Below are 144,179 nucleotides of genomic sequence, written 5' to 3' on the forward strand. Positions count from 1 at the left end.
TTCAATATTCTCAACCATTTTTCAATAATAATATTAAAAAACAAAAATTAACCTGAATTAGAACTGTGTCTATCTGGATGAGCCCATCTAGTAGCTTTTAGGCTACCTACTATTTAGTTCCTGATATGAGCAACTGTCTACTGGAATGGAAAACTGTGATTTCCTTGCTGCTATTCAGTAAATGCCAGATGAAAACAATTCTTAGATACCTTAAATAGACTCTATTCCTACTGCTTGGAGTGGACTCTATAATCATCCCATCCCAGGACATGATGGCCATCATTCTGTAAATTGAAAGTTTTCATTCTCCATTCCTCAAAAGGAAACTGAAGAGTAAAAGAAAACATGGACTTTTTTCTTTTTTAACTAAGGAAAACTTTTATTTAAACTGTGCAATCAATCAGTATTTAGACAGCAGTTTCATAAACATTTTGGCATTTAAACTTTTATTCATTTTTGGCATGACCTGTAGGATAGTATATAAACTACCCTGGGGAGGGGGAAAATACTAGGCAATATTTACTATGATGCTATAAAAAGAAAACAAACCCATATTATTAAGCAAAATATGTTTTAAGAAGACATTAAAAAGGTACATTCAAAATCAAGACAAACATTTGCTTTCTTCATGCAATGAAGTTCACAGAGCTGATCCCCTGAGTCAAGTATAAAATTGAAATAGCTCAGCTCTAGAGTCCATTAGCAAGTCTGCAAATGCTGCCTTCATAAGAAAATGGTATAGAGTGAAAGGATCCAGAACACCCATAATATGAAATAATATAACTGGCTCCCACACTTTCATTTAATTCACATCTTTGAATAGAAAAAAAAATCGTACATACACAGACATAAAATTTTGTCCAACAACAGCAACAAACAGACAAACTTTCTTAATAGATATTGTCTACCCTATTGATAGGCTAAGGCAATGTGTGTGTGTTCAGGCTTTGCGAATTCCTATAACAGGCTCAAGTTGCTAATCATCAGTAATCACTTCCATTTGTAAACAAAATAGATATATAAAATGTGGTAACAGAAAGAAGAATGTTTTAGGTAAAAATCTTAAATATTTTTGTTGTTGTTTTTAAAGCTAGTTCCATAGAAAAACAAACTTCTGTAACATATCTTTTTAAAGATAAGTTTTATAAGTTAGGACTGTGTCTACACACCACAAACTACTTGCAAGATATAAACTTGAGTAAATCTGCAGAGGTGTTCAGAATCTCATGGATCACAGTAAAAGTGATATTGGATGGTGCAAGAAAAAGTTAGGGAAAATATTTCCTTTCTCTAAAAACAGATGATAATCATATAATTCTTTCCAAGAAGGCTTAAAGGTGGACTTGAGTAAATTAGACGCCAGAAGGTGTTGTCCTATATAAAATTCATTCCAAATAGTTAAAAGAAATGTTAAAATGCTCCATAATCTTGAAAAAGTAGATCTATTAGAGAAGAATCCTAAAAATGCACTTTTCTCCTCACCAATCTACCCCTCTGGAGATCTTTGACTTTTCTCCTTAAATCTTTAAAAGTCAAGATATCAAAAAATGAAAGATTTAAATTGGGGTAAGATGATTTCACGTTTAATACGCTCAAGAGCACTGTAAATTCCCCCATGTCCGCTTATAAGATTTACCTACATTACAAATGAGTGTTTAAATCCCAGTCTATATTTTTTACCAATCTTTCTTCTGTTAGTTTTCTGGTGCACATACAAGAAACTTAAACATTTTTCATTTTAGCACAGGCAAAATATAATTGGAAAGGCTGACCTGTAAAGAAAAAAATCTGATGTCTCACAGCCTCATAGAAATGACATTCAGGTTATAATTATTAAACTTGAATTTTCTTTTAAGTTTTCAAAGTACTGCTGCTTCATTCTGCACAACAAATTATCCTCATTTCACGAGTAGAGAAGGAACAGAAATAGGTGAAGAATTTTCTTACCAAACAATTCTCAAAATGGTCAAGGACTAGAATTTAGGTGTACCAATGACTAACCTTATACATACTTGTTCTACTATATGACTCCCTCAAACTTTTCTCCCTCCTAAATTAGTGTGAATAATTAATTAGGTTGTATTCATATAAAAACTATTGACTCTTCAGTCCTAGCAAGGGAGGATGACTGGTTACACACCTCGCTTTTTCCAGTTAACAAATTCCTGTTTGGATACAGGGACTACAGAAAAATTATAACAGATAAAATCCAACTCTAAACACCCAGTCTAATAAGGAAACGCTTGAATAGATAAGGACTCCAGAAACCATGCCTACCTTATTTCTAAGGCATCAGTTGTAACACAAGCCCCAGTTTTCAGACACCATTTTGGCTAAGAGAAATTGAAAGTTTTGGAGGAGGAAAGAGGGAGATTAGGCGAAGACAAGGATGAGTTACAGCTCAGCCTTCTAAATTCCTCCTGTGAATAAATGAACATAACTAAGACAGACTTCTCTCTGCTGGTTGCCTATTACTATGTGGACAGGTTATATTGACACAGTGGAAGGCACTAGGAGCCTGGGTAATTAAATAGCATTTAGCTGAGAAAAGTATCATAGTAGAAATTCTATAAACTTTGAAGTTGGATCAACTTGGGTTTGTTTCTTGGCTAAGCCACTTACTAGCTATAATCTTTGGCAAGTCAGACATTTTAAACCTCAGTTTCCTGATCTCTAAAATGGGGATAATACTTGCTTTGCAGAATGTAGCCGTCTGCAGGGATGAAGCACGTGCTTGGCACGTGAATATGCTCAGGAAATGGCATTATCCCTTCCTGGAGACTAGGGTCAGAAGCAGCTGAAAACCAACCAGCACTCTTATCCATACTCAGAATATCATCTGGTCTCTATCCGTGATGGAGATAGCTTTATCTCTTTAGTTGAAGAAGTGCTGAAAATTAGGGTAGAATTAGAAACTATCCTTCAAAACTGAAAGAAAGCTTGACTTGAAATGATCCAGGAATTAGAATAAACTACAGCTCTAGAATCTAAAGCTTTCTAGGAAAAGAGACAATTGAAATCAAAGAAGAAGAATGACAAAAAAGATAAAATTTCCGAGGAGTTGTACATGCTGATAAGGTAAGTGGAGGCTCTTGCTGAGGCTGATGGAAAATCAAGGGGTCACCGAACAGAAAACCAATCAGTGGCTGGAGAAGCTGAAGAAATAAATGAGATTTAAAAGGCAGAAAGGTTACATGTTGCACATATGCTTTTTTATTTTTTTGTGAGGAAGATCAGCCCTGAGCTAACATCCGTGCTAATCCTCCTCTTTTTGCTGAGGAAGACTGGCTCTGAGCTAACATCCATTGCCAATCCTCCTCCTTTTTTTTCCCCCAAAGCCCCAGTAGATAGTTGTATGCCATAGTTGCACATCCTTCTAGTTGCTGTATGTGGGACGCGGCCTCAGCATGGCCAGAGAAGCGGTGCGTTGGTGCGCGCCCGGGATCCAAACCCGGGCCGCCAGTAGCGGAGCGTGCGCACTTAACCGCTACGCCACGGGGCCAGCCCGCAAATATGCTTTTTAAAAAACACGAAGAATGAACTTGAGCGAGGCCCTGTTCATCTACTCTGAGTCCCTATGTTTTGAGGTCTTTCTTCCATTAACACAATCACTTTAGAGAAAAAGAGAAAGTTCAACTATAATAAGCAGAGTTTTCAAAAATTTCTGATGAAATTCCATAAAGTTAGGGCCAAATATTTAGGAAACTTTCTGTTAAACACATAGAACTAAGATGTTACTTTATGAAGCACATATTCAAAAAGCTTAAAGCTGAATTGTTTTTGCAAGTGACTTAGAGAGAAAGTTTAATGTATACATGTGATAGGCTACACGCCAAGGTTTCTGTAGCTTTGAAATTTAAAGATCCCCGGGGGACACATGGCTTCAGACTTCCAATCTCTGTAATGTATAGACATTTTGTGGGGATCAGAATTCTATAGAAATAATGTATCTGTGGTAGACAAAATAATGGCCAGCTACAGAAGTCTATGCTGAATCCCAGGACTCTGAATATGTTACCATACATGGCAAAAGGGACTTTGCAGATGTGATTAAATTAAGAGTTCTGAGATGGGGACAGTATCCTGGATTATCCAGGTGGGCTCAATCTAATCACATGAGTCCTTAAAACTGGAGAACCTTTCCCAGATGGGGTCAGAAAAAGAGATATGATAATGCAAGCAGGGTCAGAGAGATGCTACGTTGCTGGCTTTGAAGATGGAGGGAGGGGTCCACAGCCTCTAAAAGCCAGAAAAGACAAGGAAATGAATCTTGATTTTATCCCAGTGAGACCTGTAAGACTTCTGACCTACAGAACTGGGAGACAATAATATTTGTGTTGTTTTAAGGCCACTAAGTTTGTGGTCATTTGTTATAGCAGCAATAAGAAAATAATACAGTATCTGTTCTGTAAAAATGCAAGACTGTCATGTTAATCTTAAACACTTTCCAAGGCTTAAAAAGGGAGACTGCCTGAGAAGATTAAAGCCTACTAACACACGCATTGCATTAGCCTGTGATCTTATGTCCTGAGCATAAATCAACTTCACACAGAAATCTATGTATATGTCCTTCTAAACATCAATAAAACTCACAATTAGACAACTGGTTGTGTATGTTGATCTCCAGAACCCTCTATTCTGTGCTCACAGCCCACAAAAATTATTTTGACTATAAACCAAAGCAATTTTACCAGAGACCTAGTGGCAAACTGGCAGGAATAAAGTCTGCAAAATACATGTTTAGTCTTGGAAAGATCATGACTCTTTCAATATAGTTGGAACTTTCTTTTAACATTCAGTATTCAGAATTTACATTCAATGAAAAATAAACATACATGTGAATCACTGCTGAATTGGAACCACATCTGGATATTCTTGCATTAAGAAAAAAAGATACTTTCGATTCCATCGTTTTGTGACACTGAATTGTTTCCAAAGCTATCTTCACATGGACTTGAGCAATGATCCTGAATTGTCAACAAGAGCAAGTTTGTGGCAGGAAGTCCTTAGCAATGCCAAACCAATGCAAAGACAAACTAATGCGAATCACCGTCATTGTTCCCCGTGCTGGCACTCCTCTTGCTTGAAGCAAAGGCAAATAAAAGGCATTTCACTGAGAATCTAATTTCCCTGGTGTGCCAAAGCTGACTTTTTAAAGCCACTTAGTGAATAAAGCTGTGTCCTTACTTTTAGGCTAATAAAAATATAAAACTCCAGATTTCATAAAGAAGATTTTTGTTTCACCCAAGGTTCCACTAAAGTTTGAAATACCAGGCTCCCTTGATGCAATTGAAATATTTCAATTTATGGACAACTTTAAAGAGCACATCTATCCAAGTACAAGTCACTTAAACAGTGATAGGATTTGTCTGCCTGTTAAATCCCATTGCTCCCCAGAAATGAGAACATCTCCGTTATTAAGGGACTGCCCCCAGCCTTCTGAGTTAACTAGGTAATGCTTTAAGCAGGAGGAAGACTGCTCAGGCTGATTCAGGGGCTGCCATAATGCTCTGCAATGGACAAGCCTGCTGATATTTTTGTTGACATCTCATGCTCAAGGTACTTAGGAAAGTATCACATTATTTGGCAAAAACATCCTGTGGCTGAATCAGCAGATTTAACAGCAAGTCCTTACGTATGCTATCTGTAGACACACTGGGTTCTGGAGAGACACGTTTGGTTGACATAAAAACAAGAAACAACAGTTTAACGTACAACTAAATTTGCCTATATGCGGAGGTAACCTTAAATATCTTTGGCTTTTTTTTTTTAATTTGCTGATAAAAAGTACTTGAATAAAAACACTGATAAATACCAATATAATTGTATTGCTTTTAATTATGTAAACTTAGCCCTTTGATATCTTTGCTACTAAAGCTAGAGTCCCTATCAGCCTCTAAATAAATTTATTTCAAATCTGCTCATCTTTACTTACTTAAAGGCTAATCTATATATTTTAATGATCTTTGGTATGAAAATACTGATGAGCAGTATCTTGTAATATTTGGCATAAAAATGACACGTGTGTATCAGTACTTACAGCAAATAAGTCTTTGGAAAAGAAAACAGTTAGCATTTGCCTATTAGCCCCTTTGGAGTGAAATACCATGAAGTAACACCACTATAGGAGATGAGTGAGAACCTTCACATTTTAGTTACAATTTCATACTTAAGACTTCAAAGAAGCTTGCTTTGGCCAAGTAAAAAAGAAGTCTTTGCTGTACACTAAATATCTTACTCAATGAGACCAAAATATTTATCTTTGGTGAAAAGATTTTTTTTCTCTCCAACAGGTAGTTTCAACCATTTAAAAATACTTTAATACTGTACAGTTGAAGATGTACTTGCTGAAGAAAAAAAAAATACACTTGAAATTCTTTGGAACTATCTGCTGGTAGAGCTTATTTTAAATGCTCCGGTAACAATAAGGTAGTTAAAATTACTAGTCTATTTAACTATAACAATCAATATAAACTCTATTATTTTGGGTTAGTAACTACTTGTATAAACTTCATACATATAGATGTTTCTAGTTAATTCAATTTGGGGGGGAAATTATAGTCAAATTTTCACTTTCTACTGAAAATTCTTCAGTAACAGATTATTATGAAAAAAATCTGTATAAGAACAAAATGAAAAGATGAAAAAGCAAAAAATGTACTGGTAAATAATTAGCAAATAGTTATAGCCTAAAGATCTACAATAACCATGGGCCTATTCATCAAAAACCAACCAAACAAAAGAATTTCCTCAAGGACTTCAGATCATCATTTTAGGCTTTTGAAACGATTCAAATTCATATAGTCCTAGACACATCTTCCATAATCAGGATGGATGATGTTTCCGCTTTAGATTTTGTTTACCTTTTAATGAAAGTTTAAAAAATAAAATGAACTCATTGAACTCCTTAATTTTAGATACTGATAAAAGTTGGCCCCCACATACTTCTACTTACAAACCAAAAAACGCCATACCCTGTCAATTTGCCCATGCTTCCATGAGGCAGCTCAAAATTAACAAAATATTCCCTGAGTACAGGAAAAAAAATAACACTAGAATAACTTTAAAAGGAGGTAGTATAAAACAGGAGCTATAAAGGCAGGAGCAGCATTTTTCCTTGCCTCAGATTGTTCACCTAAAGCTCTGCTTTTTTTGTTTTGCCATGACGCCCATACCTAGATAACTAAATGGGGGACTTTCAGTTTAGTTCAGAAGTGGTTGCTAGCACTTAATGCTGGTTTGCTTCTGAACACATCCAGTTTGGCACAAAACTACAGATTAAAAAATAATCAAAAAACGTTGTATCATCAGACAATGGGATAGGAGATGAAAGAGGGGGGACTGCAATCCAGTAATATTCTTTGGATTTTAGAACACCCTTTAACATGACCCCCCTCTATAAACCAAAGGTTTCAAGGGGAAACCCATTAAGATTCCTTTTAAAATGAGATTCAAAAGTCATTTCCAGATAATTTGAAAAAATACTTTAAAAAGGATATGGGGCCCCCTCTCTAGACCATGTGTTTAATTCTTTATCCTCTCCCACCGCTGGGCACCTAGTAGGAAACTGTCTCGTGACTGAGAGAAGGACTATTCTATGTGGCTGAGGAAACAGCGTGCTGATTTCAAACCAGCAAGAGGATTAACTCACTCCTGGAGTTAGCATTTCTCATTCACAGCACTGACAGTGAAGGAAGATTAAATAAGGAGTACCAAACTCTCTTAAGAATTCAAGAAAAGACAAGTAGGGTGGTAGAGCTCTGAATACTTATCCCTAAACAAAACCTGCATGAAAACAAACCAAATGCTTTGATAAGATACTGTACATCAAAATAGTTACTGATATAATCCAAGACACTCTTAAGGCAACTTTTCTACTCCTGTCCTGAACAACTTCATGAGTATTAAGACATAAGGCAAAGAATTTCATAATATATAATGGAAGGCACTGTTACCATGATAACCTCAAGTTCATTTCACTGCCTATTGTTGCATTTATCTTCATTCTTACTATTATGTGAAATATCTTCACCCCTTTAAGCAGGCTGGGATTTAAAAAAAGAAACCAAATACTCTAACCCATTCTTTTGAAAAATCTGCTTTCTGCATGGTTTTGCAGCTAATACTGGAAATGTTGAGGATGCTTTGCAAACTAGGCAGTCCAGCCTTTGGCCACTATCAGGCAAACAGGAAGGGAGAAAAGGCACGGCTCTCGGCAGGCTGAGGTTTAGGATACAGTAGACAAAGCGCTCAGACCCAATGCCCACGACACAAAGGCTCTTGAAGCAATAGTATTCCCTATATGCTATTGAGTAGTTCTGTTCTCAAAAGAGATATACATTTTGTTTTGGTCATTCATTAAAATCAACAGTCCCACTTTTTCTCTTCTCAGTGGTTTAACGTCCTCACAGCCAGAGGTGTTAAATTATCTAAACCACGCAGATATCATAGTTTTGTAAAAAAATCAGAGCTTCAGATAAACATTCTTACTCATCTACCTATATGACTCCTTTGATAACACACATTACACATACAGCAATGAAAACAAAATGCTACTAGGAAGTATCATTGGTTATGTAGCTGAGATAAACTATCACAACAAACGAGGTAACAAAGTTGTCTTCTGAGTTTGCCAACTGGCAAACTGAGGTAGATAGCCAGCAAAGGGGCTTTCAAAAGTCTCCCTTTGCTCCAGTGATATCTTTTATAATCCAGTCAAATATCTTGACTGTCTTTTCACATTGCTGACAATGAAACATTCAAAATACGTGAGTTTAAAAATTAAAAAAAAAAAAACACATTCAAAAAAAGCTGAAATACCCAATAAGACATCAAGATTTTCACAAAAGGCTTTGGCTCCCTGTTCATTGTCCTTCGAACAGACTTAAAGGTGAGAATACCTGAACATGGCTGTCTAGATTGGAAAATCATTTTTATCAAAGCAGAGCACGGCAGATGGGGGCTGCAGAACTGAAGAGGAAGTTTGCTCAGCATCCGACGGCACTGCAGGGTCTTCACACCGCTTCATGGAGGGATCCCCACCTGAATCACTGCCAGTAAAGGAAGTGGAGGTCAGGGGTGTGGTACTTATAACTGAGGACAGGTGTATCTCATCATTGGACTCGTGGGAGAACCTTCCAGAATCCCCAGTCTCGTGGCTGCCTTCACTATTCGCTGAATGCTCAGTATCAGCTGCAACACCGAAGGGTCTTGGGAAGCTGGCTGTTTGACCTGGGGAGCTGGGGGAGTCTTCATCACTGATTAGTACAGTAGTGCCTGGCTGGTAAAAGCAGACTGCTTGAGTAAATCTTCTTTGAGGCTAGGCAAAAATACATAAAACACCATCAGTGACGACAGAGTGCTCTTGAAAAATAATAAATCTGGTTTTACATGTTCTATACATTCTGAGATAGCAAACTGTTCAAGTACATGGGTGAAAGGTCACCATCATGAAGGGTTTGTCTAGGTCAGGGCTCCCCACCGAGGAGTGTGAGCACATCAGAAGCACTGGGGCAAGGAAAGTGTCAACAGGCTTCTTCTAGGATTCTGATGTGGGCTCCTACCCCACCCCTTTCCCCATTGCCCCCACTCCCACTGAAACCCACAGCTCTGATCACTGTTCTGTCATTTCAGTAATCACTCACCATGGCTTTCCATAGCCATGCCCCAAATTAATAAAATCACAGCCAGAAAGAACACAGAAATTAAAATAAAGCATTCATTTATGTTTTCCTCTCTTTTAAATGATCATTTCATACACCGTGGGTTGCTAAGAGATTTTTCTCATCTAGGTGGGTTACCTGCTCGACTTTTATCTTCTTAGAATCTTGGAAAAAAAGCCATTTTTTCTTAGAGTTGTTTTTAATTATAGGACCATAGCTATTAATTATCAGGTCTGTTCCTCCCTAGAGAAATAAAAGGGGAAAATGTAAATATCTTGGTTTTACAGATCTCAGTTTATCACAAGTAGTACACAAAATTTTAATTGTTAAAAGAAAAAAAATGATAATTGACATCACTATTTCTTCTTTTACACAAGCAATAAGTTGAATGGCTTACATTTGTGTTAGGAAAAAAAAGCTAAATTAAGTTGCAAACAAAAAAGACAACAGGAGCAGCAAAAATCAATTGATTATTATTTACCCGTAATATATATACTATATGTCACTATGCTAGATGCAGATAGATTGCATCTGTTAAATATAATTGTATAAAATATAAAAACTGCCTGAAATGTTGTTATATTTTTGTTCTTCTACATTTTAGGGAAGTGTTGGGGAAAAAGAATTTATAGCAGGATTTGGCAACCTTCTTCTGTAAAGGATCAAATAGTAAATATTTTAGGCTTGGCAGGCCACATATAACCATAACCTCTATTACATTTTATCCTTCTTTTTTTTTCAAACTACCTTTATAAACATAAAATTCTTAGCTCAGGGGGTGACCATACAAAAACAGGCCGTGGGCTGGCCTGGGCTGGGCTGTAGTTTACTGACACCTGAGTTACAGCACATTGGTTACAAGATCTATTATAATAATGCACACTATCTAATGTTGCAGTGTGAGTAAAAATAATTTTCAGCTGGTGTTCATAATGCTTATCACTGTATTATTATTACATATAGTGGAAAGGACATGAAGTAACATCCTCTAATGACATTACTATTTCCAACTTCCTCGGGCCACAAACGGAAGGATCTTGAGACATCTGTTGAGATGTTCCATAGTTTACAAAATGTTATTCTTACTCAGAATGTTCTGATGCTCAATTCAGTTAAAAAATCAAAGTTTAAAATGGATTAATAAAAAAATTGTCCGCCCAGTACATACAAGGAAGTTCACATTATAGTAAATACAGACTAAGGATCCTGGTGTCCTTATTTAAGACATCTTAGCTCCATATAATCCCATCTAATTGAATTTATGCTACTTTCTCATTTTTTCCTATATCTCTTTCATCCTTTATCTATCCCTATCTTCTCCTCAAATATTTTATGTAAGGAAGGATCTGGGTGAAACTCTTTTACATTTCATTAAGTGGAGTATGGATATAATACATTCAACATATAATTTTGGGTAAGTAAATTCTACACATAAAGAGAAGAATGGAGGAAAGGATACACAGCAAGTCAGTCTCTCAGAGCAGAGTACCTTTGCATCAATGAAGTTGTTTGGCATTATCATTGGCATTAAGGATTCTTCATTTTCTACAGCTCCTTCCAGGTTCTTTCCTACTTCATTCCCACTGGCTAGGGAGGCACTGGTCCCAGATAAATGTTGAGTGCCATTCTGTGCCATCTTCGAAGCAGATGATTTCCTAGAATATTGCAAGAAGAGGAAACTTCTAATTTCACAGAAGATGTAGGCAAATGTACCAGGTTTGGCTTATAATCACAACTTTGAAAACAACAGAGTTCTTTAATGCCATTTCTCAAATATCTTTAGAAACTGAGTGTTAGATTTTAACTCCAACTCACTGCTGCGAACTTTTATCATTCGAGGAAGCTTTATTTCTTTTTGCTCCAATATCTGCTTATATAAAATTACTTTTTACAAACACTTAATAAAAACCTTAATATTTACAAAGTGCTATTATTTATTATTGTTGATTATGATTTGCGCAGAAGTTATAATTTTTAATTTACACATTTTCCTTCAGGTCTGCAGATTGTCACACTAACATAACAATTCACTTGCCAATTAATGATGGCAAATTTACAGCAGCACTTCTGCAAGATTTAGGCATCACTACTAAAACAATGTGCATAAAGATTTTATAAAAAATTCTGAAACTGAGAAACTTGGACAGTAAAACTAAGCCAGTTCAATTTATAAGAAGATGTAAGAACTAAATCTTTCACTAACATAAAATGTTTTCTGAGTATGTTTCTATGCATAAGTACTAAAAGCGTAGAGAGTAAACTCGGAAAAACCTATGCTAGTAGAGGGAGTCTAGTGATGGGAATTATCTAAAAATGATGTGTATTTGACTTTAAGAAAGAACTTTAAGAAAATAAAAAAAAGCAAAAGCCAAAACATAAAGGTTGGAAAGAGACAAGTTCACTGAATGCTGAGAGTTCAGCCGAAGTCAAGCTACAAATCAGATTTTTTGACAGAGTTTATAAAGAACCAATCTCTACTTATTACATGTTTTAATCCACGTCTGGAGCATCCAAAACGTATGTCCTGTGGTGGGGAGAGTGGAGCTTGCAGGCATTTCAGGCTATTTAAATATGAAAATATTCCAGACAGTAAAAAAAATCTTCTTAATCAGCAGATACATCAGGTTAAGTGTGTCATTTAAATTAAAAAAAAACCCAAGGACATACTTTGTTTTTCTCAAAATACTAAGGAAATGAGGAAACTAGGTTCTCATTTAAGAATATTTTATTGGCACAGTAATTTTTCACATGGCAAGAAAATAATCTCCTTCCAAAATGAGCACGTCTCTATAGCTGTAAGAACTCAAGTAATAAAAATTTTAAAGTGAAAAATCCCAGCTACTCTAAAAGGCACTTGACTTCAATTTGCTTCTCATGGTTACTGCAATTTAAATGTTTCTTAACCACCTCCACATCTCCAGCAATGGAAACACACCTGGCTTTGCTTCGGTATATCAAGATGAGAACACAGATGAGGATGCAGGTCAAGGCGATGCCAACGCCTACAGCAATGCCAGTCATTGATTTTTGGTCCAGATGGTAATAGCCTGAATAAACTAAAGGGGAAACACATTTACTCAGAATCAATCAGAAAAATGAATGATTCCATTTAACATAATTCTCAGATATTTGCTTTTCTATAATTTTTCTTTATCTCATTGGAAAACTTTTGACATTATCTGTGTCTAAGCAGAAAAGACACATATTACTCTTTTCTCAGTGATCTCAAAGATGGGTTTATCTTCCAGTACCAAAGATTCTAAATGTGAGTTTTAGATATTATATTATTATATCAAACGTGAACATCAGTTCACAATTTATAATGCTAAAAGGCACAAGGCAGAGATGTTCCTTGATGGACCAAAGGATAGCTTTCATGCCATGTTACCTTAAAAGCAGATATGTATACAGAAGATTAGTTTTCCACGTACGTTTATGTACTTACATAGCATTACTTCTTAAATTTTAATGTGTATATGAGTCACGAGGGGATAGGTTAAAAAGCAGATTGTGATTCACTAGGTCTGGGGTGGGGTCTGTGATTCTGCAGGTCTAACAAGCTCTCGGGTGACACTCATGCTGCTGGTCCCCAGACACTTTGAGTAGCAAGGTATTTAAGAAGTGAATATGAGCCTTGCTCTCCATTTCCCCTGATGATATGGTAGCTAACGTGGCTACCTCCTTCTTGTGCTTAAATCTGACTCTCCTGCCCTTCTCTTTTTCTCTCTCCTTCCCAGTCTCTCTCTCTCTTTCATACACACACACAGCACTGAATAACAATCCTCCAAGGAACTATGAACCCTTAATTAATCCTGTCCTGAGTTCAGCTAGCATTCCCCCCATTTAAAGCTATTCCCCGCCCCCAGCACACACACACACACACACACACACACACACACACACACACACACACGCCCACTCCCCCAGAGAGGAGGAAAAGGAGGTGTCTAGTCAACTCTGTACCACAGCAGGCCCCGGTTTCCTTCAGAACAGAAGGATGTTGCCCTGAGTGGAGTGAGGGTGGCTATTTAAAGATATTTTTTCCAATTGCTTTCTGGAGAGAAACAACTTTCTCTCTGGAAAGGCTGTTTTTTTGCAGTAAAAACTCTTAATGAAAACCATGCTCTTTTTTTTTTTTTGTGAGGAAGATCAGCCCTGAGCTAACATCCATGCTAATCCTCCTCTTTTAGCTGAGGAAGACCGGCCCTGAGCTAACATCTATTGCCAATCCTTCCCCTTTTTTTTCCCCTTTTTCTCCCCAAAGCCCCAGTAGATAGTTGTATGTCATAGTTGCACATCCTTCTAGTTGCTGTATATGGGAGGCGGCCTCAGCATGGCCGGAGAAGCAGTGCGTTGGTGCGCGCCCGGGATCCGAACCTGGGCCACCAGTAGCGGAGCGCACGCACTTAACTGCTAACCCAGGGGGCCGGCCCCCAACCATGCTCTTCTTAGCTTGGACACCACAACCACCACTGCTGTTTTATTCCCATGGAACCTCCCAGGAAGCCTACTCCCACCAGTTCGTGGTTGGTGGGGCCCGTCTGTCTTGATGGCTGCACAGCTAGGAAGAGAAGTAACGGGGACACAGTGGTCTGAAAAATGCAGTTAATTCTGAGGTAAGTTTGTCTCTAGGAGTGCAGAGAAGAGCTATGCAGCTCCCTAGCATCAGAACCTCACCAGCAACAACTCCAGGAGCAGGTTTCGGGATATGGCCACGGCAGGAGCAGAAATAAAGTGCAGAGGAGCTGAAGAACATATATGTATTTTCTTAAGACAAATCAGTGACTATAGCAGTATACAGACCTTTGGCATCAGCGGAATCTAGACGCTTGGGCCTCTGATTTGATTCAGAAGTTTCCTTTGGAAGTACAGCCAGCTCTACAGAATTTGAAAAGGGCCCTTCTCCCACCTCATTGGATGCAGATATCTTGACAATGTATACGTTTCCTGCCACCAGGTTTTCGAGCAAAGCCATGGTCATTGCCCCTATAAATATATCAATTACAAATTAAGTAAACTTTACCTTTCATTCATTTTTTCAATCACACAATCATGGTCCTTTATTTTTAAAATATATATATAATGTTTCACTCTTTACATAGGTATAGATACCAACAGCACTAAAAATATTTTATCATGGAATATTTCAAACACAGGTAAAGAGAGAATGGTATAAGGAATTCAGATTCAACAATTATAATTAGATTTTTAAAATCCAATGCAAGAGCCTTTTTTTTTCTTTTAGAAATGTTTAAACCACTCAGGATAATTGCTGTGATAGACGATCTTGATCTTACTTCTTAAATTAGAAATAACACAATTATTTTTGAAAGTATGAATATATTTTTTACCCTCGTAATCATTATCTAAGATATCTTGAACATAAATAGGAAAGAAAATGCCAGTTAGGTAGGAACCTCAGAGTCTTGAAGAGGTCTGAAGACCTCAGATGAACTACCAAAATTATCACCAGTCATCTGCCTAGCATCTACTTCTCTCCAAAAGTAAGCATCATTTAAATTTACATATGATATTTGGTACTGAAAGGTATTTTCTCTGTTGGCATGACTGCTAAGAAGGATTCCCATTTGGACACTGCTATTTCTTGAGGGGTCTTTCTGCTCTTGTTCTGCCACTGCACTGAAGTATTTTCTTACAAAAGGGACTCCCACCCTAGGAATTAATCCTAATGTTAAGAAAGCAGGTGTAATAGAAATTCAACCAGAAAGTTCTTCCAGCACTGCATCTGTGGGTGGATATTCACAGGGGAATCGAGCTTTCCTACAGTGATTTCATCTCATTTTTTCCTAACTCAGGGCATCTTTACAAAGCTTCAAAGAGCTTACAATAGCTTGTAGCAGTCACCTCCAGGCCAGAGCTGGCTACTCTAGTGAACTTGCTAGAGTGTATTTCATAATGCAAGTGAAATGTAGGGTGATCTTAGAGCTAAGGTCATGATTCAGAGGCCACCTCTGCAGGTCACATGGTGTGAGGCAGCCGAACTGAACGGCTGTGTGAGGAGCCGAATACAGCTTGTTTTCATGTTCTCTGGTTTCAATTTGGCCTGGAGGGAGTGTGAGCTACTTGAGTACACAACTGTTAAATAAACAAACTGAGCCTTATTTAGAATGGAGAAGAGTCTTTCCACTGTTACCATGTTCTCAGGCAGGTGAATTAAAAAACAAAGATGTATTGTGACACATTAAAATTAGCTGAAAGGAAGAACATTTCAATTTCTTCACAAATAGACAAACAGAGTTTTCCTTTATCACAGAATACTTTACATTTAATTTTAAAAAGTGCTTGGCAAAAACCAATTACTACCTGAAATTAAACCTCTTTTCATTTAATTGAAATTTTATAAGCGGATGAGCTATGTGTGTGTATGCACACTCCCCTTCCTTCCACAAAGAGTCTTCCTTCAGACAAAGAAAGGAAACTTAACATTCTGGTTCCCCTATGAGCACACTCAAAGCAGTTCTCAAATATTGAAGTGATCTGACAGTCCCTATGCTCTCAGTAGACTGTCTCAACATCAGTGTGATTAGTTCAGTCTACTGCCTTTTATGTGTCTATATCTTTAGCTAGACTAGGAGTTTCACAAACCAGACAGCATGATAGGCTCAGTGTTGGATCAATATTGATCAAATGCTGGCATGCTACCCACCAAGTAACTTGTGACTTGGGGCACATTACTGACAATATAATATATATTATAAGGATTATAAAATAATATAACTATTATAAGGATTAAATAAACTACCACTGGCAAGTGTCTAACACAAGTGTATATACTCAATGAAAGTTGTCTTCTTCCTCATCTCTGACCTCTTCCCTTTCTGGAGAACAGAAATTTTTTTTTTCATATTTGAACAGCTTACAGTGGCTAGCATAATGCTTTGTACAAGACAATGCTCAGTAAATGCCAATTGAACTTATATTAAAATATGAGCTGTCACCAAAGGAGTGTTTTGTTTTTTTGGTGAGGAAGATTGGCCCTGAGCTAACATCTGTTGTCAATCCTCCTCTCTTTGCTGAGGAAGATGGTCACTGAGCTAACATCTGTGCCAATATTCTGTGTTTTGTATGTGGGATGCCGCCACACACATGGCTTGGCAAGCTGTGTTGTAGGTCCATGCCTGGGATCCGAACCTGCGAACCCGGGCCATCAAAGTGGAGTATGCAAACTTAAACCACTACACCACTGAGCCGGCCTCAAAGGAGTATTTATTTAAAATGTAAAAGTAAAGGGTACGATTTCGAGGTTGGGGAAGCGCTCCAGAACCCAGTCTCAGACCTCGCTTCTAAGTGATTTTTTCCTAAGGGATTTTTTTTCCAGTTCCACAGTCTTAAATATCATCTACACACTGATGACTTCTAAGTTATACCACTAGTCCATACCTCTCCCCTGAACCTAACCCTCCACTGCTTATTCAGCCTCTCTACTTGGACATGTAAGAGGCAACTCAAATATAATATGTTCAAAACCAAACCTTTGATTTCCCCCACCAATTTTTTGTGTGTGTGAGGAGATCAGCCCTGTGCTAACATCCGCCAGTCCTCCTCTTTTTTTTTGCTGAGGAAGACTGGGCCCGGGCTAACATTCATGCCCATCTTCCTCCACACTATATGGGACGCCGCCACAGCATGGCCTACCAAGCTGTGCGTCGGTGTGCGCCCGGGATCCGAACCAGCGAACCCCAGGCCGCCACAGCGGAGAGCGCGCGCCTAACCGCTTGCGCCACCAGGCCGGCCCCTCCCCCACCAATATTGCTTCTCTTTTTTCTTACGCTCCACATCAATCTGTGGCAAATCTAGTGGGCTGTTCTTTCAAATTATGTTCTAATAGCTTCTTATTACCTTCCCCGTTATCACCCCTGTCCAAACCCCCATTAACTCTCATGTGGACACCTGTGTATTAATGCTCTCCCAACTTCTACTCTTACCTCCTTAGAAACAATTTTTCAAGTGGCTGTTACAGGTGGCTGCCAGAGTAATACCTTTAAAATGTAAATCTGATCAAAAGTCTCCAATGTCTTCTATCTCTCTTACAATAAAATCTGTGGTCCACAAAGTCTGCCCTACAAGATCTGCCCTTGGTTACCTCCCTCCATTTCCCACCACCTGCTCTTCCCCTCACTCTAGCCTCCCTGGCCTTCTTGTTGTTCCTCTAACATGCCAAGCACACTTCTGTCTCAGGGCCTTTACACTTCCCCCAGATATCCACATGGCTCTGCTCAGATGTCATTTTTTTCCAAAAGAACTTACCTTACTACCTCCACCACTTTGTCTCTTCCCCATATCGCAGCTTTCTTTATAGCACTTATGACACTACCTAAATAGTTATAGATTTGTTTGTGTGTTATCTGAGATGTAAGCTCCAATGGGGAAGGGACATTGTTTTGTTCACCGTGGTACTGCCAATGCCTAGAAAAGAGCCTGTCACATAGTAATAATGCAGTAGGAATTCATTTAATAGATCAATATGTTCCTACTATTGGAGGTCCATTTTATTTGGCAAATGTTGAGTTAAATGGATTCCTTTATTGAAGGACTTTAATTTTCTTTTTTTTTTTTTTTTTGTGAGATCAGCCCTGTGCTAACATCTGCCAATCCTCCTCTTTTTGCTGAGGAAGACTGGTCTGGGACTAACGCCCATGCCCATCTGCCTCCACTTTATATGGGACGCCGCCACTGCATGGCTTGCCAAGCGGTGCGTCACTGCGCACCTGGGATCCGAACCGGCGAACCCCGGGCCGCCGCAGAGGAGCGCACGCACTTAACCACTTGCGCCACCGGTCTGGCCCCAGGACTTTAATTTTCAATGTGAATCTCTAACAGGAGGAAATGATATACGGTGTTTCCCAAATTTATTTAGTCATGGAACTTTTTTTTGTTTTTGAAGGAAGAGCATCTATACAATCTTGGGAGACTCGTGCTTTGAGGAAGAGAGTTCAGGAACTGCTGTAGTAGAGCATGATTTCCCACAGTGCCTTTCAGATTTTAAAATAATTGAGTAGTCTGTGCTGATTTACTGCATATCAGGAAGGTAAAGGCTGTGATTTCTGATCCACTTTATATTATAAACAAGCATAATTTCATATCACATTTCTGCTCAACCATTTTACCATGTATAATTTTAGCCACAAATATCATATGGTCCCCAGAAACATTTTTAAAATGTTTTGATTAATGAAAAAGTCTTATTCCACTTAGCAATAAATATGTGAATTAATTATACATGTAAATAGGCATAAACATAACATGTGCAGAAGATTAACAGACATACAGGAAAGAGATATTGATATTCTCCCTCCTTTTTTCCTCCATCTTTTTCTACATCTTTACCTTTTCCAAAAGTTGCCATAATTAGATACTAAAGACTATTTTACATTTTATTTTTTTCTTTTAATGCCATGTTGTATTCTTTGCTTTTCGTTTCAAAGTGGGTGACTCAAACCCTTTATATTTTCCTCTCTCAAAAAGGTAAACTCAATTGCTTTTTACTTATAATTGTTTATTTTGTTTTTTATGAATTACTAGCATTAGCTATGAAAAAGGTTCTCTACATTTAACAAAAGACAAAAGCTTTACACTGAGAATGTTTCTTAAAATCACAAAAGCAGGATAATAGCAAAAATAGATTTTTTTCTCTATGCACGATTATATAGTTAGAAAGGCTTTTATAAATATAAAAACCTGCCATTACAATCCATTTCACTACTGGGCCATCAGCGAGGCAAAATGTTGTTTTCTGAGCCTTGTCTGAAACTGACAAATGAATGCATTAAAAGGAACCAAAACAAAATACTGTTTATTTTTAGGGAGGTACAAATGAAGAGCTAAAAGAAGTATGTGCTCATGTGATCAAAATTCTTTATTAATACTTATAAATAACATGTCATGAAATCAAGTTAGTCACTTGATCAAATGTGTCAATAAATCATTTTGGAATTAATTAACTAAAACTGAATTATACACTTAAAGAATATTGTGGCACATTCATACAGAGATGGATGGCAACTAGACTTTTGGTGGTGAACATGATATAGTCCATACAGAAATCAAAATAAAATGATGAACACGTGCAATGTATATAAATCAATTTTACCTCAATTAAAAAATGTACATATTGCTGTAGATTGTAAGACTAATAGCCCCAAACAAATTATGCCTCCATCTATCCACACCTGTGGGCAGTCCTCTCCACACTAACTCTGGGCTTGCCTACACGATTTGCTTTGCCCAGGGGGACATTAGCGAATGTGATGCAAGCAGAGGCTTGCAAAAGTTTTGTACATGGGGCTTCCTCCCTCTCTTCCTGAAGTTGGAACTCTCTCTTGCTGTTTTTAAGCTACCCACACTCTGTTGAAACTGTGAGATGATGACAGCCTCATGAGTGACCTCAGGAGAGATCAACAGAAGAACTGCCCAGCTGATCCCAGTCCAAACTGCTGGCTCACAGAATTGTGAGAAAATAAAATGGCCAAGTTTTAGAGTGGTTTGTTAGGTAGCAACAAATAATCAATACAAATATAAAATTGTATTGCTGACAAGTACTTGTTACTTTCAAGTCTCTTCAGTGACTAGAAAATTATTACTCAGTGGGGCTTCTGCTTAGTGACAAATATGAATATACAACTATCACAACTCCAGCTAAAGTGACCATTTGTTTATTTTACAATTGCATAAAGAGTTTTATATTACATCCATGAAAGTGTCTTTTTTTTTTTTTTTAATTTATTTATTTTTCCCCCCAAAGCCCCAGTAGATAGTTGTATGTCATAGTTGCACATTCTTCTAGTTGCTGTATGTGGGACTCAGCCTCAGCATGGCCGGAGAAGTGGTGCGTCAGTGCGTGCCCGGGATCCAAACCCGGGCCGCCAGCAGCAGAGCATGCACACTTAACTGCTAAGCCACGGTGCCGGCCCCATGAAAGTGTCTTTAAAGTTTACTCTCTTAATTTGGTAAATATCCCCGAAAAAGGTAAAACGTATGTAGAAGCGCCTAGTACTGTAAAGTGTTTAGAATATGTAGATGTCCAACAAATTTCCTTCTTGAAATCCTTAAGTTTTTAACTGCTTGGCAAACAGTTCTTTCCCCAGCATGCATGTCTGAATTAAGAAAGTGCCAAAATAATGAAGTTTTACTATTTATGTGATGGCCCAACTAAAAAGTGGCATATTGGACTTATCCAAATGGAAGACTCAAAAATTTAAAAAGGATATAATGATAAAAGCATGCAGTAAGAATGTTGAGTTTTAGAATACAATTTTTCTCAGCTAAAAAAAAAAAATCTGGTGTTAAAAAATTAAATTCAGTGTTCTTAACACCTTGATCAGCTTTTCCCTGTCTGTAAGTGGATCCTGTATCACATGGGTCAATTTATTCGCATGTGGACCATTTTAGTAGCCATACAAAGGTCTTCTCTCTTAAACCAGGTCTTCTTCCAGCATTTGCTACTCGAGTGTAAGACACACCACCACGGGAAATCTAGTAATTATCTATAACAATTCTCCCTCCCTTATCGCCCCCCACCTTAAGATATTAAGCCTGTTGATTTTACCTCCTTAATATCTTTCAACCATCCTCTCCTTTCCATCTCAATCCCCATCCCCTAATCCAGGTTTACTATCTTCTTCCTGGACCACTACAATTACTAACTAGTCTCTCCGTATCACTCTTACCCCTACTCCTCAACCAAACCTCTTCTATTCACAACAATCAGAGTGCTCTCTCTGAAAGGTGAATCATATGCTCATGCTTAAAACATGTTGATGGCTTCCTAATGTTCTTTGAATAAAACCAAAATCCTTAAAAATTTGTTATTATAAATTCAAAACAAACTCTAGATCGCTCTTTCCCTTTGTTTCCTTATCGTTAATAATCTTACTTTTCATCCTCTCTGGTAATTTATGATCATATTTACCTTCTCGGTGTAGGACCTGCCACTCTCCCGCAATCCAGGCCTTCCGGGACGCATACAAGATGGTATAGCGGGTCACAACTGTCTCTGGGCCATCAGGGGGTTTCCAAGAAACCAGGGCAGTGTCATCCTCTATCAATGTCACTTTTACTCCAACTGGTGGGCCTGCTGGTGCTGTGCACACAGGTAGAAAATATGGTATCACTAGGATAAAACGGTCACAAACACTCAAATACCTGGTTAACAGACTGACAGGCATAGAAAAGAGTTTGAAAAACTAGAAACCACTATAAAAACATCTCAAAATCATAGCTTTTACAGATCATTAGTGATAACGATAAAATACTATTTTTTCTTCTTTCCTTGAAAGCTAATTTCATTTTTATAATGTTTAAAACATTAAAAAAATATAAAGGAGATGGTAGATTCCCAGATGGGGAAATACTAAGTCAAACATTGTAAGCACTTTTAGGGCTCTTGTTATTGTTTTTCCAAACTGGTAACTAGAAAGGTTTACAGTTCCACCAGCAGCACATGCCCATTAGATACCGAGTCGAGTCACAGCCCAAGAGATACTGAATCTAAGTTACATTTCTTACTACAATGTATAGAACATATACTTAACCTGATCTAGGAAGCCACTGATGAAAGTACTTCTGAGACCAAAATTTAGTCATTCTCCAAAAAACTGTGAATCAGTGAGTTTATAGGGCAGACTTTAGATTAATAATTTATATCTGCGAAAAGTAGTGAAATCTTGGGATTTCAGTTGACCCCATGTTTAGTATGAGCTAAAAGTGTGAAGAGCTGGTTTTTGGCATCACATCACATATGGAATGTTGGCAACACCATAGCAAGGAAGCCCTAGGATCATAAATGTCCTTTGCTTTCTCTCAGCATAATTACATAGAGCTGCAATGGTCCTTATAGATCATCTAGTCCTTCACTCTCATTCTAGAGAGAAGGAAATGCAGGTCTAGAGACGTGACGTATCTCGGTGAGAGCCAAAGATCAGCTACAGAAATGGTGCCCAGTCAGGAATCATATCCACTGCACACAGCATCAAGCCATCACTCATATAGATGAAACAGGTTCTACTGTGGGCTCCTAACATCACAAAATACATTATTCATTTACTTCCATTTTAAGTTACTTGCGTGCAGCCTTAAAAAGCACGCCTGATTAAAAAAACTTAGTTTCCCCTAATGAGACACTAAATTTAAGCCCACTTGCTTGTACAATACATACACACAGAGAGGAAAAAAATTTAAATATAATAAAGGAAAAGAAACTTCAAAATTTCAAAAGAAATTTCAAAAGAAACAAAACAAATACATACATGTCAACGGGTAGGTGGCAACCAGGGCAGTATCCTCTTCAAAACGACATATAGATTTTTTAAACATTCAGGTAAAACCCATAAGGGAGCTGCTTTCTTTACCTTCTGGAAGTGTAGCATGGTAGACAACGGGGCTCCAGGGACTGGAAAGCTGATCCACATGCAATCGAACAGCAAATTCATATTTGGTGTTTGGTTCCAGACCTTGAACCAACATGTGAGTTTCTGATCTATAACAATGAGTAATGAAGTTATTAATGCCAATAGCACACCGTTTCTAAAGATTGTCAGTATTTCCTATCAATACAGGTAGGGCATATTGTTACTACTTATTAGCTCTTCATTTTCTTTAAAAAATTTTTTTAGGAGGAGGGCGAAAGGGGTGACAGGGCACATGTGTACGGTGATGGATGGTAATTAGTCTTTGGGTGGTGAACGTGATGTAGTCAACACAGAAATCGAACTATAATGACGTGCACTTGAAATTTATATAATGTTATAAACCAAGGTTACCACAATTAAAAAAAATTTTTTTTTAGACTAAAAGAGCAACCTAATTTGACTACTGAAGTATGACATTTGCTATTATCTTACAGAAATAAGCCTAAAAATTGCCTCTTTGAGAGGAAACTAGGAAATTAAACAGTATAGAAATGTCCCAATACAAAGGATTTCCTTTGAAATACTGGAAGTCAAATCATTCTTTTAAAGCATAGTGATGGGCATCTTTCTAACTACAACCTAGAAAACAGAATCACTAGCTAATTATTTTGTGATGCCAGCATGAAAATGGTCTTTTGTTTCTTTCTTTAAATATGCTAAGTTTGGCCACTTGAAAGCAATAATAGCTTCTTGCCTCATCTTGTTGCATGAGGCTGGGGAAATAAAAAAATCATTTAGGGAAACGAAACGTCAGAAGATGCAGTTTTCAGAACTGAGTACCGTGAAGATGTAAAATCCCCAGCTATTTTACAAGTAAGATAAATCCTGAGATCAACGGTTACAGCTGAAGCTCAAGCTGCCCCAAGACGGTAAGAAGTAAGTGTGAGCGGAGAGGAAAGCCAAGAAAACAACCATTAACAGAAGCTACATACGTTTGAAGGTACAGAACCAGAGAAGCATTCTGCAGGCCAACAGGGTTACAGCGGATGGTGTAGTTAATTATTTGCGCAGCGGTGAACGCAGGCCTCCTCCAGTGCAGGAAGATGGATGATGAGGTGTTAGCCTTCGCATACAGATGGTGGGGTGGTGGTGGAGGAGGAACCATGCGATCACGAACAGCTATTGAAAAAGACAATGTTAATTCACCTCACGGCATAACATTTGATGTAGAAAGTGGTGAAATGGTAAAATCAAAATACCCCACCCTAAAGTTGACTTTAGGTCTTTCTTCTACCAGAAGTTCACAGTGGTCTAGAGATATATCCTTCAAACCTGAGCCAACTCTTCCATGAGTGAGCTAAGGAATCAAACATTATCAATACTTAACAGATTAGAAAACAGAAGCACAGAGAAGTCAAGCTACCAGCCAAAAATATCCAGAAATCCTCTTTGGCAGCAATAAAACCCAACAGCTTTTAGTAGCAATAAAACTGAACGGCAATTGGAAGAAAATAATTAGCCTCAAGGTTAAAGCAGATAAAAGAAAACTCAGTATGTAGGTATTCGATGGCTATTTTACCCAGTTAAATATCTAATGGTCTTTTGCATGCAAAACTAAAATAGATTCTTATAATTAAATACATCTCACTGAAATATTTATTGAGCACATACTTGTTCAAGATAGTACGTTAGGCACTATGGAGGATATAAAGTAATAAAACCAACAAGGCCTTCAAGTAGCAATGAGACAAATTTAAAGGAGAAGGAGGAGGAGAAAAAGGAGTGTGAGCCATAGTGAAAGGACCTACTTACACACGCATCCCGGCGTGCTGACTGTCTGGTCTGCCTGATAGCCATCTTCTACGTTGCTGTAAGCCAGCAGCCTCACATGATATTTTCTTCTGGGGTCTATAAAGAAAGCAACAGGTAATAATTAGGTCTAGCACTCTAGGTATGAGCAAAGGTTCTAGAGCCTTTCTAGATTTTGATTTAAAAACCTTCTCAAAGCATAACATTTCCAAGTAAAAGGAAATTTTCGTTCTCTCCCTATCCTACAGAATGACTCAGCAATTCACCTGAGTATAACATTGCTATTGTGACTATCTACCAATTATTTCAAATTTTACCTTACTTACCTTCACTTCAAACAATAACATTATCACCATCACTCTTCCTCCTCCTCCTCAACTGACCAGAGATAGAGTCTTGATTTTAAAAGTCTTGGGTTGTGTGATGGATCACTTATAAGAGGTTACATGTGTAGAAGTTTTTGCTTAGTTATTTGAGGGTAGTCTACTTAAAAGCATGGAAATCTGAGTGAGACTGTTTCCCCCCTCAAAGTTAAGGAGAATTACAATTTTCATCCTTTGAAAATTTTAATAACCATGTGTTAAGTTTATTTTTAAGTGTGCCTTCTCCACAAACCTACATTTTCAAGTTGAGAGCTAAATTCACCAAGAAAGATGAGTTGGAGCTCCCTCTACTGGTTCTTGCTAACCATCACAATATGAAAACTAAAGTCCATCCCATATTAAAACAAAAAATTTTTTCAGGCCTTTGAGGAAATAAATGATTATAAAACTTAAATGATATACTTTAGAAGATATTCAAGAAGTTGAACGATATAAATACATTTAAATGTAACTGTTTATGACAACATTTAACCATAGAGTACGTAGGGCAAAAAATAAATACTATTCAGAATAATGTATTTCATTTTTTCCCCAGATTTATTGAGGTACAGTTGACAGATAAAAGTAGTATATATTTAAGGTGTAAAACGATGTTTGACATGCGTATACATTGTGAAATGATCACCACAAACAAGCTAATTAAAATATCCATATCTCACACAGTTACCATTTTTTTGCTGTGTGTGTGTAGTGAAAACACTTAAGATCTACACTATTATTATTAGAAAATTAGTAGCAAAAAATAGCATTAGCAAATTTCATGTATATAGTACGTTATTGATATAACTATAGCCCCTGTGCTGTATATTAGATCTCCAGAACTTATTCTTGCATAACTGAAACTCTGTACCCTTAGATCAACATCTCTGCATTTCTTCCACCCTCCAACCCCTGGCAACCACCACTCTACCCTCTGTTTCTATGAGTTCAACTATTTCAGATTCCACATACAAGTGAGATCATGCAGTAAGCGTCTTTCTGTGTTTGCATTATCTTACTTAGCGTGATGTTCTCTAGGTTCATTCATGTTGTGCAAATGGCAAGATTTCCTTCTTTAGTAAGGCTGAATAATATTCCATTGTGTGTGTGTGTGTGTGTGTATACACATATATATATATACACACACACATATATATGCGCCACAGTTTCTTACCCATTCACTCATTGACACACATTTAGGTTGTTTCCATACCTTGGCTATTGTGAATAATGCTGCACTGAACATAAGGGTATAGATATCTCTTCAAGATACTGATTTTGTTTCCTTTTGATATATACCCAGAAGTGGGAAAACAATCATTCTTGAGAGATATATCCAATATGGAAAAGGACTTAGAATCAAAGAATAAAGATAATTCTAGAGTAAATTCAAAATTTAAAAATCCAAAAATAAAATGTGAAGTTTATTAAACTCTCCAAAGTAATTTAAAAGTTTGTATAAATATTTTAGAAACTGGTAAATATATTCTAATATTTAATATTAAAATGCATTAAAAGGATGTCCTAAAGTATAAACTTTTTACTTCTATTTGTTTTGACAAAATTAAAAACACAAGAAGAAAAATTTATACAACTTAGAAAATTTCTGTACTTTCTAGATAGGAAGGTAGAAAAACTAATAACATTTGTCTATCCTATAGAAAATGTTTTTAGGTATGTTTTCTTGAGTATCACAAAACTCTATAAGATATACATTATTCCCATTTTATAAACTGGTTCAAAAGTGTATGTCCAATGCCATACGATGTCCAATGTCACACAAAGCTGAATCAAGAACTTGGGGATATTTCTTTTTTTTTTTTTTTTTTAAAGATTTTATTTATTTATTCTCCCCCCAAAGCCCCAGTAGATAGTTGTATGTCATAGCTGCACATCCTTCTAGTTGCTGTATGTGGGATGCGGCCTCAGCGTGGCTGGAGAAGCGGTGCGTCGGTGCGCGCCCGGGATCCGAACCCGGGCCGCCAGCAGCGGAGCGCGCGCACCCAACCGCTAAGCCACGGGGCCGGCCCATTGGGGATATTTCTATGATAAAGCACAGGGCCTTCAAATTTACACAAATACACGTGCCTCTGTCATAGCAAGTAAGTTTGTCTCCTCATAATGAATTTTAAAATAGAAATCTTTTCAAACATTTTATAAAATAATTATCAGAAAACATAGAAACACATTTGGATTTTATCACTCAAATGATTTCCAACATTCAACACTGAAATTCTAAGATTCAAAAGGTTTCGGTTCAGATTAACAGCTACTTCACTTGAATCTGTTTTCTTCTTTCTTTCCTTCTAACATATTGCTGAACTCATTAGTCAAGTGAATCTTGAGTTCAATATTACAAATACTCCCTCTGAATGGGTACAAATGGAATTCAGTTGGCGCTCTACAGTCTAGTTCTTCATAAATTCATAGTGCAACCTTCAAAAATGTTGCTTTGTTCTGTCTCTACTCAATTAGAAGAGTAACTTCAGGAAAGCCTCCTGAGTGTGAGGTATTATGTCAGGAATGTAGCAGATACAGAAAAGGAAGGATGAGACAGAATTTGCCCAAAGCAGCTCACATTCTCAGGAAGCCAGTCATGGATACAGCTATCTCTCACAGAAAGCTGATTTTAATGAGTGTTATGAATATAGGTGGAGAGATTAATCTTTTTTCTACTATGCAAAACAGTCAATCAAAACTTCATGCATACTTCTCTGGAATGGTTATTTTTTTTCAGTCCTAAAATTGATTCTTCAAGTTTTCCCTTCTTCTTCTTTAAAAAATGAACTGCTTACTCTAAATTTTAAACTCAGAAATAACCTTTTTTTGGTTGATCAGACAGAAGCAGCTTGTGTGTTCTGAGAAGATGAGAGAACAGAGTTGCCTCCTTAACACACACCCAGCCCCGGGCCATTACCCACTCAGCACAGACTCCAACAAGCCCAACGTGAGAAGCTGCAGCTCCTCTGATGTCCATCTGGAAATCATCCAAGTAGCCAGAGCATCCATCTCCAGTGCCAGCCTCCTTCACCTGCCAGTTTACCTGAGGTCAGGAAAAGGCAAACCATCGAGAGGGCAAAACAAGTACATCAGGTGCATGAGATTCCCTTCTATCCACACACAAAAGGGAAAACAAGAACCAGGATCATTTTGGAAATGATTTTACTAGAAAAAATAAATTTATAGGACATATTATGTGGAAAAAATAATTTAAAGGAGAGGGAAAGCCCATTCACATTTTTCACATGTGATTTACTCTTGATGCTCTATGAAGAATCTCATTTTAAAAAATAAAAAGTGCCAGGTTAGGGCCAAGCTAAGCAGTGGGTCATGTGGATTGCCATGTGCTCCTCTATGGCTTTAAAAACTATAACTCCAATCTCAAAATCTGGTCACTATATTATTTTGGTTTGTTAGGATCCAGAGACCCTGGAACGACCTGGCTCATTCTCGTTTATCAGTTTGTTTGAAACTGGATTTCATGTACTGTTTGTAAATTTAAGAGAACCAGGGACCAGAGCCCTCAAATAACGTTAAGATGAGCATTATCAGGCAATAAGTTATCAGCTAAGAAAGAAAACAGAGAACAGCTACATAATTAACAGAATTAAAGATACAGAGTAAAAAAACAGAGTTTAGGACAAATATAATAAATACAGGTAAATGCATAAAGGATGCACCTCAGCATTAAGTAGCACAAGTCCTAAAACTCCACAGTTCTGCAAAGACCCTCTGATGCCTAAGGGACAAAGCAGAGACCCAGGATCAACACTGTGAAGTGCCACAGGGAACCCGTTCCCAAGGCTTCTTACTGCCCTTCTTGAGTCAAGCATTGCCACGTATTTGGTGCTCGGTTACACGAGACTCAGCAGACTTAGACTATGTGGTTTAGGGGGGAAAACAGCAAAGTCAGGAAGAGCAGCCACAAAAAATCGTGCAGGCCTTCTTGAAACCCAGTGAGGAAGGAGGAGAAAGAGAGGGGAGAGAGTCGGTTCCAGTCCCTTCAAAATTCAACACAAGGGGAATAAAAATCACTCCTAATAGGACTAATTCTTAATGGTCCCAGGGGTGATGGCTCAAATTGGTAGTATTTGGATTAACCATTAAACTCGCTTAAAGATACAGCAATATATAAAGACGAAGGGTCAGGAAAGAAAGCTCAAATTAATTTAACACAAATCTGACCCTAAAAGCTTTGATTCAGCACAGTTCAGCTCTGGACTGTCAGCTTAATATGAAGTGATTGTGGTCCTAGCCAAATGAGCTTGTCTTTCCTTTATTAGAGGGTCAACCTTTGGCCAAAAAATGAAAAGCTCCTTCCCAAAACACTGCTATGGCTACACCCTTTATCTTTTCTCCACTGGCTGTAGGACTTGCCTCACCTTCTTTCCTTTCTGATCCATTCTCACCACCAGCTCTTCTACTTGAGTTTGTTTTACATGAGGAGGAGTCAGAACCAGAGTCCGGCTGGCCAAGAAAGAGTTCACAGGCATCAAACAAACTTATATCAAGTGCCTACTAAAAGTCAGACACGGTATGAAAGACTCAAGGATTAGAAGGACATAACTCTTGCTTTTAATTTCAATCTACCAAGGGGGTTGATTGGTAAATGAACAGTCTGTATATATTATTCACTAATTGTATATAGTCTTGAGCAAGTTTCTTAGCTTTCTAAGCCTCATTTACTTTTACTTGAAAAATAGAGATATAATCTCTTCTAGGGATTTTAAGAGTATTAGATGAAATCATGCCTATTAAGTACTTTGTACAGTTCCTATAATTAGTAAACATATAACATAATTGTCGTTGCTATTATGTCAATAAAGCTCCCTGGGAGAACAGAAAAGGTACTACCAAAAATATGGTGCCCTTAAATTTGGGAATCATCTTTTTGAAGTCAAATGAATATCAAAGATGGTTGTTTTTTTTGTGTGTGTGTGAGGAAGATCAGCCCTGAGTTAACATCTGATGCCAATCCTTTTTTTTTTTTTTTTGGCTGCAGAAGATTGGCCCTGAGCTAACATCCCTGCCCATCTTCCTCTACTTTATATGGGACACCGCCACAGCACGGCTTGACAAGCAGTGCATTGGTGTGTGCCCAGGATCTGGGCCTGCGAACGCTGGGCCGCCGAAGCGGCGCTCGCTCACTTAACCACTTGCGCCACCGGGCCGGCCCCAAAGATGTTTGTTCATACAAGCAAGGTCTAGAATCCAGAATCCCTCAGCAAATTAGTAATTAGCAAATACTCTATGTCCTCATTAATATGCCCTAGTACGTAGGGCAGGAAAAGGTTCTCAAGTGTGTGTCTGACTTCTAAGTATGATTGAATGAACTGTGTTTTGTGTTTATGGCCACTGAGAATGCTTGCTGTTTTGGCAACCATGTCACATGGTTTATAATCCTCTCAGTGTCAAATCCACCTTCACCCATGTCTTCCATATTAATCTAATAACCTTTCATCTGCTAACAAAGAAACAACCTGATGATGATAAATGCTTTGGAAAATAACTTAAGAGATTTCTTCCCTAACGGAAGAACAGTAGATCATTTCATGAAAATGAAATATGGAAGTTTGAGGACTAGCATTAGAAACAGCAAGCACATGGACACAACAAATTAATTCATCTTGTTAATTATATCCAGTTTTAACAATTAGGTGTTTATTATCCTCAGTGACCACAACTCAGCACAAGAAAAACAAAGATTAATAAAATGAGACTGTCTGTAATGCCAAAATCTTTTAAAGATGCTCTAATAAAGAATCAGTCTAATTCCATTCTAAAAGTATACGATTCAACAATAACAGTATATTAACTGTACATTTATGCAACATCTTAAGTAACCTACTAAAAACTTTGGTATAATACTGTCCTAACTACAAAACAACAAAAAACCCATGCCTTCTTCCAGAGTTTTACTTGATTAACTTGTGTTTCTCTTCTCCATCACTAGATGGCATCTGTGTGCCTGCAAGGACAGTGATGACCCCACTCACCCAGCTAAGAAGGTGACACCAGCTGAAAATGATGAACGAGCAATTCAAAACAGGTATGCACGAAATACAGCAATTGCTCAAGTTTTACCAAATGCAAGACTTCATGAAATGCAAAGCAGTAAAAGGGAGAAGGGCTGCCTTGGATCAGTGTTGGTCATGCATATAAATATTTCAAATGAACTTTTAAAAACTCTGTGAGCTAGGTATTGTTTTTGTCACCTGTCCTCTACAGAGGATGATGCTGAGACAAACAGAAGTAAGACAACTTTCCTAACGACTCAGTGCTACTAAGAAGCTAACAGACAGTCTAGCACCTTGGTTAAGGGCTGAGATGTCAGACCCAGACTGCCCGGATTCCAATTCTAGCTTGGTCATTACTGTGTAAGTTGGGGAAGTTATTTTCTCTCTCTGTACCTTGGTCAAAATCACCTATAAAATGAATATGATGATGGTAATAGCATCTACCTCTTGAGGCTATTGGAAGGAGGAAATAAATTAACTCACATAAAGTCCCTAAAAGAGTGCCTGTGTATAATAATAACAACATCAATAATAACAACAAACTGATAAAAATATCAAGAGTAATAATATAAAATAATTACTATTAGCATCCTGTGACTCCTAATCCCTGCTCCCTCTCCTGGAGAAGGTCAGGCTGGTGTAGTGATTAAAGGTTAGATTCTGGAACCAGACTACTTGGGTTGAAGTGAACTTTATGATCTAGAAAATGGGGATTAAATGAGGTGCTCTTTAGTGCTAAACAAATAAATGTAGAGGAGAGGGCTGGTTTGAGAATTAGGGGATTTGGATTTTAACCTTGGATTTAGCAGTTGTGTGGCTGCGAAGGCAGTCTCCTGGACCTCATTTTCCTCATCTTTAGGATTAGGAAGTTGAAATATATCAGTTGTTCTCAAATCTGTTTAGGTAACAGTGCATTAGGGGGGCTAACACAAAGGTACAAATAAGTAATACCTACAAGATAGGAATAACTGCTGCAAAGAGATTTGTTAAAACTCTAAGGGAATTCAAAAGAGGGAATGGTTACTACTAGTTTAGGGGGTGGGGAGGGATTCACAGAAGTGCATTTGAGCAGAAGTGCATAGGAGGCATAGGGAAGAAGAGATGGAGACCAAGGGAAGAGTATAAGCAACGGCTCAGGGACAGCACCCCTGGACCAGGGGTGGGTAACAGGGAAGAGTTCAGTAAAGGGTGCATGAGGGTCACAGAGAAAAGTCAGGCTGGGGGCAGATCTCAGAGAGCTTTGAGAGCCAGGCTAGGCATTGAGGATTTTATTATGTAGACATGGAAGGCAGCTCACTAAACGGAATTGTTGAGAGACAGGATGAATGAGAACAAGGAGTAAGAAAGCTCCCAAGTTTCCAGTCTGGGTCGACCGGCAGAAATGGAAGAGGACATGGCTGGCAGAGCCAAGGACATGCTGAATCAGAGACGCCAGAGGAACATTCAGAGGGCTGACCAGTGGGTGACTCAAAGTGTGGGCTGGAGCCAGCAGTTAGGATGCAGAACCACATTCAGCAGTCATCAACACAGAGGATGGGGTGCCAAGGGAGAGAAAAGACAGCAGGGACTAGAAACATGGGGGTGAAAAAGGAAGTGAGGAGAACCAGGAAGGTAAAATGTCACAGGTGCCAAGAGAAGAAGATTGGCTGACAATGTCCAATACTGCAGAGATGTCACCAAGGGCAAGAATGGCATCTGGCATCTAGGTCTTTCAACAGAGTAGACTCATCAGGAAGCGGTGGGGGGTGGGAGCAGCAGTGGAGTTAAGTAGCAAGGAAATGGCAGGACATTGGAGGCAGAGCTCTAAAGAGGAATGAAAATGCATTGTCTTCTGATATGTACCAAAAGGTCAACAGTGGTATCTATGTCCATGTGTTAGAAGTTTTGGTTATTTTGCTTCCTGTATTTCTACGTGTTCTATAATAGATACGAATTGCTTTGGTAATCAAGTAGTTGAAGAAAATGTATTATCTTTTATATGCAAGCTACTATGTACTTTTATATGCATTATCTTAAATAATCCTTACAACAACCCTATAAAATAAGAATGGCATCCTCTCCTACTGAGTGGCTTTGTGACTTAAATCCCTTTTTTCCCCATTTCTGGGTTTTAGGTTCTCTCTGAAAGAGGCCAGGTTATAGGCCCTGAAAAAGTGGGTGATATTAATGTACATTCAAAGGAATCAATACACAGTAGAACAAAAGCAGAACAATCAAAGATGTAAATGTTAAGGAATAAATTAATTTTACTTTAAGGAGAAAACATTTAAGAATTCCAATCCTATTGAATTTTGATTGTTGTTCTGTCCTTACACCTCTTCAAGATATAAAAGGTAAAAACTAATAGGCTCATTTAGTAGGAAGTTCCCACACCATACCTCCCCCAAACACTATGAAGACCAAGTATTCTCTGATTGGAGATGAACTTGGACAATAAAACTGATGGACATCAATTCAAACTTTAGGAATTCTTTGCTGTAACACTAACATATCTAGAAGTTTGGTTTCCTGGAAAATGCATAATAGAAAACAATTGTTTACCAAGTGTTTAGCTGTGGACCAACAATAAGAGATAACAGTGGGATCATGAAAACCAGGCCTTTGTCTCTTTCAGCTGCTGTTTGCTGGTGAGGCTTCAGAAGTCTTGAACAGAGCCAGGCCAGAGTAGACAGGTCAGGGGCAGATAAAATTAAGAGAAAACCTGAGGTCAGGACCATGAGAAAACTTAACCCCACAAGAGTGAGTCCACCTCTGACATCATGTCTAAAATTCAAATCTGGTAAAGACTTAATAAGTTTTATTCCCCATACTTCCATGGAAACTTCTCAGGTGGTGGGAAAAATAATCCTCCTAGGACCAAAGGAAGATAAAAATCGCATCTACTTTAGGACACTCCCCCTGCCACTTGTTCAATTTACAGACACGGAACATGCTCGAGTGGCTGAATAAAATGTCTTAAGAAGCTATAAAGTATTACTTTAGAAATCACTATGCACTACTTTGAATTATTTACTTAAAATACTGGTATAGAAAAGTTTTGTTTATATTAGCAACCAAGTGTGACAATTAAGATAGCTTCAAAGCATTAAAAATAGTCAAATAAATTAGTATATATATGTGAAGGTAAGTGGCAATCTGAAAATTTGCTGATATAAGATCAGTGTATGTGAAGTCTGAAAACGTTAAGTAGGAAATGCTCAGAATAAGTGAGAAGGGTGAAATTCTGAAGGATGAAACCTAGTGTCTGGCCAAATGTCCATTTTTAATTTAATCTTTTGTGCTACAAGGTTTTGTGTGAGCCTTTTCAGGCCCATTGTTCTCCTGCAGTCTGACTGGAGAGCTGGTTGGCCTGGCCAGCCAGGGTGACTGCACTGCCCCCAAGCCTCTTCCTCCAACACAATACCCCCCATATAATTATTCAGAGAAGAGGCCGGCAGTAGGACCGCTGTGACACCTGGGTCATGGCCTCTGACATAGAATCTGGGGCCAGCCCAAGTCAGGTCCAGCAGCAGAGGAGCAGGAAAAATGCTAAGGGGGATGGGTGGGAAAGGAAAGCAGAGGGAAATACTCTGCTTTGAAATGCTATGTTTAAGCACAGTAATGAAAACACAAATCACACTTAAACAATGTGGTTCGCCTTCAAGTTATCCCAACGTTATGAGATCTGTAGTGTTTCTTCCCTCTAAACCTCACTGCGATGAGGGGAGTAAGTCTCTTCTAAGAGGGCATTCTTTGTCTTGTATCATCAGACTTATGTTAGAACGAAAAAAGTTAATTCATGATGGTTAAAATTATGTCTTACGTAGATCTGCTGGTACGCTGACTTAAAAATAGAGGTTTTTAGCTAAAAGAATGTGAATTTTACTTTAAGCCTATATTAAAAATTCATTCTCCTTCTGTTTATAAACTGAATTTCTATAAGAGATTGTTCATCATACACATTTTTCACTTTGCCTTATACATTTAAAGGAAGTTTTTTTTTTTTAATGATCACTATGCCAAAATGTTATAAATCTGTTTTGTGGTAACATAGAATATTTGAATGTAAAGTAGACAGAATGGCAGACAGAGTGGGCAATCCCCCACACTCCCAACCTTCCCTGTGTGTTCTGCAGAACAGCTCTCTATGGAAGCTGATGGTAGAATATTTGTCTAAACCTGAAATGACTCAGTCCCTTTTGTTCTGCCCCCCTGAGGGGCCTTAAGACAAATAACACCTCTCATTCCCAGTAAAAACATCCCCTCTCCTACTGAGTTTAGGATAATTTAGAAGAAAGTTCTTTGTATATGCCATTGGAGAATCAGTTTCCTACCAAAATAAGTATATCCTATTGATAATCTCTATTTAACCACTCCCCTCAACAACTTCTTTTTTTGATCATGTGATTTCATTTTTATACATCTATCAGGTTTGTAAGACTCTTTTTAAAAATTATTTTTCATTTTTGACAAATGCATTACTTGAGGCTATCTGGATAAGAAATATCTGGGGCTGAATATTTCCACTTGAACACTGTCACGAATGAAGGTGATTTACATTCAAACACTGAAAAACGAATCTGAAGGTGATATTGGAGGCTCCCACAAACACAGTTTTTGATCTTTTATGTTCTTTTCTTATGGCACTCCTTTCCCTTTGTGAATCCCCGTGGAAGAAAGGCACCTCAGTGGTCCAATTTTGTAAGATAAGTGAGCATTGCCCCTGAGTCTTCCCCTCACACCATCAGTTAATGGAATTATGCCAAGGGTTGATACTTCCTTTGGAGTGGGGAGAAGGAAAAGAAAGGAAGACTCCAAAAGAGCAGCTACTTAACTGTCCCAAAATTGATGATAGCTTTATGTGAACAGTACTAGTAAGGTTGGTCCACATACATGTTCCTGAATAACTTAAAACTGAATAAAATAGAGTGATTGCTGATTGTAAGAATCTATAATTTAACACAAAAAAGTGTATTAGAATGGGGGAGAGGTGCAGTCTCCTAGAACAATTAAGAGGCTATAAAATTTACAAATGAAGTTTACTTAAGAAAATGAAATAAATTTCTTTGATTATGTTGATATTTCTATCAAGAGCAATCTTTTTCCTAAAAGCATCCAAAGTGCTTGACTTCGGCTACTGTACTTGGCTTAGCATTTGTTTAAGTAGCTGCTCTGTCTGCCAACACACATACACTGTCTGACATACATCATTGCCTTACAAACAATATTTTTATAGACTGACAGAGAGAGCCTATTCATGACAACCAAACTTACCCTGAAGCCATGAAATAAATTTCCTTCCAGAACTAACATTTCTCCGTTTCCCTGTCATGGGCTCGCCATGCCATTTTGACCCTTTTGTGAGGCAACATGAAAATACCATCTATCATCTCCTGAACCACGGCGACTTGGTCGGAGGTGCAGTTTCATTGCAAAAACATCTGTGGTTTGATAACCATTCCTCCAAATCTCAGCCCTCGGCAGTTGAAAGCATGCTTGCAAGACGGGAAAGATGCAGGTAGACAGCTTGAAACCAATCTTAAATTTCTTCTCAAGTGGGAAATGCAAGCTGGTGAAATATCAGCTTCATCAATCACAGTGATAAAACATGATTGCGTTATTTATTTATGCCTCCTTTAGAACTCACAAGCAGCACTATGTTACAACAATTTATTTAAACTTTGCTGAATGTATCACTCTGAAATCGATTTTAATGTTAGCAGATAAGAGAATTCTGGGAGTTCTTTGATACAAGCTGGTGCAGGCAGGTCATTACCATGTTAATTGGCTATAAACAGTCTACTCAAATTCTATATAAACCTTAAATCTTTCAGGTATTGAAAGACACTGAAGATCTTCGGGGTACTGGGAAGTATTCAATATATCTGAAAATGGTTTTCAATACATATAATAGAGAATCTCAACCATTTGAGCATACAAAGTTAAACCAAAAGGATTTTCTGAAAAAATATTCAACAGAAGATCTAAGGTTTCGTACACTCAACATCTGTTATTTTGGAAGTGCTACTGTTTTAACCATACACTTAATCATCATAAAACCATTCCTAATTTGGAGGTACTGATTAAAGATTAAAAACACAGTATAGGGCATTTTAAACTTCTTAAATTATTTTTTACACATTTTGATATATTTGCTTTATTTCTTTTTCTTTTATTTATGTGTGTATGTGCAAGTGTACATACAGACACTTTTTCTTTGGTTGAATCATCACAACACTTCACTTCACACCTAAATACTTGGACACGAATGTTCTCTCCTATAACCACAATACCATTATTACATCATCCATTAAATTTAACAATAACACAATTTTGTCTTATAGTGCATTTTTAAATTTCCCAAGTTGTCCCAATGATGTCCTTTATAGCCATTCCCCCACACCACCTCTGTATCCAACTGAGGGTCACACATTGCACATGACGTCTCCTTCATCTAGAATGGTTCCCTGTCCCTTTCCTATCTTTCATGACAATGACATCTTTGAAGAATCTAGTCTAGATGTTTCACAATCTGGATTTATCTGATTGTTTCCTCATTATTAGATTCAGATTTGAAGAATCTAGTCTAGATGTTTCACAATCTGGATTTATCTGATTGTTTCCTCATTATTAGATTCAGACTAAGCATTTCTGGAAGGATACTACATAGGTTAGATTATGACTTGAGGGTTTATTAAGGGAAATAAAACTTAAAATCCATGTTTTTTGTAAGGGCGAATTTGTTAGATTGCTTGTTGAAGAGGAATATTATAGTTTCAAAAGCTTTTCTAATCCCAGAATAGCCTAATTTTCTTAGCAGCCAATCTCACGTCTATTTATTTATATTTAGCCACATGAATTTTTTTTTTTTTTTGGTGAGGAAGATCAGCCCTGAGCTAACATCCACGCTAATCCTCCTCTTTTTGCTGAGGAAGACTGGCCCTGAGCTAACATCTATTGCCAAACCTCCTCCTTTTTTTTCCCCAAAGCCCCAGTAGATAGTTGTATGTCATAGTTGTACATCCTTCTAGTTACTGTATGTCAGACGCGGCCTCAGCATGGCCGGAGAAGCGGTGCATCGGTGTGTGCCCGGGATCCGAACCCGGACCTCCGGGGCCGCCAGTAGTGGAGCACGCGCACCCAACCGCTAAGCCATGGGGCCGGCCCATGAATGTTTGTATTGAACTCTTGTCTGACACTGAGGACAATAAAAAGAAAAGAAAAGCACCAACACGTTTTTAGGCGTCTTGCAAGATTTCTAGAAATATTTGGGATTTTTTTAATATAAATAATGCAAATGCAAATTTCTTTTTTTTTTAATTCTCAATGAGTCACACTGGAATGCCAATTTGTAATATGTACACAGCATGGGAATAGATTATACCAAGAATCAGGGGCATAAAGTATGGGATTGAGTCAACATAGGACAGAGAATTAATATGATTAAAACCACTGCTGTAATTTCCCAGAATGGAAATATGCATAGAAAAATGGGCCTCTTAAAAGAGTGTCTCATTACTTCTTGAAGTTTTCAGAGGTTTTAAATGTAGTTGCTATAGTTTTGTAGGGTCAAACTTAAGGCCCATCTGCCATGATTTTTCTTCTGAGACAAAAGGTCATTTTATGAAAAGAGTAGGAGTGTATTCAAGAAAGGGAAACATGAAAAATCATCATAATTGGCCATCCAGATGGAGAAAGGTGAAAGCTCAAAAAAATTACTTTAATTGTTTCCTCCACTAATATTGCTAGGTCATCCCAAATCCTATAAAATGATCCTAGAAACCACAAGAATCTTCTTTCCTTATTATCTTATGTCATTGTCAAGCACAAGTTAATATGGTTTTCAATACATAGATTCATAGAGAATCTCCAACAATTTGAGCACACACAGTTTTTCTGGAAGTACTGTATTTTGGGAATTTAATTAGTATATTACAATCTTCCTCTAATAATTAAAATATCCTGTGCTCCATAGCTAACAGTGTTTGTGGTTTGCTTTGGCTACAAGGAAGCTCGTAGCTAAATTTATAGGCATTTCTAGCAACCGTACAGGATCTTATGGCATGCAATAAAGAAGCCATAATCCTGGCTTCATCCAACCATTATTTATCTTTGTTTCAAGTTCTTCATTTAGGTATATTCAATTTAAAAAACTTTACTGTTTTTTTCTCATTATGATCGAATATATGTTTGTTACAGAAAATTTATAAAACTCAGACAAGCAAAAAGAAGAAATAAAAATAAAATATTCTTAACACCGGCACCCAGAGAAAAGCACTGTGAACATTAGCTTGTATGTTTTTTCATTCCCTTTCTTATCCATATGCACACATACTCAATATTTTTTGTATTTTATAACACGCTTTTTTCACTTAATATACTGGGAACAACTATTTGTGTTATTACACATTCTTCTAAAACATTTCTTTCAACGTCCACATTTGTTCAAATTGTATGGATGTACCATAGTTAATTTTATTAAACCTCTGTAGCTGAATATTTAGGTTTTCCTCAGTTTTTCACAATTATAAATTACCCTATACACTACAGTGAACAACATCCTTGTGGTTAAATGTTTTTGCATGTTCATTATTATTTTCTTATGATAGGTGTCTATTAACGGAATTGCTGGGTGAAAGAGTATGCATATTATAACTCCCCCACCCTGCCTTTTTGGTGTTGCCTAATTATTCCTAGAAAAGTTGTGTATCAATTTACACTCCTACTATTAGTATGTGTTCTTTAATCCCAAACCCTTACCAACACTGGGCCTTAAATCACCTACTTGTTTTCTATTTTGTTGAACTTTGTGTTTCTGTATTGAGTCACTCCAATTCTTTTTTAGAAGGAAGCAGGAGATACATAAATTTGAAATAACGACTCTAGTTAGATACATTTACACAGTCTACCGGGGAAGATGTATAAACTGTGATAATCGGGCAAAATGTGCTGCCTACTGTCTGCACAGGTTTCATAAGTTACTGTTAACATCCTGGCACGCTGAGACAGCCGATGCCATTTTAACCTGCAGCTGAAGCAACTGCTCTAGCTGCTATGACAAACCAAGGTAACTATTAATGGAGTCAGCTATCTAGGCTAATTTGAGAGGCCTCCACTTATGTAGGACAGCCTACATTTTCTGGGTTGTTAGGCCAAGTCTTTCAAGATGTCAAACATCTCGACATGGAACAGAAAATATGTATAATTTCAAGAAACTCTGTCAGGATTATGTTATCAACTAGCTTATCCAAATCAACTGATAAATCAGGTTGTTTAGAGAGGAAGATATACCAGTATTTAGCCTGTTCTGATGACTACAGTTTATGCTATGCCTTCTTTAATTCTTTCATTATCTCACCAGGGTCCTTCACCTAATTAACTTCTATTATCATTCAGATCTCAATTCAGTATCAGTTTCTCAGGGAAACCCAACCTGACCCCACCTTCACACTATACAGTGTCGCCTATAACATGGCCTTATAACTCCCTATGCTTCTCCATCACAGCACTTACTAAGTTTGTAATGATAATTTATGTGGTGATTCAATTAATATCTATTTCCTCTTCTAGACTGTAAAGCTTCATAACTGGGGTAGTTACTTAGAAATATCTGATTCTCTATTTTAGAATAGTGGTCTCTATTGTCTAATAACTGAAAATAGATATTTTCAATTTTTTTGCTTTGCTTTCTAACTATTTACAATCAAGAGAAATTCCAGATGATCTTAGCATTCCAAGGACAGACATGTAAATCTGAGAATTAATATTTTTGTGTTCATGCTTCAGTATGCATTCTTTCCTGTTATTTTGTTTTGTTTTTGAATCCTTGTATAATGTTTTATCCTTTGAACCTACTAAAGTATTGTATGCTTGTTGCCCCAAGGAACAGATAAATGATGAGAGTGCAGGCAGAAGGGGAAAAGGGGCCAGATTTTGGCTTTTTCATTTCTGAAAGTGAAGATCTAGTAAAAACAAAATGAGTGACAAATGCATGATCAGTAGAAAAAGGTTTTCCCAATCCATATCATACCCTAACTAAAGTAAAAATTTTACATGTTATAGAGAAAAATAATTTATAAGAGGAAATGAAAATATTTTAGACATAGTTGGGGCCCTGAGAAGGGTCTCCAGGTCCTATATTAGCAGGTACTGTGATAGACACCTCCAGAGTTTTGGGAATTCAAGAACAGAGTTGACTATACTCTTAATCTTGGAAAAATCTCAGGAAGGTGGTAAGACTGCTCAGATGAGATAGGAGCCACAAAATAGCTACATTTTTTTTTGTTTAATAAATTGATCTGTCACAGTCAAAAAAAAAAAAAAAAGAATAGTGGTCTCTAAATATTTTTATTTCACCTTCTATTAATAAATTCTTTTTCCGGCATGCATACTCATAACACATATACCTTTATTTATTTATAACACATACATGTGTGACAGTCCTCTTATGTATGTTATGAAGCCAACATACAAAAATATTTTTAAAGGCCAAGATAAAAAATATTTTCCTCCAGTAATGGCCTGTCTTGCAGCTCCCCTCCACCCCATGGAGCGTCTAATTCGTACAAAGCTTAAAATTTCATTTGCATTAACTAAGTTTTTTTAAGAACAAGCTTAAAACAAAAACAAAACAAAACTCCCAAGTATAATTACTGCTATACAGCAAATGTTTCTTTTCCATCCACCTTCAAGTGTCTTTCATGTGCTAATGTGGCATTTAAAAAACCTCCTCTCCTTTACCTTACTTAGATCTTTAAGGACCTCACACATCTAAAGATTCTTTACATTCACCAGAAATCTCCAGAGTGGTCTGAGTTTACGTGCAGTATGATGAATGGACAGTACTGATTTAATTTCCTACAACAAGAGTTTTCCTTTCTGTAAGGAAAAGTGTTGTTCACAAGTCATGTCAAGTATTTTACCATGCTTACAGATTCTTAAAAATAGGAAAATGAAATGCTTACTGAAGTTTTTCCTTCATTCATAAAAATACCATTTGAAAGTTCTGACCTATAAAACAATCAAAAGCTGATCAATAACTATGAGCATCTTCCTAATACCAAGGAAACACTGCTTTTATTTGTTACCATTTTATTGAGGTTTTATTAGCACATCTAGAAAGGAAGCAGAAAATAAAACAGTAAAATCAATTTAATAAATAAACTTCAAAATACAAATACAGAGTGCTATCGAGAATACTGGGATATTTTAGGAGATAGAAACATAAAGTTAAAGATTTAGTATGAAGCTATTAGTTAAATAATTATTAAAGAAACATGAACATCATTAGATAGTAAATTATTAAAGTTTCTTCAAATGCCTTAATTTGAAGTGTCATTTGGAACTAAGTTAAAAATTCTTTTTCTGGAGACAAACAGTGGGACTAATTGTGTTCTCACGTACTTTTTATATTTTATATCAGAAGAAAAATTTGACTTAACATATAAAGACAGAAGCAATTGGTGATTCCCATTCTTACCCATATTTCAATAGTGCCTGGGTTTTTGGGGTTTTTTTGAAGTTTTCCATAGTTTTGCGTTCCCTAAAGCAAAGACATTTCAAATGGAAATTTAATTTGAGGGAGCCGGCAGGGAGGGATATTTGCTGAGAGGAAGGAGACAGAGAAGGACACTTTGCCCAGGGCACCCCTGGCTCTAACTACTCTAACGTCAGACCCCAACCATAGGTGACATCAGACTCAAAACTGGAATCACATCACAATTGGTATTTCACTTTAAAGACTGGGGAAAAAACACAGCCACTTGAAATAATGGAACTTCCTTATCCTTCTGCTTATTTTCTCCATCTCCACAGGGGCCTTACTTTATTTAGGGTTCTTTTCAGTCAGGCATGTGAAGCAAGGCTCCACAGTACTGTAAATCTTTACCCAGTGCCAAAGGTCAAAGGGTTATCTGTGCTATGTAGTTTTAGGGTAGATGATTTTCTTTACTCTTTTCTTTCTTTCTTCTTTTTTTTTTTAAGCAAGAAAACAAAACGTATGCATATGAATCACAGCAAGCTAATTTAGGTACTAAAAATGTTCCTCTTCTACAGATGAATTGCTTTCTCAAGAAACCACTAAATATCAACTTTTCAGGCATTCTACAAAGAGAAACCAGATGCAACCAAGCCCCCTCCCCACCACCATTGTCTGCTACAAAACTTGCCACACAGCTGCTAAAGCAGTAAAACAACTTCAAACCTACAAAAGTGATGACCATGTAGGGAAATGCATCAATTTTGTTCTTGGAAAAAAACCAACTTTGCTTTATTTTTTTAAAAAAAAAGAAAGCTGTGTATCATTTTTTGTTCACAAATTACTCCTTATTTAATAGCAAGACAGATGTTTTTCACAGAGCTTTCCATGTTTTAGAGCATTTTGAAAGGTGATGACTATTCAAGACTAAGAATATACAAGTCCAGGAAAAACCATCAAAATTCTTTTCCCAATTATTTTTTTGGGTTTGATATGGAAAGTTAAACTTTATTATTTTTTTAAAGATGGTGAAAAAATGTTTCAGAAAATATAGGCATTTATTGCTGCCTTCCTTCTCTTTCTCCAATATGATATTTTCAAAGCGAGAAATAAAATTGTTAGGTCTAACATCCCATATGGTGCCATTAATAAAATTCTGATACAGTACAATATATATAGCACAAGAGTATAAGGCATTTATGTTTTCAGGGGATAATGTCACTTGAGTGCTTTTTGCAATCCTCTGAATTTATGAGGCAGAAATGCAAATTATGATAGTACTGCTGCTGCATTCAACTGGATTACAAAAAAATTACAAAAAGGCTTTTAAATATCGAAAAGTGCAAAATATCTTCTGTGATTTGCTACAAGATTCAGTTTGGAATTTGCCATCTTTATTTCTTCCATAATATAGCAGCTATGATTTGCCTGATCCCCTTTGCTTCTTTCTTATTTAAAATTCCTGTATCTTTTGTGGCGAGTAAAAGAAACTGATAAAAGAAACGAACAGCTAATAGTTATTGAGCACTTATTATGTACAATGCACTGTGCTGAGGGTTCCACATGCACTAGCACATTTAATCCTCAATATCCTAGACATTTACAGCAAACTGAGGTTCATGGAGGTGAAGTAACTTGACTAAGAGCACACTCCTAGTGGGTGAGAACAAGGATTTAAACCCTGGCCACCTAGGATCTCAAAACCCTGTCTTCTTTTTTAATTTTTAAATTTATATACACTAAAACTGACCTTTTGTCGTGTACAGTTCTATTTAACACATGTACAGATTTGTATAACCACTACCATAATCAGGATACAAAACAATTTCATCACATCAAGAAACTGCCCATGCTGCCCTTTTGTAGTTAAATCTTGTCCCTATCCACAATCCACGGCAATCACCGATCTGTTCTCCACCCCTGTAGTTTTGACTTTTCGAAAATGTCATATAAATGGAATCATGCAGAATGTAACCCTTTGAGACTGGCTTCTTTCACTCAGCATAATGCCATTGATATTCATCAACAAATGGTTGCAAGTAGCAATATAGTTCATTGCTTTTTATTGCTGAGGAGTATTTCAGTTCTATGGATACATCAAAGTTTATTTATCCATTCACCCGGGTATTCAAGGACATTTGTTGTTTCCAGTTTTGGGGGATTGCGAATAGAGCTATACATTTGTATATAGGTTTTTATGTGAACATAAGTTTTCCTGTTTCTAGAGTAAATACCTAGGATGGGATTGCTGGGTCATATGGTGCAGGCACGTTTAACTTGATGAGAAGCACTAAACTGTTTTCCAGAAGTGGCTGTACCATTTTGAATTCCTACAATAATACATAAGAATTCCAGGTGTTCCGCATCCATGTCAGCACTTGTTATTGGCAGTTTTGGCATTTAAAAAATTTTTAGTCATTCTAATAGGTATGTAGTGGTATCTGATTGTAGTTTAAAATTTTAAATTTGCATCTCCCGAATGATGTTGAGCATCTTTTCATAGACCACTTGGGCATAATCCCTATATCTGAAGGCCTTCCATCTGGCCCACATGTAGTCAGTCAAGTCCTACTTATTCTAAGCCCAAAACTACTGTCTTAGCTTACATTCTCATCATCGTAGATTATTTCAACAACCATCTTATTGATTTCCTGTCTTCAGTAGCCCCCTTCCTGGCCCTTACTCACTGCATTCTCTAAACCTACCCTCTACGATATCATTAACAGTTCTATTTCTAAAACAAGCCATGTCACTTTCTCACTTGAAAACTTTTGATGGCTCCACATTGCTTATATTATGGGACAAAGACCAAATCGTCTATCAGGGTACACAGGGTCCTTAAAACATGTGCCCTATCTAACTCTACAGTTTTAGTCTCTACAACTCCTACCAATGCAACCCATGTTTTAGCCACAGCAAACCAATGAAGCTACCTCTTTAATCTTTTTGCTTGTATACATTTTAAGCTCCTACAAGAGAATGATTTTCATCCATTTCTCTAGTGGGCAAACTATTCTTGATCATGCAGTAAAATCAGTCATTTATCCTCTGTGCTTCTCGAATACTCCGACCATACCTCAATTTCCTCTACCAGCATATTTTTCTATGAAAGCTGACAGATCCTCCATGCTGAGCTTAAATACTCTGGAGGCAGGCATGCCATCTTATGTTCATATTCCTGGTGCCCAAGACAGGGCCTGGTCCAGAACATGTGCATTCAATCAATATACACTAATTTTTAAATTTTAAAAATTATGGAAAATAAATTAAAATCCAGAATTAAGGTGGGGGTAAACTTTAATATGACAATTTTATGAAACAAGATATGATGATTCAATTGGTATAGATGGCCATCTTATGTTATTAAACCTACTTATGTTATTAAAGCTACTTTATATATATTTATATATATATATTTATATATTTATATATATTTTATATATATTCATATATATTCATATATATATTCATATATATATTTATATATATTCATATATATTCATATATATATTCATATATATATTTATATATATTCATATATATATTCATATATATATTTATATATATTTAAAGTAGCTTTTACATATATAAAGTTCTGAGAAAAATACATATTGTATCAATCCTAAAATTAGAGTTTTTGCATTTCTCACTGGCAGTATCTTCTAGGCAATGTCTTCATAAGGAGTTAAGAGAAGAAATCACAGAAGTCAAAATGCATGTTGTAAGGATGGTTTCAATTTTGTGATTAATTTACTGGTAATTAATTTACATTAATCTAATGGTAACTGCAGCCCATTATCAGTAATTTCTAAATGGAGTTCATTTTCTGATTTGCAAGGCCAAGGAGCATCTGTGTCATAAGCCTTCTAGTAGAGACCCAAGAGAACAACCAAGAAAGCAAGGGAGCCTCTCTCTCTGAAACCCAGTGAGTTCCATAAACCACGGTACTAACCATATTCACGCAGCGCTACCGGGGATTTATAAACAGTATTGTAGCTCTAAGCGCCCATCTTGAACCTCAGTGATAGTAGCTGAGTGGGCTCCAAAATATTCTCCTTTTGAGTGACTGCTAAACGCTCCTGGCCTCACACTGTGGATTCAAAGAACAGTTCATATTACGGGTTTATGGAATCCATGGCTATGTTCTCTTTATTTCCTTGTTCATATAAAAACATAAAATTTAACTAATTTGGCAGTATCACAGTTGCCTAAAACGAGATGTACCAAATCAAGAGTAATTAGGGTTTCTCAGAGGACAGAATATATCATTAGATTTGTGACTGGATGCCTCCTGAGAGCTAACTCAAGCAAATTAAAACACTTTAACATGGTTACAGGATTGGCTTAAAGACAGGCATAAACCAAAGGTCCAAATACCTTCCCCTTATAAAACAGTAGGGTTTTTTTTTTTTTTTAAGATATGCTTTTGTACATTTTAACTCCTATGTACCTAACTCTTTATAAATGATTTTTGAAGAGGGTCTGCACAGTGAAATTTCCAAATTTGTTGATTTGGTGGATATTATTTTATACAATGATTACAGTCCCAAAAAGTTGAGTATAAACTGATTTAAAACAACAGCATAAGCTGTTTTCTGAAGGAATCTTTATTATTTGTATACACGGAAATTGCCATGTACAGTAGGACTGTAGCAAACTTGGAGTATAGACTTTTGGAACATCTCTGAACCAGAAAGTAGGTGAAAAAGAAAGTTCACAAAACCCCCTCTTTCAGGGAAGAAGCAGAGCTCAGCTGCTTCATATCTTATTCTCTGCATTACATTCTATACACCGCAACAGAGAGATATTTCTAAACATAAATCTAATCCAGTCACTCCTTGCTTAAAATCATTTAATGACTTGCCACACTGCCCTTAGGATAAAGCCCACATTCCCTCACACGGCTCACCAGGACCTGGCCTCTTGTGGGCTCTCCAGCTTCACTCTGCGGTCACAGAAACACTTCAGTTCCTCCAGAACATGCTCCCCCCTCACCTCCCGGCCATCCCACACAAATTTCACCATTCCCTAAGTATTTCCTGAGTTCTGTCATTCCCTCTTTGTAGAGGTAGATGTACCCAAAAGCTATGACGCGTAAGTTTCAGAGCCCTTTACTTACATAGGGTCTATTCAAGGCCCTGTGCCTACAGTATGTTTTTATATTATTTTTATTCTACTATTTTATTTATTTTACTATATATTATTTATTTGATCAGGCCCCATATAACCTGTATCTGGCCCCTGCCACTTTGCCTGGCTAATGCTATTTTTTCTTTTCTTTTCTGTTTTTTTTTTTTTTTGGTGAGGAAGATTGGCCCTGAGCTAACATCTGTTGCCAATCTTCCTCTTTTTGCTGAGGAAAATTGGTTCTGAGCTAACGTCTGTGCCCACTCTCCTCTATTTGGTATGTAGGACACTGCCACAGCATGGCTTGATGAGCGGAAAGTAGGTCCGCGCCGGAGATTCAAACCTGGGAACCCCTGGCCGCAGAAGTGGAGCGTGCGAACTTAACCACTACACCACCAGGCCAGCCCCAATCCTACTTTTTCTTTAGATCTCAACATAAATGTTACCTCTTCTTTGAAGCCATCCCCATTGCAGTCCTGAAATAGATCTAAAGCTCCTGCCAAGTACCATAACAACAATCTGGTGTCCACTATCAAAGAGTTGATCACACTTTATTTTAATTGCTTATTTAATTATCGGTCTTCCTCCTAGACTCTAAGTTCCCCAAACGGTGTGATCATGTCTACATTGAACACGGCTGCACCCTAACACAGGGATGACCACAGAATAAGCTTGGTAAATATCTGAGAATGAAAGAATGAAGTTGTGAATGAGCACTCAGTGGCAAACAAAACACAGGGACAAAGGGTCCAAACTGGAAGATTATACCTGAGAGCCTGTGATCCCTCCATGCCCAGGATGTTTGGGAAGAAATGCACTGATTGAACGATGATGCCCAGGAAAGACCATTTTTTTCCCCCTGTGAACACTGAGAAGTATGGGGAAATATGACTAGAAACAAGAGAGGCAATAAAAAGTATAATAAAAATGGACTAACGAGAGGCTTAGTGGTAACGATAATTAAAAACTATAATTGGCCTGACAGGAAAGTCAGCAATACAGGAACCTAGAAAGCACAAAAACAAATTTCCGAAAGATTTCTAACAAGAATAACAAACTAAAGCCACAAGTTATTAAATTATAAAGAATAAATATTGGCTATTTAGGGAAAATATTACTAGGTCATCTGGACCAGTGCTTCCCAAACTTTAAAATGCATACTATTTACCTAGGAATCCTGTTAAAATGAAGACTTTGATTCACTAGCTCTGGGGAAGGGGGAAAACGGAAGGCTGAAATTCAGCATTTCAGTAAGCTTCCAGATTATGCTCTTGATCCTGGGACTGCACTTAGAAGAGCAAAAACTACAGAGTCTACGCCTGGAACTGGCAGACTTTAGTAATATGGCCCGTTGCCTTTGGGTCACCCTGCCAGCTAAAAATGGTTTTTATATTTTTAAGTAGTCAGAAAAAAAAATTTTAAAGTAATAATATTTTGTGACACATCAAAATTACATGAAACTCAAATTTCAGTGTCCATAAAGTTTTATTGGAACATAACTAATACCCATGCACATATATATTTTCTATGGCTGCTTTTATGCTACAGTGGCAGAGTTGAATATTTGTGGCAGAGACCAAATGGCCCACTGTATTGTCTGCTTGGGCTGCCATAACAAAATACCACAAACTGGATGGCCTAAACAACAGAAATTAATTTCTCACACTTCTGGAGACTGGAAGTCCAAGATCAAGGCCTGACACAGTCCAGTTTCTGGCGAGAGCTCTCTTCCTGGCTTGCAGCCAGACACCTTCTCACTGTGTCCTCACATGGTGGAAAGAGAGCTCTGGTGTCTCTTCCTCTTCTTGTCAGGACACCAGCCCAATCAGGTTAGGGCCCCAACCTTATGACCTCATTTAACATTTATCACCTCCTCAAACACCCTGTCTCCAAATAAAGTCACATTAGCGGTTGTGGCTTCAACAAACAAATTTAGTGAAGGCATAAACATTCAGTCCATAACACTCACAAAGCCTAAAATATTTACTATCTGCCCATTATAGAAAAAGTCTGCCTACCCTTCCTTGGTCTAGACCCTTACCTCTCAAAGTGAGCAGAAATGCAAAAATTTCAGGCCCCAATCTGACCTATTGAATTAAAATCTGCATTCTAACAAGATCCCTGGGTAATTCATACACATATTAAAGCTCAGGAAGCATTGATTTCCAAATCTAATGTTCATGGTAAATGACATGGAAAAAATTTTTTTTAAACACAGATTTGCAGGCTCCACCTTGGGAGGAGAACAATTTTAAAAACAACTACAACAGCTAACCTCTGTTGAAGACTTAAATGCAATTTTCAGGCACTGTGCTAACCTTTACAGTGCTAACCTTTATGTACATTATTTCATTTAATCCTCCTAACATTCTAAAATAGCTATTATTATTACTATCCCTATCTAAAAGATTAGGCAAATAACCAGGATTTAATTTGTGAATAAGTTGTGCAGCCTGAAGTTAAACCCGGGCAGCAGACGTAAAACTTATTTAACTGATATTTTTCTTTTACCTGTCAGGGCCATGTGCCTCCTATAATACAGCATTGTAAATGATGTACCATGGGAATGAATGACACCATTTGGGGTTGCAAGAGGACTCCCAGAAGAGTTTGAGACTTAGCTAGGCAAGATCTTCCTAAATGGAAAGGAGATATATCTCTAATTTCATCCAGAGAATACCAAAAATATTTTAGAATGGTAGATAACCTTTCATTCAAGAAAAAGAATTTAAGGAAAGATAACCAGATGATGCACTATAACTTTTGTATAGTTCTTACAGTTTCATCCATCTGCAAACATTTTGTTTTTAAATAGAGATAGCTGCAAATTGGCAAATGAAAATCTTTTCTTTTTTGTTGTCTTAATGTTACAGTATTTTTTTAGTAACAGAATTTTTTTAGAAGTGGATGCTCCATCTCCATTTCTTTTGAGGCATTGGTTTTTAAATTTTTCAAGTATTAAGGTTCTAAATTTGAGTTGAATATCAATCATATTTGGCATTTTCAGATACTGCAGAGAATGAATAATTCAAAAATTTTTGTTCTCTTGGCAAATTAAGAAAAAATAGTTGAGTATTCCCTAAAGTCTGTGTTGAAGTTTCAACACGTTTTGGCTTGATAATAGATTAAAAACAACATAAGAGAGGGTAAGTTAAAAGACATTTAATAGCGAAGTGAAATACAATACTTATTAAATGTTCCCTTTGTTTTAATTTGTACTCACACTCTGTCAGTCAGTTTTATGGCCTACATAGTAAGTGGTTTCCAAAATCATTCTTTGAAGAAGTCTACTGACTTCAGTTAAGTAAATTTAATTTGTAATTCTTTGAAAGGAAAGAATAAAAGAGTGCAATCAGACACTGTTCAGAGGAACTATTTCTACTAAAAGTGGAAATTAACTGTGGTAAAGCACAGGAAGAACTGAAGACAGGCAAAAAACGTGAGCTATGTCCCCAAAGATCTTGCCTGTGGTAAATGACAGGAATAATGTTAATGGAATTTTTACACCAATCCTAACAATGGTCTGTTAACAAATAAATGCAAAGTGATTTCATAGAAACCAGTGCTGTTTTATAAAGTCAAAGCTAATCTAGACAGAATGCTTAATGACGTTTGTGTTGTTGATCATAAGTTACTTTAGAATAGAAGAATCCTGGCACCTATAATGATATTCGGGCTGGTAATTGATATCAAGGCATCAGATTATCTGAGACGAATTTATAGGCTAAAAGTCAGTATGGAAAGATATACTTGAAACTATTCACATTTTGGAAGATTTTATTATAAAATATAGTTACTTTTAAGTCTGTCTTAAAGGTGCAGTCAGGATATTGCAAAACAACCACAATATAATGATTTTCACCTGTAGGATATTTTCAAAGATTTTCTGTGTGTAATCTCAGGCTTCCTTGTGTGAGAGGGATGAGGGAACAAAGTCTCTGAAAAGATTTTGGCTTGCCTTAAAACGTGACTTTCATATTTCCTAAATTGAGTGATTCTAGTTCTCTTCAAAACAAAATCACTATTATAGTTAGGGTCACAATGAACCTCCTCCAACAAAAGTAGTCTCTTTTATGCCACAAAATCTTGTCCTGCCTTGACTAAAGGAAAGATTACAACTCCCTCCAGTTACATCAATTTGGCTCACCAGTGGGAGTTCTTGATTTTCTTTCTTGAGATATGTAACCAACACAATCAAATCCTATTCTATTACGGTAAAAGATAGTACCCAGAAATCTGAGTTAATTTTACCATGCTTCCATACAAACTGGCTAAGAGACTCTAAAATTCCATTATTTTCCCGGAACTGTTTCTTTCGACTCCTACTCCTTAGCAGTAACTGGGAGTTCCAACTTTGGATTTCTCAAAAAAAAGATCTGTGAGTTTTGAAGGTGTGCAAGTGATCCACAAACATTTCTAACAATTTGAAATATTTTGGACCTTTATAATTGGTGCTAAATCTCATGCTCACTAATCGTGCTTGCTGTGAAATTTAATAGCACAAGTTCTTTGGCAAAACAGAAGCTAAAGATTATCTAGTATCAGTGTCCTAAATGCTAAACTAACAATAGCACCATCTAAATAATCCCCCGCCTTCACTCTATTATGTAAAGATGGAACAATTAAGGACAGTTTCTGGCAGTCAGCTTATGAAAATAGTTCTTTTGCAATTAGAAACCCTAACTTCAGAATTTGAAACCAATTTCTGAAATAGACAAAAAAGGAGGGACAAGTTATTTCAATCAGTCTATTATCAGGGAACACAAGTGTGCTATTAATTTTGCTTCAGTTTTTTGTATGCTAAATGTAACAAATGTCTTATAATTCTATTTAAATTAAGCCAGACACTGAAAGTGCCAAGAAAAAAAAATCTAAATGAAAATAATCACTACAAAGATGCAAAATCTTGAAGAAAACCTCAAAATACAATTTAGAACAAATAACATTCAATCACAAGCCTAATGCTTTTTCCCCAACCCCCCAAAGTAAAACTATGTCTAATTAAAATCAAACTGTATATTTAAAATTATTAAACTGTATATTTAAAATAATTTAAAAATTATTAGGACTAGCAACATCAAAATACTTCCACTGCTCTGCCAGTATTTATATTATACTAATAAAGACATGAGAATCTTCTTAGCCACTTCAAAAAACCAAACATTCTACATTTCAGGGAACTGAGCTTTGAGAGTTTAGAGTAAAATTATCTAAAATAACTTTCATTACTAAGGACAATTAAATTTAGTTAATCAGAAATTTGGGAGAAAATTGGACAAGGCAGTCAATTTAATATCTTCAGGTTTAATCCTTCTTGTTTTAAGCAGAGGTCACATGTGTTACAACTTTTTCTCTAGTACTACAATGCCTTACTGAGAAAAATAATAAAAAATACTTGTTGAATTAAAATATATAAATTCATTCATTTATTTATTTATTTCAGAAACAAAGAACTATACGTATTATCAAGGAGAATGTGTCCCCATAACATACCTGTTAATTGAAAATTTAATTACGAGTAGTGGAAACAAAAGGAAATGCATTGGGGCATCATAAACAGGATTAGCATGAAAATACAATTTTGAGACAGCAGTTTGCTACTCAAATTGACATTGAATCAGCAAACAGAAGCACTTAAATTTCATTTCCAAGCCCATTTAGTAAATTTAGTCCCAGTTAGAGTATCTTTAATGCACAAAAGCTCAGTGAAAGCAAGTATTCACCATCCAGGACACATATAGGGTTCCCTTAACCTACTGCCCTCTAGACACATCACTCTCTGTTAAACAGGCAGCTACCACCAGATGCTTTCCCTAAAAATGGTCACAGATGGTCCGTTGTCCAGTTAACAGAACATACTGCCCTCTCAATAGCCAAAAGTAAGAAGGAAAGGAAAGCTGTTAACACTTCCCTGCTTAGTAGGTTAAACCCATTCGCTTACTTTAAGCTTGGCTAAGCTCCAACAGTGAAGTTCTAGAAAAGGAAGACTAGACTCTAGGGCTCTCAAGATTAAAAGGCATCTCAAAGGTGATCTAGTCAACAGCTGTACAATGCTTGAATCCACACAACTGCATCCCCACTAGTCAGCTGGTCTAGCTGTGACTCGGCAACTCCAGGGGTATAGAACCTGCTGTCTAACAAGAAAGCCCTACAGCTGTGACAGAGTCCCCTGTTACCCTGCACTGCAATTAGGCTGACCACTCAGTCTAATTCCACAGTCAGGAAACATGGAGCGATTTTAATAGACAAGGTATATTGATTATAACAAAATTATTGCCTAGTTTATGCATTATAAAGTGATTTTAAGCTGAATTACCCCAAATAGCATACACAAAGGATTTTACAACATAAAAACACAGGCAATTTATTTTTAAAACATTGGAGGAAAGAAAGGTTTATATTATTGAAAACTATTATTCAGAGATTATAAAAAATTTCAACAAAGATCAATGGATCACCTTCTTTATACATCTATGCATCTGTAGAAAATTTTTACATTTTAAAGAATTGTTTTTAATTGCCAAAGTTTTAATTAAATGTTTCTTTAATCTTCCACAAGCAGAGCATTATTTTGTTTTTTTCTAATAAATTATTCGTCTATTTAGAATAAGCTACCTGTATGTTCAAGAAGAGTGCTCTATGAAGCTATCTTTTGGTATCTTCAACACATATTTACATTTCCTTGACAGTGAAGAAACAGGAATCACTGAGTTTAACGTACGGTTTTTCATCAACAACTGTCCCAAATCCTGTTTCTTACTTGATACTGAGTAAAATTTTCTTGAATAAATGATATGCATATGAAAAGGGAGAACACACCGAGAAGCCACGGTTAGAACTGGTGGTAGTAGGCTGGGCTAACGTCATCTCAGTATCAATGTTTAAGGAAGGTCACCCTGAAACATATGTAACTTCTCCTTGTCATTTATAAAGCTGTGTGACAGAGATCAATAGTGAAACTTACTTAATCAGATGCAGATTAAATTAAAATCTGACACAACAAGATTATACACAAAATGCCATCTGGAAAACTATGGCCAAGAACCAGAGGGTGGGGGTCTGCGTCCCCTGCGTCTGTGTCTGCAAACGGATTCCCACCACTGCTTCTCACTGCACAGGGGCTCAAGTCAAATGCCGCTTCACAGCCTGTGCTACCGTGAGGCCAGGGAAGTAAATGGAGCAGCCCATGGTGGGACCACTGTGTCCCTTCCCTTCTCACATTCCAAAGGGCAGTCTGTGACAGGGAAAGCCAGAGTGTTCTGTAAAAGTCCAATATGTGCAGGAGGTGAGATAACAATTCAGTAGGAATTTGTTTGGTAATCACAACTAAAGATTCTGCTTTGGAAAAAAAATTCCTTGCAAACAAACAAACAAACAAAGAAGTTTCTGCTTTGTACTTAAGGGTGAAAATCTACTCATGAGCAACAAATAGCTAAGTATGCATTTTACACACTGAATATATATCTGTTTATACTCATGTATTCATTGTAGATATAAATTTATTTACTTTCTACTAAACATGTTTACATCATGAAATTCTTTCACTCTGCAAAAATAGCATGAATAGGGAAGAAAACAGTGTCTTTCAGAACTCCGATGAACCCAAACACAAAGTTAAGTGCTTTTTCTCTAGTGTTTCTGGGTTAAAGCTACAGATTATATTTACAGTTACATGGATCATGTGTAAGAGCATTATTTGGTACATAATTTACATATATTTTACACATGTAAAATAATACACCTACATAGCCCTCTCAGACAATTTCTAAGTTAAACTTAGTTATTTCGTACCGTCTGACCATTTGGTGATATTCTTATTTTACATTCCTATTCTACATCCACCACACATCCACAATAATTGATCAGGATCTCACTCTACCAGAAGTAAACGTTAGAAAGAAAAGCAGATGCTCAGAGGTGGGGGAAAGATAGAAAGATACCATGGTTACCTGACATTTTGCCGGTTTACTCACAATGGTGAGTCAAAGACCAGTCACTGACTTAAGCAATAGGATATACACAGTGACGCAGTGAAGTCAATTCTTTTCCTTTCACTATCAAGTCAGTTCTTGTGCCTTCTATCCAACCACTTTTTCCCCAGTTGGTCTGAGAGGAAGGAAAAAAGGAAAAGCACAGCACAGGCTCACTCACCTAAACCACTGAGAGTATAGAGAAGGTCACTGGTATCCAAGAAAATGGGTCCGTTCTCCTGCTGCCCTTCTTCTTTGTAGTACAGCTTGTAGCCTTGAATGGTTGCTGTGTCCTCAGCATCTTGCTGCCACTTCACAGAAATGGTGGTACAGTTCAGAGGCTCCAGATGTAACTCTGGAGACTTAGGGGCTAGAAAAATTCACCAGAAATGTATGTATAAAAAATCCATAAAACACAGGATAGGTAGATCTCTCAGTCTTAAGCAAACAGACTGAAAAAAGTTCAATTCCAACAATTATGCCTTAACCTAACTTTCAAAACTTCACAGTAATATTAAACTTTGACACAGAATTAAAAACATAAAATACTACCTAAAAAAGACTAAGATATACCTTACCCTAGAATAAAAACAAAATAATATCTATATTTGTATATTTTAATTTTTTTCAGAGGCAATAAGTACTTTCTAATTTTGACCACCCAATATTCTTCTGTGATAGACGAACAAGTATTATTATTAATCAATTAACAACAACAAAACAAAACCAGTCATGTTACATTCCACATTAGTAAAAGATGAAGATGTAGAACTCCCTAGTCTTATGGTCTTTCTTTTAAACTGATGAGTTAAAAAAATATATGGCAATAATATTAATTAGGTCTCTATTAGTACATAACTTCTGGTAATTCAGTTTGATTTGGACTGATCTGTCCATGAAGGATTTGCTAAGCAAACTAATAGTGTAACCAAAAGTTTTACACAATAATGAGTCCTATGCAAAAAGGGACAACTCAATAACAAGTTTAAGATTTTTTTCCATTGAGTCCATGATCTGTGGGAGATTTTTATTCATAAAACAAAATTTTAAAATATAGATACGAAAAATTTGCTTTGAAAGTAAAAATACAATGTTATTCTTCCTCAACAGTCTTTAGAAATTTACCTTTCATGCTTGTAGCTTTGGGTGTCCTATGTGACGTCCACACTGATGACTCTCCCAGCCCCACTCTGGTGGCAGCAGTAATTCGCACCAGGTAGACACTGTCGGGTTTCAGGCCCTCCAAAAGGTACTCATGCGTGGTCCCTGGGAGCTCCAGAACTTGGATGGAATTCTCAGTGCTTAGGCGGAAGGACAGGCGATACAGCACCACTTGGCCCCGCCGATATTTGGCTGGGATTGGCAGCCAGGAGACGAGAATATCGGTGGGACTTCGACTTGTCAAACTAATTTCAGGAGGTCTCAGGGGAACTGGTCATACAAGAAAACAGGTTGCTTATAAATATTTACAAACAAAATTGTCAGTCAGCACACCAGTATTTATGGAATTCTCTTAATAGCAACACATAACGTAATAAAAAAGAGATACTTTCGGCCCCAGCAGAGGTTTTCAGTCAAACGAGTACAAACCAGAAAAAAGAAGGAAAAATAATAATGGAGGACTGAGTATAGAAAAGAAGGTTTTCATCATTATTGTTCTGTTGTTATTTGGGATGAATATGAGATTACTTAATACTCATACAAAATATGAGAATACTTCTCAGATAATCACACCAAAATGCCTTAGGAATAAGGAAGAGAGAATTATACAAGAGTGGGGAAGTTTAGGACATAAGGGTTATAACCTGGCAAATAATATTTTAAAGTGTAAGAGTTGTATCTTAAAAATTAGTGTGAATTTTGTATTCCTAATTATGACATATGGTGTTTAATATGAAAAGAATGTTTTTCCTCTAAATAATCTGAATACAACTGGTACTCCAGGAAAACGAGGCAAGCATCCTTGGAGGCAGCCTAGGATCAGGAGTTAGGACCGGTTCTAGAGTTCGCCTCTGTGTGCCTGCATGCTTGTTCCACCACCTCCTCCACTGTGTGATCTTGGCCAAATTAACTCCTTCATATACAAAATGAGGACAATAATAATAGCTCCTTCTACAGTCTTTCCCATCTCAGTTAACGGCAATTATATGTCCAACTGCTCAAGTGTCATCCTTGGCTTGGTGTCATCCCCGACTCCTCCACACACACTCCACATTCAATCCTGTGGCTCTAGCACTTCCACTGCCACCCCTTGGTCCCTGCCACCATGCCCTTTAGCCTGTATTGTTGCAATAGCCTCCTAACACATCTCCCTCCTTCTGCCCCTGTCTCTACCATCGATTTTCAACACGTTAGCTGTTAAAATGCAAGTCAGATCTTGTCACTCTTCTGCTCAAAATAGCTCCCATTTCACTCAAAGGAAAAGCCCAAGTCCTCATTGTGGCTTCGTACAAAGCCTTATCTACTTATATGGTCGGCTCCTCATTAATTCTCTTCCTCATCTCCTACTGCTTTCCACTTGCTCCCTCCTCTCCAGCCAGGCTTGCGCTTCAGGCCCTTAGCAAATTCCATTTCCTCTGCCTAGCACGCACTTCGCCCAGTCATCTGCCTGGCCAGCTCCCTCCCTTTCAATTACTTCAGGTCTTCATTCAGACATCACCTATTCAGTGAGCCCTTCTTTGGTGACTCTGTCTCAAGTCTCAAACCCTCCCAACATTGCATACTCCCTTTCCCTGCTTTTTTCCCCTTCTCCTCAACACTTTACCACTTTCTACAGAGTATATAACTGACTGTTCATCTTGTTCCTCTGCCCCCTCTCCCACTAGAAAGTAAGCTCCACAAGATGAGGCACAATTCCCCTCTTGTGCTCACCAGTAAACGCTGAGTAACACACAGCAGGGACGCGATAAACGTCTGTTGAATGAAGTACAGAATAGATGGAAAAGGAAAAATCAATTTATGAAGCATTTCTGAGTCCTTTATATATATGAACTCATTAATTCTCACAAAAACCCAATGAAGGAAGTACCATTATCATTGCTACTTTATAGCTGAGGAAACTGAGGTACAAAGAGGTCAAATCACTTGCCCAAGGTCACATAGCTTATAAGTGAAGGAGCAGACCATACAGAGGCCACATTCTTACCCTCTATCTCTCCTCTCTCTTATATAACAATAGTTCCCCCATCGTGGGGTTATGTAGGGATTAAATGAGATAAGGGAGAGAAGGTTTAGAACAGGCAGGGGTAAGCGCTCCACAAGTGCTCATTGTATCTACTGAGCACTGCTGTGCACCTAGGAGACCCATACATCTCAGTTAGAGAAGTACGGGCTTAGGAAATGGGGAGAGACTGGTGCAGAAATTTAAAATGCATTGTCATTGGGCCGGCCCCGTGGCTTAGCCGTTAAGTGCGCACGCTCCGCTGCTGGCAGCCTGGGTTCTGACCCTGGCCTCGCACCGATGCACGGCTTCTCCGGCCATGCTGAGGCCGCGTCCCACATACAGCAACTAGAAGGCTGTGCAACTATGACATACAACTATCTACTGGGGCTTGGGGAGAAAAAAATAAATAAATAAAAATTAAAAAAAAAAACTTAAAAAGCACTGTCAGAGGTCTGTATGTTATCAAAAAAGCAAAATGAAACTTCATTAAATAAAAAAGTTGCAAAGTAAGGAAAGGTTTAAAGGAGCAAAACTTTGAGATTATAACTTAACTGGAATTGGCAAGCTTTAAGAAGTAGATTGCTATGATTAGGTTTGTTTTCTTCAAGGATATGGGGGGCATCACACCTTATACACGAAAAAAAACCCAAACCAAAACACCAGCCTGTGTTTCACCTTAGATATACATGCCAGAGGTTATCAAATGTAATGAGATAACTAGAGAGGTCATAGGTATTGTGGCTTACTCTAAAATGGAACACACTTGGGGCGGCCTGGTGGTCTAGTGGTTAAATTCGAGCACTCCACTTCGGTGGCCCGGGGTTCGCAGGTTCAGATCCCAGGCATGGACCTACTCACTGCTCATCAAGCCATGCTGTGGCGGCGTCCCACATAAAGTAGAGGAAGATGGGCATGGATGTTAGCCCAGGGCCAATCTTCCCCAGCACAAAGAGGAGGATAGGCAACGGATGTTAGCTCAGGGCTAACCTTCCTCACACACACACAAAATAAATAAATAAATAAAGCCTATTAATTAAAAAATAAATAAATAAAAATAAAATGAAATGGAACACACTCTTAAATGAAAACTGAAATTTAGAATTCAGCATCCAGATAAGTGATAATTTTTTCATTTAGTCAAACTCTTATAAACATCTAAATAAGTGGCATTATAGAGATACAAGTAAGAGATCTGGGACCAAATGAACAAAGAAAGAGATTTGGGAATCATCAATATAAAAATATTTTTAAAACTAACGGTGGACCATTTCTTGAGGATGAGAAAATATCTATAAAGGTAGAATAGTATAACTAAGCATACGTTAAATAATTCCCTTTTCACTCTGCAGGGTGACAAATAGGCCTTCTAGAGCCCCAGAGAGAGAGAGATGAAGAGTCAGAGGAGGAGATCAGTTCTCCAGGACTATCTTAATGGATGGGACTTCCCACCATCATAAGAGTATATGGAGGCCTGCCCTCAAACAGACTACACCTCAATTTCTAACCCATGGTCAGGTAACAAATTGAACAAGTAATACTTTCCTCTTTAAGTAGAATAAGCATATTGTATCTAAAAATAAACCAAGTGCGATCTGATTACCTAAGAATTTTTTTTTAACTGACAAGTACTAAATTTCATAAACTCCCAGTTTCAGAAGTCCAATCTTTCTGACCTACAGTCACCATATACACTTAACATATAACTGTCATATTTATTCATTCCTAAAGAATCTCACATTTTGTCCTATTCAGTAAAAAAAAAAAAAATAATAATTGCAATGTATTTACAATTTAAACTAGGAAACCTGAATAAATACAATGAAAACACAAGAATTTTATTATTAACACATGAATTTTATTATTAAAATTTATACTACAGATTATAAATAAAAGTGCTTTTTATCCTTACCTTGTTACTGTCAAAAAGTGAGTTAGATTTGAAACAGCAAATCAGCCTGCTGTTTAACACACATGCTTTTATAACCAAAAAGGGGATATTTTCTCTAATTTAAAACACATTTATTCAGTGAATTGATTAAACATATGACTGTTCATACTTAAATGACCTAGAATCATGTTTTCTTACCATCCTCTAAAGTGTTCTGTGTCACATGGTCGGACATCTGGCTGGCTCCCATTGGCATATATGCCACAATGTAGAAAGTATAATTGCTGGCGGGTTCTAAGTCATCAATAATATAATGAGTTGTGTCATTTCCGATGACTACCTGATACTCTTCATTATTTAAACCTACATAAAAGAATCAGTGTTTAAAAATTATGAATATTCAAAATAAAATTAACAAGACCATTTTCCTTCACTGTGAAACACTGGTCCTCGAGTCTAATCTCTATCCACTATCTTTGGTGACCGTTTAAAAAATGTGAATAGGAAGGTCTTTATTTCCTAAAAGTAACCATGTCTTGCTACAAATTGCTAGTTTGTACTTTTCCCGAATAAATCAAACTGAAAATAATTAATCTTCTCTAAACTTCATTTAACATCTAGACAAAACCCACAGCAGAAACAATATACAACAGTAACACAACAGAGCTTAACTACTACAAAACACTGTACTTCACACCAGTGTAAATTTTACTTGCTTAAACTCATGGCTTCTTTTTTCTTTTAAATATAAATGGAGAGACAGTAGGGAATGCAATGGCTTTACTCCTTATAAAAACAAACCAAACCAAAAGTTGTCCTGCAAAAGATCTCATTTTGCCCCTAGAGATTCTATTAAATTTGACTGACACAAGTTGTTCTTTTATTTATATTGAAAGCAAAAGAACTGGGAGGCACAGAATGCACTTCGAAATGCTTTGTTCTGCAATGAGCTTTCTCTTTTTTTTTCCCAAAGAGGAAAAAAAATTCTCAGCAATTCTTAATAAAATATGCATGGCAAGGTATAGAAGAGGATTTGTCTTTGTGGGAGTTAATTCCTACAGAGCAAACCTGTAAAGTGGAACAACAGCACTGGCAGCTACTGTGCTTTGCGAACAATTCACAGTAAATGCTTGTCAACTTAATCAAAACTCTCTAAGGAGAGAGCCCCTTCTCCCCACACTGGATTTATCAACAAAACAGAAGGCAAATTCCACTATTAAGTTTTCCCACATTTCTGAATTAACTTGATAGCATTTTAATTAGACAAGATTACAGGCATTTCACAACAGACTGGCTAATGGCTCGTTAATTAGGAACTGCATAGTACGATTTCTGACCTACCAAACAAGGTCCTTGAGTTCAAATTAAAAAGCCTTGCTCTGTCCATGAATAGACCACTGAGCCGCATGTGGAGGCTCTAATGAAACAACCATAATAGCGAACAAGAGTGGTCTCCACCAAAACCAGCATTCCTTTTACCTTCCTAAATCACTAAAAAGGGAATTAACATACTCCAACATGCTCAGTTATCAGACTTTGATTCTTCTTGCTACCATGACCCCTGATTTAAATTCAAAATATTCCTTTCCAAAATACTACTTCAAAGTACAAAAAACAAACAACAAACCACCTGTTTCTACAGACAATTTTATTATATCACCATTCTTTGGGTGTTTGAACTTTTTTTAATGTCTATTGCATAAAAGCTAGGCTGTTTGAGTATATAACTAAAATCTGTGAACTTCTACTACGGTTTCTATGAGAAATCAATAGAGAAATCGCTAGAATTTATAAGTAGTTTTCCTTTTCCTCTATTTTTTTTCCCGAAAGAAAATATGAGGATAAAAAAGATTCCAAAAATGGAACTAATAGTCCCGAATAAAAATTTAAAGACAGATTTGATTTCTACTTTTATATAATAAATGAGATATCAATAAAGAGTGTCCTGTTCAATTTTAAGAGAGTTCTATATGATTTCAGAAAACATTCAAAATATATAGAATAAATTATGGGGAATTTGATAATGTTTACTTTCCCCCTTAAAAACAATATGCTATAGTGACTACAGTTCACCATATTATTTTATTAAGCAGTTACACCATTGCTCCTATGTAACTGCATACTTAAATTGGTATATTAAGTCTTAGTTAAGGAATTTATATCTTGGCTGGGATAAAATTCCTAAGTACACCACTCTGTAACTTTTAGCAGGCAGAGATGATACTTATTTCTAAACAGAAAAATCTTAAACTATACTTATATACACAAAGTATACAATAATAAAAAATTTAGCAAAAATTGATACACAGGAGATTAATCATTTTATTAAAAGAGATAAATGCCATAGAACTTCAAAAATATTCTGTGGATTATATAAGACGTCATTCATACTGGAAACAAATCCTTGATAGTAACCAGCACTTAAAAACAAACACTCCTCAAATTGCTTACCTTCTGCTTTCATGTAATGCACAGAATAAGCGATGACTTTGTCTGAATTATAAAGTGGCCTCTCCCAGGCTAAAAGGATGGCTGAACTTGACATGGTTTCAGCATGCACATTGTAGGGAGCACTGGGTCTGTCTTCTGACATTACTACAGTCAGTCTGGCTCTAGATAAAATAGATCCTTGGCTGTTCTCAGCCATGCACTGGTAGATAGCATCATCTTCAGGAATAATCTGGTTAATTACCAATTTACTGAGGAAAGAACAAAATTATTTCTGTGAAAAATTCTAAGAATGATGTAAAAATAAAGTTAAATCATTGTTAAGTGCACTCTCATTTTAAATGACAAAAGTCATTTTAAATGACTAAGAACAAAAAACCGTGTAATTAGCTCTACTGAAAAGTCTGTATGACCTGCTTAAAATTACTCTTATTTTCTGAGTCTGCATAAGCAAGTACTTTTGATATCCAAATCTTGTTTGCTTTAGGTGATAGCTTAATCTCTTTTTAAAAAATTGACTTTTATTAAGAAAGCATATTACTCTGTAACAGCATCTAATTTACATAACATTGCAACGTTACATAAAATTCAGGTCAACAAAAAGTTTTAAAGTTTTGTTCAACATATGAGAATGTTACAAGAAGATTCATATTTATACTAACAAAAATGAATTCTTAAAATCATTAAGTTTGAACTGAGGAGGGATTCTTAGAGATTCAATTATTTCCTTCTAATTTCTTCACTTTATGGAAGAAGAAACTGAGACCCCAACAGGTTAACATGCTTGCTAGTAACTGAGCTAGTGGCTTACCAGCACTAGAACCCAGGTCTGGGGAACTGTCTATCATTCATTTTATTATAATCTACCACTTCCATGACCCACGTATAAAATACAAAACAATCTAAGGCATGCTGATGTTATAATCTTAATTTCTTATTTACTTTAGTTTAAAATACCAAGATAATTTAGGTATTTGATGTTATAATTATAAACATTTCACATAAAAATTACTAAAGCCATTATATCTTATCTAAAATAGCAGCAAAGTAACATAGCCTACCTGTTGTACATTTTAATTCTACCATTTGAATGTATCTTCCTTCCATTTTTCAACCATGACATTTTGGGTGAGGGGATTCCTTCTGCCTGACATACAAATCGAGCAGTGCCAGCTCGAGGCCTTGTTAAACTTTCTGGCCATTCAACAAATGAAGGAGGAGCTATTTTTAAAGAAAAAAGAAAATAAATATTTCTGTAGTCCCAACAGGAATGATACAAAGAGTCAAGGAAAAGTACAGTAAATGACACAAGTCCCATCCCTGAAAATATTTGACATTCTGAGCCTCCTGTCTACACTCTACATATATCTATCTAGATGCCTTCTCTCTGCCTTTCTCAGTCAGATGTCTACTTTCCCCAGGCTTTCAGTATTGAGACCACGTATATACACACACGAAAAATATGGGTACCATAATCCTACTTAACTAAGCCCAATACACAGCCACTTGTGAATGCATACAGACAATCAACAAATGAAAATTTTAGATTGGTGCATGCATATATGGATTTGTGGGTGGGTGAGAAGGAGATAAAAGGGAAGCTTAAACAAAGGAACATAATGGTATGCAGGCAAACAGGACGATAACTTCAGAATGACAGTTATATTTTAATATAGGGCTTTAATTTTCTCCTAAAATTCATCCTTGGGTTACGATGCTTCATATCAAAGCTACAAAATTCAAGAAAGGTGGAGGTAAGCTATGAATGAGATAAAAGAGCAAATGTTAAAAATGCAAGATTCTCCTGATTGCAGAATGCAAGAAAACATACCTAATACAGTTAAAGTTGCCATAGCAATGGTAAAGTTGCGTGTGCCTGGGGTAGTGGCCCGACAAACATATACTCCAGCATGTTGCAGCCTGACATCAGATATCATGAGATTACCATTTCCAAGTACCCGAGTATTAAAGACATCAATGGACTTGTGATCTATTTCAAAGAGAATACTTCAGTTAAAACAACGTAACATATGATCTAAAATTATGTCAAAAATTCACTATCCAATTATACCATAAAAGCATAAAATTCTCTATACCAAAACCTTTTCTCTCCACATTGAAATGCCAAAAAGTTAAAAGCCACTTAAATGCCAAACATGTGTTTTGTATATAAAATAAACATTTTATGAGTTTCATTTGAATGAACAAAATTTAAAGAAAAGACTTTTTTTTTCCTGGGAAGACTTACCAAGACGGCTCCAAGAAATGATTGGTTTGGGATTTCCTACGGCCACACATTCCAAGACAACAGTCTGATGAAGAGACGTCGTTATGTTCTGTGGACCTGCTATAATGGTTGGTGTGTGAAAGGATTTAGACTCTGTAGCTTTGGGGAAGGAAAGGCAGAATATAAACATAAATTATAAATAAGATATAATAAATAAAATGAGCTAAAATATCTATTGTTATTCACTTTTTTAAAAAACAACCTTATTGAGATACAACTCACATAACATACAACTCATCCACATTAAGTGTATAATACGATTTTTAGTATTTTCAGAGTTGTGCAACTATTACCACAATCATTCAAGAACATTTTCATCATCCCAAAAAGAAACTCCATATCCATTAGCAGTCATTCCCCAGTCTCCTCTTCCCACAGCCTAGCAACCACTAATCTACTTTCTGTCTCTCTGGATTTGCCTATTCTAGATATTTCATAAAAAAGGAACCATCCATTATATGGGTTTTTGGGACCAGCTTCTTTTCATTTAGCATAATGTTTTCAAGGATCATCCATGTTGTAGCACGTATCAGTACGTCATTTGTTTTTATTGAATAATAATAATAGAATAATATTTAATTACATGGACAGAACACATTTTATTTATCCACTTAGTTGATAGACATTTAGGCTATTTCCATTATCAATCACTTTTAATTGAGGTTCAAACATGCATTTAATACTTTCAATAATCTTGTTAGGAATTTACATGACAGTGGGGAGAAGGGACGAAGTGTGAGAGTGCTTTTGTCTTTATCTTCCTACCAGGTAGTTAACATACTATCTAAAATTAAAACATAGCATTAAAAACATAATTTCAGCCTCTTAATGTTTTCCAAAAAAAACTTTTTTAACCTTAAAGGATCTTTTGGGAACTAATATCTCTTGTGAAGAGTACACACATGAAGTTCAACAATGTCTTCAGTGCAGGTTTTCCCCCACTATATTCAAGTAAATTTGAATTAATTATTTTAAAATAAAACCTAGCATCTATGTATAATTCCATTTTAATAAAATATGTATTTCTTTCTTCATATTCATCTCTCTAGTTTCCCTTCTAAGTATATTCATGTACGGCATGACAAAATATATAAAATTATGTTCACTTATTAACAATGATAATTTCTGGGTACTGAAATTGGGGATATTTTTAAACTTATATCTTTGCTCTTTTTTACATTGTTTAATGTAAAAAATTTTATAGTCTTTACTTTTATAGACATTACTCTTTACAATAAGCATGCATCATTTTTACAAATGCAAATTATGATTTTTCTTAAAACAACAAACAAAAAAACACCAAACTGGAAACAAATATATCTTTACCGACAAGGGACAATTCTGATGGAAATGGATGATTGTTATTCTCTCTTCTATATTTTAAAAACAAAAGTGACATATTTACAAAACAAATATTCAATCTTTCTTAAAGATGTTGATATAAAATAAAACAAGTTAGCCCATGAGAGAAGAGTTAATACATGAAAATGACCATTTTCCAAATAGATTACAATAACTTAAATGAAATTAAAGTACTACTTTATGGCACACTACTATAGACAGAGAAGAAAAATTAATAGCTGGGCCAATAAAAACAGAAAAAACAACTTCAGTGTGGCACCTGGAGTCACTGTTAGAGAGGCCTCCATACTTTTACGCCTGTGGGCTACAGTAGCAGCAACACAACGGTAATTTCCAGCATCCCTGTGGCCGACATCATAGATCTGTAAGACTCCTGTTGGTAGGGCAGTTACTCTGTTACAAGAAGAAAGACAATTAAACTCTTTGTAGTAGATTTTATATTTTATTTTAACATATATTCTATAAGATTTAATACACTCAGCCTTTTAAAAGTGCCAGATGCAATACTTTAACGACCTTTTAAAATACTAGATTGGTTCAACTGTTTCCATTTGGGTAACTATAGCTCTCTAAAACATAAATAATTACACAGTATGTGGTTTGTGAAATCTATCAGTCTAATTTTACGGAGTCTCATTTGATATTGTACATTAGATTTAGCTGACTGGTGGTCTAGATCTTGGTATAATTTTTTCAAATTCCTGATTTCTTGCCTATTAATATCAATGTATTCTCCAAGATACACCAGAATGTAGGTTTTTTTTAAAAAAAGCACTTCCTTAAATAACTTCTTCCATCTCGGCGTCCTTTAGCAAATGATTTTTGCTACTTGTTAAGACAGGAATCAAACTTTTTGAAGTTGCTACTAAGTTCTTGATCCTTAAACCTCAATACCTTCAGAGTACTACCTATATGTACATGTGTGCGTGTATAGTGGAGAGCAGATCAGGAAATGGAAGGTAGACAGAGAAGTGGTCAGCTACCAGGGCATTCATGGGAAACCCTTATACCATCACTGCTATTGCCAGCAGTGAAGGTGTAATTTGGTTTCCTAAATCGTTGGGCTGCAATCCAGGTGCTCAGGTGGTCCCATGGTTGGCAAAGATGTTTGAGGAAAGAAACAAAGCAGTAAGATAGGCTACTTGAATTCTGATCTGAACCAAAAAACCAGGAATTATGCCCCATATGCCAGACACTAATGATCTTTGCCTAAGTTTGAAATGTCTTTAAGAAGTTGACTATTGCTACCATAAACGAAAATGAGCTCCATAATAGTCTTTCCCCCTATAGAGTCTCATAATGAAGTCTTAGTTACTCCTGCATCATCTACAAAGACAAAAGCTGCATTTACCTGTCCATAGTTACAGGTAGAGTTGTCCGATTCAATTCCCATGTTATGATTGCAGGAGGGTTTGATGAAATCTTGCATGCAAATCTAGCAACTCCACCTTCTTGGACCTCAGTAGAAATTGGCTGAACTTCAAATGCAGAAATAGCTATAAGATAAAGTTTGACAAATTCGGAGTAAGTACATGCGCTATTATATTGAACTACACTTGGAAATAACATTACGCTAGGTATTATTTGTCAGACTTGAACTCCTGCCCAGACGTAAGACCAATATAACTTAACTAGCACAAAGATAATTTAGGGAATAATTTTGGAAAAACCACCGGCCAGTTGCCCAGCTCAAGGAGTCTGGCCTTTCCCAGGATGAAATTCTAAACAAGTTCTCAAGAAACTTATGACCTATTTGGAGAAAAAAATTTAACAAAGCCGAAATAAAAAGAAACAATTAATAATGGTATGTAATTATATACCAAACTGTGTGGTAAAAACCTCAAACACGACTGTATTTCAGAGGAGAGGGGAATCAGTAAAGATAGATTAGACAGGTAAAAACCATTTATAGGGATTGGTTTTGAAAAATCCACTGGGTTAGAAGAAAGGGGAAAAATAGGACACTCCAGGTGAAAGGAATAACATGAAGGCAAGCACAGAAGTAAGAAATGTGCAGCCTGTGTTCACAGGATTGTAAGGAAACAGCCGGGACTAACTACTGTAGAACATTTCAGATGAAGGGTTCATGGAAAAGTGAAGGAAGGTAGAGATAAAGCAGATTTGTACCATGGTACAAATTAAGACATCACTGAAAATTTTTGAGCAAGAGTGTCATGATAAGAGCAGTGTCTAGGAAAAATTAACCAGGCACCATTACACAGGATGGATTGAAAAAAGAAGAGCCTCAAGTCACAAGACCAACAGGCTGTTTAAGCCTGGAATATCCAGCAATGACAGAACTGGGTAGTGGCAGTGAGAATGGTGACATTCTACAGATATCTTAATGAAAACAAAGACTTGGTTCTTACCGGACACAGATATGTCATTCTGTGTTTGGAATCAAATGAGGTTGGTAGTGACGGAGAAGAATAAAAAAGGAGAGAGAAAAGACAAATGGTGTGTCTGATGAAGAAAAGGTAGAGAGACTCAAGAGACTATTTTTGGACTGATGTATTTCCAAAGCAGAGATAAATCTTGAAGTGTTGATATTTTCTAGAGATTATCCTTCTTTACCGTTCTAGGCAGGCCTCCAGGAATTGGTCATCAGTGTCCATGGTTTTACCTTTTGATGGAGTCCAGACTCTGGTTTATAGTGTGGTTTTCCTTCCCTCTGTTGTCTTCCAGGATATAAAGAAAGGGCCCCAATGATGGTCTTACTCCCCTGCCTCAGACTCCAGTTCAAAAAATATATATGCCTTTATAGTTTATCAAGTGAGAAGTGAGAAGTTATGAAGAACAATAGAGGGAATAAGGTCGAGATGACTTATGCTTCATTAGACTGGAAAGGGTAAAAGGTCACAGAGGAACAAATTCTGCCTTGGACTTGACTTCATTAATCTGTAAATGGATCACAGGCCTTTAGTGGCACAGGACAAAGCCAGTGAATAATGGTGAAAATATTCTTAGGAGCACCTACTCCCAAAAAGGATGAAGTGGGAGTAAAGTAACACTTTATTTGTGTATGTAACAAAAAATTTCTACTTCCTCAAGAAAAGTGGTTCTCAAACTTCTGTTGTCAGTGGATCCACAAGGTCAAAACCATTTTCATAATCACCATCATTTGCCTTTTTCACTCTCATTTCTCTTGCGTGTACAGTGTTTCCCAGAAGCTACATGAAGGGTGATATTGCAACAGACTCAAGGCAGAAGCAGATGTGTGTGGGGATCCAGCTGTGTTCTATTAACCTAATTAATGAGATTTGCACAAATGTAAAACAACGCTACTCCTCTCACTAAATTTTTTTTGCTTTGAAAAATAGTTACGTTTCATTAAATGTTATGTTAATACATAATGGATCAACATTTTTATTTTTTAATTAATTAATGAATATTTTTAAAATTTCTCAGTTTTATCATTAATCATCAGGGAAATGCAAATCAAAACAACACTAAGATATCACCTCACGCCCATTAGAATGGCTATAATCACCAAGACAAAAAACAACAAATGTTGAAGAGGATGTGGAGAAATAGGAACTCTCATACACAGCTGGTGGGAATGCAAACTGGTGCAGCCTCTATGGAAAATGGTATGGAGATTCCTCAAAGAATTAAAAATAGAGATGCCCTATGATCCAGCCATCCCACTACTGGGAATCTATCCAACGAACCTGAAATCAACAACCCAAAGAGGCTTATGCACCCCTATGTTCATTGCAGCATTATTCACTACAGCCAAGAAGTGGAAGCAACCTAAATGTCCCTCGACTGACGACTGGATTAAGAAAATGTGGTATATATACACAATGGAATACTACTCAGCCATAAAAAAAGACAAAATCGTCCCATTTGCAACAACATGGATGGACCTGGAGGGTATTATGTTAAGTAAGCCAGAAAGAGAAAGACAAACACTGTATGATCTCATTCATACATGGAATATAAACCAACACATGGACAGAGAAAACAGTATTGTGGTTACCAGCGGCAATGGGGGTGGGGAGTGGGCACAAGGGGTGAAGGAGACATATATATGGTGATGGACAAACAAAAATGTACAACCCAAAATCTCACAATGTTAAAAACTATTAAAACATCAATTAAAAAAAATTCTCAGTTTTAGTTTATAATAATAAGTATCAATAGATATAACCTACATAAATAAAAGCTCTTTGGGGTCCTCAGTAAGTTTTAAGAGTATAAAGAGTGAGACTAAAATGTTTGAGAACCACTATTCAAGAACATCAAACTCTAAAAATCAATACAGTTTTTCTTTTTAATTGCTTCTGTAACCACTTTCTGGGATGTTAATCTATTTACAAATATTTTAATTCTGAATCAAACCTATGGCCCAACTACTGAAGAGTCTTCAAAATATCAGGTTCACATTCAGAACAGCCTGATTTCTTAATAACAATGTAAGCTTATCTTTCCATAATTAACTAAACTTACGTTGAATACATTCATACTTGGGGGAAATAGGACCTAAGTTTCCATAAGTTTAACGCCTGCTTTATGAAGTATTGATTTCTCCTATTGATCCCGTATTTACCTTCTCTGTGCGTAAAGGGGTGACTTCGAGTTCTGGCTGTCATTGATAATCCAGTCTCTATTCAATTTACAGACTTCAAAGTGAGAATTTTATCTTACTCTTCCCCAGCCTTTACCTCTCTACAGACTGAAATACCTAATAGTTTAACTTTTCTTCATAAAGCAGTAGTTCCTCCAGCCCTACATATTTGAACAATTTCTTCTTACATTACCCCACAATGAATCAAGCACCCCATTCAATATGTCTTCTCTCTTATATCTCTCTTATATCTGACTTCTCTCCATCCCTAACAGTCCTCTCTTCGATGCAGGCCCCTATCATCTCCTGCCTGGAAGTCCTCAGGAACCTCTTAGGTAATGTCTCTCCTGCCAGCAGAGTTCCCTCCAGAGTGACAGTCAAAAAATACGAATTTGATTTGTGTTGCTGATGAATTAACTAGTCCCTGCAAAACTCTGTCACCTCATTTTCAACCACTTACAACTACGTTTCATGAACACTGAACTATTTATAATTCAGTGAATTATAAACAGTATATTATTAACTAGTATATATTATTATAATGAATACACCATGATATTTCACACTTCTTGAGCATTATATGAGCATTTCCTTCTCTCTCAAATATCCTAGGTCCCTTTGTCCACCTGATGACATACTATCCTCGTTCAGAGGAGTCTCTTGTCCTATCCTTTGAGAATTTTTTTCCTGACCCTTTTCTCTGCAACTTCTGTACACTGCAGACCTTTATTGTTACTTGTATCCCACAGTATTCTCCTTATTCACAATTTTTCTCCCCTTTACACTATGATCTCCTTGAGGACCACTAGTGGATCATATTCTTTGCAGGATCCCTTAAGACAGTGAATGACACAGACTTGGCACTAAAACAATACTTGAATTGAACTGAAATTTTTTGGATTTTCTCCAATTCTATTAGGTCTTTAAACACAGTAACCAGAAATGTAGGGAGTTTCCCAGGTACAAATACCAAGGCTTGGGATGAGAAGAAAATAACGCTTATTAATTTTTTGTTTGCTATAATTCTAAATGATGCCCAATATTGTAATGACATTATCTTTACAGACAAAAATCTGTCCCTCTTCTATCAAAGAATTTTTATAAAGATTAAAGAAGCCAATATAGTGAGGGCTCTTTATATATTATAAGACTTTTTAGATATGTGATTATTGAGAATAAAAAAAAAAAACTCACTCTGTTGTCTTGAGTAATTTCCCTCCAACCACTAAGGCACTTAAGTGTTTGTTTTACTCTGAATCTCATCTAACCAATATAACCCCTCTGAACTTTTCCTTTGAGCAGCTCCCTCTTTTCTCCCCCCAGATGCGTACGTCTACGAAACCCTTAAGATTTTTTTTTTATTATAAACATTGATCTAACTTTGCACTTTAGGTCAAATGCGCTAGAATTTTTGAGTACAAAATTCTGAGAACTAAAAGCTAAATGGATGCATCCTCTAACTCAGTGAGTGTATTTCTTTTTTGTGTGGGGGGGAAGCTTTATTGAGATATAAATCACACAGCATGTATTTTACACACCATACAATGCACTCATTTAAAGTGTACAATTCAATGGTTTTTAGCATATTCACAGAATTTGCAACCATCCCCATAATCTATTTTAGAATATTTTCATCACTCCAAAAAGAAATCCCATATGTTTTAGTTATCACTTCCTAATCTTCCCATCCTCTCCCGCACCCCAGCCCTAGGCAATCACTAATCTAATTTCCTTCCTTCTCCCAGCTTTATTGAGATATAACTGACATATAACATTGTGTACAGCATGAAGATTTGATACACATATATATTGGGAAATGATTACCACAATAAGGTTAGTTAACACATCCATCAAGTAACGTATTTCTTGATCTCACTCCAGTTTTCAGCAAGGTCTGAAGAGGTATAAAGATTTTTTTTTAATCCCCCAAAACACCTTTACATTTAACATGTCTAATTTTTTGGTCCCTTTTGAAAATTCAATCAGCTGGCAAAATGATTTTTCCCAAAGAAGACCAAGCCACATAATCTTTGGGACTCTCATCAGTACCTCGGAGACTCAAGAAAACAGGCATTCATGATTCAACAATGAAAATAAGATGCTTTCTTTCTGTTTGTAACTCCTCCATCTGGACAACAACCCTATCCTCTTCCTTCACCTCTGGGAGCCTAATATATCTGCCTCTTCCCTCTCTTCTGTATATTCAAACTCCTCCTGGCTCCTTTCCTCAGCCTATAAAAGTGGTTAAGTCTCTTCCAACCTCAAAACACAAAAAGAACTCCAGACCTCTCTTTATGGCATGTATCCCTCCAGCAGCTATCTACTCTCTCTCTTCCCCACGACATCAAAACTTTTCTAAAGAGTAGTTTATTCTAGTTGCCTCCTCTTCTTCCTCCCCGACTTTATTCCTCAAACATCTAATCTGCCTTCCTCCTCTATTATCTTATTAAAACAGTGTCTGTGACACTATGCACTCCTCATTATCCTATTTCTCTGACTCCTCCTTCCTGTCTCTCTTTTCAGGGGCTCTCCCTCTGCCTCTGCCCTGCCTTCCAGAGATTCTGTTCTTTTTTCTCTCCACATTCTCCTTGGGTGATCTCATTCACTTTCAGTTTTCAACTACATCCACCTGTTGCTGCTGATTTCCCCAACTACATCTCCAGCTGAGACCACCATCTCCAGAACTTCATACTCAAGGCTCCAACTGCCTACTAGACAGCTTCACCCGGAATTGATAACAAAGGCCCTTCTAACTCATTCTGTCCAAAATGAAATCATCTCCTTTCCTCCAACCCTATATCTACACCTCAGTTTGTCACACCACCACCCAGCTACTCACCTGAGCTTGACACTACTGACTCCTTCTTCTGTACTTTCTTTGTTCAACCACCTGTTCCCACTGACTTGAACTCCTAAACATATGTCGAATCCATTCCTGTGTCCCTGTCCCAACATCTCTCACCAGAACCACTATGAGAGTCTCTTATCTGATCTCCCTGCTCACATTTGCCCTCTTCCTCCCTTCAAAAACATCCTCCAGACATACACCAGTGTTTAACATGGCTGCATTTGACTCACAAGGAGCTTCCATCTATTAATTCAAAGGCTTCTACAGCTAAAACCAGAAAAGGAATAATCTCACAAAAAATGTGATTCCAATTTTAAATGCTGTCAAAAAACATTGTGCCCTAGCAACCTCTCCTTCTAAATCTTTAAAATGCTTAGCCTAATTATTAGAAAAATTGAATGCATGTATCCGTGCTACTTCAAAAGCAAAAAAATATCATTATGACAACTATATAATTGTAACTTTTTTGGCTGGGTACATTCTCAATAAACAGATTTGTTGGCTAGTTTTTGCAAAAAAAACAAAAAAAGTAGTCTGGCATCAATTACTCCAAAACCAAACTGTTTAGTAAACTTGCAATAGTTATTTAAATAGTCAATCTTAAGGATTGATATTAAAAAAAAGTGAATATCTCTGCTATTAAAGATATGCATTATAACTATTAAAAAAGGAGTTAATTTCCATGAATCACACATTAATATAAATCCCATTACCTGTATAATCATACCATTCATTTAGTTTGTACTTAACTCATGCTGGCAGGCTTTGAATCATGTGATTATTCATAAAATAATGGGCCAGATTAACTATATCCCCAATCCAGAGAAGTATTTTAACCACACATTTTAGAAAAATTTTAGACTAAAGTAATCTCTTCTAAATTCATTCATTCAACAAATATTTATTTAGTGCTAGGTGCCATGGATCCAATGACGAACAAAAACTAGCAGAGGCTCTACCCTCAGGGATATCTTTTTAATGATAGAGAAAGGCATTTAACTAAATTACTATGCAGTATATAACTTCACACTGTGATAAATACTATGAGGGAAAAGTACTGAGTACCATGAGAGTATATAACAGAGGTTATAATAATGACAGAAATAACAGTAGCTTAACATATATCTTATTGCCAGGCAGCACTTTAAATGAATTACATATTCTAGTTTTATTTAATCCTCACAACTAGTATTACCCCAATTTTCAGTTGAGGAAACCGAGGCACAGGGAGATTAAGCAACTTGTTCAGGGTTCTGCAGCTAGTAAGGCGTGAGGCTGAGATCTGAATCCAGGCAATCTCCAGAGCCCCTATGTGAATTCTCTCATGAGTAAAAGTTTGAGATGCCCAAACTTTTTCCGGAAGATAAAAATTACTGGTTCTACTTCCAAGCAATTCTACTGTTCAAGTATGAGTTAACATGCACTGGCTTTCTAGCTGGGTAAGAATATGTGTTAAATTCCTAAATTTCCAGAACAGAATAATACCTTAAACTCCTGCATACTAGGATTTTGAAGCTATAGCTCTCATTTCAAATAGGAGTATCTCATTGTATATACATATACAAATGTGCACGCGCGCACAGACACACACACACACAGAATGATAACATCAGCATGCACTCAGGCCCTGCCCAGCACCTAGTAAACTCCTAGCAGTGGTGCTGGAGGTGGTCACGGTAATAGGATGTCTTGCTATGAATACACTGCCTTTACCTTCAGAACGATGACTGAAAGAAATGCAAGCAAAGGATGACAGTGACCACTATGCAATAAAAGTAAATTTTAAAGCCCTAACAAAGGCAGAGGTGTTCTAAGATTTAAAAATTTTCTCTTCTACTAAGCCAGATTATGTAGCTTTTACATAAAGGTAGATAAAATGCAGAGAAACAAATAATTTTCCTATTTTTAATATGCACAGATAAATTATTTGAAGAGAATAAAATCCCCTCCTTCAATATGAAATAATAGGGGACAGATTACAAGAAGATAGGTAATTAAGTTCAGATCTCTAGTAGTAAGATTACGTATGGTGATTTTTTTTGTACTTATATTTTTTCTACAATACACATAATTCTAAAGTATTGATATTTTAAAATAAATTGTATATGCCTATATGGGACATGGATTGAAGAGTTTTTCCGCATAAATTTTCTACTGTTGCTCCACTACCTAATAAAATCTCTTATCCTTAATTTTTATCTGCCTCCTTGTTAGTACTTTGAACTTCTCATTCTTTGGGTAGACATGACCTATGATCTATGGATGTCTGATTCTCTCCCCAACCAGTGCCCTCAATCTGAAAATTCCATGAAAAAGAACCTATGAATAAAAACCATTTTTCTATTAAAAAAGAAACTAAATATAATCTTATATCAAAACTTAGAAATTTTAGAAAAACATGCCAATATGAATATCTATATCATGATAGTCTTAAACTTTGCTTCCCAGCAAGTATTTGTTTTCTCATTTTGATTGTTTTTAAGTGGGGCATTAAGCTGTGCAAATGAATACGTCCTTTACAATGAACGTTAGATCTCCCTAACACTTTAGTTCACAAACTATTTTCAGCATTATTGAAATATTTTGCAATTATTTAAATGGCAAAACAGCTCATGTCCTTATGCAAATCTCGGCTTTCTCCTTGATGTGGACTTTGTTTCTGCCAGTTAGGTATGATTTTACAAGTCTACCACCTCCTTGTGAAATCTGAACCTCTTTCTTCCCTCCACAGTCAGTGCTAACATAAACCAAGAGCCCCACAAGAAGTCATTAAAGCAGTGCTGTTAAGAGGCCAGAGCTGTATAAAATAGGCAAGAAATAAGGTCTCAAGAAACATGGGCCGTCCTCAAAAACAACCTTGCAAACACAATAAATGTAAGTGCCTATTTTATTTGCAACTTCCTCCTCTTCACCTGTCTACTTAATCATTTGCTTCTATGATTTATAGTCAGGAGAAAAAAAAACAGATCAAAGATGCTAAGAGAAAAATGTCCTCCAAACTTTTATTTGATCAGAAAGCAGCATATATATGTTTCTACATCGGAAATGTATGACTACAATATTAAAGTTAATGTGCTATTCACGCTCCTAAAAGGTTGTGATGAATAAAACAATGTTGATTTTAAAATCAACTAAAAATTACAGATACACAATCTGAAATGACAAGTCATCAATAATTTCAAATAAGTTCACAGACTATTCCCTAATGTAAGGAAAATATCACTGTCTTTTGTAAATTGTATTCAAAATATTCTTTCACTGAACAGAAAATACTTCAGTCAGTCAGAACCTTGATGCAGGGTTTACATCAGCGGTCTTAATGCTGCCAGTCAGCCAGGGGTTCTGGAGGCCTCAGCTGCACCAGTTGCTACTGCCACACCCACTCCTTGGGGAGTCCTAAATGGCAAAGAACACGGCCAGTAGTCACGTTCCAGCACCTCTGTGCTGTTTCCATGGCTCTAAGTCACCAATCAGTAGCTGTGAAGAAATCTATAAGTAGCTCATCAAGAAAACAGGGAGATTTCTATCTCAGACTCTCTAATGTCCACAATTTCAGAGTCTGTCATAGGGTTAGCTTAAACTTTATTTCTATGACACTGGTCTTTCAAATCACGCATTTGTCTACTCCAGGCTTTAGTAATCAAAATATACTTGTAACTTCTTACCTCATCAGGTCCAAATCACTTGGAGTCTTCCAACTTGAAGACTGATCAGCAACTGAACAGGAGGTAAACCGAGAGACCTGATCCATCATTTAATCAAAGCACCAGGGTACCTGATGCTTTACCTACTGGGGTAAATACCAACCAAGGTACAAGTTTCAAACAGAAGTTGAAAACTTATTATACCATTAAGACTAGGAAGAAGCTACTTGTACTTTTTTAAAAGTTATTTTACAGAAAAAAATTCGCCTGTTTAATAAAATAATGTAACGTAAGACAGATGCGATCATTGTCTTGGGTGTCAACCTCTTAATCTTCAACTGTACTGACTATACACTAGCTATTCTATAAGTGGTTTATTACCTGACTTCTAGTGAATTTAGTATCCTCCTTGAATTTGCAATAATTCCGACAACCGGGTGCTAAAAGTATTCCTTTGCTTTTCAAAGCAAATATTTAGATCAAAATATGTGTCCAAATAAATATACACAAAATGAAGGCTAGAAACCTTGTAACAAAGTTGGAAACTGGGGACTTTCAGAAATAGATCCTACATGTAAAGTTTCCACAAACTAGACTACTCTCCAGTATATTCCCACTGTATCCATATTAAAAGACACATTATAAAAAATTATTTCATTGAGGTCATATTGGCTTATAACATTATGTAAATTTCAGGTGTACATTATTATACATCAGTTTCCGTATAGACTACATCGTGGTCACCACCAATAGTCTAGTTTTTATCTGTCATCATACATATGTGCCCCTTTACCCCTTTCACCCTACCCCTTTCCCCTCTGGTCACTACTAACCTGTTCACCCTATCCACGTGTTTGTTTATCTTTCACATATGAGTGAAATCATACGGTGTTTGAAAAGACACATTTAATAACACCAGAGAATGCTTTGCTTCTTTGATATTTTATCAACCCTATCCTGCCAAATGCCAGACTTGGCACTCCCCAGACTCAATTTCTTTGGCTGGAAAGAGGGACACAAAACTCTGCAAGTCACCTCCTGTCAGCTGGGCCATTCACTGCTGTTCAACATTCTCTTATTAATAACTGGTTTCAAGAATCCTCTAACCTTCCAATTTATTCAGGTCCCTAACCACTTTTACCCTAGACTGTAAATTCCTTGAGTTCAGAGAACGTCTTACTTTTCTGTGTCTTGCTAGGGGCCAGAACAGTGCCCTGCATACAAGAGGCACTCAACAAAGGTTTCTTGAGTGAACTCAATGAACCAACATCACCATCTCCCCCTTATTCGCAACAGAAAACTCCGCCTCTTGTCTCCCTGAGAAGATTAAGGTAATTTTGGCTATATCACTTCCTACTGTAGAACCCTGAGCAAATTACTTACTTTTCCTAAACATATTTTGTTATGTAAAATAGGGTTCTGAAAAGGGTTTTTATGGATGACATCAGGCAATGCATGTAAAGCACTTAACATAGTGGCTACAACATTAAAAGCAATCAATGATTTTAGCTAGTTCTATTATTCTACTGGACATAAATTTTCTCCCTTACCACCTAAAAATCTCCCTCTTCACTAAGCTTCTCCTCCTTCACTCCTGGTTCGGAGGAGGGAGTAACCACTCCAACTTGTGCCCAGGTAACCCTCTCCCAGCACTCTTACTCCCCTCCCTGACTACCTTCCCTTCTCTTGCATCACTCCTCTTCACGTCTCTTCCTCTCTGACTATAAATATACTCAGATCTTCCCGATCCTAAAACGCAGTGTAGATCTCAGGCCAAGCTAACATTCAGTCCATTTCTTTTCTGTCGCTGCGATTCTTCTGGAATGACTCTGTCCATCTAATTCTTCACTTCTGCTGGGGTGGAGAGGGCGGGCAGGGAGGGAGAGAAGGGAGAGCGAAGAGCCACAGGTATATTTATATGCAGATTCATGAGCCTCCTGGGAACGAATTTTCTCTGAAGAGAAGAAACAGTAGTGTTCATGAGTTTGGTTCAAAAACAATCGACCAGTTTAGGTGGCAAGAGGTGTCAGAATTCATGGCTGCCTGACTCTCAAACTAGGCAAGCCATCAGGACTCCTAAACATGCTTATATAAAGGAGGAGGAGAGAGAGGAGAGGGAGATGCATTGGGGCTATTGGCTAAAATTTTTGAAAGCTTTAACAAGACTACTTCCAGTGGGAGAAACAAGGGCAGAGAACACAAGTATGTCCACCATTTGGGTTACTACAGCACGAGCTGGAATGGGGCATAGAAAATATAGTTCTTTTACAATGTTATAAACCAATGTTACTGCAATAAACAAAAAATTTAAAAAAAAGAAAATATAGTTCATCCACTGGGCCTGACCAGAAAACCCCAGGAGAAGAAACCATAATCCTCACCTTAGGAGGATTTTCAACTAACGAAGGAAGAAGAGGCTGCTGACTCCCCTAGGATTCTGAATACAGGAACTGAACTTAAATAGGAATGACTGAAATCTATCTCCCCTCTCCCTTTTTCACCATTCAAAATCTTGTTTTTACCAGTGTTTACTCACACTATAATGCCTGTGTGCCCCTGTAGAGACGCCTGGTATATCTGTATTTATTTGATACTTGCCAATCGATTTTCATCTTAGGGGACAAATCATAATCATTGACTCCGTGTTGTGCAAGGACTAACACAGTCAACTTCTTTCCTCTCTCCTTCCTCCATTCCTCTCTCTCACACTCTCTTTCCATATTTCCTTATTCCTTTGTCTCTGGCAGACATTTCAGGGAAATAATGGTGGCCTGAACTGGAGGAGTGACTGGGGATGGAGATACAGCGACAGAACCAACATTTGGGAGGTGGAATCAATATGACCAGAACTTAGTGGCAAGTGTACCAAGGGTGCAGGATAACAAACATTCTTATACATTGTTGTTGGCAGTATAGTATCAAAAAAGGTTACTGTATAACCAAAAAAAATGCCTAAGGAAGCTATTATACCTTCAATTAATGGAACTTAGCCCTTAAAATGACTATGTTATTACACAGGAAAAAACTTGTGATATGCTAAGCAGAAAAAAAAAAGATAGAAAATTGTGCTGACAACCTTCTTCTCATGATAGCTCAACTAGAGGGTTCCACTCTTATCACTTCTTCTGTTCTTAATAAAAGAGAATATGAAGCTTTATTCATAATAGCCCAAAACTGTAAACAACCCAAATGTCCTTCAACTGGTGAATGGATAAACTGTAGTAAACCTATATAATGGAATACTACTCAGCAATAAAAAGGAACAAGCTACTGATACACTCAACAACATAGATAAATCTCATATGCATCATGCTAAATGAAAGAAGCAAGACCCAAAAGGTTACATACTGTATAATTTCATTTATATGACATTCTGAAAAGTGCAAGATATAGTGGTAGCTGCTGGGAGTTAGGGGAGGGGAGGTATGACTACCCGGGGCAGCATGAGAGAATGTTTTGGAGTGATGAAACTGTTCTGTATCCTGACCGTGGTGATGGTTACACTACTATGCATATGTCAAAACTCATAGAACTCTGGACCCAAAAAAGTAAGTTTTACTGTATGTAAATCAAAAAACAGATTTCAAAAAACGCTATGTTCCTTACAAAACACAAAGGCTCTTGTTTAATTTTTTAATCACTCTTAATAAAGAATTATAAATTAAGATGAGAGCACCTATAAATTTCAAAAGCTGACTTCTGCAGACCATCTTCACTTCTTCTGTGAGGTCGCACCTGATTTTCCCAAGTAGAACTATAGAATCTTTTCATACTCCCAGGATCTTGGAGTATCCTATTTGCTTCATTGTTTTGTCAGCTCTACTTTGTGCTCCTACCTACAGGACAGGGCCTGTGTCTTTTCACCTTCGTATTCCTGGCATAGCGCCACAGATACAAAAGACACTCAACAGATACCTAATAAACACATGAACAAAATACACTCTAAGGTGCATGTACATTCAGTTCAGTCACCGCCTCCTTCATCTGGAACTATATAGTATAGTGTGTGCATAATAATAATCTGAAGGACTATAAAACACTGACACTAGGTTTACATTATCTTTAGAATACTATACATGAAAAGTACACAAAAATATTCATCCTAATAACTAGAAATGGATTTATGTTCCTGAGGAACACGAGGAGTAAGAAACCTAGAGCCCTCCTGTTCTTCTACCTATGGAGATGGTAGGAGAGCTGTCACACCTCTGCTGAGAGGCTAGAAGAGTGGGGACTCAGTAAGGCATTACCTGCATACACGTGAAAACAGACAAACACACACACATACATACATATACATACATATACATACATATGCTTCAGGGCATACACCTGAAAAATCAGCCCTTCCTGAGCAGCCCAGCCCAGCTCTCTGCCTCTGGATGCCAGCAGCACACTGCAGGATTACAATTCCTGCACAGACCTTCTACAGGCTGCTGACCCAGCATATCCTGCAGATGCTTGTCAGTTCCCAGGCCTCCCGGCATTCTGTGCCCCTCTTGAGAAGTCTCATAATATTCAACTGGACACAGATTCCATCAGACCAGGCTTGAAATTATTTAGAATTTGGTCCTGGAACCAACTGATTTGATCCAAGGAACCTCACATGAGAAATAGATTTTCTAGAATAGTTACAGGGTTTTGGAATTCATGTTCAACCAAGCCTGCTGAACATTTGCGCGTTCCTTCAGGACTAAACTGTACCACTGAATGCTAAAATAAAGGTGCGTTGTTTTGCACACGGATTTGTGCCACATTCATAGTTCTACTCTCCTAAAGCAGAGGTGAAAAGAGTTACATTGAATGAAGATTTGCAATGCTGAAGTCACCACCACTTCTGCTGACATCCTCATCTGCAGCTGAAGCACAGTTCTCTTTAGCTACAGTGTGGCCTCTGTTGTGCCGGATTGATGGTGTCCACCTAAAAAGACCAGCAGTAACTAGAGAGTGACAGGCAACTTGGGTGGGTTCTCAGGACCAGATCATAAAGAACACCAGAAGCAGATGTGCAAATGCGATGCTATAGGAGAAAGGGTCTGTCTTGGAAGGAATTTAAGGAAGAGATTAGGAACAAGGAAAATCACACACCTAAGCAAAATAAATAGGAGCAGGCTGTCAATAGGAAAAATCCATGGAAATAAAAACAGTTTTCTATAATTGTTAAACTGTCATAAAATTACTACCAACACTTCTTGTCTTCCTTTCCGGAGCTGATAAAATGAAAATAAACCACTATTCACTTTGCCTTTTGTCTTTCCCAACTGTTATTTAATCTTAAGTTAAAAAAAAATTTTTTAAATAATCAGTCTCCATATGGTACTCTCATAATCTAGTCAGAATCCTGTTAGTTGAGAGTAAAATCTGATCTCACTTTGAAAGATGTCCCCAACTGGGATTTTCCTTTTCTCAAATTATTTGTCTTCCCAGCAACAGTGTGTGGTCACAGAAGTGTATGAGACATGCTAATGCATTTATCAAGTGATTATTCTTGGCCCCTCTGCTGGCAAAAACAAGCAGGAAACGGTACAGAAAAAACATGCCTCGTAAGCCACATTAACCAGCTTCAAAGCTGCTCCACTTGTGTGGCTCCTATGAATTCAAGGGGAAGAGAAAAAGCGCTGTTGCTTTGTCTTTACCAAGACCACTTCCCTTTCAGCCGTTTGCCAAGTGATTGCCTTATATTGCCTAATCCAAGAAATGCCTTTCTTATGCCTTGTTGTCATTCCATAAAGAATTAGTTCTGCTTAATAGCTCAACTGTGCAGGAAGAACATTCCATGCAATTTTACACTTTGCATCAGTCAGAGAAACAGAAGGATCAAGAAAGCATTAAGAGGAGTGAGGTTTTGTAACAAAATTCATGTCACTTAGCAACTTTACCCGTGTAGAAATTTATAATGAGAAAAATACAAATTCCATCAAAATTACAGCAGAAATACTTCTACTAGGATTAGCTTTAGCTTTTTCAAATGATTATCTCAAGGACATTTAAAACAATTCAAGAGCCGGAGTATATTAAGTTATTTGTTGATAAACTTTACATTATTCTTCTCCACTGTCTTTTATATATTGCTTTCTCAGTTTATAAAAGGCCTGGTTTTCCTTTCTCTTCCACATAATAACCTGACACTCAGTGGATATTTAGTAAATGCCTGTTATGCAGTATAATTCATTAAGTTTATACAATCACAATTCATTACATCAATTAAATGTTCTACATATGATATTCGATTCATGAACCGGGAATCAATCACTACGAAATGTCTGGGTATCTCTTTTATCTTCTAATATCTGTTAAAGACCAAGCTATTTAATTGATAACAAAAAAAATACACACATACATCAGATGACCTTGTTAAAGTGAATTCATAAAGGGGACCTTGAGTTCTAAGCTACCTGTCCACGACATAATGAAGTCTTTTAATAATATTATATAGTTCACGTCTTTATTAGGCTTGACCACACAGCCCTATAGGGGATAAGAGAGAATTAATCTACTATCTTATATACATTAACTCATTTAATACTCCTGAAAACATTAATAGGTAAGTAATACTACCTTCAGACTTATAGGTAGGGAAATACGTTCTAAGAAGGTAAGCCATTCGCTCAAGGTCATAATATTAGTAAACAGTGGAGCCAGGAGTCAAAATGGTGCTTTTTTTTTTTTTTTTTTAAATTACACCCAAGCTGCAGCCCTAGAAAGTAATGAGCCCACCGTAGAACATTACAGCAGTAACACTAATCTGGCCTTGCCAATCTATTCTCCCAGTAGGAAACATACATTCATGCACAAGGGACAGGTAGTTTCCTTTTTTCAAATGTTCTCTCCTTTAAATGTTCCTAGCAGCAGCAGCAGCAAAAACATATTTCCCCAACCTCCACTTGACTGAATATCACACCACTCCCAAAGTCATCAGTGAGGGCTTTAGGATCTTCTGTCAATAATTCTTTCTCCCTCTTTCTACTTATTTTTGACCAACATCAATTTAATAGTACAATTATTTATCAAACGTTCTACATTATTCTCCAATATGGACTTTCTTGTCTAGCCCAACTAAATCCACTTGCCATTCTTTAAAAAACACTCAGAATCCAAGAACATTACACTGTTAAGGCCCTATCTAAAAGTAAAATCCACAGGATGCTACAACAGCCTCCAGCCATCAAACCAAGACTGAGTCAGGGAAGGCTTTGCAGAGGAGGTGACATGCGTGGTTGAGGGCTGAAGAACTAGTCAACAGCAAGGGAGTATCAAGAGTGGTCCAGGCAGAGGGTAGAGCAAGGGCAATGGCACAGAGCCATGAGAGAGCACAACACATTCAGAGAACTGAAATTCCAGGTGATGGGAACTTGGGGGTGTGTAGGAGAACAGGGGGAGAGGTGAGGTGGAGACATGGAGAGACAGGGTGGTAAAGGATGCAGCCACTGGGCAGGCAGGGACCAGATAAAGAGCCTTGTCTATTTATGCTCTAAGGCTTTGCTACTTTAAGTGTGGTCCTTGGACTAGCCTTAGAACTTGTTTGAAATGCAGAATATCAGGCTCCACCCTAGACCTACCAAACGCCAATCAGCATTTTTTAAAGACGCCCAGGTAACTTATATGCACTTTAAAATTTGAGAAGCACAGCTTTAAGCGTTTGAGTTGCATTCTGAAGGCAACAAGAAGCCATTGAAATATTTTAAGGAAAAGATACACATGATCAGGTTTGAAAGCAATATGGAAGACTAATTATAAGTAGGTACAAATGCAAATCTGTTTTTTTTATGGTTTACTTGTTATTGGATTCTTCTGATTGAGAATGATTGTTTCATAAAAGTGCTTCCCACTTTCCTACTCACTGTTTCTATGGTTGCCAGGGGCTGGGTGGCAGGGGGGAATAGGAACAGGTTGGTAAAAGGGTACAAACTTTCAGCTATAAGATGAATAAGGTCTGAGGATCTAATATAAACATGGTAGCCATAGTTGATAACACTGAATTGTATAACTGAAATTTACTAAGAGAGTAGAACTGAAAATGTTCTCTCACACACACAAAAACGATAAATATGTGAGGTGATGAATGTATTAATTAACTAGATGAGGGAAATCCTTTTACAATATATACATATATCAAATCACCATGATGTACGCTCTAAATGTCTTACAATTTTATATGTCAATCATACCTCAATAAAGCTGAAATTTTTAAAAAGTGCTTCCTTACCTACACAGAGGCTCCTAATGATAGGAGGAACATTTAAAGTTATCTCAGACATGAAGAATGCACCTTCTACAGGACAAAATGCCTAACCATACCCAACTAGTGATTTAAATCAAATTTACGCAATTATGCTCCCAGTTCATCAGCTCAAAGTTGTTACATAAACAGTTTACTTTTATTTGGCCTGTTAAATGCCTTTGAATTATTTGGGTAGGGGACATAGAGGCTATATTTGCTGCTCACAAACCATTTTTTAAAATGAGGAAAGCATACATTCTTTTAGAAATTTTTGCTAAATTATATGCAACCCTTAGCTCAGAGGAATAAAAGCACAGAATTCTGGATCACAGCCATATAGAAATCCCCTATAATGTGTTCAATAAGCCAAATCAAAACAATGCACAGTTTATAGGAATGGGGTAAAAGAAACTTGCAGCTCATATTTCATCTGCTGTCGAGTGTCACATTCATTCATGCAAAGGAAAGTTAACTGATAAAATCTGCTTTTTAATGCCTGTTATTGGCAGTGGAGAGAGCCAAGCAGCCAGACTTTTTCTTTGATGGCTTATAATGAATGTCATAGAAAAGATTTTGTACTTAAAGAAACATGACTCTGCTGAGAAAGACAATAAAACTGATTTTCTTAATAACAACAGCAAAAATGTAGTTACATGAGTTTGAACACGTAATGCATCTTTTATAGTGACCCAGAAATTATGATACTGCCACCCATGTTCACTCCTCACAGCCAAATGACCCAAGATTGATATCCCCAAAGGATCATGACTTTGATATGAATAAAACTACATTCAGAACCAATTGCAAAGCTGGATTGTGCAACTTTGTGTAGAGTGCTATTCACAGCCTAATGCAAATTTTCCACATGGCTTAACAGAGATCCTGAGTTTCTTTTAAGGAAACGATCATCAGTGGTATCAGGTAACTTGAAAGACTTCTGGAAATATGCCAATGCTCTGAGGCCACTAAGGCAGTGTTTTTCAACCTCGTCTATTCTGTGATGGACACCCCTTGAGGGGGCAGGTAAGGCTCATTTCCTACAAATACAAATCCGCTGATGGACGGAGTCCGTGTGCATGTCCATGGAAAGGTAAGTTAGCAGAGAAAACTGAGGCAAAAGAATTAGTGAGAAAGAGGAGAAAGAGAAAGAACAAAATGGAAAAAATAAAGAGGAAAATATTACATGGCAAGAAATAAGACAAGTAAAAAACAGAGAAGGAACAGATCAGGAATGAATGGTGCAACTAAAGGGGAAACAATTAAAAAACAAGGGAACAAATCACTGCTAAACAATTACGACAACAGCTTCTAGTACATTTTAATTTGGTGACAGAGTACTGGAGCCGACTAGCTGACTAGTAAATATGCCTAGCCAGGATTATGTCAAAATGATCCCTGCTGGGGCTGTGAAATAAATTTTTAAACAATTTTTGGTTATCTGAGAAAATGAGTAGTTAATAAAACTACAAATTTTTTTAAGCTCTAAGAGACTTTACAGATAGTTAAATTTCTTTATGGTTGTAATTATGCATATAAGGACATGATAATGATTCAACAGTATCAAAGAGGCCAATAATGAAAAGAAAGTGTTTTGTATACTAAGTGAAAAAAAAGTTAAAGAACAATATAGACTGCAATCCATTTAATGGAGTTACAACCACTCTGGAAAACAACTTGGTAGTTTCTTAAAAAGTTAAACATATATGTACTATACAACCCAGCCATTTCACTCCTAGGTGTCTAGCCAGGAGAAATCAACTCACAGTTCACACAAAGATTTGTACATCAATGTTCATAGCAGCTTTATTTGTAACAGCCCAAAACTGTTGGAACACAGCCCAAATGTCTATTAACAAGTGAATGTATATCCATACAATGGAATACTACTTAACAACAAAAAAATGAACTACTGATATACACACAACATGGATGAATCTCAAAATATTTATGCTGAATGAAAGAATCCAGACAAACAAAAGAGTACATATTATATGATTCTATTTACATAACATTCTAGAAAAGGCAAACTATTGATAGTAACAGAAAGCATATCAGCGGTTGCCAGTGGATGGGGACGAGGGATGGGTTACAAAAACCACCAGTAAACTTTTGGGAGCGATGAGCATGTTCATGATCTTCATTGTGGTGATGGTTTCATCGGGACTTACATATGTCAAATTCACCAAATTGTGTACTTTAAATATGTACAGTTTACTGTGCATCAACCATACCTCAATAAAGTTTTTAAAAACTGAAGGAAAAAAAAGCCCTGCGTATGTGGACATATATGTGTGTGTAAATGTGAAGAAAAAAGTCCTAGAAGAATCTACATAACCAATAACAATGACGACCTCCAGGAGAAGTAAGCACCTAATTTTTTCTCTATTATTTCAATATTTATGGTAAGCATATATTACTTCTGTAACTTCAAAAATAAAAACAGAAATCAGTATCCTTAAAAGCCTTTAAAAGTTCCAGAAAGCCCTATCCAAAATCACAAACATTTCCACCAGTTTCTTCATCCTCAACTGTTAAACACTATCTTGTTAGTTTTAATGTTAAATTTAATTACACTGATCATAGCATTATTATTTATATTTTTCATTACACATGTACAATTTATTACCTACTACATAATATTTGCAAACTAATTGTTATTTGTAGCACTTTTTTACCCCCCTGGAAAAGTGTTCTCTAAGTCCAAACCACTAAATTACTCACCCTCAATTTGTGTCTTTCTCTTATACTTAAACCCCAAGGATGTGGATCTGGAGTTCTGTCTTTAAAAGCCTCACCTTCTGAAATTTTAGGTTACGATTACAGTTTAATATCCTAGAATTTAATGTTTTCTTGGCCTAGAAAATTTACTACAGGTATGTTTAAATACTCTTAATATGTCCTTAAATCACTCCTCTATTTTTAACAGATCTAAAGGTCTTTTCTCTCTATAAGCTAAAATGTTACACCTCTTTCAATGCATTCACTTGATTCATGATCAATTTAAATATACAGATTAACTAATCTAATCAAAATTATCAATCAAAAATATATTAAACCCCCAAATTTTGTCTAAGACACAGTGGAACATAGAAGGAAAATTCCATGGAACCCTATACCTCCCTCAGAGGACATGCCTCTTCCCCTCTAAAAAGCTATATAGCAGAAGTGTTTTTGAAAAAACATACAAACAAAAACAAAACTTATGGTGGGAGCTCAGAAAGAAACAGTGAATTTAGATCCACCAATTAACAGCTGTGTGACTTTGTAAGTTACTTAATGTCTCTATGTCTTTGTGTCTTAATCTATAAAAGGGTGAGAAATTTCTTACTTCACAGAGTTGTTGTGAGGATTAAATGAAATATTCTATATAAAGGATTTAATTCTGTTCATCTCTTCCCATTCTTCTGTAATCTAGATTCATTTATAACCTCTCTCTTCCAACTCTTTCTCATCTCCAGGTGCCATTAACTTACAAATGTACTCACGTCTTCCCTATCCTACACAGATGGTCTCTCGAGCTTGCTTCTGCCTCAAGTTTCTATAACCTTTGCCTTTTTCCCACTTCACTCCTCCATCACTACATCTTCTACTCACTTCTCAACCCCATCATGACCATCAGTGATGAACCAAATGGCTTCTCCTTGATCCTCAGCTGATTTGGACTCCGTGGTATCTACAACAGTGGAATTCTCTCACCTTGAGATTTCGTCTTTTTCTGACTCCCGCGTCACTATTTTCTTGCACTACTTCCTCAACCCACTGAGATGACCCTTCTTCTTTCACCTACTGCTTAAACGTAAGGCTGATTGTCTTCAGCCCTCTTATCTTTGTACATTACACTCTTTCCTTAACAACCCTATCAACTTCTGGCACACAATATGTTAATAACTGCTAAATCTGTATATTTCCAGACTTCAACTTTTATCTTGGAAAATCTTCAATTCTACTAACAATACAGCTGTCTCCAGCTAGATGTCCCAAAGACACCTAAAGCTTGGTATGATAGGTCTAAACATTTTCCTTCTCACTCATTCATTTTCTTTCCTATTCTTTCTCCTTTCTTCCTCTCCCCATCCCCCTAAAATTTCTTTCTGCCTACTTACTCTCATCTTTCTTTCCAATCTGATTTAATGATATCACCATCCAAAAGCACAAGCCATAATTATCTTCAAGGGTGGAGATCACCCATACCTCTCTCATATCCTTTCCATCTGTAGTGTACTGACTGCAAAAGTAGCTAAAATTCACTCTTCCATAGCTATACTCTTTCCAATGTAACTTTGCATCTCCTCCTCACCTCTAGAATCTGCGCTGCCCTTGAGACTTGCTTTGGCCAGTAGAATGGAACGGAAGTAACAGCGTGCTAATTCCATGCCAGGGCCTTGAGAAGCCTTGTGTGATTCCCCTCACTCTCTTGGAACTTGCCACAGACATGCTGAACAAACTCAGGATACCCTGCTGGATGATGAAAAACATGTGGTCCAATATCTTCCATCACTCCAACCAACAGACAGCCATATGGGCTGAGATCATCCTAGACTAGCCAGCATCCCTCCTCCAAGCAGACTTGCCAGCTGACTGCAGACACATGAGTGAGTACAGCTGAGATTAGCCAATTCTGGCTCATGTCAGCAGAGCCACTCACCTGACCCATAGACTTGTAGGCAATAACATATGCATAAGCCAGCATGTTTAGGAGTAGTTTGTTGTGTGGTGATAACTACCTGATACACTTTCTTTTCTGCTCTCATGGTTATTGCCCCAACTCATGCATCCATCTGTGAGCTGGCTATTGGAAAAACCCCAGAATCGGTCTCTTTGTTTTGTCTCTCATCCTGTAATCATTCATATATACATGTGTAGATACATTATAAAAATAATTTCAGTAATTGTGTGTGTATATCTATGTATATATGTGTGTGTATCTATGTATATATGTGTGTGTACACAAAAAACATTTGCTCAATGAATGCAGATGTAAGTGATAAGTAAAAAGTTAGTTAAACAAGTAGATGACAACTCTCAGATGAATGTCACACAAAGGGAGGTTCAGAGAAGGCAGAGATCATAATGAGATGAAATGGTTAAGAAAAGGGTAAATGATTCTGGGTATAGGACTTGAATTGGGTCAAATTAAAATGGAGCAATGAAGGCATTCTCAGGCCTCAAAGTAACCTCTTCAATCACACAACCTCATCCTAGTCTTCTAAATAAAATGAATAAGCTCATATAGAATCTTTTTTTCCTGCATTGATAAGTTTTTGACATAAGAATGTGAACTCTAGAGGGTTAATGAATCAATCACTAGCAACCTACACTATGGTTAAGATGGTGAAATGAAATGCTTGGTCAGAGTTCACTGACCACTGGTCAAAGACAAAGACCCCTGTCTCAAATAATAGCTTTAGTCTTCAGAGAGAGAGAGGCTTGTTTTCTGTGCCAGCAAAGATTTTCTAGAATACAGCTTTGCTATGTGTTTCAATCAAATCAACAAATCTCAGGTGGATTTGCCTTCTTTTGGAATTATAATAGCTAACAAAAAATCAGGTGATTCAACCCCTAATTGTTCATCCAATTTGATCACTGAGACAACCAAAATAATAGTGCATGATCTGGTTATTATAATTGTGCTACCTCCCAAATTGAATTAACCATGTGGCAATCCAATTGATAACTCAAAGGCCATGCTGAATCAACTTAAGAAAATTTGGTGCCAAGCACAGATACGGCTTTAATTTTTCAACATATACCAGAGCAGATGTTATTTCAGATTATTAGTACCCTTTTATATCACAAACTTTTATGCAAATTCAAGTCATTTGGAAAACTTGGAAGTAACAAAAATAGTAAAAAGACAGTTAAGGTAAAATTTAAAAATAAGCTGTCAAATAACTCAAGCAAACAAAAAACATTTACACCAATATAATTTAATTTCAGAAGGTCACTAACAGGGCACTTCATTTCTGAAAAAACAGGGAAATGTATTTTAAACCACTCATCTAAAAATTGTTTATTTAAACTATTTCAAACATATAGAAGAGTGAATAATATAACACTTATGTACATTCCACCAAGCTTTATCAAATATTAACACTTTGCCATATTTGTTTCAGAAATTGTTTTAATAATATAAAACAGTACAGATTTGGCTGAAAGCCCTTGTATACCTCTCTCTTATCTTCCTCCTTCTGTCCCCAGAAGTAACCACTAACCTAAATTTAGTGTTTATTAAGTCCCATTTATACTATTACTAAATATCTATATATTCATAAAAAAATATGTACTGTTCTGCATACTTTCAATCTGTATACAAAGGCATCATACTCTATTTATTCTGTAATTTATTTTTATGCTCAACTTTTTTTTTTTTTTACTATTTATCCACATTAGTATATATAACTCTAGTCATTTTAACTAATTCATTTCACTATATACAGTATCTCATGATTTATTAGCCATTTTATTATTGAGGGACATGTAAGTTGTTTCAAACCTTCCATGATTACAAAGGATAATTCAAGGAGTATTCTTATATATGTCTCTTCATGTACATGGGCAAGAGATTTTCTATGACATATAACTAGAAATGAAATTGGTGAGTCAAAGGGCACACGAATTTTCCATTTTTCCAGATATTGCCAAATGGCTAAAATAGCTCTACCAATTTAGTTTATCATCAGCTTTCTTTCCTATCATTTGGAAATATCAGGTCAATCTAATGGATGTAAAATAGTATCTTTAAAAAAATTTTTTTCATTTCCCTGATTACAAGCGAGCTAAGCATAGTTTCATATGTCTATCAGCTACTTAGGTATTCTCTTCTGTGAACTGCCTCCTGTTCCTATTCTTTTCTACTAGGATGTTTGCCTCTTTTTTACTGATTTGTAGAAGTCCTTAAATATTTTGGTTACTAGTCCTTTATCATTTAGGTTCATTGCACACACCTTATTTCAGCTTGTGGCTTATTTAACTCCGGTTTACACTGTCTTTTTGAAATTCAGAAGTTTTAAATTAGGAATTAATAAAATTTACTAACTTTTTTCTTCATGGTTTAGGCTTTTTGTAAATTATTTTAAAATCCTTCTCGATCCAGAAGTAGGGCCAGGCCTAAAGCTTCAGCCACTTAAACCTCTACACTTCCTTCTGTTTTGGTGTCCACAGATGTTTCTCTTCATTTTGAGCAAGGATTTGTCTTTTTGGTTTTCTGTTCTTACATTTTACCTATCATTGCTATGTATTTGGAGCAGAGAGAACACGTCAAAGCATGAACTCACTGTCCCATCTTGACAAGAAGTCATCCTTTTATTTTATTTAAATAGAGAAAAAGCATTAGGTAAGGTTAAGTTTCTAAATAAAGACTATTTCCCCTGCTTATGCATCACATAATCTTTGAAATATTAACTGTTTCAGGTGTCATGATCTAGTCCAGACTGTGACTATTCAAATCGTGTAACCACTGACACTTAAAAAATAAACATACACAAAATAGCTATAAGAGATGATGCACATTTTTTTTCTACCTAAAACATGCTCTTTATACATTGAAGTGGAGCAGTGGCTTTTTAAAGAAATACATAAACATCTTGATGTTGCTCAAGTTAAAATTTGGAAATAATCCTTAAGAATCTCTCTGTGTACTGAATTCAAATGGCAAAAGGGGAACTTTTGAGGAAAATCCATTTAAAGGTTCCTTAACTTCTTAGGAGCAGAGTTTTACAATACAGAGGTAAGATACTCTGATAATAATACTGAATACAATCATTGTGATTTTTCCTTTAATCTAATAATCTATTTATTTATTCAATTAGTAAAATATTTTTCAAATTATCTAACACCAAAAACATTTAATACAATATCCGCCTCCTTGATATATTTATGTTATTTTAAAAGGAACTATAAATTGAGGCTACAATGACAAGCTAATCACTGAAACAAAATATTATCATCCAAAGACCTCAGTGCCAAAGCTTTCACATTTGTTTCCTGTCTAATAAATTAGTTTCCACCATGTCCATGGCAAAAGCATAAGAAGAAAAATCTGAATTCTCAGGCTAATCAGGATATTTTCCACTTGCCTTCAGGGATAAGAACACTTTCTTTAGATAATCCCAACTATGTTTTTAATCTGATTGATTCATTGATGCTATACACAAAGCTATTAGACTATTAGGAATTCTCCCCCTTATCCCTAAAAGCAAAAGCATGGAGTCAGGAGCTGACTTGGGGCCTTGAGAGTATTCGAAGTATTTGTAAAAGTGACCTCAGGGCAACTCCAAGCCCTAAAGGATGCTTTCAGTGTTTGCAAAAGCAGCAGGAAGTTCCTAATCCCTTTTTCCTTAAAAGAAGAGATAAATGTCTTTGATTTGGGATCACAACACCCAGGGTCCTCTGGAATTATAGTATCCAAAAAACTCTGTGTATTGGGGATCCAAACTAGAAGTCTGTAGAGAAAATAATATCGGTTTTAAGATCAAAAGGGATAATCTTTAAGCCAAAAAGGCAGTGAAAGAAACTCAAAAAGGAGTTTAACAACTGTAGGCTTGGTCTATCAATTAACACCAACTCCAAGTGAGAGAAAACCTAAGAGGGAAACTTTGCGATAAAACATTTAAATGAACAATTCATTTCTTTCTGAACTGGCACAAGTTAGAGAAGAAAGCATAGGTAAATTTTCAGTAAGTGCATGGCCATTAAAATGCTCCACACCTGTTCACATTAACTCGTTTTTTTCAGATACCATCCAAAAGCTATCACAGAGAATCAGACTACAGCACTCTCCTTGAAAAGAAAAATTATTTGCCACCAATTTATAAATGAATTTGGATGACGATCAGCTGATTCTTCAAATGAAATTTTATATCAATCACAATATCCCAGTTTGTTGTTAACCAAGAGCAAGCTTTTACTCAGAATAAACAATCTCTGGGCTGAAGAATGACAGTTCCTCTGCCAACTACAGAACTTTTTCCCTACCTCCCTGGTCCATGGGAGTAAACTAGCAGTTAGCCTTCAGTTGCATGGCAGGCAAGGAGTCACTGGAGAGGTTTTGGAACATCAACAGAATTTCAATAGGATGCTGCAACATCTTCATAATATGGATACTATTTTAAAGTCAAGTGCTGAGAGGATCTATCTTTAAAAATACAGTATAATCTAATTTATAATTTTTTTTCCTAAATGACCAGACCACTATGAGAAAAAAAAAATCACTTCTTTGCCTTTTTTCTTTTTGTATCTACTTAGTTAAAACATACAAAGACATGAAGAATTCTTAGGATTATAACTGCTGAGTTCATCACAGTGTAGAAAAAGTAATTTTATAGAAATATATATATGAAAATATATATTATATGTGTGTATACATATATTTTATAAAGATATATATATATATATAATATAATGCCTAAAACTCAACCTGCCATTATGAAATTAAGAGTTTTTTCATTTTCAAATGGGATTCATGTCTAGTAACATCTTCATGTGCAAAGTGGTGTGCCAGCTATGCTAAAAGCTGTGGCATTAACTATATGATACCAAAACACCTTGATGAAAAGCAGAAAATCCAGCCATTGATGCAAGGGCTTTAGTTACATGACACAACTAAGTGCTGGAAACATTCGAATCCCTAACTCTTTACAAAAGGTCCATCCTAATGTCATAGAGATCTGGCTTTTATAAGAAAGTACAAAATGTATATTATTAACATAAGTGAAATACTATAACTTATTTCAAACAGAATGCTTTAACTAAAAATATAAATGATATTTCACATAAAATAGTAGACACAAAGCATGTTACAACAAACCATTTCCTACTGAAAACTCTCAAAATCTGGGTAAAGCACAATATTATCCTGTAGTGGAATTCTACTAATAGTCACCAATTTTAAGAAGCCTTAGAGGGTAAAGGCTCTCTCCTGCTGATTTATGAGACATTTCTTTCAACCATCTCTCCAGTAATTCTATGCAAGAGAGAAAAAGCAAAAGGCCACAGTGAAGGTTTCTGGGATTTGCCATCTGAAAGCTTTTATTCTTCCAAAGAAAGTAAGTTATAACCTTTGACATTGTGCTATGGTGCTAAAGAAACTGCTCATAAATGTATGTCAGTAATGAAGCAGAAATCAATAATTTCATTTAATCTAGTGAACTACTATGTAGGCGGACACAATATGTTTGAAGAGCCGAATGTCCTTCTCTTATTAATGACACCTATGATGCTGTTTTGTTAAGATGAAAGATTTGTTTCCATTTTGTATTTTTAAAAATCATAGTAATTTTCACTGTCATATATGAAAAGTGTCCAGCGTTTTCAAGTTAACACAAACCTCTTTTTTCTTAAAAGAAAATATCTCGTAAAAATTCATGGAACTTTTTAGTGCAATATTTTCACTTGACCTTCTCAAATATTATAGATATACCACATTTATAACGATAGGCCTTTTAAGACACAAGTCATTTTTCATAAATAATTTCACACATATACATATATAATTGGTTTTATAAATATAAACACTTTTAAACCACTATCTTAGTTGGGTTGCTTATTAAAAATTGAATAAGTGAATTGCTTAGAAAAACCACAGTACCAAACACAGGGGTTGGGGAATTGATGGTATTCCTTGTCTTAAATGATTTTACCAAACTATTTCAAATATTTACAGGTTAATGAGAAATGGTTGTATTGATTATATCAGATCAACACATCTGCAAAGTTGATATTAGGAGATAAAATAAAGAACAAGGAAGTTTGCTTTTTTAAAAATTAAGCTCTCATTCTCAAGTTGAAGACCTGATATGCTAAAATTTTAGAAGTGTATATTTTGAGGGAACATCAATTTAATGGATGGCACAGAGAACTTTAATGAAGAAATGATGCATGACTATTAACGGTTCCATATACTCAATGATTGTTATTTTTAAAGACCACATTCCCCCAGGCAGATCAGTACATGTGTAAGTTATTTCACACAAAATACAACGGCAAATTAACCATTTACACTAAATAACTAAACTTTCTGATAATAACCATGACATGGATAAAAATTTCAAGAAAATGTAAAAAGGTATTATTTTGCTAAATCATAGCATAATAGTATTATTTCTAGTTTGAAAATAATAATATTGGGCAATATTAAAACAACGAGCAAGTATCCCACTGTTAAGTTTTAGGCAAAATTCAGTGTCCCTAAAAACTGTGCTTGTTTTCATTCTACCGAAACTGCTCCATTAATTGCCTGGTACAAAGGGTATTTTTCAAGTCTTGTCTTATTGAACTCTTTGTTGCATCTGATGTTGTTTCATAAAGTCTTTGAAACTTCTCCCTGGCTTCTGTGATTTTGTACTTTCCTGGTCTGCCACCTACTTTCCTGACAATTGTTTTTGTCTCTGTTGGTTGCCCAGGCTTCCTGCACTGCACATTCATCCTGCTCAAACTTACCCAGGACTTAAACTCCACCTAAGTACTGATGATGCTCAACTCGACAGCCTTAGGCCACGCCTCTCCTGACTTCCAACTGCTCTCCTGGACCACCTGCTAGACAGCTCCACCTAGACATCTCACAGACACTTAAAATGAACATTTTCTAAGCCAGACTCATAATCCTGTTCCCTATATTAGCTCCTCCTCCTGTGTTCACTATATCAGTTGGTGGCATTACCATTCACCAAATCACCCAAACTAGAAAAATCGACATCAATCTGAACTTCTCCCTCTCCCTTATTCCCCACATCTAACAAGTACTGCCAATTTTTAATCCTAATTATAACCTAAAGTCTGTTTCCCTTTCATCCCCTTACCAGTGCTCCAGTCCAGGCCCTTACGAGCTCTCACCACACTGCTGTCACAGCCTCCATCCTGTCTCCAGCCCTGTTCACCTGACTTCTGTTCTCCTCGCAGATTCCAGTGGGATCAATCTAAAACATAAACTGGCCAATCCAAGCCCCTACAGCTCCTCATCACTCACAGGTCAAAATCCAGGTTCCTTAACATGGCCTATGGTATATAATGAATGGATCCTGCTCACATCTCTGACTCCATTTTTGGCCACCACTCCCTCAAAATTTACTCTCTAGCAACACCAAATAGCTTATTATCCCACAAATATCATGTTATTTCTTGCTACTATACCTTATTGGACTACCCATCTCCCTCATCTAACTGAAATCTAGTTTTCCTTTTTAGCTTAGCTTAGCTTAGGCATCACTTCCACAAGAATCTCTCCCTAACTGGCCCCCATCCTCCACCCTAGACTTGGAGACACATGGGAAAGTACATAGAGGCCAAGTGTCATGATGTCTGAAATCTACTTTTTTAGAGAGAGAAAGAGAGAAGGATTAAGTAAATGTGGCAAAACATTGATTAACAGCTGGGAATCTAGGTAAAAGGTATTCAAGTGTTCATTATACGATCCTTCCACTTTTCTGTAGATCTGAAAATTTTCAATACAAAAAGTTGGAAAAAATAGTATCACATATGCAACTCTACCAGGAGTACACTCTACTGTTGCATAACCATAGTGTCTTATTAATTATTTACTTATGAATTTCTTTCTATCATTAACTAACCTATCATTGAGATCAGGAACTGGTTTTTATTAATTGTGGAATTCTCAGGACCTAGCAGAGTAGGCTTTCAATAAATATTTGTTGGAGAAATGAAAGACAGTGCTAAGTCAGAAATAAGTCTAAACACAGAATTCTCAATCAGCCAGTAAGTATTTTAGTGTCTACAATGTGCTAAGCACTTTCTTCGGCACTCTGGATGTAGAAGAGAATATCAGTCAAAGTCACTAAAAAATTCCATTAATTGGCACTGGGCTGAGACAATGAGGACATACAGAAATGTGGTTGGTAGGTCACTGAAAACTAAAGTGAAGAGAGCCGGGATTATACAGAGAAGTAAAGTTAGGAACTAAGTTCTCAAAAATCAGGGAGGTAGTTTCTGCAGTAGGAAGAGATTCTTCAAGACTCCATCCTTATTCTAGTTCCTGCAAAATGGTAGACTGAGTAAACACAGATGCTCTCTCCCACTGAAAACACACAGAAATGCTGCACAGAATATATTCAAAACAACACCACCACCACTAACAAAATTTTAACGACAAGGTCAGAGCAGAAAACTTTGGCTAGATACCATGATGGTCCAGAGGTGGCTACAGGTATTGAAGGGTTCTAGGAAGAGGAAGTGGTTTTGTTCCACCACAATGAAGTTAACTGAGATCCGAAGCTGGGATCCTGGAAGCACTTGGAGAAAAAGTAGAAAAACTCACCTACTAGCAAGATTAGCAACAAGGAGATCTTATTCTCAATAAGAAAATATGTTTCCGGGCCGGCCCCGTGGCTTAGCGGTTAAGTGCGTGCTCTCTGATGCTGGCGGCCTGGGTTCGGATCCTGGGCGCACACCGACGCACCGCTTCTCCGGCCACGCTGAGGCCGCGTCCCACATACAGCAACTGAAAGGATGTGCAACTATGACATACAACTATCTGCTGGGGCTTTGGGGCGGGGGGGAATTAAAGATCAGAAAATATGTTTCCCATAAAAAACATAAACCCCTCGCCTATACCACACACTTGTATAGATTCTAAATTTATAGAACCAATGTAGAGCAGCCAAGAATTAATCCCTAAATTGGTCATTGGACAGTGAAACCTTGGGGCACCAAACAGAAGCAAACACTTCCATAATACAGGATGTATTATGCCTTATCAAAGATGAGTTTATAATAAAAAATTACAAATCACATAAGGAAACAATCTGCCAAAAGGGAAAATCACCAGATATAGAGAAGGAGGAGGCTCGCATTTTAAGAACTAGAGATAATAGTACAGTTGAAGGAAACTGTAAGATAAGGATATAAAATGTTTAAAAACATGAAAGAAAAGATAAAAATGAACACCAAAGGGAAGAATATAATGATTCGCCAAAAAAAAAAAAAAAAGATAAGTGAACAGAGCCTAAGGGACATGTGGGACACCACTGAGCAGATTAACCTATGCATTATGGGAGTCCCAGAATGAGTAGAGAGAGGGAATGGGGCATAAAGAATATCTGAAGAAATAATGGCTAAAAACTCTCCAAATGTGATGAAATAAATTAATCTACACACCTAAGAAGTTCAATGAACTTCAAGTAGGATGAATAAAAAAGATCCACACAGAAATACAGTTATAATCAAACTATTTGCCTATGAAAGACATAGGCAAAGAAAGAATCTTGAAAACAGCAAGAGAGAAGAGACTCATTAGGTACTTATTATTTCTCAATAAGATTACTGGTTTCTCATCAGAGACCATGTAGGCCAGAAGACAGTGGGATGATGTATTTAAAGTGATATAAAAAGCTGTAAACCAAGAATTCTGTATTCAGCAAAACTCTCCTTTAAAAATGAGGCCGAAATTAAGACATTCCCAAATAAACAAAAGCTAAGGCAGCTCATTACCACTAGACCTGCCCTACAAGAAATGCTCAAGGGAGTCCTTCAAATTGAAATGAAAGGACAATAGACAGTAACTCAAAGCCATATGAAGAAATAAAGATGTCTGGTAAATGTAAATAAATAGGCAAATATTAAAGCCCTTATTACTGTATTTTTGATTTGTACCTCTACTTTTTATTTCCTACATAATTTAAAAGACGAATGCATAAAATAATTACAAATCTATACTACTGGCCACACAAGGTATAAAGGTGTATATGTCACAATAATGAAAAGAAGAGAATGAATACACAGGAGCAGAGTTTTGCATGCTGTTAAACTTGACATCAATTCAAACTAGACTGTTATAGGCCGGCCCCGTGGCTTAGTGGTTAGGTGCGCGCGCTCCGCTGCTGGCGGCCCGGGTTCGGGTCCCGGGCGCGCATCGACGCACCGCTTCTCTGGCCATGCTGAGGCCGCGTCCCACATACGGCAACTAGAAGGCTGTGCAACTATGACATACAACTATCTACTGGGGCTTTGGGGGGAAAATAAATAAATAAATCTTTAAAAAAAAAAAAAAAACTAGACTGCTATAAATTCAGGATGTTAAGCATAATCCCTGTGGTAACCACAAAGAAAATATCTAAAAAATATACACAAAAGGAAATGAGAAGGGAGTCAAAACAGTTCACTACAAAAAATCAAACACACAAAAAAGGTTCAAAACATATAGAAAATAAATAGAAAAATGGCAGAAATCCTTTTTCAGTAATTACATTAAATGTAAATGGATTAAACTCTCCATCAAAAGGCAGAGGTTGGCAGACTGGATTAAAAAAAAAACAACACGGGCTGGCCCTGTGGCCTAGGGGTTAAGTTTGGCGCACTCTGCTTTGGCAGCCTAGGTTGGGTTCCCATGCGCAGACTGACACCACTCGTTGGCAGCCATGCTGTGGTGGCACCCCACATACAAAATAGAGAAAGAATGGCACAGATGTTAACTCAGGGTAATCTTCCTCGAGCAAAAAGAGGAGATTGGCAACAGATGTTAGCTCACAATGAATCTTCCTCAGCAAAAAACAAAACAAAACAAACAAAAAACATGATCTAACTACACGCTGTCTACATGAGACTCACTTTATATCCAAAGACACAAATAGATTGAAAGTGAAAGAATAGGAAAAGGTACTCCATTCAAATGGTAACCAAAAGACAGCTGGGTGGCTATACTAATATCAGACAAAATAGACTTTCAGTCAAAAACTGTTAAAGGAGACAAAGGAGGACACTATATTCTAATAAAAGGGTTAATTCATCAAGAAAATGTAACAATTATAAACGTATGTGCACCAAACAACAGAGCCCCAAAATATATGAAGCAAAGATCGACAGAACTGAAGGGAGAATAGATAGGTCTACAATAATAGTTGGAGAATTCAATACCCCACATCCAATAAAGGATAGAACATTTAGACAGAAGATTGATAACAAACAGAGGAATCTGGGGCCGGCCCAGTGGTGTAGTGGTTAAATTCACGTGCTCCGCTTTGGCGGCCCAGGGTTTGCAGGTTCGGGTCCTGAGGGTGGACCTATGCACTGCTCATCAAGCCATGCTGTGGTGGTGTCCCATATAAAGTAGAAGAAGATGGGCATGGATGTTAGCCCAGGGCAAACTTTCCCCAGCAAAAAAGAGGGGGATTGGCAACAGATCTTAGCTCAGGACTAATCTTCCTCACACACACACACACACACACACACACACACACAAAAAAAAACAGAGGACTTGAACAACACTATAAACTAACTAGACCTAATAGATATATAAAGGCACTCTACATAAGAGCAGAATACATATTCTCCTCAAATACACATGAAACATTCTCTAGGACAGACCATATGTTAGGCCACAAAACCAGTCTCAATACATTTTTAAAGATTAAATTCATGCAAAGAATTTTCTCCAATTACAATGGAACGAAGCTAGAATTAGAAACACAGAAGGAAAACTCACATATATGTGGAAATTAAACAACATACTCTTAACCAATGGGTTATGTTAAAATCACACAAAAAAAATTTGTAAATGATTTGAGACAAAGGAAAACGAAAATACAACATTGGTGGAAGCAGTGTTCAGAGGGAGATCTATAACTGTAAATGCCTACATTAAAACAAAGAAAGATCTCAAATCAATAACCTAAATTCCACCTCGAGGAATTAGAAAAAGAAGTGAAAAACTAAAGAGAGCTAACAGAAGGAAGAAAATAATAAAGATTAGAGTAGAGATAAAATAGAGGATAGAAAAACAATGGAGAGACTCAACAAAACCAAAAATTGGTTCTTTGAAAAGATGAACAAAATTGACAGATCTTTTTACAGCTAGACAGACAAAGAAAAAAAAAGAGAGAAGATATAACTAAAATCAGAAATGAAGTGAGGACATCACTACCAACCTTAGAGAAATGAAAAAAGATTATAAGAGATTATGAACAATTGTACACCAATAAATTAGATAACCTAGATGAAATGGACAAATTCCAAAAACACACAAATTACCTAAATGATTCAAGAAGAAACTGAAAACCACAACAGACTCATAAGTAAAGAGGTTGAATCAGTAATCCAACACTTCTCAACAAAGAAAACTCCAGGACCAGATGGCTTCACTGGTGAATTTTATCAAATGTTTAAATTAGAGTTAACACCAACTCTTCTCAAACGCTTCCAAAAAATAGAAAAGGAGAGAACACTTCCTAACTCATTCTATGAGGTCAATTCTAATACCAAAGCCAGATAGACATCACAAAAAAAGAAAATTACAGACCAATATACTAATGACTATAGATGCAAAATCTCAACAAACTACTAGCAAACTGAATCCAACATCATATTAAAATAATTCTACTGACCAAGTACGATTTTCCCCAGGAATGCAAAGGTGGTTCAACAGAAGATTAATCAATATACAACAGTAACAGAACAAAGGGAAAAAAACTACCTGATCTCAACAGAGAAAAGGCATGTGAAAACATCCAAAACCTTTTCATGATAAAACACTCAGAAAACTAGGAATAGAAGGGAACTTCTTCAATATGATAAAGGACATCTACGAAAAACTCACAGCTAACGTCATACTCAACAGTGAAAGATAGACAGTTTCTCCCTTATAATTTTTTTGTAGAAAAGTATTCTATTTTTCAGTTTGCTTTTTCTTACATTAGACTCTGAGTAGTAGGTAAGGCAAACATTTTTCCAGTTGCAAGTGAGTTAGTCTAAAAAGAGGTTAACAGACCAAGATTTGCAAGGGCAGAACGTAACTTTTACTGAGGCCCCATTTCCTAGCTGAGTATTATTTCCACAACTTCCACCAAAAAGCAATCAAAACCTAAGGTCACTGGGAACCTAGCCTCTTCTAGGAAATACATTCAAGAAACTATACTAAAACTCTCTACCACTACCCTATTCAGACACAAAATGCAAACGTTTGATTTACTTGACAGATGATATTCTCCACTCAGTAAGGGTTGTAAGATTTGTGACAAGCTCTGCAAAACTGCGTGAAGTAAACCTTGTTAGTACCCTTAATGCACCACACATAAGCACTTTCCCATCAGAGGCTGCAGTCCTTGCAATTATAATCGCCATATTTCTGCTTTAAGAACTGGAAGCACAAGGGGGCCTGCCTGGTGGTGTAGTGGTTAAGTTCGCGCATTCCACTTCGGCGGCCTGGGGTTCACTGGTTCGGATCCTGGGCGGGGACCTGCTCACTGCACATCAAGCCAAGCTGAGGCAGCATCCCATACAGAAGAGCAACAACTCTACAACTATGATGTACAACTATGTACTGGGGCTTTGGGCAGAAAAAAGAAAAAAAAGAGGAAGATTGGCAAAAGATGTTAGCACAGAGCCAATCTTCCTCAAAAGAAAAGAAAAGAAAAAAGAACTGGAAGCACAGGCTATTCAACATTGTACTAGAAGTTCTAGCCAGAGCAATTACATAAGAAAAAGAAATCATAAGGCATCCAAATCAGAGAAAAAGAAGTAAAACTGTATCCTTCAAAGATAACATGATTCCATATACAGAAAATTCCAAAGAATCTACAAGAAAGCTGATAGAGCTAATAAATGATTTCACAAAAGTTTCAGGGTACAAGATCAACACACAAAAAGCTGTGGGCTTATATACCCCCAGCAATAAACTGTTCCATTTACAATAGCATCTAAAAGAATAAAATACCTAGGAATATATTTCACCAAAAAATGTGGAAGATTTGTATACTGAAAATTATAAAACACTGTTGAAAGAAAATAAAGACCTAAATAAATAGAAATATATGTTGTTCATGGATTTGAAGACTTAATATTGTTAAGATATCAATACTATCCAAAGCAATCTACAGATTCAATGCAATTCATATCAAATTTCCAACACTCTTTTATGCAGAAATAAAAAAGCCAATCCTAAAATTCATATGGAAACACAACAGGCCATGTATAGCCAAAACAGTCTTAAGAAAGAAGAACAAAGCTGGAGGGCTCACATTTCCTGATTTAAAAACTCACTAGAAGGCTCCAATAATCAAAACAGTATGGTACTGGCATAAAGGTAGACATAAAGACCAATGGAGTACAATCAAGAGTCTAGAAATAAACCTTATATAACTATTGCCAATTGATTTCAACAAGGGTGCCAAGTCCATTTAATAGGGAAAGAATAGTCTCTTTGACAAATGGTGCTGGAACAACTGGATTTCCACATGCAAAACTGTGACATTGGAGTTGATAATGGATTCTTAGATGTGACACCAAAAGCAGAAGCCACAGAAGAAAAAATAAATTGTAATACATCAAAATTAAAAACTTTTGTGCATCAAAGGACATTAGCAAGAAAGTGAAGTGAGAAAATAGAGAATTGGAGAAAATATCTGTAAATCATATGTCTCATAAGGGTTTAATATCCAGAAGACATAAAGAAATCCTACAACTCAACAACAAAAAGATCAACAACCCAATTTTTAAAAAATGGGCAAAGGAATTGAACAGAAATTTCTCCAAAGAAAATACACAAATGGCCAAAGAGCATATGAAAAGATGTCAACATCATTAGTCGTTAGGAAAATGCAAATCAAAACCACAATGATCCCATTTCACACCTACTGAGTTGGTATAATTTTTTTAAAAAATGGAAAATAACAAGTGTTGGTGAGGATATGGAAAAACTGAATCATTTGAGCACTGCTGGTGGGAATGTAAAATGGTGCACCCACTGTGCAAAAGAGTTTGGTGGCTCCTCAAAAGGTTTAATGTAGAATTACCATACAACGTAGCAATTCCACTCATGGATATATACCCAAAAGAACTGAAAACAGGGACTCAAACAAATACTTGTATGCCAATGTTCACTGTAGAATTATCCACAATAACCAAAAGATGGAAACAATCCAAGTGTCCATCAACAGATGACTAGATAAATAAAATGTGGTATATCATACCACAGAATCTTATTCAGCCATAAAAAGGAATGAAGTACTGATACATGCCACAGCATGGATGAACCTTGAAAATATTAAGTGACAGAAGCCAGACACAAAAGTCCACATATTGTATAATCTTATTTTTATGAAATGTCCAGAAAAGGCAAATCCACAGAGACAGGCGTTAGATTAATGGTTCTAGGGGATGGCGGAGGAGAAAACTGGGAGGTATGGGGCTTCTTTTTTGGGGTGATATATATATTTGGGAATTAGATGGTGATGGTTCCAAAACATTGTGGATATACTAAAAACCATAACGGTTAAAATGGTGAATTTTATGTTATGTGAGTTTTATCTCAAAAAATCAAAAAGGAAAAGGAAAATACCCAAGAGAAATGAAAAATATATCCATACAAAAACTTGCTCATCAACGTTCATAGCGTCATTAATTCACAATAGCCAAAAAGGTGGAAACAATCCAAATGTCCAGTATCTAATAAACAGATAAATAAATGTTTATACCCCTACAATGGAATATTTATTCAGCTTACAAGAAAAATGAAGTCCTGATACATGCTACAGCATGGATGAACCTTGTAAACATGCTAAGTGAAAGAAGGCAATCACAAAAGACCACGTAATCTATGGTTTTCACATATCTATGAAATGTCCAGAATAAGCACATCCATAGAGATAGAAATCAGATTAGCGGTTCCAGAGGATGAGGGATGGGAGAATTGGGAAGTATGGGGTTCCTTTTTGGAGTGATGGATATATTTTGGAATTAGATAGTGGTGATAGATGCACAAAACCCACTGAACTGTACACTTTAAGAGGGTGAAATTTGTGGTACGTGAATTCTATCTCAATAAAACTGTTATTTAAAATAAACATTTCCATGCTAGACATGGGCTATCGTTATGCTCCTCTTTCCATGAGATAATAATAATGACATACTCAACCATTTATTTAAAACTCAACCTTTTGATTACAAAAGAACCTCACTCCATTGGAGGTTCTTCAAAGACACAATGAAAATCACTGCTTTAGATCAGACTTCCATTTGGACACATATATCAACAAATGCTGGGCCTCTAAAAGGACTGAGGCTCAATCTCCCTGCACTGAGGTTATACACAAGGAAAGATATTCCATGAAGTGTTACAGGACAGCTAAAAATAGAAATACATTAGCAACTTTATTTTAAAAGCATCTATTTACTACATCAACAACAAAAAACTTAAACAAGTACAGTTATAAAAGAAGAGTTGCACAATGATAAAATAAACTCATTTTTAAAATAAAGATTAAGAAATTAAAGAAGTATCTTTAATCTCAGTGTCAGTCAGTTCCATTATCATTCCCTTTTCTATATTCTAGATTTGATGAGATATATTTGAATATAGCAAGATACACACAATACACAGGAGAAAAATCTTTATTTAAGCATTGCGAATTCATAACTAGAATCAGCAAACCTGAGCTCTGTCCCAGATCTAGTAGTTGTGCCCTTGGGCAATGTAGTTAACTCCTTCCGGCTCCTTCCAGCTCAGAAATGTCTAAGACTACAAGTTGTGATCTTTGCTTATGGTAGAGGAAGGCAGAAAGATACTGCAAGTGAAATTAGGGAGCAAAGACTCTCTCCTGACTACAGGATAAGTTTAGGGAATCTCTCTTCAAAATGTTCATTAACAAGTCTTTAACAGTAGAAAATAATAATGTATTTTCTTTGTCTCTCTCTCATTTCATTTTTTAAAAATGTCATCCCCTCTGAAAGTTGTTCAACAGGGCAAAACTTCTGTGAGCTTCTTTCTGTCTGTATATTTTCTTTCATATATTAATTAATTACCACAGATTTCTAAAAATATGGTAAATTTCCAGGTAAAGACACTTTCAGGCTTTGAAGAAATCATATTCCATCACTGAGATAACTTTAGTAGTCCTTTTGGTAATCTTACTACTTTACTGAAGTTGGTCTCTCAATTAAAATTATGTTAAAAGTATTACTAAGAGCATGAAAATGTGGCTTTCTCCAACATACAAAAAGTGAATTTCTTTTATTAAGAAAACAACACATTTAACTGGTGAAATTATTTAAGAAAAGCTGTGACCTCCCTTTTAAAAAGAAATACCAAAATGGCAATACCAACATCAAAGCATTTTTTTCCTATTATGTGTCCACTTTGAGGTCAATATTTTAATTGGAGTTACTTTAAATCCAATCAGAGGGACTCAAGCTAACTCAGTTTGAAAGCTGGGGGAAAATGAAACCTTATCATTTTTAACAGGAATTGGTGGTGGTAGTGGCGAGCCAGTATAATCTATTTCTATTAAAACACTAATACATTAGCACAACTCTCTTAAAATGAAATCAGCACTATATTTTTTAAAACACTAAGTCAATAAACATCAGAATACACTATTAATTATTCGCAGAACCAGACATATTTGTAAAGTTACACCTCTCATACACTATGTCCACCTTCAAAGCAGCACAACTATTTTGAATTGTTCAGTCTCAGACAAAATAACTTATTTTTCTAGACTCTTAAAAATAGTACTAGTTTGAATTATCAGTATTGGTTTTCTCAAGTGATTTACATGGTTCTCTTGCAATATGACTGGACTCAATCTTATAATAAATATCATTTACTGGCCATTTATTTAGAATTACAATAACAAAATTACAAAAATAAGGGCAGTATATCGCTCAATATCCATCTCCTCTCCTTTTTTGCCAGCTCCTCATTTTTACAAATAAGACAAGTCAGGATCAGAATGATTAAGTAATTTGTCTCAAGTCGTGTAAGTCAACAGTAATGGAGAAGGCATTAATGCTTGGCTCTCCTGCCTTTTTGTCAGTGTTTCTACTTTTCCACTGTAGCTCCCAGCAACTCAATAAAAAATACACCAGTCCTAAGAATATTTACCAGATATTGCAACTTGTCAACTTCATAATTTCTTTATGAAATGACTACAAGAACAAGAAAACAAGAACTCAAGAACATTAAAATTCTGTTTTGACACAAATACTGTTTTCCTTAAATATAAGGAAAATGTGCATTCTTCTCTTCTATTTTGAACTAACTGATGATTTGTTCTACTCCAAGCACTTTTTTTGGAGTAGAACACATGGTGCCAAACGTTCAGCCAGTCTTGCTCAGCACTAGAGACACTCATTAAAAGATTCTGCTTCTGCGGTCAGCCTGGTGGTGTAGTGGTTAAGTTAAAGCACTCTACTTCAGTGGCCTGGGGTTCGCAGGTTCGGGCCCCGGGCACGGACCTATGCACCGCTTATAAAGCCATGCTGCGGCAGGCACCCCACATATAAAGTAGAGGAAGATGGGCACAGATGTTAGCCCAGGGCCAATCTTCTTCAGCAAAAAGAGGACTGGCAACAGATGTTAGCTCAGGGCTAATCTTCCTCACTAAAAAAAAAAAAAAAAGATTCTGCTTCCTTCTTCATCCATCTCAACTTGCCACTTAGGCCACCAGCAGCTACTGGCCTCTAGAGGTGACCAACTACGTGTAGCAACAGTCATAACTTTTACTAGCATAAATAGCTAACCAAAACTGAAGCACCCACAAAAAGTGATATCTTGAGAAAGATGAAAATGATGAAATCCCTGCGCACCACTAATAAGTAATCTAAAACAACTATTTCAATAATAACCACTCAATAATTTGAAATTTGCCTGCAACTTTCTGTGTGCTAGTTAACATACTATAGTGTCTAATTCTTTTCCCTTTACGCATCCCTTGATGCCCTCTCAAGACGCTACCATCTTTATATCATTATTTGCAAGAAGTTAAATTGCTTTTGCCCAAAATAAGTCTATAGGACCATTGAATTAGCTGAAAAGATTTCTGTTAACCATTCACCCAATGAACCACCTACCACACAGCAAATGTTATTCTCTGGGCTGTTAATCTCATCCAGTTTGACTTCTCTCCGTACAGAGCATTACAAAAGATGTTCTTGAACATTTACTCCACATGGAGATTTCTCATATCTTTTAAACTATGGTACCTAGCACATCAAGAAAATAAAAGGCGCTGAGTAAACAGGGTTAAATGAAATTCGCATTTACTCTGTGACTAGATATCCTCAAGAAAAAATCTAAAATACTGAAATCAAAATGAATGGACTGACAGAAGGGTGAACTCTTAATCGCAGTTTTCAACGCACCATGTGTGTGCAAGAGATGGAGAGGCAACACCATTCCAACTTAGATAAACAATGACTCAAATACATTGTTTTAAATCAAGCTTCCTCCACAATACTTAAAAATCATAAACAGTTCTCCGATAAATAAAATTAGCATTGCTAACACCAAAAAATGTAGAATATCAAGCATTAGACAGAAACAGTTGAAGTAACTAATGGCTCTGTACCACTTGAAAAGAAGTTTTCTACCACTTTCAGAAACATCAGTGGTTCTCAACTGGGGGTGATTTTGCCTCTCAAGACGTTTTTTAGTTGTCACAACTGGGAAGGGGTGCTATTGGAACCTGGTGTATGAAGGCTAGGGATAGTGCTACACTTCCTACATGGCACAGGACAGCCTCCACAATGAAGAAGTATCTAGCCCAAAATGTCAATTGCTCCAAGGCTGAGAAATGTAATCCACAGCTAGAAATAACTTTTTTTTTTTTTTTGGTAAAAGTTGGTGGAGTGGAAGATAAATCACTGAGCGAATCACATTCTGAGTAGTACCAAAAAGACTATGAAATAATAAAAACGCCATTTTGGAGGATTATTCCAAAAGAATATGACTTGTTTAGAGAAAGGAGTCAGGATGAAGCAGCATCATTTAAATAAAAAAAACTGTCACACTGTTCTACATATGGACTTGCTATAGTTTTATGAACTAAATTTTTAAAAGAAAATTTCCTTTCCATCAGTCCTAAGAACTAAGCCCAGTGAAGATACCAGTTTGAAACCAGAACCCTGAACAATGACTGCATTCTCCAACAGTCACTTGATTAATCTAGCCACTACAAATGCTAAAGCTATAAAAAATATATATAAACATGAGGAAAGGGCAAACCCTCCAGAAACTGAAAAAACAAACATTTTTAATTCATGCCTTCTGCTCAGTCTATAAGAATTTGGCTTTTAAAGCTCATCAAAAGCAGTCTGTGAGAATCAGAGGTTAAAAAAAAGAAAAAAAAAAGCAAGGAATGTAAAAGTCAGGAAAGTATTTGTCAGATTAGTGTCAGAGACCTTTGTGAGGATGACGCCTTTATTCTCTGCACTACATATCCCTACAGCGGTTCACTCGGCTTCAGAATTACAGCTGCGGAAGGTAATTTGGTACATTTTTACCTTTTTTGTACATCACCACTGTCAACTGTTGACTGTGAGCCTGCTCCTGCAGATTACCATGTTAGGGCAACTGCCAATATTGCTTCAATGATTGCAACTGTATCTTCCTCTTCCTCTCTCACTGACCAAGATTTAAATGATGAGTTTAAAAATGCTTTAACAAAGAGTCTGGACACTATAAACTCTGAAAAGTTTTAAAATAGTCTTGACTGACAATGAAAAGTTAATTGGGGTACAATTTTTAGAATTTCTCTTAAAACATATTAATAATAATGGCTATTTTTAAAATTCAAGTATGAACCTCAATAAAATGCCTGACTCAACATTATTGATTATTTTTCATATAAATAGTAATTGCCAGTTTAAAAACTGAAAGTAATCAATCCTAATTGAGCAACTCTGCCTATAAGAGAGAAAAATTATCTCCAAAACTGTAGTCAAGAACATTATGGTTTTCAAAAAACGTAACCTCAAATGCACGTATTTTTTAATTGAAATACTCCTTCAACCTAACACCCTGCTTAAAAGATTTGTTTTTTGCTATTCTTTTAAATTGCTCTGGACTTTATCAATAGGCCCAGCTGTTAAATTCAGGAGCAATGACAACAAATCCCTGAGCAAACAACTGCTGAGCAAGGCCCTTTCTTTAGAATCATCAGAGATAGTTGACCAAAGAGGGCCATACCAAAGGCCCTCTCAAAATTCCATTAAGAAGCCAGACAGAAATAAAATAAACAAATACACTTACATACATCTTAAAGAAAATTGTAATTCTACCCCTCAGTGGATCCAGCTTCGTTAAAAAATTAAAAATCCAACAACTTTGAAAAACAGTGAGATAGTGTTACAGGTTTCTGAAGATGAGAAATGATCCTCACTAATCAAGTGCCAAGTGGGAAAAACTGGTTCCATTACCCAGAGATTATCAGGCACCTGATAAACCTTTTAAGTAGACAGACTTTAAGAACCAAGTGTCATTGTAAATAAGCCTGTAGAACTATAAATGTGCTTTTACTTCCCTGACTTAACTCATGCAATTTTAAGATGGTCAATTTTTAAGTTAAACATCTACTTTTGAAGCATACCCCCTCTTTTTTTTTTTTTTGTGAGATCAGCCCTGTGCTAACATCTGCCAATCCTCCTCTTTTTTTGCTGAGGAAGACTGGCCCTGGGCTAACATCCATGCCCATCTTCCTCCACTTTATATGGGAGGCCGCCACAGCATGGCTTGCCAAGCAGTGCGTCGGTGCACGCCCGGGATCCGAACCGGCGAACCCCTGGCCGCCACAGCGGAGTGCGCACACTTAACCACTTGTGCCACCAGGCCAGCACGCCATGCCCCCTCTTTTTAAAGATGATTTTTCTTGGATCCCAGAAAGCATCAGCTGAACCTTATTCTACAGTGTTGCAGACCGGTCTCCCTAAATCTCTCAGTTCTGTCTTATTTTTCCAAAATCAAATGACTTTTACTTATGTGTTAGCACTCTTGGATTAGGGCAGGTAACTGTTAACAGCTTGATTTGAAGTGAACACGCACACAGGTAAGAGACACTATCCTTTGCAGCATCTAAAAATCTCTATAAAAAGTGACAATGTAGCAAAATCTTGCCCATCTTGGACCCAGGATCATCATAAAATTCAAAATCAAAGATAATAGTCTCATAGTTCTTATCTTTCTCTTTTCAATATACCACCCACTCTCTTTTTTTTTTAACATGACTCTTTAAATGTTTTCAATATATTTTAACTTCACATTTCAAGATCAACTTTGGACTATAATTTATGTATTATTCTTTAAGATAGAAACCACACTCAGAGAACAGTTTTTCATTAATCTCACAAAGAAACCTCAAGTTTCATCTCAATTTAAACTGAAGTGATAAACATTTTATTCATGGAAAACAACCTACACCCTTTTAAAGGAAACTATTGCCGCATAAAGTTATAGAAATGGACCACCTGAACAACTTTATGGAAGTCAAAACTAATCCGAAAATTTTGGAAAAAAAATCCATGATAGTTACAACAGTTCCTATGGTCTTCCAGCTACAAATGCTTACTTAAAAAATTATTTTTCACCCTAGTGAACAGTCCTGAAAAACCTAAGAAATATAAGCCAGCTTTATGTTCTCTTTCCCTCTATCCTAAGACTTCAATTTCCACCTTTTATGGAAAGGAAATAAACAACTAGCTTCCTGTTCAATCACTAGCTTACAGCCAGTCTTTTACACATCACAGAACACAACCCCGCCTCCTCTTTTACTTCTCTCAATATCTCTTATCTTAATTTAAACGTGTTGAAATATGAGACCGTTTTACCACACGAATGCTTTCCTATGAAATTTATCTTACTTATTTCAACATTAAGAATGCAACAAATGTCAAGATGTCCATGGATTATTTCTTACTCCTAAAATATTTAAATTAAATTATTTATATAGTGAAGACTTAGCAGCCATGAAAGTGAAAATTCAATTTGCCAAAAGTTAAAAATACTCAAATTATAGGAAACGGTTTAATCTTCTGTTCTTACAACTGTATACAACCAGAAAAAGGGCCTCCCACATCACTCCCCTTTCTATTCTAATTACATGAAAATGTAAAATGGCTAAAATGCCTATCAATAAAAAGGATTACCTTTTTAAAAAAACTAAATATTACTTTAACCCTATACTTTCCTTTAAAAATGGGATGCCTTAGAAAAACTAAGTCAGACAAATTCTTTTGTGCTTGGATGAACAACAGGAAAGCAAAGCCTCCAGGCCTTTGGGGAGGAACCTTGTCCCCACAGCCCTGCTCTGATGTGCTTGGGAGATAAGGCTCCATAGTGACACTTAAGGAAAGGCCTGTTCACATTTGAATTTCTGCATTCCTCAAGAACAATTCATGGCAATAACTAACTTTGCAGAAGAGCTACATGAAAGCTTTGGCCAATGAATGAGGGTCATCTGCTCTTTATCACAAGGGTAAACCTCATCCTGGCCAGTTTCTAACCTTTTAACCCTGTGAATTCCTAATTTACACATGAATAATGGAATTCTTGCCTAGAGTGCAACTTTCAGCTTCTAGTTCCTAAATTTAGAAACCAAGACTTGATTGCCTGTGTGTTAAAAATCTAAAACTTGCACAGATTAAAGTTTTAGATTTCTAGGGGCCATAGTATTACACTTCTGAAGCAAAAGCTATGCTTGCTGACAAAAATCTTTGACCAGAAAATAAAAAGAACATACTTGCACCCTGCTGCTATCAACAACCAGGAGAGAATCAGCTTTAAAAAAAAAAACAAAAAACCAGAATGTCCACTTAATGCCTATTCTCTTCCTGTTTAATATGTATAACATCTTTACCCTGAACACACGTAAAGTCATTTGACCCTACATCATTGGACATTGCTTCTTAGATATCATAACTAACTTTGTGAATTCAGAATCTCTATGAAAGCTCATATTTCTAAAGAAAAATCTAAACCCACTACGTATTTATTTTAAATCCATAATACTGAAAGCAATTTCCTAGCAAAATACCTCCTCAGAATTAAATAAAATGTGTGCATATGAAAACTGATTATAGTTGATATTGAGAATAGCAACACAATGTTCTACATAGTTTTTGATACTTACATAAAAACTACTTGACCACAATAGCCTTCAAAATAATTCACATCTAAATATTTTTATTAATAATTTTTAAAGATACTAAAAGAGCCAATACTAACATCCATTACACTGTTCAGACTTTCTTCATGAAGTTTGAAAGCTCTGTGTGTTTTCAAAGTATTTCTGGGTGCCCCAGAATTCGGACAGGCTTCCAAGGAGGTCCTGGAAATAACGTGTGGTTATGACAAATGCTTTATCTTTTTAAAGCCTATCCATCCCTCTCCACCTTTCCATCCTATCTCTCACCTCTCCAACAAAGTCATACAAGTTATAGTTCCTGGATATAACAACACAAGATTCCATAAACCCGAAGAGGTGGAAAAATGAAAAATCTATAGAATAATTTTACTTTAGACAAAAATTAAATGAACAGAACATAAGCATAAAAAAGTACACTATCCTGAAAACAGTACTGTACAGGAAAACCATTACTCAACAATAACAACAAAAAAAGATCATTAGACAATGACCACAGCAAAAAAAAGTTTATCAGGAATTCTTTCAGGTTTATGCTATTATTCATCAGGGGGGCTAGAATCGGAAACTTCTCTACTTTTCTGACAAATTTCAATATAAAAATATCTTTGCCTGCAATTTATTTTCTACAATTAGTCATAATTTTACAAATAAAATAAATTACTAATATGAAGGTGGCATGAATACGGCCATGAACTGTTACAATAGTTAAAGTCACCTAGGAAACCCCTGCCAATAGCTTCCGAAATTCCAACTGTGTAAACCTTAAAGAAACTGTTTCCTAAAGATTATGACTTCATCTCAAAAGCTCCCTCTTCCTATTTTTCATTTCATAAAGGATCAATTTGTAGGCATGCTGCAAAATCAATCTTTAGTGGATAAGCAAAAGCATGTAGCTAGGAGGCCTGTAAAACTATTTTTAAGATACAGTTGTGTTGGGTTTTTTTTTTAGGTTTAAAAGTCTATTGTAATCCTGAGTGCTGCATGTTTGATTGCCTGAAGAGGTGGAAAGACTCAGTGGCAACAAGGAGGAGTTCCCTCTCTTTCCTAGGCCCATTTTTACACTCAACAGTTATCAGGTCAACCACTAAGCAATGGATCACCTGGACAAATGGTTGATCTGATGGGGCTGTTAATACAAAGGAAATCATTAGACAGCAAACTTTATGACAACTAGAAAAAAGTGGGCAGATCTGGTTTAAATCCATTAGTCATAATATGGAAATGGCCTTAATCTCTTGCTGTCCCAGCAGGAAAAGACTAGGAATACTTCAAAGGCTTGAGAGTTACTGACCAATGCCCTCTCTTACAATTAAAAAGCAACATGGGTGATCTTAAAGCAGTCAGAGACATGGAAGGATGGGCTATAAGAAAGATTTAGCACTGAAGGGCCACTACAAAGCAGAAAGATTTGCTTAAATTTCATTACTAATTTCCAAAAGAGGAGATTTTAGAACAACTTTTGCTGTGTTGGCCAAACCTCTACATGCAACTCTTCATAGTGTGAAACACTTAAATTTATATAAAGCCACCTCTACAGGTTTTGGTGTTCTAAACCTAACTTGACTTTTGTTTTCAATCACTCATTCGAAATTTTCTTTTCCTCAGATTTCTCTGCATGCCTTAGGTAGCATCAACTATTCTCTCCAGGACAATTCTTAACGTATGTGTGATTTTTAAGGTCAGCATATTAATGAATCAAGAACTCATCAAAATGTGACAATGAAAAACGTCAACAATCAATAACTTAAACACTTACTTGATAAGGTAAGATGAGCTTTTTGACTAAGAATGGCTCCATATTTGTTCACTGCCAAGCACTGATAAAATCCTTCATCAGATGGCTCTCCTCGCTTGCCTTCCACCTCACTGATGTATAAAGAGCCATTAGACAGAACCTGGATCCGCTTATTTTCAGACACTTTTGCTCCATTTTTCAACCATGTGACCTTAATAGGAACTTCTCCATGAGCTTGGCATTCTAAAACAACTGGGTCCTTTCTTGTGACAGTTACATCCTGTGGCTCTTTTATAAAAAACAGTTCACTGAAGCACCACACTCCTATAAGGAAAAACGGGGAAAGGCATATCCAGAATTATATGTATAAAATTATTTCTTAACACACAATTGTAAAACATATTCAGGTACACGTGTAATAAGACAAAGTTTAACAAACCATATTAGTTAACTTAAGACACCTGAATAGAACAATCTAAGTTTCAGCAAACCGTTTCAACAAATTAGAGAAATCATCTTTTACAACATCTACACTAAAAGCATAGAGAAGACTTCAATAACTTCTATGCCTTGTAAGAATTCTGTTCTTAAGTTCCTTGCTAGAGTTTCAAAATCATCAGGAAAACTCATGAGCACAACCTGTCTACTTTTACAAGCTTGTCAAAAAGATCTTGAACAGAGTAAGTCGTAAAAGTCTAATTTTACAAGAAATCATTAGCAAAACTCCAACTCTGTGAACAAGCAAGTTTATTTCCTCGTCCCTTGAAGTGTTTTTGGAACCCTTGGCACCTACTCCTTTGGGAAGTGCGTTTATCTTCTGTGACAAATTACGAGTTTGCATTTTTATATCTGCCCTTTTACAACAAGGACTCTTTCTCCTCTTCTGGAAAGAGACCCATTTACTTAATTTCTGCAAAGTAAGGTAGGTATTTAAAGGACAAACAATTGACTGAAAAGTAGGTAACTCTTGCTGCTTGTACTCAGTGGGTGATCGGATTAGAAAACTTTTATTTCATTTTTTTGCAACTACCCACTGTTGAAAAAAAAAATGCGTGACTAATTGGTCCTTACTGTCTAATAGGGATAGGAGATTGCTTAATCAACCAATACACATTTTTATCAGAGCAGAGGAAAGGCTTTATCCTAAGCATACACATCATCCCGGGTCCCCCGCCAGGATAAAGCATCCAATGACCACCTAATACCCTGTCACCTCCTGCTTTTAGTGCAAAGGCCAGTTAAAGTCCTGGGTATTGATTGGGGCCGAGTAGAGTGTCAGGGGTTTGGGGGGAAGGTTTCATCTTCCTTCTGATTGTTTTGAATCCATGATTACAAATCCCCTCGATGGACTTGTTTCTCATCAAGGCAGGGTCTCGGAAACCTCACACACTAGTCAAGCTCCCACGCCAGGGCTGCCGACTTCTAATGTACGCCCAGGGCGACGCGAGCGACCCTAACAGCCTCGCAGCGAGGACCACTCCGGAAGGCGCCCATTGTGTTTCCGAGTCACATCTGACTTTGATCCTTTTCTCATGCTAACAGAAAACTAACTCCTCTAGGAAAACGAAAGCCCGGGGTTTGTACCTTGTAAATAAATAAAATAACCCATTCTCCTCGACACCTCTCCCCCCATACACATCCACACATCCACTTTACACTTTTTATTTTGAGGATAAACACCGACGCAAAGAGAACCTGGTTCATCTAAATTTGCGCAAGGCTAACCCGGAGTTTGGAGGAATCTTCAGATTCGTGCACACCTCAGGCCCTGCCCCCAAATACCTGGCTGCGAGAAATAAATCCTATTTAGATACCTTCCTTCTCAGCTTCGGGCACCTTTCTCCCTCCCCTCTCGGGCACAAATGGGTCTCGCAACTTCCAACCCTCTTTCCAATTCTACCCCTCCCGTCTCCTCCTCGCACGATCCGGATCCGGGAAAGTGGGGGCACTAGGGCAGCTGACTTGGGCGATGAGTTCACTTATTCTCTCCCCGGCCCTAAAACATGGGGGGAACCCCCAATGCAAACAAGGGAAGCCTCGCGGACCCGCGGCGCCCCCTGCGTGGCGAGGCTGCCACTAAGAAACAATATAAATAAAGCCACGTGCGACCGCGACGGCCCCGGCGGGCGGGCGGCGCGGAGCCCCGTCTGGCAGTGGACGCGAGGACGCGGCCGGAGGCGGGACAATGGCCCCAGGAGAAAGGAGCGAGAGTGGACAGCGGGCGCCACGGCCCCGCAGCTTGCTGCTGGGGGAGCGCAGCGGGGAGGGGCGCGCGCTGGGAGAGGTGCCCACAGCCCCGGCCGCGACAACGCAGAGCCCGCGCGGGCAGCTCGCGCCTCCCGCAGCGGTTCCCGACTGGGTGCAGGGAGCGGGCAGGGACCCGTGGTCAGCGGCCGCGCGGAAGACCCCGCCGGCCCCCGCAAACACCCACGCACACCCAGTTTCCTCTTCCCCCAGCCCACTCGGGCCTGCTCACGCCCCACAGGCACAGAGGAAAGCGCGCCCACCTGGAATGGAGCAGAGGAGCAGCAGGAGGAGGAGCGCGCGGAGCAGCATCCCTGGCGGTCGCAGCCGGGCGAGGGGTCGCAGAGAAGACGCCATTCAGCGGGGCTGCGCGGGCATGCTCCCCGGCCGCCCCGCAGCCGCTGTCCGCCTGCCGGCCCCCGCCTCCGGGCCCTCCCCGCGCCTCAGCTGGACGCGCGCAGCCTGGGCTTCCCGCTCGGGCAGCGGCGCGGCGCGGCGCGGCCAGCGGCCGATCTCTGCGGTCGCGGCGAGGCCGGTGCACGGACACCCGCTCGCAGGAGACGGGGGCGGCCTGAGAGTCCGGCCTGGGGGCGGAGTGAGCCGGCTGCTGGAGGGGGCGGGGGCGGCGGAGTGGACAGCGCCTCCGCTGCCGGCCTGGGGACTACTTTCTACATCTGGCCCCTGGTCTGGGGACCGCGAGGTCGGCGCGGCCGGCGGAGGGAGACGCTGGGAGGGGGTCCCGTGGAGGTCGGTCGCGGCCCCGGGGGAGAGGGGGCGGACCCTGCCGGACAATGCGCCTGGGGGTCAAGCCCCGGCCGAGGGTCTCCGGCCCGCGTCTCCGCCCCCTCTGCTTCGCCACCACCGTCGAGGGCAGAGCCGCAAAGGCCAAGGCTCCCGGCTCAGCCTGCCCCGGGGCCCCTCTCCCGCTGGCTTGTTTAGTATTCGGGCAAAGGAGGAGGCGGGGTGGGGGAGGGATGGTGTTGAGAGACGTGGAAAGGCCGGAGACTTCTCCCCTGATGCCCCCTGCCCATCCCCCTCCTCTCACACGCCGAGGCCCCGTGGAGGGAAAACTGACTGTTTCCCACTTAAGAGATTTGTCAGCTCAACTAGAGGCATCTCTGGGTGCTAAGCCCCCACGTTTGGGGACTGTTCTTATCCTCTCTGCTCCCATCAGATGCAGCGCTGGCTTAAAAACATCTCCGAAGTGTGCCCTGAAATGAACAATTACCTTTTGAGAAGACGTTTTATCTCTTTCTCAAGTTACTTAAGTTCTTTAATTCGTGAGAACTGTGCACACAAAAGGCCCTATCGTAAGAGTTGAGGCGAGATCAGGAGACTTCTAGATTCTCTGAGCTGGCTCTGGGGAACAAGGCTTTGACAGACTACCCGGTTAGAAGTTAAACGGACTACGAAAGACACAAATGTTGTGAATTGGTTCACATCTCTTAAAATTAAGGATAGCAGGAGGAGTTAAAACGTACAGTTAAAAAATATAACCGGGGCTGGCCAGGTGGCTTAGCTGTTAAGTGCTCGTCCTCTGCTGCTGGTGGCCCCCGGTTCCGATCCCAGGCGTGCACCCACGCACTGCTTGTCCGGCCATGCTGAGGCCACGTCCCACATACAGCAACTAGCAGGATGTGCAGCTACCACATACAACTATCTACTGGGGCTTTGGGGAGAAAAAGGGAAAAAAAAATTAGGAGGAGAATAGACAATAGATGTTAGCTCAGGGCCGGTCTTCCTCAGCAAAAAAGAAAAAAAAACACAAGGGCAGCTTTCAAAATATATATATATATATAATCAGATTGCTAAACATGTGTGGGTCATAGAGAGTATTTATATGTGTATTAGCATTTGCTAATCCAGAACTAAATCCACAGGCACATGAGGAGGGCACAGGCTAAAAGCTAACCTTAATGAAAGTTGCTGACAGAAATCTAATTTTAGTCTCTAAGGCATCAACACACTGCTTTCAGCATGTTCCAGAAATCCTCCTTATGAAAAAAAAGGTGGGTGGGGGGAAACTGTTTTAGAACATCTGCTGAGAGGACAGCACTACCTTCCCCGGAAGCTGGTTGTAATAAGGATCAGCCTAACAATTTCAACTTAACTGCATGTAAAACAGTAATACCCTTGACTATATTGCCTCCAAAACCCTACTTACAATTTAGATGAATTTGAACTTTTTCTAAGCATCAGAATAAATGTTCATGGAAAGGGAAACTGTTTATTTTTTTATTTTATTTTATTTTTAATTTTTTATTTATTGCAATAACATTGGTTTATAACATTGTATAAATTTCAGGTGTACATCATTATACTTCTATTTCTGCATAGATTACATCATGTTCACCACCCAAATACTAATTACAACCCATCACCACACACGTGTGCCGAATTATCCCTTTCGTCCTCCTCCCTCCCAGGGAAACTGTTTAGAGGTAATAAAATGAAGAATTTGCTAGGATGTTTTAAATATCTGATAAATCAGATTTACACAAAATGATATTCTTGACTGCCATTAAACTGGATTTTTTTAATTGTATGACATTCTTCTTCCTCTTGACTCCCCTCTTCTCCCAGTTCCCTTTCAATCAACCCTAAGTGCTCATATTTCCTGGATAAGAATTGCTAATAAGATGCTTTTATGCATCTTTCTTGAATAAGTCAGAAGAATAAAGGCTGGCGGAAGGGAGAGATAAGCTAAAAAGCAAGGGAAGAACTTGTTTTTAAACTGCCGCTTGGCCTTTTCTTTAACATTGCCATTAATCATAGGAGCCTTTGATTCTTATGAGATGGCTTTAGACATTGAGTTGCATTGGGGAAGAACATAGCATTGCATCTAATATGAAATAATATGATATATATAATATACTGAGATTAAACAATCCTATGGAACTTTTCTGATATATTTACCATGTTGGGCAGCAATAAACTTACTCTGATGATGTAATTATACCAAATTATATAAAATTTGCTGTATACCCAAGGTCACTCATTAATAAAGGTAACTGGGAGCTGGAATCCATATCTTCTGATTTGTTTTTCTCTCTCTGCTGTATGATCCTTTCTACCTTTAAACTTCTCTTTTTTTTTCTTTTTTTTTTTTTTAAACACCTATTCCTGTTGGCTTCAGAGTTTATAGCATACTTCTTTAAATAACACAGTACATGTCTTCTTGGACAGTTACATTTTCTTTCATGTATAATACTTGTCTTCAGTACTAGGCTGCATAAGCTACGTAAGGTTTTGTCACTCAGATCTTGAATGCCCCACAGATTCCAGCACAGTACCTTGCATATAGTGGGTAACACTGCAGTGGTTAAGAGCATAATTTTTGATGTCCGACAGACTAGGGTTCAAATTTTGGTGTTATGTAGACAAGTTATTTATGCTCTCAAATCTCATCTATTTAATGGGAATAACTATAATACCAGTGGGCTGCTGTGATATAGTATAATGCATGGAAAGTACCTGGTGCGTAGCTCTACAAGTAATTGCCATTATTATTTAGTAAGTAAATATTCCCAATAGTGACAAATCTTTGTCCTTTCAGAGTGGGCTTAATTTTGAAATATTCAAGTTTTTAAGGGTCAAATCTGATTAATTTGTTTAGTGATTACACTGATGGTGACTCTAATGACTTCTTTGGATAGTTTCTAAGCTGGTCCTGAAAGAGGTAAGAAGTACCTAGGTGTTTAACCTCCCAAAGTTATCCTGTTGAAGGATAAATCTCATTAAGATAAACAACTACCTAAGTCCATTTTGCTTTCATGTTCTAAAACAAGGACAACTATTTTCAGACTGAAGAGTAGAACCTATATAGTTAAAAGATAACTGAAATCTGAGGGTAGGTTAAAAAGAAAAGAATCAGCTTTCTTTAAATAAATTCAATTCTCCTGGCCCAACTTTGGGGGAAAAAATCACATAATTTCACCCATCAAATTATGGAGCTGTACCAAATGATCTTCAAGCCCTCTGACCTCTAAACATTATCTGGTTCTGTGGAATCATAGGAACATAGAAAATGAGAAAACACAGCAGAAGTCTGAAGTTGTTCAATTTTTCATTTAACAAATATTTATTGAGCTCCTACTATGTTGGTTAGAAGGCAGGGCTCTGGATGAGGATCACATACTATGATCTTCACATGATTTCAGAAGTCACTCACTGATGAGCTTAATATTTGTCATCAGAAACATTCTGAAATGGACTATTTTAAAAGTGGTTGGTGACTCTTTGTGGGATTGTAAAATGGTGCAGCTGCTATGGAAAACAGTATGGAGATTCCTTAAAAAATTAAAACTAGAACTACAGTATGATCCAGCAATCCCACTTCTGGGTATATATGCAAAAGAATTGAAAATAGGATCTTGAAGAGGTACTTGCATACTCATGTTCATTGCAAGATTATTCACAATAGCCAAGATGTGGAAGCAACCTAAATGTCCATCAATGGATGAATGGATAAAGAAAATGATGAAATGTTATTGACATATTATTGTTACATTATATATTATTATATGAAGTATTACATTATTATATATTATATTATATATGTTATTATATAAAATATTATTCAGCCCTAAAAAAAAGGAAGTCCTGTCATATGATATAATATGGATGAACCTTGAGGACATTATGCTGAGTGAAATAAGCCAATCGCAAAAAGACAAATAATGCATGATTCCACTAATATGAAGTATCTAAAGTAGTCAAACTCGTAGAAACAGAAAGTAGAATAGTGGTTGCCAGGGGCTGGAAGGAGGAGGAAATAGGGAGCTGTGGTTCAGTGGGTATGGAGTTTCAGTTATGCAAGATGAAAAAGTTCTAGAGATCTGCTATACAATAATGTGGTATGGTTAACAATACTGTACTGTACACTTAAAATTGTTAAGAGTAAATTTATATTATGTATTTCTTTACCACAATTTTTAAAAAGCTTGTTGTAAATGCATAGGAAAGGCAGTGATGATGACGACAAGGAGGAAACTCATGTTTACTAAGAATACGAAGATCAGGGTAGGTCAAGAAAAATGGAAAAGCAAAACACATCTTGATTTCAAGAAGACGTTTGGCCACCTACATCTCATGATATTCTTATGAAGAAATGTTGATTGGATGTTAAAGGAATTATACAAAATAACATTTGATTGAAGCATCTACTCACTCCCACTCAAAGGCTCCATGTTGCCAAGTTTCTCTCTGAAATCATTTAAACTCTGTTCTCTACTCAGTATCTCCTGCACTGCCCATGTTTCAGCTCTCAGTACATCTCACCTGAGCCTTTGCATTAGAATGGGCTCTCAACAGACTTACCCAATATCTTCCAATCTTTCCAAGCTCCAATCCATTTTTATAGTGACTACTAAATTAATTTGCCTGTGATCAAGTTTTTCTTCTGATCATAAAACTTGCACTGCACCTTCATTTCCTGTAAAATGCCAAGTGTTCATTAAACAACAAACTCCTTAATCCTAGCGGCCCCTGGGTCTGACCCCAATCTACCATTACAACTTTACAGTCAACCTTTTCCTAAATGTGTTTGACACTCAGGCCAAAGTGAACCACCTGGTGATTGCCCAAGAGCACTTGAATTGTCCTGACTCTGGGCCTTTGCAGGAGCTCTTCCCTAAGCCCGCAATACTTTCCTTACCCTTCACCCTCAAATGTAATTGAGACCCTTCCAAATATTATCTATACATTCAGGGGCAGCATAGATGTTATTTTGTCTTAAATCTTACTGTATTTTTGTGGCACATAACTTATACATATTTTATCACTAGCATTTTAAGGGCACAAATCATATCTGATTTGTCTTTGTGTTCCTCACAGTGAGGAGGAAACTGCCTTGCAATTAAGAGAAACTGAACAGATACCTGTTGACTGAAGAAATAATGAATTACTATACTGAAATACTGATTAAATAGATGGAAATCAATTGGGAGAAAGTTCTCTGGGGGAGTAGTGCAAAGTCCTGTAGTTGGAGGTGACCTTGTCTAGTCTACATTTATTATCATTGGCTTGGATTAAAATATAGAGGACATATCTATCTGAATTTGCATGTAACACAATGCGTAACTAATATGTTTTGTGATAGAATGAGAATTTTTTTCCACTCTTGGTAGTTGTCTAGGAAGGTGGAAACTAAGAAGAGAGGTCCTGGGGGACTCTTCAAATGAGGATTTATTACTAGTACACAATTTCCAAGAGAACGGAATAAAGTCAGGAAACAGGAGCTAGAAGAAACTCATCAGGCACCAGAACTGAAGGGGTCATTCCAGGACAGGAAAGGGGAGGTGATCAAGGGTTTGTAGCAGAAGAGAGCACAGGATGTTTAGAACTGAGGCCAAGAGCAATGGGCATCCCCTTAGATATGTGCCAGCAATGGAAAGAGTCTTAGAGGAACTGCTGAGGGCTGGCCACAGTCACTCATTCAACAGAGTACTGAGCATCCGGTGTGTTCCAGGCACTGATAGATGTTGCAGATAGCTATAAGAAAATGATGTAGATAACTGAATGTTATGATAAAGTCTGCAATGTTCAGGATAATTTGAGAACCGAGCTTAAGGAGCAATTTACACTCCTACTGTAGAATGAAATGGGAAGGGAGGGAGCATGCTACCAAGAAGTATGAAGGGTTTCAGATTTTACTTTGCTTGCAAGCTAACAAGTTAGCCTGCCACAGTTTCATGGATACTGGTAGAAGACATGAAATTCCTGTGTCAGAGATGAAGGACAGTTTATTACTCATGGCAATAGCAGTAGCCAGAGTACCAGCAGTTTTGCATCAGTTCCCTGAGCTTCAAATCCCACAGGGCGGCGCAAAGAGGGCCAGATGTCAGCTGCACATACAGTAGGTTGTGTTATAGAAGAGGAACCCTAAACTTAAGGAAGCCAAATCTTTTATCATGGGCAGTAAGTATGTCTGCCCTTTGCTCTGGAAGGAGATGCTATCTCTGTCTTCCATCACTATTTGCTACACAAACATCTTTGAAGAGATAGTCCAGAACAAAATGTAGCTGGTGCCTCCTCTAGTAAGGTGTGCAGAAATGTGAGAGAACCATGAAGAACTGTCTCCCAACAGATGCTTCACTGTGGAGCTGGTATCTGTGGTGAATCTTGAGGGCGAGTGGAAGTTTTCTAGTTGGACCGGATGGGGGCTAGCCTTCCAGAGAGAACAGTATGAATATGGCACTAAAGTACGAAAGATCAAGGTGTATTCAGGAAACTACAGGTAGGTCAGTGCAGCTGGAGTACAGCCACGTTGGAGAGTAGAGGGAAAAGAGTCAGGGCCATGTCAAAAGAGGCCTCACGCCGTGCTAAGAAGCTTGAGCTTTGTCCTTGGGGCCATGATTTCCCAAAGGCTGCCCTTTGGATGGGTTGCCTGTGGTGCATTCTTTGCTATGTGCCCCGTGCCAGGTACTTTAGCAATTTTGTCTCACTCAATCCTCACAACCAGGTAGGCTAGGTATTACTATCCTCAATTTACAGATGAGCAGAGACTCAGAGAGGCTAAGTAGCTTAGTCTGGTTCACATGGCAGACACATGACAAAAGCATGATTCTCCTGCAAGTGTACTTGACTCAGAGATCTTGTTCTTGGAACTCGGAGTGTCCTGTGAAAAGTGGAAGGAGAGGAGTGATAGCTGGAGGTAGACAGATAGAACTACTGACAGATTCTAACAAGATAATTTTAATTAGCCAAGAGTTGTTTCTGTATTTCTTATGCTCTGAAATGACACTGCTCACTGGTTATTGCTGTCACACTCTCCATTCTCCTGTTACAGTCTACCTGAGGCTGCCACTTTTTTTTCTGCTTTGTACGGACCAATAAATCACAGACAACTGGTACAGCTGGGCAGTATGATGAGTGCGAAACATTTCCCTTGTTTTTCAAATAGCATGGAATTTGAGATAAATGTATACTCCTACTTTTTGGTTAATTTAATTGGATTTGATGGACAGGAATCAGGGTTGGGCATGGGGAAACCTGACTTATCTGCAGTTTGTGCGAAAAAGCCTGCAGATATTGATCACAATTGAGCCACGAATGTGTATGGTTGCAATCGTGCTAATGCAAAGCCTGCACTGTGTTCTTAGATGTGTATTGTCCAGGACAAGGAAGATTTAGTCTCACTATATGCCACTTTGGTCATACTAGGTCTAGCATATTATATTCATCTCTGAATTCCACATTTTAAGAGGCAAGGTCTAGCATGCAGGCAGAGAATAACCAAGACAGTAAAATATTTAGAAGCCAAAATAATAATATCAGCAGCAGCAATAGTTAATCTATTCTACAGAGGAGGATACAGGCTTGGAGAGATTAAGAAACTTTCTCAGAGTCATACAACCAGTAAGTGATAATGCAGAATTCCAAATTGGGCTTGTCTGATCCATGCTTTATTGCTTCATGTGTATTTATTTCTTTAACCACACCAAGAATGGCCTTATCATTGCATTCATATTTGTCTTTGATCATGTTCAAAAGTCTATAGTAAACAGGACTTAATATCAACTGGTCTTTTATGTCAGGGATTCTACTGCAATGCATCTAAGAAATAACAAGCAAAATACACACAGCCGTGAAAACATGGCGATGGAGTGCCTGAATATAACTCTGGCATCTGATCGTTAATCATTCCCTCCTCTTTAGCAACGGGCTTATCTTTGTATAAGAGCTCTATTTCCAGCTCTGCTTGATATAACTTAAGGGGAAGAGAGAAAAAAAATTAGGAAATGGAAAATGGCAGGATGCTGAAGAGAAGTGTAGTGAAGATCTGTAAAGTGAGACCAACAGGAAGAGGTGAAAATGATGTTCAGAGCAACAAAGTAAAAGTTGTGAAATAAATTCACAGCATAACCATGGAATTCAGAAATTCCCCATCTTCCAACCTGTCCTGCTGCAGACCTTCAGACCACTGAAGAAGTCATGTTTGTACTCATGCTCTGTTTAGTCGATGAGAAAAAGAGAAATGTGGTGGGGGGGGAGGGAACACTGTGTACTCAGATATTGGCCCCAACACCTTCATGCTTCATTAGAGGCACTCCAGGGGTCTAAAGGGACTTCAGCACTCCATTTCTAGATACACCCATGCTAAGCTTTTATTTAGTACATTCATGAATCTTTTATGATTGTCCTCAGATTGTGCACCATGTCTCAACACCTTTACATAGCACCTAGCAAAGTGTTTTGCACACAGTGGACCAGGGGGTCCCCAAATTTTTGAAGGGAGGAATAAACTGCTTCTCACTTTGTCTCCTGATGAGTGGAGTGGTGCTGGTAGTCTATAGTCCATGGTTGGTATGCGTGTGGTGGGCTGTTGTCGAAGTAAGGAAAGCAAAGTGGGTCACAATTAGAAGCCTCTGGATTGTGCCTGCCCCACCCGCAACCACCTGGACAGTGTTTCAAGCCCCAAGCTTCAAGGAACACCAAGCTCTCTCCATTCCTTGCCATGGGAAATATTGATGATGCACTTAGAGATACAGTAGCAATTTCTAGTCTGTAATTTGAGTTAGATTTTATGAATCAATAACTTTCTCAATCAGTTCCTCAAAGACCTCTATAAATTGGTAAGTATATAATGTCTCATTGAAAATGCATTTTATATCAATGAGAAATTTCAAGTTTATCACTATATATTGGTTCATTATTACTCTTGCTCCTATCTACCATAAATGATAGCACTAGTGGTATTTAGTAGTTGCTGTTTACTGGCTGTATCCACATGGTTCACCATCTCTATCTAGGAGCTCATAAACCTGTAGATCCTGGACACTATGTACACATCCTTCCAGCTCACAAACATGCACGTATATTTCTCTAGTTTGTAGATTGTATGGCTATCATTGGCAAGGGATAGATATTATGTGAAGGTGGTTAGGGGAGAATAGTTTTAACAATTATAATTATAGACATAGAATTTTTTAAAGTTCTTTTATTTTTTTTTAAAAGATTTTATTTATTTTATTTTTTCCCCCCAAAGCCCCAGTAGATAGTTGTATGTCATAGCTGCACATCCTTCTAGTTGCTGTATGTGGGACTCGGCCTCAGGATGGACGGAGAAGTGGTGCCTCGATGCGCACCCGGGATCCGAACCCGGGCCACCAGCATTGCAGCACGCGCACTTAACCACCAAGCCACAGGGCCGGCCCTTAAAGTTCTTTTAAAAAGAACTTTAATTCTTTAAAGTTTTTTAAAGTTTAGAATTTTTTGAAGGATCACTGCAAGGTGTTTTCTAGATCTCTTGGCTATAAGAGTTAAAGAAGAAAAGGTAAGTAAATGTAGGGACATATATAATCATACAAATAGATTATAATTCCTTTGCTCTGGTTGGCGTTTTTCAGAAAATTTATATTCTGCTCAAATTTCTCATTAAAATAACTAAGACTGATGACTTAGGTTAGTAGTTGCCCTATATTTGTTTAAAAAATACTGTCTACCAATAAATACTCATTTTATAACACAGAACAACTTTCCTATGTAGCGTTTTTAGTGATAACATAACTGTGAATGAAGACTGAGTAGTTTGATATGTTTTCGTTTTCCAATATGAAAATGTGTGACTATATATTTTGGGAGTCATACGTATGCCTTATTACAGGTGCTGACAAAAATTAATCCTCCTTAATTGTGTTGTTTTGAGAATTAGAAGAGATTTTAATTTTAAGGCTTGGTTCTTAAAGTTTCCCTTAGGTTTGATGTCCACTAAGCAATCATATTCCCATTTATACCAGTCAAATCTCGTTTATCACTGGATGGCAGCAGCTAATGTGGAATGGTACCCGGGGTACTTGCTTTCCGTTCAAAGCTCTTGCACTAGTGAAAGAGTGTTAATTTCTTTAAAGACTTCACAGCAGCCCCTTCACAGCCTTTGAGAGTGGAAGGAATCCTTTTCTGAGTCCCAAAGAGATTGTTCCGCTTTATTATCTTAAACGTAGGCAAGGAGGGAGGATCTACCCTTTCTTCTTCCTTTTCTTCCACTTCTACTTGAAGAATCTTGCTTAACTCAGGGGAGTCCCAACTAAAATCTTAGTGTGTGTTTTCCAAGGATGCCCTGTTTCCTAATAGGGTGGAGGGAAACAGAGAAAGAACAGGGACAAAGGAATGTGAGTGAGGCCTGCCCTGGCCCCCCCATCTAGGAGAGCACCCCATTCTCCCTCACGGTCATTTTCTGTCCCTTTACCAAGCACAGCATTATTGCATATATGTATTTGTGATCTATTTATTTCCTCTCTCTCTCCCTAGAGGACTTTATCTGATTTATAGCAAGCCGAAGATTTTCTGGCATAATGTGGACCCTCAATATCTATTCAATGAATGAGTTCATGCATTTTGTAGACACAATCATTTCATCTGTTGATAGTTTAATATTAATGTCAAGAGAATATTCCTGAAATGTTAGTTGTTTGAAACAGACGTTTTTCTCTGATTTGAAATTCTATTATGTCAATATAAAATGTGCTTTTTGAGGAATTTCTTTCAGGCAGCTATCTTAATCAGTATTTGTTTTAACTGGGCAAACACATACAGTCTACCCAGGCACTCTGCTGGATGCTGAGAAAATCAAGATGCAATGACACAGCCCCAGTCCTCATAAAGCCCCATCGTAACTGTGGAGACAGACATATAAACAAATGCTGATAAGGCTCTGTGATATGAGCTGTAAGAGCAGTATGTACACGGTGCTGGGGGACCTGGCTGCGTAGGAATGTGTTTAAGTGGTGGAGAGGAGAACTCAAGACAGGATTTAATTTAAAACATTAAATGTTATTAAAGTAATGTATGTACATAGAGTAAAAACTCATGATGAAAATGAGAAGTTCTGTGCACCCCTCCCTTCGTGAGCAGAGCCTCCCTCTCCCTCCTCCAGCCTGGGCTGGTGCCTCTAACAGCCTGCTGCATAGCGGTCACCCTGGGACTTCTCCTTTCCGACTCTCCAGAGTTGGAGCCATATTTCCTGGATCCCACATCTTCTGGTTGTTTGCTTATTCTTTTATTTTGCTAAAGCATACCTTGTAGTAGCTCTCCAAGAAAGGGTGCTTGGGAGGTGTTATATGAGTCCTTGAATATCTGAAAATTCTTTTGTTCCACTCTCAGGCTTGATTGATGGTGTGGCAAAATACAGACTTCTCAGTTGAGAATCGTTGTCCTTCAAAATTTTAAAAGCATCCCCTCTCTTCTGGCATCATTTTGCATTGAGGAGTCCTATAAACTATTCTGATTCCTAATTCTTTGAGTATGGCTTGTTTTCTCTCTGGATGTTTTCGGGATTATCTCTTTATCGAAAGTGTTCTGAAATTTCATCATCACGTGCCTTGGTGTGGGTTATTTTTCGTTCATCATTCCGACAACCAGCGGCTCTTTCTGAGTTGCAAATTTCTTGAGAGTAACAATTTTACTGGCTTTTATCAGCTCCTCCTTGCAAGGTTGTCTGATCGTGACTTCAGAAAAATTAGAGAGAAAATGGTTTCTTGAATAGTTATTTTCAGGTATTTGCCTGCCTTATTCCAACTTTAAACTTTTGTAATGTGAAATTTCCAAAGCTGTTCTTTTCTAAAAAGTAAAATAAATACCATGCAATAATGCCTTCTATTTATATAATTTTTATAGTTTATCAAGTTTTTTTCACAAACCTGATCTCATACAATATTTTACCAGCTATTTTGTAATATTTTTTAAAAGATACATCAGAGGGGCCGGCCTGGTGGCGTAGTGGTTAAGTTCGTGCCTTTCACTTCGGTGGCCTGAGGTTCACTGTTTCAGATCCTGGGCACGGACCTATGCACCACTTATCAAGCCGTGCTGTGGCAGGCGTCCCACATATAAAGTGGAGGAAGATGGGCACGGATGTTAGCCCAGGGCCAATCTTCCTCAGCCAAAAGAGGAGGATTGGCAACAGATGTTAGCTCAGGGCTAATCGTCCTCACCAAAAAAAGAAAAAAAGATGCATCAGAAAAACAGCGAATAAAAACTCATTTGACATTTTCCTTTTTCTGTTTCTTAAAAAAAGGATGGGTGTACATGTGATTTTCTTCTGTCAGGGATTAATTTAGCATTTTCTTTCCTCAAGATTAATTAAAAGAACAGGTTAATGAAAAAAGGCTTTCTGGTGAAGAATGTAAAAAGTGAAATAGGTCATTTGGAGTTGGAAGTGGAAAATTCAGAGAGAGAAAAAAGACAAAAAAACAAAGAACTAGTAACCTGTGGGAGGAACCAGGCTAATGTTTTAGAAGACATAGAAATTAAAACTAAATGTTATACTTTATATACTAAGGGACAAACAGGTCTAACTTCATAGGTTTGTAGAGGCCCAACTTGCTGAAAGAGGATTAAGGAATGAATCCTTCACTTTTGATGCCTAAAGGTGGAGAGGGTTTCTGTGGTAAATTTTTTCTTTAGTCTCTGTTTTCACCACCAAATAAATATCTCTTGAGTTCCCATCCAGCCTAAGAATAGGAATATATTTCTTGCCTCAGTCTTAGGCTGAAGACTAGCTTCCATGGCGTTCTAAGTTATTATGTGAATGCTAACAAGACTAAAACAAAAATTCAAAGTAGTATTAAACCCATGTCTCTTTCACTAAATTGTTTTTGCCTAATGAGTTTTAGTCCAACAGAAATCCAAATCTTAGACTACATTGGCAAAAAAAAAAAAAAAAGAAAAAAAATGCTCATTTTAATTACTGATTGATTTGGAACTGTTTACATGAAGTTCTCTTCCCACATTTCCATTTTTATTTTTATAGTCATTGCAGTAATTAAGAGTGAATTCTCTAAACTCCAGTCTGACCACTTGGTTTCAAATATTTTTCCATCATTTACTTAGTTTCGTGATATTGGGCAAGTCACTTAATCCCCTGAATTTCAGTTTCCCCACCTGTAATATGTGGATAATAGTTAGTACCTATGTCACAGAGTTGTTATAAGAACTAAATGTGGGCCGGCCCCGTGGCTTAGTGGTTAAGTGCGTGCGCTCCGCTGCTGGCGCCCCAGGTTCGGATCCCGGGCGTGCACCGACGCACCGCTTCTCCGGCCATGCTGAAGCTGCGTCCCACATACAGCAACTAGAAGGATGTGCAGCTATGACACACAACTATCTACTGGGGCTTTGGGGGGAAAAATAAATAAATAAAATTTAAAAAAAGAAAAAGAACTAAATGAGATAATACATATAAACAGCCTGGTAGAGTGTCTAGCACATAGTAAATAAATGCTCAATAAATGTAATGCAGGTTATATTTGCATTTATAATGTGCAACTGAGCTCCATGTTCAGTTAAGTATTTAATACTTCAAAAGAGCTCTGATTTTGTGTTCAGTGAATATAATGAGGATTGTTGGCTTACAAAAGTTCAGGAAAATATCTGATGCAACCTTTCCTCCATGTGAACTATCAGATTCAATGCACAGGTCTCCAATCCATGTTTATAATGACCAAGAAGCTTCAAATCCACCTGCCCTACCAAATAGGAGTACACACCCATTTGTAGAGTGTCCTTATATACACCTTTTCTAGATATCTATGTTGCATATAATGGTCACCTTAGATTACAAGAATTTGGCTAGTTTGACTCTAAAATAATTTGTTAGATATTTGAAGCAACTGTGACTAGACAGGAAGGGGCTTTGTGTAAGGAAAGTGCTGAGCAATCTATGAAATGAATTTGTCAAGTTTTGTTTCTGCATGCTGTTTTAGTAGGCCCATATATTACTTATGATAAATAACAATAGCCGCTGTGAAGTTCCATGGTTTAACACAATGAAAGTTTATTTCATGCTTATGCTATGTCCAGTGTAAATATTCATGGTTGGTGATCTAAATGGTCATTCAGGGACGCAGGATCCTTTCAGTTTGTGGCTCCACCATCCAATACGGCCTCAGAGTCCTCTGCTGAGGAGTCTACATCTTGCCAGCAGACTGGGAAAGAGAGAGAGAGTAGAGGACTGTGCAGGAGGTGTGTATGGGCTAGTTTTGGAAATGGGGTACATCATTTCAGCCTATTTTTCCATCGTGCAGAACTCAACCGCATGGCCAAATCTTACTCCCAGGGGGCTGAGTCTAGATGGGTTCCCAGGAGTAAAAGAAATGGGTTTTAGTGATCATATAGTCTCTGCCATAGCTCAGTTTAGAAACAAAGCCAGCAAATACTCTGGAAATCGGTCAAAGAGTGTGAAGTCAACCAGGCATCATGATCTGGTCAGAGAAAGTGTTGGTATCTACTGTCAAAGCAACACAGGAAGAATGGTTTTCAGGGACAGTTTGCTTACCAGCTGGAAGACATGGCTAAGTTCCTTAACCTTTCTGAACTTGAGCAGTCTTGGTCAGTAAAACAGGGATAGTAATATTATTTATCTCTTAGGGTTGCAAGGATTAAATAAGAGAATGTATATAAAATCCCTAGAACATAGTAAACACAATAAATGTTATGTATTATTACTATTATTAAGATATTTTCAAGTCCTAGGAAAAAATTGCCACATAGTTAAAATATATTTTTGTTTTCTTTTACTTGGTCCTTTTGTAGCCGGTTCCTACTGCCATCTAACCTCTTTCTCTCTTGCTTAGCCAAGTAACACTTGCCTCATGCCTATGAGTTTTACACGCTTTTTGATTTAACAACAAAATGATCCAAGAGAACAAGGAAAAAGTGACAATGTCTCTAATGACCTAGCTATAGAATACTTCTGCCATATTCTCTTTGTCATATAGACCAATCCTGATAGGCTATGAGAGGCTGCTACACAAAGATGTGACTACAAGGAAACAAGAATCACTGGGAGATCGTCTTGGAAGCTGGCTGTCCACAGTCTGCCCTCTGGTCCCCAGTGATTCATGTCTCTCTTACATGCAAAATATATTCACCTCCTCCCCAGGCTCCCCAAAGTCTCATCCTATTGGTGAGGGACAGCACCCTTAATGTTCTTAGAAACTCTATTTTTTAACTGAAAGTTTCTCTGAGGCGCTACCTTGAATCTTCATGAGGTCTTAACAAAGAATTCTACAGGAGCTTCGTCTTTATATATGCCATGTTTTTCTGCAAATGCCTTGGAATTTATCTTAGTCTGGAAGCCATTTCTTAGTTTTAGCACCATCTGTCATCTGGAGAGGCCAGGAATTTTCAAACCCCAAAATTCCTGAGATCTTTTTGTTTAACAGTCCTTTCTTTGCCTTATCTCTTTCCTCTCACGTTTTACTAGAAGTAGCAAGGGGAAACTGGGTGGCACCTTCAACATTCAGCCTGGAAATCTCTTTAGCCATATCGCTTAGTTCATTAAATACATTTACTACTTTTCCGTTACCATGAGCAACAGTGTTGCTAAAATTTCTGCCGCTACATAACAAAGATCACCTTTCCTCCAGTTTCCAACAAAATTTTGCTAACTTTCCTTTAAGACCTCACTGTCAGCTTCCTCAAATTCCACCAGGCTTCAACAGTCTCTTCATAGCCTCGTAGGCTTTTACTAATACTCTCCTTAAAATCCTTCCAGTTTCTTCCCATTGCCTGGTTCCAAATTTCTCTCATATTCTAAGTTTTTATTTTGGCAACAGCCCACTTCTAGGCATCAAAATCTGTATTGGTTATCTATTGATGCACAACGAATTACCCCCCCAGTTTAGTGTCCTAAAATAACAGCAAACATTTTTTATCCTTGCGGTTTCTGTCAGCATATTACTTTCCCATGGCCACTGTAACAAATCACCACAAACACAGTGGCTTAAAACAACACACTATTATCTTACAGTTCTGGAGTTCAGAAGTCAGAAACAGGTCTCCCTGGGCTAACATCAGGGCATTGGCAGGGCTGCCTTCCTTTCTGAAGGCTCCAGGGAGAATCTGTTTTCTTGCACTTTCCAGCTTCTAGAGGCCACCACATTCCTTTTCTTGTGCCCTTTCTCCATCTTCAATGCCAGCAATGGTGACTGAGTTCTTACATTGCTTCCCTCCAACCACTTCTGCCTTCCTCTCCCACATATAGAGACTTGTGATTACATTCGGCCCACATGGATAATCCAGGATAATTGCCCTATTTTAAGGCCAGACGATTAACAACATTAATTCTATCTGCTACTTGGATTCTCCTTTGCTATGTCGGTTTTTTTTTTTTTTGGTGAGAAAGATTGGCCCGGAGCTAACATCTGTGCCAATCTTCCTCTATTTTTTGGATATGAGATGCTGCTACAGCATGACTTGATGAGCGGTGTGTAGGTCCACACCTGGGATCCGAACCTGTGAACCCCAGGCCACTGAATCAGAGCGTGTGAACTTAACCACTATGCCACCCGGCTGTCCTCCCCACTTTGCTATGTAATATAACATAGTCACAGGTTCTGGGGATTATGACATGAACATCTTGGAGAAGGATCATTATTCTGCCTACTACAGTGGATTAGAAATTCAGGAGCATCTTAACTCAGGGTCACTCTTGAGGTTGCTGTCAAGATGTCAGCTGGGGGCTGGCCTGGTGGCGTAGTGGTTAAGTTCGAGCATTCTGCTTGGGTGGCCCGGGTTCACCAGTTATGATCCTGGGTGGACCTACTCACCACTCATCAAGCCATGCTGAGGTGGCGTCCCATATAGAAGAACTAGAAGGACCTACAACTAGGATGTACAACTAGGTACTGGGGCTTTGGGAAGTAAAAAGAAAAAGAGGAAGATTGGCAACAGATGTTAGCTCAGAGCCAATCTTCCTCAAAAAAAAAAAATGTCAGCTGGGCTTGGAGGATGTACCTCCTAGGTGAATCTTCATGAGGTTGATGCTGATTCTTGGTGAAAGGCCTTAGTTCCTCCCCATAAGGGGCTCTCTTCTGCTGCTTGCAAGTCCTCAAGACGTGACTATGGACTTCCCTCAGAGTAATGATCCAAGAGAGCAAAGCAGAGCAGCCTCAGAAGTCACACACCAACACTTCCACCATATTCTGTAGATCACAGAGACTAACGCTGATACAATATGGGAGGAACCATCCAGGGTGTGACTACTAGAAGGTGAGGCTAATTGGGGCCACACTGGAGGCAGGCTACCCCACTGCCATACCCTTCACAGAAAATCCTTTCTAACCATTTCTCTGCCCCCACCACACTCCTGTGTGCTTTCTCTGCCCTCTTCTGACTCACGCCACCCTTCATTTCACTCATTTGTTTACAGGTCAGTTTCTCTTTCCCTCATTTTGTGGTCACTGAGGTTAGGGGTTATGCTTTACTTAATTCCAAATTCCTAACATCCAGCAGAGTGTGCTTGAATAAAATTTAGTGAAGGAAAGAGGGTCTGGGGACCAGAGCTTGGAAGCAAACTCCACTTTAGTAAGGGAGCCTTGCTGAATTTGGATGGTACCTTATTTGAATTTGGAGACTAGCTGGAGAGAATCTTGAGATGGTAAATCCCTTGAGTAATAAGCTATCTTTACAGTAAATGTAAGGAACTTGAAGCCTGGGGACTAGGTATAGCACTTCTTTTGACTGCTCTGCTGCCTTGAATAACGTTGGAACTTAATAACCATGCTGAATATACCTGCAGTCTTTTTAATTGTCTATTTGCACATGGAGGCTGCTCACTCTAAACAAGTTGCTCTTGATCTGCCAATATTTGACACTGTGATGAGAACTAATACCTGAGATGATTGTTTGCCGTATATAGGCCCCCATTCTTTCTCTCTAAACATCTCTATACACCAGAGAGACTGTTGACAATTCCTCCAAAGACAGGACTTATTTGGACCCCTAAAATGTAAGTTTCCAGCCATCCTGTGTTCTCTTCTTCTTGAATAGCAGCGTGAAAGTTTACAGGGACATGTACTATGTTTGTTTTGTGAATGTCCATATGAAATGTACTCAGTTTCCAATCTGTGTATTAATCTAGACTCTCTAGAGAATTTTGTGTAAGTGAAAATTATTGCAGCATCCATGTTAGTGAAAATGGTTTCAAATTAGACAGCTTAAATTTCTTAATAGAAACCAAAGAAACTTTAGGGTAGTATGTGAATTGAAAGGAAAGAATCTACCAGTTTCTGGCCAAAAGGTGACCCTTGTAAAGACATATTTGTTATCTGTGAGTGACAGAGGTTACAGAGCCAGCCAGGACCATTTCTAAAGTGTTAAGCTGACCTTAGGTAACAAGGTCCTGAGGTCGGTAGGGGTCAGAAATGATGGAGGAGAACCCTTCGCTTTTCGTGGAGCGAGTTTAAGAAGATTCAACTTTCCGTCCCTCCCTCTCTTCTTTCTGGCCCCTCCCTGCATGGCTGATTTCTAAAAGCCAGCATGATTTGAAGACTGACTCACTGGCTGACCTCCCCAGCCTGGGGGCACGTGGACAACCAGATGCTGGGGTTCAAACCTCTTCCCATTTGGCAGGGTGGCCAAAGGTGTGAAGACTGGACGTGGGGAACCGCCTGTCCCTCTTGTCATCTGTAAGAATTGTCTAATGACGATGTGGCCTCCAGTTCTTGGTATTATTTCACTTTGACTTCTCTGAGGTTCTCTGAGTTTGACTCAGCGTCCTTGACCACCTTCAGCAAATCATTCAACGATTTGGGGACTCATTTTCTCCTCATCAACAAAATGAGAAAGTTGGACTGTATGATATATTCTTGCTTCTTATTTTGTTAGTCTGGGTAGTTACAATGCCTGTGGTTTTTTGTTCCTGATTAGAAAAGAATTAGGACAGGCCACTTTCTGTTTTCTATAATCTCTCTCTAGGAATGAAGACACTGGATTTGATTACTCTCGTTCTCGCACACTGTTCTCTATGTGTAATGCTTTGTATTCTAGAAGGTGGAGTAAGACATTTGGGAGTAAGACACCTATCCCAAGTACTAACCTTTTGCTTTCAGCCCCAAACTACTTAAAAACTTGAATACAAGCTTCTAAGACTTTGTACATGGTATATGCTCAGCATATGGTTGTATTTGGTTTCTCTGGCATATAACTTTTATATTACTTGTGTAGTACTTTGGACAATGATTTCAAAGGACTTTGTCTTTTCTCCTTCTGAACATTTTAAAGCACATTTGGACAGACATCTTTGAAACAGAGAAATCCAGTGATTTGCCTTGACTCAGGGACTTTTCCTCCTCATTAACCCCTCTCCATCATTTTGAAAAGGAAATCAGCAAGACCTCACCATGAATCCTCTCCACCTCCGTACTTCCTCTTTTCCTTTCTTTGGAAAATCTGCTGGAATCTGGGTCTGACTTCTGGATATTTTTCAGGATTCCAGCTGCAGTGATCTCAGCTCCCTGAAACCACAGTTGTCCACAGTATCAGGGTGCCCCTAGATGAGGCTGCTCCAATGGTTGGAAGTCCAGAGCCTCCCCCACAAACACACCCGGTGGTGTTTGCCTGTTGAGGACCCCGGGCAGGCATACGGGCAGTTCTGGCAGCCAGATGCTCATCTAGTTCCTTCCGCCTCCATTTTAGGAGAAAATGACCAGGGGAAGAAGAGGAAATGATTGTGTTAATGATCATGGCCTCACAAAAATCTAGTGTATATCCTGGAGGAACAGAATGTGGGATGGGAAGGCTCTGAGAACCCAATTGAGAAATATGGATTTTTTTCCATCTGATTCAATTCAACAAATATTGATATGAGTAAAATTCTGTAATATGAGCAATGAGGATGCATAAGACACACAAGAAGTATAAGATATGGGTCACAATCTAGTAGAAGAAGAAAAATACATACAGAAGTTAAATACAACTACATAAAGAAATAGAAGAAATTCTCCTGGAAATAGAGAGGAAGAAGGGACTTATTCTGTTGGGAAGACTTCCAGAAGGCTTCGTGTAGGGGGTAGCATTTTAGCCTGGTCTTGAAGAATGATATAATTTAATGAACAGATTTTTCTAGGGGGGTAGAGCTCAGGGACGATGTTCCAGGGAGAGGGAAGAGGAAACAGCTTGAATAAAATCCTAGAGGAAGCAGCAAACAGCGAGAGGCACACAGGTAGGAATTAGTGACTAGGCTCTTGAACAGTTAAGTGTTAGTGTGAAATCATATTGAGGAAGAGAAATGTGAGATTATAATTAATAGCCGGATGGAGAGCAGGAAGAAAATTTGAAGACAAGATCACTTTGGAGGCTTAATTTAAAATTATTTTTGTTAAGAAAATAATAACACACTGGTGCTGGCCCAGTCACGCAAGCTGTTAAGTGTGCACGCTCTGCTGTGGCGGCCTGGGGTTCCCTGGTTCGGATCCTGGGCGCGCACCGATGCACTGCTTGGCAAGCCATGCTGTGGCAGCGTCCCATATAAAGTGGAGGAAGATGGGCACGGATGTTAGCCAAGGGCCAGTCTTCCTCAGCAAAAAAAAAAAAAAAAGGAGGATTGGCAGATGTTAGTACAGGGTGATCTCCTCACACACACACAAAAATAATAAAATAAAAAAAAAGAAAACAATAACATATGTACACAGCAAAAGCCTTTGGATGATACAGAACATCTTAGGAAAATCTTAGTAGTTTTTTAGACACTGTTAGGAGTAGGGTAGAGGTTGGAACAGGGAAGGTAATACTCCCATATTGGATAATAATTATTATATTTAGGATTATTGTAAGGATAAAGAAGATAATTTAGATAAAAAGCTTAAGACCACGCCAAATCCCTAAATGGTAGTTGCTGTTATTTTTTAAATTCCTATGGTGTTTATTGCTGTTGTTATGGTTATATGAAACTTAAGTCCAAAAAAACAAGACTTGAAAGTGCTTGGCCCTGAGAAGAGAGAGGAGGAAAGCATCAAACCATGACCCTAAACGTGACCTTAAGGATTTGGAGGATGGAGGTGGCTGTGCATCAAGAATGAGGCTGGGATCTGGGGCCCTTTAGTCCCCTGTGGACCCTTCCCTCCAGCCCTGTGCTCTAAGCTCAGCCAGCTTCAACAGTTGGAAACCACTGCTGTTTCCCTATCAATTTCCTACCCATCTCTCTAAGTTCAGGCCAATGCCAGCCCCTTCCTCAAGGATTTTCCCTCCCACTAGTCAGAATGCACTAGAGTTTCCTCTGTGCATTTACAATGTGTTGCTGGACCTTGGATATGCACATATTCACAAGTCTGTCTCCCCTGCTGGACTCTTTTGGGTGCCTTGCAATGAATGGGTGCCCAGGAAGCATTTATTGAAATACAATGTGGCACATAATGAGTTTAAATTTGACTATAAATTTTTATGTAGGTATTGGGGGTTAGCCCCAAACCCCAGTTGTGTTAAAATAGTAAATTTACTTTTCTGCAAGTCCTATTCATTTCTCTCAGGTTGACAGAAATTTAGGGAGTCTCTTCCTCTTTCCCTCAGGACTAGCTCTAATCCTGGAGGGCCCCTAGAGAGCCATCTTATACTCAGTCTTCCACCTACACGCTCAGGGCTGTGTTGTCCCTTGTTCCTTGATTCTTCTCTGTGCCTCTCAGGCTCAAGGGAACTTATTCCACCACCCCAGTGCTGTGTGGGGCCAGCTGCTCCGACACACACAGCCATACCCACTCTGGGCTGTGCTGCCTCTGGGGTCTACCAGAGCACCAGGAGACAAGGGTCATCTGCTCTCTGCTTCCCCAAACCCATCTGCAGTTTCTGTTGTCATTTCACACTGCCACCTGCCAGGCCAAGTTAGAAGAGGCAGGCAGTTAAAAGCAGAGAAAAAGCTCCTCTTTTCTCAGGGAGCTAATGATTTTTATCACTGTCTTCCTCCCCAGCCTGGACTTTCCTCCTCCTTCCAAAGCAGATAATCTTCATCTTGGCTCAAGAGTGGGAAAACTGGCTCTGATACATGCATCGAGTTTTTTTGTTTTTTTTTCCCTGTGTCCTGAGGGTCTCTCCAAGATCTGGACTTTTGAGTGTCAAAGTTTTTCCTCCACTTATTAAGGCATTGAATGTCCTCTGGTCTAGCTGTCCAATTAAGAGAAGAGTGGAGGGGTGACAGGAAGTACTGGGGTGGGGGAATCTTTACTATTTCAACTAAGTAGGCATCTGGCCATGTGGGGGCTCATGGTAGAGAAAAGAGAACTGGAAATATAGATTTGGGAATCAAAAACATATAGCGGTGATAACCGAATCTGATAATGAATGCATTTTCTCCCTGTGTGTCTAAGGGGAAAAAGAAATCAATCAAGTCATTTTTTTTTTTAATTTTATTTATTTATTTTTTCCCCCAAAGCCCCAGTAGATAGTTGTATGTCATGGTTGCACATCCTTCTAGTTGCTGTATGTGGGACGCAGCCTCAGCATGGCCGGAGAAGCGGTGGTTCGGTGCGCGCCCGGGATCCGAACCCAGGCCGCCAGCAGCGGAGCGTGCGCACCCAACCGCTAAGCCACGGGGCTGGCCCCTCAAGTCATTTTTTGAATTAAGCACTGTGCTAATTACCCTAAGGGACAGACAGGAAGCTTGCAATTTACTTATAAGAACCTTTCCAATGTGGCCCCAGCCTCCCTCTGTTGCCTCTTTTCTCGCCACTGCCTTCCTTGACCACCCGCTTCTCAGCTCTAGCCTTTGCCAGGCTGTTCTCTCAGGCTGGAATGCCTGCGAGGCTTTCTCCCATCTCTTCCCCAGCAGGTAAACTCATCCTTTAGAAGATCAAATGTCTTCTCTTAAAAGCTTTCCTGATGCCTGCAGTGGTGTTCTCCCACAGCCGTCTCTCCAGGCCAGCACTATACCTGCAACCACTGACCTGTGAAATATCTGAGGGCAGGGACTGAATCTATCCCCCAGCACCTAGCATAGTGATTGGCACATGGCAGATACTCAGCAAATATTTGTTGACTGAATGAAGGAATTATATATACATTCAAAGCTATAAAAGTAACAAAACAATAGTGATATCTGAGCAGTCGACAATAATAATAGTAATAGTAAACATTTGTTGTATGTTACAGATACTGTCCAAAGCACTTTACCTTCATAGTCTTATTTAGTCTGATCCAAAATCCTATGAAATAAGCAAAATTTTTATTTGCATTTACAGATGAAGATGCTGAGAACTAGAGAGTTCAAGTCACCTGCTTGGGGTGACTTGCCCAACCCTAAGAACAGTTGCTTAGCCTTGGGCAGGCTTCCTAATTCCTCTAGAATCCAGTTTCTTCATACTTGAAGTGAGGGCATTGGACCCTGTGATCTACAAGATCACTTTCAGTTTGGAAAATCTGTGACTTAGTAGTGAAGGATGTGACTAAAATGCAATGTATGCAAATGGTGGACATGACAGGGCAGGGCTTGGTGGGTGGAGGGAGATGTATCCTGAAAGCCCAACTAAGGCTCATGTCCTTTCTCAGAACTGGTCCTTGCGTTCCCTTCTCACAGAGGAAGTGGCTGGACTGTCCCACTTCTCCCCACCACATACCTTCTACAGGATTCCTTCAGAAAGGCACCTTATAGTTTATTTTCCTTTTTTAAGGCTGTATTACTTGACGCTCACTGCCTTTCTGTGGGGAACAATGATGGGGAGGATCTACCAAAGATGCATCCCTAAGATGGCCTCGAGCCCCACAACTTCCTGGACACAGCCCGTGCCAGCCAGACACAGAGGCTCAGAGAAGTGGTGGGGCCCCTCTGAGATGGCAAAGCATGGCAGATCACCAGGGCCCAGCATGTTGTGGTATCAAGAAATGGATCAGGGGAGGTACCAACTCCATTTCTGTCTCCTTTTGTCCCCTTCGTGCCCACACATCCAGTCAATGAATCCCATCCATTCTCCCTCTCACAGGACTATGCCTCTCTCCCCTCTCTTTCATTATCTCCATCTAGTTTGAGTTTTAAGTACCTCTTTGGTTTGCTGCAGTGACCTCCCTAACAGTCTCCTCTTTCCGGTTCATCTTACACCAAGCTATCAGATTTATTTTAATCAAAGTCTGGTCCCAGAACTCCAGGGCCCCCCACCTTCAGTCACTTCCCATTCTTTCATATTCTGGTCCCACACTCTTTGTATTCTCATTTCCCACTATGTACAGGAAACCACCCCACCCCCATCTGTGTCTACTGAACCCCTCTTAGACCCAGTTCAAATGTCATGGCTTAAAAAGCTTTCCCAAATATCCACAATCAAACTTAATTTCCCACAGCACTTCCTAGAGTCTCTGTTTTAGCAGAAGTTTACAACTAAACTTGTATTTAACGTTACTTTTGTAAATCTGTTTCTGATAGGTTGAGAGCCCCAGGAAAGTAGGA

General features: G+C 37.7%; 1 protein-coding gene and 1 long non-coding RNA gene across 2 annotated transcripts in view; both read right to left on the minus strand.

The window, feature by feature from the left end:
• Nucleotides 1-351: 351 nt before the first annotated feature.
• On the minus strand, nucleotides 352-119,784 carry PRTG (protogenin). The gene is made up of 20 exons (XM_004421607.3): nucleotides 119,299-119,784; nucleotides 116,813-117,115; nucleotides 68,269-68,413; nucleotides 67,177-67,310; nucleotides 65,517-65,654; nucleotides 65,100-65,258; nucleotides 64,330-64,489; nucleotides 63,272-63,519; nucleotides 61,019-61,183; nucleotides 56,895-57,200; nucleotides 55,951-56,139; nucleotides 24,842-24,937; nucleotides 24,022-24,208; nucleotides 23,030-23,157; nucleotides 21,592-21,762; nucleotides 14,466-14,648; nucleotides 12,598-12,718; nucleotides 11,152-11,317; nucleotides 9,801-9,905; nucleotides 352-9,319 (listed from the first exon to the last, which is right to left on the minus strand). The coding sequence occupies exons 1-20, from the start codon at nucleotides 119,390-119,392 to the stop codon at nucleotides 8,915-8,917; spliced, it is 3,603 nt and encodes a 1,200-aa protein (XP_004421664.1). The 5' UTR covers nucleotides 119,393-119,784; the 3' UTR covers nucleotides 352-8,914.
• A 22,368-nt stretch (nucleotides 119,785-142,152) lies between these two features.
• LOC147917566 (uncharacterized) overlaps nucleotides 142,153-144,179 on the minus strand; it is a 7,543-nt gene continuing 5,516 nt past the window's right edge. Inside the window, exon 3 of the long non-coding RNA XR_015551721.1 lies at nucleotides 142,153-144,179. This exon is cut by the window's right edge and continues 465 nt beyond it. This is a non-coding gene — a long non-coding RNA (uncharacterized LOC147917566).

Source organism: Ceratotherium simum, chromosome 3, assembly GCF_057802395.1.
Source record: "Ceratotherium simum simum isolate JZ-2026a chromosome 3, ASM5780239v1, whole genome shotgun sequence".
Taxonomy (NCBI): Eukaryota; Metazoa; Chordata; class Mammalia; order Perissodactyla; family Rhinocerotidae; genus Ceratotherium; species Ceratotherium simum.

Coding starts and splice junctions, on each gene's coding strand:
- PRTG (XM_004421607.3), bottom strand. CDS start 119,392: ATGGCGTCTTCTCTGCGACCCCTCGCCCGGCTGCGACCGCCAGGGATG. Junction 11,318..12,597: donor ATATACCGAAGCAAAGCCAG/GTGTGTTTCCAT, acceptor GCAATATTCTAG/GAAATCATCTGCTTCGAAGA. Junction 9,320..9,800: donor AGAAGATAAAAGTCGAGCAG/GTAACCCACCTA, acceptor ATTTTTGCCTAG/CCTCAAAGAAGATTTACTCA.